General features: G+C 34.0%; 11 protein-coding genes and 1 pseudogene across 17 annotated transcripts; 8 read left to right on the top strand and 4 right to left on the bottom strand.

The window, feature by feature from the left end:
- Positions 1-9,313: 9,313 nt before the first annotated feature.
- Positions 9,314-12,457, top strand: LOC145594547 (large ribosomal subunit protein eL13z). The gene is made up of 5 exons (XM_081650866.1): positions 9,314-9,460; positions 10,588-10,703; positions 10,799-10,932; positions 11,775-11,933; positions 12,038-12,457. The coding sequence occupies exons 2-5, from the start codon at positions 10,595-10,597 to the stop codon at positions 12,257-12,259; spliced, it is 624 nt and encodes a 207-aa protein (XP_081506992.1). The 5' UTR covers positions 9,314-9,460; positions 10,588-10,594; the 3' UTR covers positions 12,260-12,457.
- Positions 12,458-15,454: 2,997 nt separating this feature from the next.
- LOC145594513 (putative polyamine transporter At1g31830) lies at positions 15,455-21,460 on the top strand. Of its 5 annotated transcripts, none has more exons than XM_081650831.1 (3): positions 15,455-15,691; positions 15,865-16,009; positions 19,726-21,460. In XM_081650831.1, exons 2-3 carry the CDS (start codon positions 15,887-15,889, stop codon positions 21,187-21,189), a joined length of 1,587 nt encoding a protein of 528 aa, XP_081506957.1. In that variant the 5' UTR covers positions 15,455-15,691; positions 15,865-15,886; the 3' UTR covers positions 21,190-21,460. The 5 variants fall into 5 exon arrangements, with proteins under 5 accessions (XP_081506957.1, XP_081506950.1, XP_081506966.1 ...); XM_081650824.1 differs by having other exon boundaries at positions 15,456-15,691; positions 15,861-16,009; XM_081650840.1 differs by lacking the exon at positions 15,455-15,691 and having other exon boundaries at positions 15,880-16,019.
- Positions 21,461-23,526: 2,066 nt separating this feature from the next.
- LOC145581188 (putative receptor-like protein kinase At1g33260) lies at positions 23,527-25,344 on the bottom strand. The gene is made up of 2 exons (XM_081638245.1): positions 24,672-25,344; positions 23,527-24,529 (listed from the first exon to the last, which is right to left on the bottom strand). Exons 1-2 carry the CDS (start codon positions 25,015-25,017, stop codon positions 23,820-23,822), a joined length of 1,056 nt encoding a protein of 351 aa, XP_081494371.1. The 5' UTR covers positions 25,018-25,344; the 3' UTR covers positions 23,527-23,819.
- A 5,089-nt stretch (positions 25,345-30,433) lies between these two features.
- On the top strand, positions 30,434-34,500 carry LOC145581178 (uncharacterized). Its single transcript, XM_081638237.1, has 2 exons — positions 30,434-30,765; positions 33,634-34,500. The coding sequence occupies exons 1-2, from the start codon at positions 30,641-30,643 to the stop codon at positions 34,238-34,240; spliced, it is 732 nt and encodes a 243-aa protein (XP_081494363.1). The 5' UTR covers positions 30,434-30,640; the 3' UTR covers positions 34,241-34,500.
- A 2,255-nt stretch (positions 34,501-36,755) lies between these two features.
- Positions 36,756-41,816, top strand: LOC145594503 (ATP-dependent Clp protease proteolytic subunit 4, chloroplastic-like). The gene is made up of 3 exons (XM_081650814.1): positions 36,756-37,255; positions 39,905-40,403; positions 41,440-41,816. The coding sequence occupies exons 1-2, from the start codon at positions 36,813-36,815 to the stop codon at positions 40,386-40,388; spliced, it is 927 nt and encodes a 308-aa protein (XP_081506940.1). The 5' UTR covers positions 36,756-36,812; the 3' UTR covers positions 40,389-40,403; positions 41,440-41,816.
- Positions 41,817-42,858: 1,042 nt separating this feature from the next.
- On the top strand, positions 42,859-45,560 carry LOC145581170 (uncharacterized). The gene has a single exon (XM_081638228.1). The coding sequence runs from the start codon at positions 42,896-42,898 to the stop codon at positions 45,365-45,367; it is 2,472 nt and encodes an 823-aa protein (XP_081494354.1). The 5' UTR covers positions 42,859-42,895; the 3' UTR covers positions 45,368-45,560.
- Positions 45,561-45,909: 349 nt separating this feature from the next.
- Positions 45,910-53,842, bottom strand: LOC145581162 (protein SENSITIVE TO UV 2-like). The gene is made up of 12 exons (XM_081638223.1): positions 53,414-53,842; positions 53,292-53,330; positions 52,691-52,776; positions 52,330-52,415; positions 51,875-52,203; positions 50,393-50,461; positions 49,968-50,050; positions 48,921-49,238; positions 48,442-48,548; positions 47,772-47,929; positions 46,859-47,055; positions 45,910-46,388 (listed from the first exon to the last, which is right to left on the bottom strand). The coding sequence occupies exons 1-12, from the start codon at positions 53,729-53,731 to the stop codon at positions 46,121-46,123; spliced, it is 2,058 nt and encodes a 685-aa protein (XP_081494349.1). The 5' UTR covers positions 53,732-53,842; the 3' UTR covers positions 45,910-46,120.
- Positions 53,843-55,374: 1,532 nt separating this feature from the next.
- On the top strand, positions 55,375-59,538 carry LOC145594487 (uncharacterized). 2 transcript variants are annotated; one of them, XM_081650795.1, is made up of 3 exons: positions 55,375-55,686; positions 56,370-56,543; positions 59,053-59,538. In XM_081650795.1, the coding sequence occupies exons 1-3, from the start codon at positions 55,621-55,623 to the stop codon at positions 59,269-59,271; spliced, it is 459 nt and encodes a 152-aa protein (XP_081506921.1). In that variant the 5' UTR covers positions 55,375-55,620; the 3' UTR covers positions 59,272-59,538. The 2 variants fall into 2 exon arrangements, with proteins under 2 accessions (XP_081506921.1, XP_081506930.1); XM_081650804.1 differs by lacking the exon at positions 55,375-55,686 and adding an exon at positions 56,052-56,259.
- A 4,109-nt stretch (positions 59,539-63,647) lies between these two features.
- Positions 63,648-72,631, top strand: LOC145594476 (26S proteasome non-ATPase regulatory subunit 13 homolog B). The gene is made up of 6 exons (XM_081650786.1): positions 63,648-63,930; positions 67,357-67,803; positions 68,779-68,859; positions 70,528-70,724; positions 70,840-70,939; positions 72,091-72,631. The coding sequence occupies exons 1-6, from the start codon at positions 63,781-63,783 to the stop codon at positions 72,274-72,276; spliced, it is 1,161 nt and encodes a 386-aa protein (XP_081506912.1). The 5' UTR covers positions 63,648-63,780; the 3' UTR covers positions 72,277-72,631.
- A 757-nt stretch (positions 72,632-73,388) lies between these two features.
- LOC145567429 (protein NUCLEAR FUSION DEFECTIVE 4-like) lies at positions 73,389-75,236 on the top strand. The gene is made up of 2 exons (XM_081626697.1): positions 73,389-74,373; positions 74,419-75,236. Exons 1-2 carry the CDS (start codon positions 73,389-73,391, stop codon positions 75,234-75,236), a joined length of 1,803 nt encoding a protein of 600 aa, XP_081482823.1.
- A 644-nt stretch (positions 75,237-75,880) lies between these two features.
- LOC145567419 (metal transporter Nramp7.2-like) lies at positions 75,881-81,864 on the bottom strand (annotated as a pseudogene). The gene is made up of 10 exons (XR_014095624.1): positions 81,700-81,864; positions 80,178-80,256; positions 79,785-79,825; positions 78,482-78,560; positions 78,065-78,279; positions 77,682-77,863; positions 77,343-77,412; positions 76,965-77,246; positions 76,570-76,701; positions 75,881-76,363 (listed from the first exon to the last, which is right to left on the bottom strand). The product of XR_014095624.1 is annotated as a metal transporter Nramp7.2-like (transcript).
- Positions 81,865-86,229: 4,365 nt separating this feature from the next.
- Positions 86,230-97,567, bottom strand: LOC145567413 (metal transporter Nramp7.2-like). The gene is made up of 13 exons (XM_081626688.1): positions 97,493-97,567; positions 96,019-96,097; positions 95,672-95,712; positions 95,481-95,559; positions 95,134-95,348; positions 94,479-94,660; positions 94,282-94,351; positions 93,496-93,777; positions 92,962-93,093; positions 91,593-91,688; positions 91,279-91,485; positions 90,890-90,929; positions 86,230-86,282 (listed from the first exon to the last, which is right to left on the bottom strand). Exons 1-13 carry the CDS (start codon positions 97,565-97,567, stop codon positions 86,230-86,232), a joined length of 1,551 nt encoding a protein of 516 aa, XP_081482814.1.
- Positions 97,568-107,706: the final 10,139 nt, after the last annotated feature.

The following is a 107,706-nucleotide window of genomic DNA, read 5'->3' as shown; positions in this document are numbered from 1 at the left end:
GAAAAGAAAGGACTATTCTCTATTTTGATTTAAAAGCATACATACATACTTTTAATTTATAAATTAAAAAGGAAAACATTCACATAATAAATAAATTTACTCCCTCTTTATCTCTTAGTGAGTTAGTGTGTATTATTGAAACATCAAATTTTCATTAATATTTAATATACGGAGTATATAGCAATAAAAAAATAATAAATTATAAATTTGAGCTTATCAACTTGGACGAGATGATTTTGGATCTATATGGTCGATAACATTGCAGGAATGACAATGAATCTCAAAGAGTTCTACCCAACTACCATAATTCCCTTTGTCACGATCAAGAATTTCAGGCACCTCATTCTTGATATTGCTAATAGAATTAGCAGGGTGATAGTCGTTGGAAGGTGGAGGAGGAGGTGGGGAAGGTGGTCCATCATCTTTGGCCATTGTTAATTAAGGAAAAACAAAAGACAAAAGGCTGCTACTGGAAACACTCGTCACACTTGCGGCAAGAAGGACAAAGAAGGTAGCAAAAATTGGTGATGAATAACCACGTAAAAGAAGAGTGTGGCGGAAGAAAGGATCGGATTTTTTTAGAAAATTAAAAAATTTGTGGAACCCTAAAAAAATCTAGGCTGTGATACCATGTTAGATTCCGGGAAAACTCCTTGGGTTGGAGTGTGTACCATTGAATAATATATATAGTGTTACAATACTAGTCCTAATCTTGTTAGGAAACCTAGTATGATAAGAATACAAACTATATCACAAAGATATACAAATATATCCTACTCTGCGACAAATATTATAATAATCCTATAATATCTATCAATAATATTGAGAAAAAATGATTAAGCTAGCTTCTTCCTTCGATTGTAACGCCTAATTTGGTACGTCCATTATGTTTCTAGGGTCTCGTCATTGAGCCGAATCTGATCCATAATATGGGCCCATATAAATGAAGATAATTTAACTGGTCTACATCACAAGTTGGTGGTCTACTGGGCTTCCTATTCTAGCTGTATTTACGTTTCCCAACTAACAACAAACGTATAATTAATTAATTAATGGGTAAATGCTGCATATAACAGTTTAATATCCTTTATTTTTAGTATTAAGTTAGAAATTTATCGACAATTTACGATTAAATCGATGTAATAGATGTTTATTTATCATCTTTTCTTTTCATTTTTAGTTTCTTATATGTAGCACTTAGGACTGCATATATCATTTTGTTTAACTAATTGCACTATTTTTTCTTCATAAATCAAAAATAAAATAAAAATAATTACACTCTGGTAGCAGTTATTTTTCCTAAAACCCACACGTTTACACATAGATTGAATATGCAAGTGATCAAGTTATAAAAAAAGGAAAACAGGAAAGAGCTAAATCTAATATTTGAAAAATGGTTGAAGTAAAGTGTTTGGTTGACTTTTATGAATGATAACTCTCACTTTAAAAGAAATTGTAAAGTTACCATTATAAAATTATACATTAACAAGTGTAACCGTTAAATCGATTCATATTAGAGGGTAGTTATATATATTATGATCATAATACAACAAGAATGTAACATAGATTTGAAGAGAAGCAGTTTTGTTTTTTTATTTATTAGTTGGGCTTGTGAAATGGATTTATTTATTAGATAATATTTGCTAACAAAAATAAAACCCTCAGGCTTTAATATTTGACTGTTGGGAGAATTACCCTAAAATTTAAAAGTTGTGTTGATGATTTTATGATATGAGATACTTTTGTTATTAATCATTGTAAGAAGTTTTGAAATCAATAAGATTTATGTCTAGATATATTTAGAATTTGCAATCAACATAAGGATGTGAATATGTGATTGTTCAGAAGTTTTCTTAAATCATGTGAAGTGTTCATTGAATTGTGGTATAAAAATAGAGGTTTGTGTCATTGTGACTTGTAAATTGGAAAAAACCTATCAACAATTAAAGAGTAAGGTTGTTGTCATAATCTTAATCCACTGGTCATTTGGGAAAAACAACCTATGCTTTGCTTTAATTTCTAGGTTTTTGGTCTTTTTGAAATCTACATTACTAAGAAACAATAACATGTATGTATTAAACATGTATATTAAAGTACCTCAATTTTGAACGTTTTCAATCCTCAAATATTTTCAAGTTAATAATAATAATAATAATTTTTTTTTTTTAAAAAAAAAAAAAAAAAAAAAAAACACTTTCGGTTACTTTCATTTAGAGGTGATCAAGTTGGGCCTGGCCCGATTTAGGGCGGGCTGAAAGATTATGAGAATGTTTTCCTTGATTATTCACAAAGAGGGGCACCGTACATATACAAGTTACAAGCCTTATCATAGGCAAGAATATAGGCTAATAATTAGGAAACTAATTATCACCCTTTGACTAATAAGATATACATACAAAATATATACACTATATTTAACACACCCCCGCAGTCGTAGCGGGAGGTTTACGAACGCTAAGACTGTCCCGAAAGTCTTCAAATAAAACTCGTGAAAGACCCTTAGTAGAGATATCCGCAATCTGATAACGGGACGGCACATGAAGGACCCGAACTTCCCCACGTGCAACCTTCTCTCGGACAAAAGGAATATCCATTTCAATGTGTTTCGTTCGCTGATGTTGAACTGGATTTCCTGATAAATAAATAGCACTAACCAGGCCCGTCGCTGACCCAGGGCAGCCGGGGCACCCGCCCAGGGCCCACGGATAGAGAGGGCCTCATCTTCAAAGAGGGCCTCATTACAGTTATGTTTATTTAGAGATAAATTTATCAATACTAGTATCTTTTGTCCTTTGTAGCTTGGTGGTTGGTGCAAGTTTGAAAGTACTTAATATACACACAAGTCAGTGGTTCGACTACTCTTAGCTCCAATTTGCTTTTTTTTTTTTTTTTTTTTTTTTTTTTTTTTTACTACTTGCATAGTATATATATAAACTACTATAGCCTAAATTATTGTTATATTATAATAAATCATCTATTGCTATGTTCCTAAAAAAATAAAATAAAATAAAATATTATTTATGGATTTAGATTTTAGATTATGAAGAATGATCCATTTCATTTGTAAGAGAAAATCGATCATAACGCTTCTTTTATACCTTCTTTCTTTTAAAAACCATATAGTTGTAGACTTGTAGTAGTATATAGAAGTATTTATTTTTCCATTGAGTATAATTTATTATAAGTGTTTTTTTAACTATAGTCAAAACTAGATTATTTGTTCAAAACTTTTTCTTAAGGATGATAATTTGTTCATATTAAAGTATACTTCCTCCGTTCTTTTTTACTTGACCCGCTTTGACTTTTACACTATTCACCACTCTTCCTTTGACCGTGTTTTGTGAATAATATGTAAGGAAAAACATATTTATGTTGGATCATTTTGAATTCGTCTCAATAAGTACTATCATAATATATAACTTTTATATTTTTTAATTATAGAGAATTAAAGTTATTAACCGTTGAAGTTTTGCATTGACAAACGTGATAAAAGAAACAGGTCAAGTAAAAAAAACAGAGGAAGTATATACATATATAAAAAAAATAATAAAAAATTTCCTCTTCAATATTAATAAAATAAAATAAAATAAAATAAATACTTCGTACTACATACAATAGGGCCCCGATTTATTCTTTCGCCCATGGGCCCCCGAAATCTCAGAAACGGCCCTGGCACTAACATTGTCACAGTAAACAATTGTAGCCTTTTTAACCAGACGATGTAGTTCCAAGAGAAGATTCCGAATCCAGCACGATTCGGAGACAACATTTGCCACCCCACGATATTCGGCCTCTGCACTAGACTTTGACAATGTGGGTTGGCGTTTAGATGACCAAGATATCAAATTATCACCCAAAAAAACACAATAACCAGACGTTGAACGTCTCGTATCAGGGCACCCCCCCCCCCAAATCAGCATCAGTATATGCGACCAGAGAAGAAATAGAAGTGGGATATAAATGTAGGCCAAAATCAAGAGTACCCTTTACATACCGAATAACCCGTTTGAGAGCAGACATATGATCAACCCTCGGGTCATGCATGTGAAGACAAACCTGCTGAACTGCATAAGAAATATTCGGCCTAGTGAAAGTGAGATATTGTAGATCTCCTGCAAGACTCCGATATAGGGATGGATCATCAAATGGAGCACTAGAAGTGGCGCCAAGCTTTGGTTTCGTGTCAACCGGAGTCTGTGACGGTTTACACGATGACATCCCTGCACGGTCAATAATTTCCTCAGCATACTTACGCTGTGAAAGAAACAAACCACCCTTATGCCGAGTCACAACAATACCAAGAAAATAATTGAGTGGACCAAGGTCCTTCATAGCAAACTCAGAGCTTAGAAGAGCCATGATAGAACAACGAAGAGCATCAGAAGAAGCAGTAAGAATAATATCATCAACATATAATAGAATGTAGGCCATATCATTCCCTTTGCTGTAGATGAACAAAGAGTTATCCATCCTGTTGTTAGTAAATCCAAGAGACAAAACACAATCAGCAAAACGCTTATACCAAGCTTTGGGTGCCTGCTTAAGCCCATAAAGAGACTTATTCAAGAGACACACATAATCAGGATGGTCCCGATCCCTGTAACCTACTGGTTGATGCATATAAACTGTTTCCTGCAGCTCACCATGTAAGAAAGCATTTTTAACATCTAACTGATGAATGGGCCATGCTTTTGATAAAGAGAGAGTAAGAACAGTTCGGATGGTAGCCGGTTTAACAACCGGGCTAAATGTCTCGCCACAATCAATGCCAACCTGTTGTGTCTTTCCATCACCTACAAGACGGGCTTTATGCCTCTTAAAATCACTATTAGATTTAACTTTATGAGTAAAAATCCACATAGAACGAATCACATTCACATTTGGAGGACAGGGCACCAACTCCCACGTCTTATTAGTAATAAGAGCATTATATTCATCATCCATGGCCATTTTCCAATTTGGGTCTTTAAGAGCCGCAACCGGGTTTTGAGGTAAGGGGGACCTCTCAACCGTGGTGTGCATGGAATATTTATTGTTTGGCTTAAAAATCCCATTTTGGCTTTTGGTTACTGGTTTGGGCTGTTGGACAAGAATTTGTGGTGGGCTAGGTGGAGGTGTAGTGATTCGGTTTTGCGGAGCTAAATTAGGAGAAATAGGGGAAGACATTAGGCTTGGTTGAGATGGCCCAAGTGGCGAACCAGTAGGTGGGCTGCTGTGGATCTGCTGGGCCGAAGGTGTGACTGGGTCAGCGGCGTGAGGCCTGGCAGGAGAGATGGGCGGAGATGGGGTAATGGGCCGAGCAGTTTGGGCTGGAGCAGGTTTGATGGGCTGCATCATTTGGTGAATCACGTAAGGTGATAAACCATCATCCAAAAAATCATAAGTGTGGGATTGTGGGGTATGTATTGTAGCAAATGGAAAAACATTCTGATCAAACACAACATGGCGACAAATTAGTATTTTACGGGAAGACATATCATAACATTTGTAACCACGATAATTGGTTGGATACCCTAAGAAAACACACGGAGTAGACCGAGGTTGCAATTTATTAATAGTGGTAGAGGGAAATAAAGGGTAGCATAAACAACCAAAAACCCGGAGATGAGAATAGGAGGGAACCCTTTGGTAAAGAACCTCAAGGGGAGACTTGTTACCCAAAAGCTTACTTGGAATCACATTAAGAAGATAAGTTGCCATTTGAAGAGCATGATGCCAAAAAGAAGGTGGAAGAGAGGCATGTGCTAGAAGAGTACGTGTGACATTGTTTATAGACCGAATTTTTCGTTTGGCTTTCCCATTTTGAGATGATGTATGAGGACAAGATAGACGGAATGACATGCCATGAGTTTTACAAAAATCCCAAAAAGAACTATTATCAAACTCCCTACCATTGTCACATTGCACATTCTTTATATTACGTTCAAATTGAGTTGAAATATGGGCTTTAAAGGCTAAGAAAATGTCATACACATCAGATTTTCGTGCCAAAGGGAAAGTCCATAAATACTTAGAAAAATCATCCAAGAAAAGAACATAATAACGATGTCCAGAAGAACTCAAAACAGGAGATGACCAAAGGTCACTATGTAAAATGTCAAAAGGCATAACAGTACTCGTAGAAGAAGAAACAAATGGTAACTTAATATGTTTACCAAGAACACAAGACCCACACACACTAGAACTAGAGAATTTATTACAATCAATGCTCTTATTTTTCCTAAGAATATCTAAAACCGGAGAACCCGAGTGACCCAACCGATCATGCCAAAGCTTAGGAGAGATGACGGCAAAGGTAGAAAAAGAAGCTTGATTGTTGTGAGAAGAAAAAGGATAAAGATCGCCCCGACTATCACATCTCATTATTCACCTCCCCGTCCGATAATCCTTCACAGAAAACCCAAAAGGATCAAACTCAACTGACACAGAATTATCAGTAGTAAATTTCCTAACAGAAATGAGATTTTTAATCAATTTGGGTGCATGTAGAACATTATGAAGGGAAAGGGATTGACATGGGGATTTGAGGTTAGTACGACCATAGCCAAGGATAGGGATAGTTTGACCATTTCTAACCACAATATTATTATTAGGATGACTGCTCAAAGTTACATAAGACGTGAGAGTACCTGTAGAGGACGTCATGTGGGAAGTAGCCCCGGTATCCATATACCAAGACGGATCAGGCTGCTGGAGGGACATGGTATGCATCGCTGCTTCTATATCCGTAGGCACATACGACAGTTGCTGTCCAAAAGACGGAACCGAACCTTGCTGCTGCTGCACATAGGCTTGTTGTGGTGGCCTTGGACCCAAAATACTTGGCTGCCTCTGTTGGGCCATAGAAGGTTTGGCCCACCCTTGAGTTGGAAAAGGGCATGGTGGGATGGGCCAACCCTGACCATACCAACCCCATGGATACGAAAAGAAGGGCTGCTGCTGTGGAGAGGCCGTGCTACCACCGGAGCTGCTGCCAGAGCCTTGACCCCGACCACCCTTGTTGCCGCCAGAATCACGACCACCACCGGAGCCGCCAGAGTTTTTCCGGCCACCTGAATGCCTGCAACCAGAATTTTGCGCACCCTACTTCCCTTTTTTACGGCTCGATTTCTCACCATCATCATTGGAAGTAGCCACCATTGCAGACTCTGTAGCCGCTTCTTTCGCCAATCCAGCTTCCTCAAGGACTAGCATAGACCGAGCCTTATAGAAGGGAGGAAGTGGATTGCTTTGTCGGATCAGCGTACCGACACCACGATACGGTCTTGTGAGACCCCTAACCAATTGCAATACCATTCGGCTGTCCGTCACCGGTGCTCCAACGTTCTTTAATTGATCTGCAAGGGTCTTAAGACGTTGACAATACGCGGAGACATTAGGAAAATCCTCCATAGAGACGGTGGAGAATTCTTGTTCTAGAGCAACGGCACGAGAATGTTCATTGTCTTGGAATATGTCACGCAACCTATCCCAAGCGACCATAGCCGTAGAGTCCGGTTCAATAATGGTCTGCAAAAGGTCATGAGAAATAGTAGAGTAAATCCACGAGAGAACCGCGGCATCCAAGGTCGACCATAGTTCCTTTTCTTCATCAGTAGCAGGAACCGATTTCTTTCCCTTCTTCGGAGGAATGATGTGATCAAGAACCTTGTGAGAGCGTGCGTGAATCTTGAATAGTTCTGCCCACGTTGAGTAAGACACATTCTCCATCTCAAGAGTGACGGGAATTTTAGCATTGATATTGGGTACGGTGAGAGTAGGATGAAGAGATTTGTTTTATGACATTGCTGCAAAGCAGAAACACAAGAAAAAAACAGAGAAGAAAGAAACAGAGAAGAAGAAGATTTAAGGAAACCGTGGGCAAGGAAAATGGAGCTAGGGCAAGCGGAAGCAAAGAGAAGAGAAACCCTAGGCAACTGATACCATGAAAGATTATGGGAATGTTTTCTTTGATTATTCACAAAGAGGGGCACCGTACATATACAAGTTACAAGCCTTATCATAGGCAAGAATATAGGCTAGAATATAGGCTAATAATTAGGAAACTAATTATCACCCTTTCACTAATAAGATATACATACAAAATATATACACTATATTTAACACGGGCTTTGGGCAACTTTTTCTAGCCCTAAATCAGGTTGGGCCTGACCCGGCCCGACCTGATTTTCTAAAAAAAATTGGACGGGCATGGGAAAACAATTTTAGTTGTTTTTTTTGCCTGGCCCGAAAAGCCCGCATTGTCCACCTAGCTTGGGTGGGTTTGGGCACACATTTTCCGGTCCAATCCGATAAATGGGCATATTTTTTTACCGTGGTCCGGCCCGCCCATTGATCACCTCTACTTTCATTCAGTGACGACAAGTTTTATTTATTTATTTTTATTTATTTATTTTTTTTTTTTTTTTTACATATCACATTCTGGTAGAATAACAAATCAAACAATTAGGTATGTGTTGGGTTGATGATATATATAAAAAAAAGTTAAAAATAACTCAAATAAAATCTAACGGAGCTTGTCTTAGCCCTCTATGGTGCACATACTCCTAATTCTTACATTAGGGTCAGCGGGTAGTTTATATGCATACCAACAACATAAGAGCATATCCAATGGTAAGGTACAATCTCCTGTAGCTTACCTTGCCATATAAGATGTTTAACCTAGTATATCTTGTAGCTACAAACTGTTCCATTGATAAATTGGAAGAAAAATAAATAATAAAACAATCACAAAAAGTATTTATAGCATGTTATGAGTACTACTTAATGAGCAGCAAGTTTTTATTTTTTATTTTTTTACTCCTTAATAGATTAAGTGGTGGCCCCTTGTGAGAAGACGATCCAATTTTTCCCGTGTATTTTACATTTTAATAATAATAATAATAATAATCTATATTAAAAGACGTTCCTAAAAACGTTTATACGTGACATAGACTCCCTCATTTCGCCACGTCACTTATTCAACTTTTTTATCATGTTATGTCATCCACTCAACACCTCAATATGTCACGTCATCCGCACAACCAACAATTACTCCGTATGTTTTAACCGTGCACAATAAATAATATTATACTACAAAGTATTGAAGAAACATACTACATAGAACAGACAAACTATTATATACTCTTAAAAATTCACAGTTGCGCAACTATAAAAATAGTAATCCGAGGTAACGTCTGGACTATTCACTAGTTATAAGGACTTAAAATAATTTGCCACACAGAACCAAAGACAAAAGCGAGCCAATCTTTTTAGAAAAAGGGGCCAAAAAGCCCAAGTATCAATCGCAATGCAACCCTAATTAAAAAAAAGCCCAGTAGCAAACTTAAACACTGGTGAAATCTAAGCCGTCTATTTTAGGGCTTAGATAAGAAGCTTCAGTTTTAAAACCCTAATTAATTCATTTGACGCCTCTTCTCTCATTCTCCCACCCGAAAACCCTACGAACTCTCAGTCTCAGGTAATCTCTCTCCTCCTTCTTTCTTCATCTTCTACATTTTTTCAATTATTACTGATTACAGATTATAATCGATTAACTGGTATGATTTTTGTTTCAAATGTTTGTTTGGTATGATTTTTGTTTCAAATGTTTGTTTTTACTCTAATTTTTCTGCAATTTTTTTTTGATTAATTTTCTGCATTTTCATGATAATCTTACCCTAATTTTTGGTATTGGATGCAATTGATTGTTCGGTATGAAACACACAAAGTATTATTTGAGCTCAAAACTATCAATTTTTTTGGTGCTACTGATTGATTTCCTAGCCATCTTTCTGCATTCATGAATTTGGCTAGCAGATTATGTTTATTTTTGATAAGATTTTTTGCTGATTAATTTTGTGCTTGGTTCTTTGAACTTCAATTTACAAGATTTAGGGGATTTTTTATAACATATATTAGTTATGTATCATGCGAAATGGTGTAAGAGTATGTTTAATTGATGCAATAATTGTGCATTATTGTGCTGAAATTTGGTAATAGGATTTGTAGTCATATGAAAGGGCTGGATACTATCATTGCTATATAAGAAATTGGAAATTTTTAGGTCACATACTTGATTTCTGTTAGCTGTCTTGCTGATAATGTGAGCATGATTTACCTTACATTATAGATTTTGTTACTCGCGCAACTACGTCATTTCCGGCTCTTAATTGTTTAGCATGCTGTGTTATAATTACAAAATGCATGATTCATAAAAAAAGCTTACATGTCAATCAACAAGTTGTACACTTTGTATCATATCGTGTCTGACTCGGCTAATTTGTGAATTACTTTGATGATTTCGACCTTAATTTGAGTGTGGAAGATGCTGATTACCATAAGATCTTATAAGTTCCCGGCCTGCCGTGATATTGGTTTGTTGTGAGGTGATTGTGGTTTTGCAACTTAGAATTTGAATAGGGATATTCCTTAAACTAGTGGAAATTTACATTTGAGATGCTTTATTTACCTAGATCAGGATTAAATTTTTAAAGGTTTTGGTTTCAGAGTGGTTCAGTCTTCAACTGCTACTTGATTTCTCTTGCTTGTATGATATAATTTAGAATATCGTGGTACTGAAGCCGTGTTTTTTGCTGCTCTGTTCAGGTAAGCCATGGTGAGGCACAACAATGTTATCCCTAACGGGCATTTCAAGAAACATTGGCAAAACTATGTCAAGACTTGGTTTAATCAACCTGCTCGCAAGACCAGGAGACGTCTTGGTATTGTACTCTATCTATCTAAGTGATAATTTTAGTTAAAAGGCTCTTTGTTGAATCAGTTAAAGTCTGAACACTGTTTTTGTATGCAATTACAGCTAGGCAAAAGAAGGCCGTGAAGATCTTCCCAAGGCCAACTGCTGGACCTCTTCGCCCAGTTGTTCATGGTCAAACTCTGAAGTACAACATGAAAGTCAGGGCTGGAAAAGGGTTCTCCCTTGAAGAATTGCAGGTAACTATATTTGTTACAGTCATTCTCTATGAGTGATACTTGTGTTGATGTTATGCGAACTAAGTGATGTTTGTATTATAGTTTGTTGATACTGGAAGCTGATGTACTTGTACATGGTGCTAGGTGAAAATATTGAATATGTATTCTTTACACAAGCATTTTTTGTTAGGAGTTTTGGAATAGGAATCCTTTTTACGTGACTGTTATGTCTGTATTTTGTGCTTAAGTCTTTGAATTAGGCTCTTTTTTTAATTAATGGGTTTTTAGTTTATGTTCCAAGTCATGCTGGAGTTGGGTCTTCTAGCATTCTTTATTGTTTGTTACTGATTAGCAAACATAATCATGTCCGGTTTATATTTGTAGGATTTTGTAATATTTGTAGGCTTCCCTTATATCTGAAGTCTATGTGGGATTTCAATTTTTTAGGAATGTTTTCAGAGCTTAAGCAATTCTCTAATTGAAGGTGTTGAACATTGTTTTGTTAAAATGTTTCCATGAATTAAAGAGTATATTTAGCTGTTAAAATGTTTCCATGAATTGAAGAGTTTAATAGTTGTGATGATGAATTATGCTCTGGATTTGTTGGCAATCTAAGTCTCAACATTTTTCATATTGTGATTATACAAGGTTGGATCATCACATAAGCTAGGTAGAATTTATTTTTTATGCTAATCAAGAGGACCTTTCAAAAGCATTCATGTTGTTTCCTTAAATTGTATGTGAAGGTGTGCTTGTTTTTTAAGTTGTAAAGTATGACTGGTCTGGTGTTCCTTCTTACTACACCCCATGCTATATTAGAGTTTTCTACTAACATCTCTTAATATGATTTTCTTTTGTTATAGGGTGCTGGTATTCCCAGGAAGCTTGCTCCCACCATCGGCATTGCAGTTGACCACCGACGCAGGAATCGTTCACTTGAAGGTCTGCAGACAAACGTGCAGAGGCTGAAGACCTACAAGGCTAAGCTCGTTGTCTTCCCAAGGAGTGCAAGGAAGTTCAAGGTAATGTTATTTTTTATGTCATTGATCATTCTGTCTTTTTAATCTCTTAAAATGTATCCGTTTGATGATGTAGCCATCTCATTCATTGTATTTCTATGTTACAGGCTGGTGATTCTACTCCAGAGGAACTTGCTAATGCTACCCAGGTTCAAGGCCCGTACTTGCCTATTCAGAGTGAGAAGGCACCAGTGGAGCTTGTGAAGGTTACAGAAGACATGAAGTCTTTCAACGCCTATGCTAAGCTTCGTCTTGAGAGGACAAACAAACGCCACCAAGGTATTAGACTGAAGAGGGCGGCTGAGGCCGAAAAGGAAGATAAGAAGTAAGGAGTCTTCAGGCTTGGATTATTAGGGAATCTTAAATCTTTCGTCTAAATTTTGGCTCCAATTTTGTGTTTTATGACATTTTGCCAAGACTGCAATACTAAAAAGACCGACTAGTTTCTTTATTTGCTTAGACAGATATTGTTGTTGGAATCTTAAATGCGCTTGAGTTGCCATGAATGACATAGTTGTTGCTTGCAAGTGCTTTCGAGCTGTGCTTAACACGTCGGTAGCACTTTGTCTATTGGCCTGGATGCTTAGTGTGTTTGTGTATGTGTGATCCATAAATTCAACATTGATGTCTTGCGAGAGTTCCACCATGTCAACTCTATAGCTTCCATTACGTTTTCGAGTTCTAGTAAACGAAGAAGTGGACCTCATTGATTAGGGTGCAGCATGTGTGATGCTATTTTTGTTACTGGGAGGTGTAAGTTTAGTCCATATTTATTTTAATGAATTAATATTTTGAAAAATAGTCTAAATAACATTCTATTTATTTATTTATCTATTTTTAAAAATCTAGTAATGTTGTATAAACATGAATGTATTATCTTGTAAATTTAAAGGAATCCTAATCCGTCTCAGAATCGTGTAGCTTAAAAAGACAGCAAGATGGTTGGTTTTGCAAGAGTTTCAATTTCTATGTTACATACCTAGGCTAGTTATATACATAATTGTCTGAAAGAAGCCATTAGTTTAACTAAAACATTATTGTTTTAGAGAATATAATGTATTCCAATAGATAAGCCTAATAATATTCAAAGATGATATGTTAATGGAAAGATAAGGAGATGATATTGATTCCCTTAAATGGGCAATAGGCAGTTCAAAAAATAGTTGTAATGCAATTGTGGTCAAACTCCAAAATTCTGTACATTTCAAATCAGTTGCTTCTAAAGTTTTTGATTCCAGTGGCTATATAATTATAAATTTATAATAATAACTCTAAGAGATTCTATGTATTTAATATTGATGAATAGACTTAAAAGTATACCTAATTGAGATTTGTGGTGCCCAATTGTATATTTGATGTTGGGTTGATGCAAGACACCATTTCCTATGTTGTGTTGAAGGTGTATAATACTGGTGTGCTTCCATATATATATTTTTAAAATCTTATTTTAGGTTTTTAAGTGAGATTATTAATCATGAATTATTAAATCTCCTTGAGACAAGTAAGTGCATGAATCGAACTTTCTTCTCCTTTATTAGGTTAATAAGGGCATGTTCTAATTTACTGAGCAGAACTGAACTGATTGGAGCTAAAGTGAGCTGAACTAAACTAAATAGAGCTGAACTGAATTGTTTAATAGAGAAGGAAATTAGGAGTTGGACTGAACTGAAATTAAGCTGAATAAATCAGGTCCTAAATACAATACATCCTTTGGCCAGATAATCAAATTTATGACAACATGCGATCAATCTATAAAAAATTTGTGAATTATATGTTCTAAAGAGTACATCGTATTATAATATAAGACTATATGAGTAATTAAATATGGTAAATTTGTTAATTATATGTTCTAAAAAGTGCATCGTATTATAATACGACTATCTGAGTAATTAAACATGGTAAGTCAATTCATTGATACAATAATTTTTTATGTTTATGTGTGAACAATTGGTATGACCAAATATTTCTATTTACAATCTTCACAAGTATCTCATGGTTTATGGTCGTATGAAACCAACGTTCTTTATAAATCTTCTTTTCAATGGTCAAAATATCATTAAACTTCATATACCTTTCATTTATTTTTACTTTTTTTAAAAAAATCTTCTATGAAATATTAACCAATCATAGTATAAGACAATATATAACTATGTGATATGGTTACTTGAATTAGAAGACATACAATAATGAAATTCAATATAGTTTATGATATTAGCACTGATTGTGCCCTGCACATTTTAATTCTTAAGCTCATCAAAAGTTAAGCAAATAAAAACACATGCTGAGTTTGCAACATAAATAGTGGAATACATAATTAGAGAGAAAATAAAGTGTTAGCTTAATAATAAACGAGTTAAATACATTGATTAGAATTTTGGTGGGTCTATATATGCACTTTCTCTCTTATAGTTTTTTAGAATTGAATGGAAAAATTGCAAAGAATTAGTCTTAATTATCTATCATTTGATTTATATTTAATTATGATTAATTAATAACAACAATATTTACACAAACTATATATATGTTCTTATCTCATGAGTTGAATTATTCCACATACAAATTCTTTAATATATTTATGTTACTAGTAGAAAATATAGATAGGCATGCATGATTTGTTGGCCACTAACAATACAAACCAAATCAAATTATTCACTAAAATAAGGCCATGTTCTCATTAGTTCAGTTCAATTTAGTTCTGTTCATCCTAATAAGTTCAGTTCAATTCAATCTAGCTCCTAATTTCCTTTTCTTATAAAATATTCATTTCAGCTCAGTTCAGTTCAGTTCAGTTCAATTCAGCTCAGTTCAGTCAATGAGAACAGACCCTAAAGATACTAAAATCTAAAAATAAAAATCTAGGAATGTTTCTATGAAGACAAATATAAGTTGTTACATAGAGTATCTATAAATTATCATCCTCCTCCCTTTATAATCACATATTTATTGTGCACCATTTGAACTAAATTTATATTATATATTTTATTTAAACACAAAGTACTATTTGTTACATAACTTGTATAGTTATATGGTACCTGGTTCGTGATAAATTGGTAATTTATGTGGATGTCAATTAATTTAGTTGGTTAAAATTCAAGTGATAATACCCATGACATGAGATTAAATTCCGTCTACTATTCTACATTGCAACCTCTCTTTACCAATTTTTATTTTTTATTTTTTATTTTTTATTTTTTAAGAAAAATAAAAAATAAAAATCATGGTAAATCATGACATATATTCTAACCACTTTTTAAATTTTGCAAAAGAAAATTTTTATACAGATTTAGTCATGCGTTCCTTACTGTCATAAGTCATCCTAAATCATGACACAAAAGTATAAAACTCTTACCATTTATTTTTTGGTTACAAATTATGTCATGCGTGCACCTACTACTCAAGCAAAAGCCCACAATTAAGAAAATGACAAGTACATAGAAATAAATATTTCTTTTTCTTTATTTAATTTAATGAGTCAAAAACGTCAACTCTTATCATCTCATACTATCTTTTTAGCCCCCATATAAGGATTCTCTCTTCCATACACAACACACGCTCTTTCTTATTCTCTCTTTTCTCACTAACCTTGCTTTAACTCAACTCCATATTTTAAACATCTTCACATTCATCATCGACTTATGTATCAAAATTTGCAAGTTTCATTCGTTGATCATAGTTCCTCCTTCCCGTCTTAGGATCATCAAACCTCCGCTCCTCTAGGGTTTAATTCTGGAGCGGGTTGACTAGTGAGAGGCTTTAGTTCAGTAAGTTCATTCTCCTTATTATCATCATTTTAGAATTTTATAAATTATTTTTTTTAGTCAAGTCACTTTGTAATATTTTACTTTGTATGATCATTGATCATGTGACTAGATAAGCTAGATTTGATCTCATGTCGTGACATTATTTTGGTTCGTTCATGACATTGCATAGTTAGATTGTGTGATCACGAACATAAGATGCAAGGTCCTACAGAAGTAGCGTGTAACAAAGAAACAAGTGATCAACGACAAGAAGTGAAAGTAGTAGCAAGTGTTGTTATTACACCATCGACTAATCCCAACCACGTCCTTATTGATGAGGTTAGTTCTTGTACGTTTCTTATTACACTCTTTCTCTTTATGAAAAATACTTTCATCAAAATTTCAAATTTATTATGATGATTTTTATTACTGAATTTATGATGCTAAAATATTTTTTCCCTTTTCTTTGTATTTGTATTACATTGTTATTGTTTGAGTTATTTTGCTTTAAATTGCATTAGAAGTTTATAATCATAATATGAAGGAAAGTACTTACATAACAACATTCTTTCATTATTGTTTACACTAGTGTCATTTGTCACATAAGTCGTATCATATAATAACCATTTGTCATTTGTCACATTATAATAACTAGATACTTTGAATATTTTGTCATTTTTTTCGGTTTATATTAAATGAAGATTTGTGTGCATAGTAATAAGTTATACACTTATACATTTATTGTAATTTATGTTTATAATAATCATTTAGAAAATTTGAGAAACGTTTTTAATAGATTGAGCAACACAAAATTAATTGAGAATTTGTTCAAATCTTATAGCAATATATATATGATCGAGGATTTCTCTCAAACAAAATGTATTCTATATCTATCAATCAATGTTCTTCTATAGTTTTAAATATACGTCGTTAACAACCCATACACAAAACACCTACTAATTATAACGTGTTTTGGATGTACTACTAGTGTATCGTGTTTGTTGTGTGCCAGTGTAATGGTGTCAATTAATTCACGTATTGGCCAAAATATGTGCACTTTTTGCAAGTGTTTCACTTGCATTTCATGCAAGATTTGTTGTTAATACTATTGGTTTGTTGGTTTGTTTTTCTTCCTTACTAGTAGTATGGGAAAGGAATGTAACAGTTTAGAAGAAATAATTTGATTAATTTATTATTTTCTAGAAGGAGCCCACAAAACGCACGCTTGTAGTATATAAAACCGTCATAATGAAATTTTTTATTAGTAGTTTATATTAACATAATCTCAATTAGTAATTATACTGTGGAGAAAAATTGGAACATCTTTTAGCAAAATCATGCTTTTTGATTTGATATTTAGCTTAGCATGGGTTCTCTTTTATCACTTTTTATTGTGAATTTTACATGAAATTCAACTTATATAACACACGAGAATTCTTCTTTTTGTAAAATATTTCATTATAGTGGGATATCATTATGAAGAATGTAGTGGGACCAAAAAGAAGAAAAACAAATTCATCTATTTTTCGCATGATGCTATTTATCCTTTAATCACACCATATCATTTTAGCCTTCTTTTGACACTTTAAAAGCGATACAAAATCCCGACTTTCTCATTCATTTCTTGAATAAACAAATATTACAGAAAAAAAAAATAAGGAAATGTACACCTTAAGCATGTAAACCCTTTTTATTTAGTGAATAATTAATAAGTAGTCAGATAAGGTGACTTAAAACCCTTACAGAAACCCTTCGTAATCTCCAAGAGTAATATGCGAAAGATAAATATGACTAGATGTTACTACAAAAGGCATTGAGCTTCAAATCTTAGAAAATTTTCTTTTTTTTTTTTATTACTTTACGGGAAATCTTAGATTAAGTTAGGGAGGCTGAAAGACAGAAGTAATTATTGCATGATCTTGGACTAATACTCAATTCTTAAAATTAAATTATCATCTAGATCTATATGGAAAAGATAATAGGAGCTAAATCTAAAAAGTACTACTACCTCCGATTCATGTTTATTTGCAACTTTGAAGTATTATTTGTGAAATATAAAATATTTTAAAATTACAAAAAATAGGAAACGGAGTTAATAGTACAAATAGTGAAATAATAATATTGGTCCAAGATTTGCGGGTTGGTAAGTGTCTAGTGTTGTACAAGTGGCCCAATAAAGGCCCACAAAAGTTTCGAGAAAGAATTAAGGCTGCAACTTTGTGAAACATTAAATGGACCATAAAACCATTAAGTGCTTCTATTGGGCCCTTTTTGGTCTTATTACGCATGCGCAGCCCCAACCCTACTCATGCTTTTACAAATGAGATGATCCTTTTTTAATGATACAAGGCAGAAATTTTTTTTTTAAAAAATAAAAAATACAATAAGTTTTCAAAGGTAATTTCTTTGATCATTTGCCTTTTTAAAATGAAACATTAGTGCTTTATTAATAAAGATTTAAAGACAACCGATCTAGGAGAATATACATGAAAACCTCGCACGAAGGCACAGACAATAGTTTTCCCATACTTATTCTACTCCATAAGTCATGGACAATCATTTTAGATTAATACTTTCAACCATACAAAAAGAATTGATTTTTGAAACTTAATGCCATGGAATAGGAGTGGCAAACCCCCTCCCCTCCTGATATTTTTTTTTTTTTTAAATTCATATAAAGTTACAATTACTAAAATAAAATTTTAGAAGTTAAATCTAGTATCTTACTAAAAAAGTTTATTTCTTAAATAACTTATGATGTGTTTGTATGTTTGCTAAAAAGTTGAACTTGATTGTGTTAGCTGATTTTTGATCAGCTGATTGTATTAGTTGGTTGTCTTGTTTAAGTTGTTTGATTATTCAAAATGATCCATTATGGCATTGACTTTTGTAATGGTAAGATTGTAGGTTAAACAAGGGTATGATTGTCATTTTACCTTAAAATAATTCAATAAGTTAATGATAAAGAAATCCAATGACAAAGTTATAAATAAATCAACAATTTTTCATTAACTACAGGCCCCATTCTTTATTACGAAAATGTCACAAATGTTCTAATAATTAAATAAAGTCGTTGTTTTAATTACAAAAGCAAAGTTTAATTTGCAAGTTAGACTTCCTTATCAAATGAGCGCAAATAAGCTAAGTTAACCAAGGTCTACTAAAAACAATAGTTTGCCAAACAAAGCCTAGACAATCACAAATCACAATTACCATAAAAAGAAAGTACGATGTACAGGAAAAAAAATCCATCAAAATTTGAAGCAGAAGAAATGAAGTTTAAAACTTGAACGTAGAAAATGAAGAAAGTGACAAGAACAAGAAAACATTTCTTCACTACTCTCATCTCGTGGGATTAATGCGTCGATACTTGCAACTTAATTCGTCTTCTCCTTCTCTTTCTCTCTCTTCTTTCTCTCTCTACAATTTATAATTTTGTCCTGTAAAACGTGGATCATCGAAACACATAGTCATCGATGAAGTGGGGTTTTACGTCACCAAATTTATAAGTATTTTCAGATGGGATCAATATTTCTTTCTCATGGTTCGTTTCTTTAACCTTTTATTCTCTTTAAAGTTCCTTTTTTTGATTCAATCATCTTTACAATCTGCTGGAATACTGGGTTTGATGTAAATTTGGGTCCTGATTGTTAAAATTAGGTGAATTTCTTTATCTGGGTCTCTGTTAATGTCGTAAATTTGGCTTATTTATCAATGTTACTAGCTCAATTTGATGTTTTTCAATCGGAAAATTGTTGGGGTTTGCCAATTTTTTTCGCAATGGGATGAATTTCTGTATCTGGGTTTGTGTGAATTAGTTTAAATATGTTGTAAATTTTGGTGATTGAATTGATTGATTTTGTTTCTTTTTTGAGAAATTAACTGTATTGCTTTGATTTCAATTGCATTCAATAGCTTATTTAGTAGGCATGAACCGATTTTTCTTTAATTTCCTTCAATTGGGAGCAAGCATATTATAGTTTTTGTAGTTTCTGTGAATATTGGTTGAAACCCATTGGTAATTTTTTTTGGAATTTTTGTTATTGAATGTGCAGAAACTTAGGCATACAGGTAGCAATAGGCAAACATCCATTGAGATGGGGGCACATGATTCAGTAAGATATTCTGGTATTGATGAAGACCTACCTTCACCTAGGGCTGAGAAATCTCGAAAGATTTCGTTACTGCCTCTTATTTTCCTCATCTTCTATGAGGTTTCGGGCGGTCCGTTTGGGGTGGAGGATAGTGTTGGGGCAGCAGGACCTTTGTTAGCTCTAGCAGGATTCTTAGTTTTTCCCTTTATATGGAGTGTGCCTGAGGCTTTAATAACGGCGGAAATGGGAACGATGTTCCCTGAGAATGGGGGTTATGTGGTTTGGGTTTCAGCTGCTTTAGGGGACTTCTGGGGTTTCCAGCAAGGTTGGATGAAGTGGCTTAGTGGTGTTATTGATAATGCATTATATCCCGTTTTGTTTCTTGATTACTTTAAGGCAGTAGTTCCTATCATTGGTCATGGCTATCCAAGGACGATTGCAGTGCTCGTTTTGACTAGTGCCCTCACTTTCTTGAACTATAGGGGGATGACTATTGTTGGGTGGGTTGCTGTTCTTTTGGGTGTGGTGTCCATTCTTCCTTTTATTGTCATGGGATTATTATCGATCCCAAGAGTGGAGCCTTCGAGATGGCTAGTAGTTGATCTTCATAATGTCAACTGGGGTTTGTATTTGAACACTCTCTTCTGGAATCTGAACTATTGGGATTCAGTAAGTACACTTGCTGGTGAGGTGGAGAACCCAAGGAAGACTCTTCCAAAGGCTTTGTCTTATGCCCTAATCTTTGTTGTGGCTGCCTATTTCTTCCCTCTCTTAGCTGGCACTGGGGCGATTCCTCTTGACCAGAGTCAGTGGTCTGATGGTTATTTTGCTGACATTGCCAAAATTATTGGTGGTACATGGTTATGTTGGTGGATCCAGGGCGCTGCTGCAATGTCTAACATGGGGATGTTTGTTGCTGAAATGAGCAGTGATTCATTCCAGCTTTTGGGGATGGCAGAGCGAGGCATGCTTCCTGAGATATTCGCAAAGAGATCTCGTTATGGGACCCCTTTACTTGGCATACTATTCTCAGCATCGGGTGTAATTTTGCTATCTTGGTTGAGCTTTGAGGAGATAGTTGCTGCTGAAAATTTCTTGTACTGCTTTGGAATGATATTGGAATTTATAGCATTTGTGGTGCTGCGCATAAAACAACCAACTGTCGCTCGACCTTACAAGATTCCCTTTGGGACAGCTGGAGCTATACTGATATGTATTCCTCCAACCATATTGATATGTGTGGTTCTTGCTCTTGCATCTGTTAAAGTCATGGTTGTGAGCCTCATAGCTGTGGCGATTGGGCTGGTGATGCATCCTGCTCTCAAGTATGTAGAGAAAAAAAGATGGCTGAAATTTTCAGTTAGCTCTAACCTTCCTGATCTTGAAACAGAAGTTCATGATAACACTCAGTCCTTGGTTCCATAGCAAGCTGCTATGAAGGAAAGGCTAACCATATTCTAGAAATTAAAGTTGCATTTTGAGAATATAATGGTCTTTACAGCTTTCAGGTAATGTGTATGTTGTAGCTTTATCTCCACTTGTGCTTTTGCCTTGCTATTTAACTTCTGATCGTGACTGGTTGCTGTACATCATCTTGTTTTAATAGTGATGATCAGAGCAATGGCAATTGGTTATTCTAAATCAGTGTTATAGCTTTTATCTAGTTTTAAATTTAAATTCATGAATCTTTTACTCAGGCTTACTGCCTTGCCTTCTTGTGATTTATCGTCTTTGATATTTCACACCTCCCCCCCCCCCCCCCCCCCCCCCCCTCTTGCATGGAGAAGCTATTGTAATGGTTTCTTTTGTCCGGAGGAGTACTTCTTACCATTGTTGCTCGGAGAAGGCTCTTTTTGCCCGTGCAAAAGGCTCCCAAGTAGGAAATTTCTAGTATCAGCAAAATACAGAATTGGATCCTTTGGAATTTGGATTACTGTTTTTTTTCCCTTTGCAAAAAGAGGCAAAATTAGCCATGGTCTAATTCTCATTGCAAGGATTAGATGCTTTCAGTTGTTTCGGAAGCCCCCTTCTGCTGTATTAAGAAAGTTTTAGAATTCAATAGAAAGTCTCAGTCGCGAGAGTAAAGCTTTGTACAATTGAGCCTCTGCCTACCTTGGTGCTTTTTAAATCAAAGTTCAGTAGTTGTAGTTTTATTTCCGCTTGTATTTAACTGCCTTTATGTTTAAGATTCAGACTCTTTACATCCGGCTATATAGTACTGATTAGTGAGAATGACAATTGAAAGTTCCAAAATCAGGAATGTTGAACTGTTTAGCTGTTATCTTGTGATGAGCACAATAATCCCCTGCATTTCCAGGAGATGGTGAGATTGAATTGAATTTGAAAAAGCTATCAGCCTATCATTGTCTTGTTATACTTGTAATCTGGAAAAACTCTTCTTGTGATCCAACTCTCCTGTTCTTTTATCTTCGAGGCCCATGACCAGAGTGTGTATGAGTCCGAACCAATAAAGGGTAATATTGTTACTTTTATTCTTTATACTACCTCCGGTTCAAATTACTCGCAACAAAGGAATATTTTATGTCTCACAAATAATACCCCTTTGTTGCGGTAATAAGAACCGGAGGTAGTATATGTTAGGATTGAATCGTTTTAGGGCAATTGTTTTTTATATCGGATGTACAATAGTTATTATCGATGCATGCATCATTTAAATGTTTATCATTCCAATTTACTTGGAAAGTTAGGTGTTGTATAATTATAGGGCGACAAGCACTTCAATTCCTATCCCACGAAGAATAGTTTTATTTGGGGTTAGTAAAGAAAAGTCTTTAAAATTAAACTTACAGCTGTCAAGCAAGCCCATGCACTTTGACAAATTTGAAGCCTTAAGCTAAATTAATAAATTAATCAATGAGAAAATGTCCTGATTTCAATCTCTTTTGGCTAATTTGGTCAATCCACAGTTGAAATTAGGGGAATTAGGAATAATTTGTCTTAACTAGCAATAATTTCTTTCTTTTATGAGAACATTTTGTACTTAAAAGATGGTGAAAAGTCTTGTCCATGAAGAACTTTTCATTCTTAATTGATGCTAATTAATCAAATAATCAGTACGCCGAATTTTAGGTCAAATTTTAATCATTATTTTCTCTTGAAAATACTGAGGCATGAAAATATCTTTGTTATATCCATATTAATAATTACAAATTAAATAGTACCTACTATCTGATCAATTGTTAATAACCTTATTATTATTAGACGATTAGTCTAATTACTCTAATCTGGGAGACTTTGGGCAGTTTTTATATATAACTGTCTAACAAAGTCTTGTATCATCTTAGCTGTAAGTATTACTCGTTCAAATTGATGCTTATTGTCGTTTTGAAATAATCTTCTTTCAAATTTTCACATTGCACACCCTAACAAAATCCTCCTAAAGTCCCAACCACAATTTATTGGTGTGATGAGTACTCCATCCGTTTAATAATTAGAATTGTATAACTACTGTCGTCACTATATATTTTTTTTCCTTTGTGAGAAACCATTCTAATAATCCCGTGATTTCACGAGGTTGAGAGTTGAGACAATTAAACAACATTGCCTATTTCACTTGTTATGTACTAAAATTAGTATTGTCCTACATACGTAACTCGAAAACTAAAACGAAGTGGTAAGGTACATTACTAGCATGAACAACGACGTTAATTGGCCTAATTGCATAACGCAAAAGGTGGGATAGAAGATTTTTGTTTGGTACCAATTATTGGTAAACACTAAAATGACAAAATACAATACACATTTAACAATCAAAAGAAGAATCTGAAATAAGCAAAAAAATCAAAACTTTTCACAATCAATTCACAAAATCAAACCAATCAAAAATGCAAACAAACTGCATTTTTCCCTTTTCCAATCTGCATCAGATCAGAATTTTTCTTTTCCTGCTGTTTTTCTGTACTCCTAGAAAGCACCTCTAATCTAAAATCTCTTGTGAGATTGCATTCTGAGTTGCATCTTTTTATACTTTATACAAGATTGCATGACATTATTATTCCTAACTCTATGAAAAATCAACTGTATTTTTTATACTTCTACAGTTTCTCACCAGAACAGAATTTTTCTCTGAAACTCTTGCAGATTTCTGATGCAGAAGGCCTTAAACTAGGCAAATGATGCAGACAGTCCATTGCAATGAATGCCATAGCCTTAACCTCTTCTCTGTCAAACCCTTCCCCTCTAACCATTCTTGGATCGGCCATTTTCGACACCTTTTCAACATCGAATGTGTCCTTTGTTCGAACAATCGATGTCAGAAGCACTTGCTGATCACCTCCTGAGGTAATAAAGGCCTCAAACCCTGTAATAAGCTCTAACAGTATGACTCCGAAGCTGTATACATCATTCTTCTTAGACGCGATCCCTGTCATAAGGTAGTGTGGGTCTATGTACCCTGGTGAACCCATCATAGCAATGCGCGATGATGAGGGTGGCTTGATCATTGATGAGAAACCCATCTTCGAAAACCCGAAGTCACAGAGCTTACAGTTGAAACATTCGTCTAAGAGCACGTTTGAGGACTTAATGTCCCCATGAACTATATGGAGGTCACCACTCTCATGAAGGTATTCCAATGCTTGGGCTAATTGATATCCTATTGAAATCCTCTGTTTCCAGGTAAGTTGTTGTGATTTTAAACCATAGCCTCCCTTATGTGGTGATGTAGACGGGATTTGATTGCGTTCGTGTAGCTCCTCTTGTAGGTTCCCTTTTGGTATGTACTCAAAAATTAACACTCCTTCATCTGTTTAACAAACAAACAAACAAACAAACAAAAAATCATTAGCAATGATGTACAAAAAAATCATTAACCCGACTCAAACTCGAAGATTGATCAATTTAAAATTTTGTTGAGAAGGATTCATTGCTTGTTACATAGTACATACCTCTTTCATCACAAAAACCAAGGAGTTTGACAATATTGGAATGATGAAGTTTTTGAGAGATCTCTAATTCACTCTTGAAAACTTGGTTAAGTCTTTCACTGCTATTGTAAATCTTGACAGCACCTAAGGAAGAATCAGGGAATTTAGCAAGGTAAACTGTGCTATACCCTCCTACACCAATCACTTCCTTAAAATTCATGGTCATATTCTCTATTTCAACCCAACTATACCTCTTCACCACCCCTACCGACACCGCCTCATCGTGTACCGACACCTTCTCCGGTGTAACACGGTCGTCGTTCGAGCCCGTTTTACACCCAAAACACCCTAAGGAAAAAAATCCCATCTTGTTCAAACAAAGAAATGAAGAAATAAAATGAAGGAAATAGGCAATATATTGCTAGTTATATTGTAAGTCTTGTGTAAGTTATACTTTGTATTAGCTTGTTAGTGAGTGTCCTAGAAGTAAGGGTACTATTTTGGTGTATTTATATGTCTAGGGAAAAAAAAAAAAGAAAAATGATTAAAGTGTTGGGTTAATCATGATTAGTGGAAATAAATGGAGGTTTAATTGGAGGAAGGAGGAAATAGATTAGAAGGTGAGAAGAAAGAAAGATGCATAAAAATACACAAAGAAGACATACTAACCACCATACAAATAAACATTTTGACTTGTATTTAGGGGGGCCATATTTTCATATTAGTGTAATAATATTAATTAAATTATAGAAATAAACTATTTAATATATCAATTTCATACCTTTTTGTAATATTAAAACTAAATCATTTTAAAATATATTTTTAAAAATTCATTTCATATCTTTGTGGTATGCATGTATTTAATATTCAAAGATTTGATTGGATATTGGACATTAATTAATTTTACTAAAAATAAATTCTTTGTCCTACCAAACACCACACGAACACCCCCCTTAATCATTTTCTCTCATCAAATACTTTTTTTTTTCTCCCTTTATTTTTTTTATTTTTTGTTTTTAATTTTTTTACAAAAAGTTGGTGTAGATGGGAAGCAACATCAAAGGATCAAATCACTTTATTTTAATCACTTTTTAAATTAAATTAAATAATTTTATTTTTATTTTAAATTTTTTTGTCCTTTTGTGGGGTATCCTAGTGGCTTAGAAGAAATGGTAAGCTATCTTGTGACCTCCCCGTGGAATAATTATTACAGTAATATAATATTTAAGATTCGCATGAAACATAAGGTTTAATTTGGATTGAAGATAATGCAAATAATGAAATTAATTATATTTAAAAAGATGTATAAAAGTATGATTATGAAAAACATATTTCAACTACTAAATACACTGCTTAAGGATTTGACTGGTTTATGTGCATGAACGCGTGTTGAACCATTGTTTTGTCTGCCGATTTATTTTTCGTACCCTTGTTTCACCAACCAACCAAAAATTAATGAATATAGATGAAAAAAGATTGAAAATATTTATCAAAAATATTCCCATAATATATACTCGATCTTATAATAAATAAAAAATAAAAGATTTCTTGGTTTTTTTGAGTATGGGTGGGGAGGCATGGTTTGTGTCTTGTGAATGAATACGTGGTACATTAATAAAGAAGAGAAAAAAATGGTGCAAAGAATCTATCAATTGGTTTAAGGATCTTATTCAACCATTATAATTTACTTGTTGTCATGTAATTTTCAGAATATTATATGTTTAACAACTCAAAATTGTAGGAGGAAGAACATTAAGGTCATCATGTAACAATTAACTTTATACTTATAATGTAGAATCAATTGTATGTAATTATATGTAAGGATTGATGATAGTAAGGTGTGCGGTTTTTGGATGCTACAAGATGTGACAAATATGTGACAACTTTGTGAATTGATCATCTGGTAAAATAGTACGTGGTAAGTTTATCATCACTTGTTATATTTTGTGTTTATGTAAGTGTTTGCTAAACTCCATCTAAGGACATTGATTGCTCGCTAAGAGAAGATTTGTGCTTCATATAGTAAATGAGACAATAATCTCAAAGGCCAACTCATAGATATAATTTTTGTTTCTATATATATGATCAATCAATATATAGCTACATCTCATATCATAACAATATTATTTACATGATATAGGGATAAGTTGTAACTTTACTTAGGCAACATGTTATATATTAGATCGATCATACTCTCAACATTGAATATTGATGAAGTATTGAATAAGGAAGAAACTAAACAAAGAAGAAAAAAAAAAGGCTGTGATCTGAACTTGGTTCACAAGCTAAAAACTTCGAGATCCATGTTACACATGGTGGGTGGTTAACTTTGTTTCTTCCCAAGTGTCAACTATATGTATCTTTACATCTCTTTTTCATGTATTAGTATCAACATTGAAGTAAACCATAAGCAATTCCATATACCAAAAGAACTTGACTTTTTCCCTTAATTCTTTGATTTAATTTACATTAATGCTATAGTATTTTACTTGTACATGTTTTAGGAAAGAGGACTGATATATAATACATGCACATTCCGGGGTACGGTTGTATATAATACATAACATATTACCGGGTTGTATTTAAACATAGTACCTAGTTCGATCTTAATCGAGATTTTCTTAAAAAAATAATATAGTTATGTTGTATGTAACGTTTTGTAGTATTTATAGATAAGGGAACATAATTTCCGCACCACAATCCAAAATAAGACCAATGATCCAATTTTAAATATATAGTTAAAACATACCGTTAATATATATATATATATATATATATATATATATATATATATATATATATATATATATATATATATATATATATAGTTAAAATAAAGTTTTGAATAATTTTCAGATTGCAATTTAAAATTAGATCAGATAATCCTATTAAGAATGATGGCTAAAATTTAAGTTTTAAAAGAGGTTTACTATTTACTCTGTATTTTTATTTTATATTTATTATACAAGAAGTATATAACCAAGTGACGGGTACGTACAAAATTGCTGCCAACTACTACTACGTATGCCATAGTAAGTGATGAGCCCATAATCTCCTCATAAATAAACGTATAATTATAATAATAATACTACTTGATATGAAACAGTCATTCAACTCAACTTATACGTGTAAGGTAACATTTAACATTAGAGAGTATATTAGCGTAATAGATAATTACAAATTAAAGATGACAAAAACATTATAACTGCTATGATTTTGACTATTATAATTTAAATATTATGAACACATTAACAACAACAATATAATGACAAATCTTCGTCATCTTATTAATAAATTAATCAGTGCTTTGTATGTTTTGCCTAAATTTATTAGCAAGAAGGCAACAATAATACATGCTAGCTAGTTTAAATTTGTTATGAGCTTGGACCTCGTCCTAAGTTTTCAACTTGGCCGGCAGCAACTTTATGTAATGGCTCTTGAGAGTCTTGACTAGTTGACTATATATGTTTTGTCATAAAATAAGAATTAAAATTAGATCAATCAAAATATGTTTTCAACGTGTATAATTCTATGACTTGTATCCAACATCCTATATGGAAAAGGTCGTAATTTAATATATAAGGTAAACCAATTTAGTGGTAGAGATTGTACCTTATGATGCGATCATAACTTTGAATTCGAACTAATAAGAAACGATAGATCAGATTAGTAGACTTTTTGGAGTGAAGAAAGATGATTTTCCTTATCTTTAGTCCCATATCCCTCTCAAACTCTGATTAAATTGGTGTAGTCTGGTCAAGGTAGCATGTGAGGAGTTATATAGCTCCATAGCTAGATTATTCTATCTAACTATCTTGATCTCAATTATTATGTATTTTTACAATCGTGTACCTATGTGGCTATGTTATATTATTAATTTATTATCATATTATCACTCATTTTTAAGCTTGTTCCTTTATCTTCAACACAACAAATTATATATAATAATCATATAGTGAAGCATAAATATTACTATTGTGAGTTTACAATCATTTTAAAGCAATGTATTATTATGAAAAAGAGTCTAAATTTTATTATGATTGTATGTATTGATCTTGATGTAAAAAGTAAAGTATTGTGTATACTATCACATCACAAGTCCATCAAACACTACAAAAGTTAAATATATTTACTATATCGATCACATTTCCAATCACAGTATAATCTCAATCATATGGCCTGGGAAAAAGTCATTAGTTCCCTAATTAATGTCTCTAACAAAGACAAATTAGCAAGAAGAACTTAACGTAGGACATGCACAACATGAAAAGCCAAAGCCAAAGGCAATTAAAGTACGTAATCCTCAAAGTACGAGCTTACTTGAAGTTTCATACACTAATTAAAAGCTTGACATACAAAGTTCTACTTTGAAAATAAAAGTCAACAACATTGAAATTATTAGTGCATGGTTTACATGGAGATGGAATCCATGCAACTACTATACAAATAATTTATTTATATAATTACGGTTAGTCCATTTCCCCCTATTTCTTACGTGTTGCTAATGCCAATATAACTGCTCCTTTTATTTTGTTATTTATTAAATTTTGCTTTGTATAAACATTGTATTATACGACTAATACGAGTACTAAACAATTACGAGTATGTATTATTACTCGAGTCATATATCATACGTCCTACTTTCTTTCTTTGATATGTTCTTCCGTTGATTGACAAAAAAAAAAACAAAAAAAAAACATTGAGGTTTTGAATTTGCTTAATTGACAATTAGTTGTTCATCGTTATTCATTTAATTGAATGACGCATTAGTTGATTAACATCTATAAATTTTTTTTAAAAAATGTGTTAAAATCAAATATGTACAAATGGTGGAATTACCAAATTTTGAGGTAGTTACGGAGTAGTACTATACAAATTTATGTTAATTATTAGACAACTAGTTTAGTCCCGTGCGTTGCACAGATTAAGTAGTTATTATTTGTTTAAATAGTTGTCAATTTTATATTAAAGTGTGAACATAATATTTTGAAAGAAGTAATGTATTTAATTAGTTTTGGAATATAGGAGGAAAAAAAAGAACAAAAAAAGGATGATGTAAAAAATAGTTTAGGTGGGAAAATTTTTAATAAAAAAATTGACATGTGTCCCTTAATAATGTCAACATGTTTTGTTTTAGTAATAGTTAGTTAATAGATATCCAATTAAATGATGAAAAAACAAAAAATGTTGATTTTAGCCTTAATTTTGTATGTGAGATGAATCAGATGATTGAGCTGTTAAACATGACACAAGTTACATTCAGATTTAACTTTGGTCAAGTTTAGTAATTAGCTAGTAGTTATTTGCATTAGCTGTTTTGACTAGTCGATCGTGATTAGTGTTTTTCTATAAAAGTGTTAGATACTACTATATGTATTAGCTGTTTTGGTGTATAAATGAACATAAAGCTAATCGCTTTTTTCTGAGCTTTTAGAATTTGGTCCCATATAGAGCTCGCAATCTTTGACATGACACGACAATCAACACGATCGAAACCGGCACAATACGAACACGAAGTTACTGAGAAAATACACGAAGTTGACACAACACGATTCAAAATCAACCCAAACACGACCTGTTTAGATAAAGTGGTCGAATTATGCAATTATCTTACATTATACAGTACATAGTTTTTGCTAAATTTCATGAATAATACGAAATTGACACGAGACCAAACACGAACACAAACACGACACGACTTTTTGCCAGCTCTAATTCCAAAAAAATACTCCGTTCGTAGTATTTCAAATGTGCGAGTCAGGTTCAACCCAGGTGTATGTGTGGGGTGATGATTTAGGCCTTAATTCCATTCCCTAAAAAGAAGAATAGTCGAATACCCTTTAATAAATCCCTAATCAAACAAACTCCATACCCAAAACCGATTACAAAAAATACCCGAAAACCCGTTAATACTACAAAACGCCCCACCCAATTTCAGCAGTGGGTATTTGAATTTCGAAGCAGAAGTTGCAGAATAACAGCAAGAAGAAATGGGGAACAACAGAGATGATGATATTCATACTGCTGCTAGAAATGGAGATGTTACTGCTGTTGAGTTGATTATCAGTTCTAACCGTTTAGCTATCAATTCCAGAGATAAGCATTCCAGAACTCCGTATCCTCTTTCTCTCTCTTTTTTTTCAATTATTGGTATTAATTTGTGCTGTGATTGAATTTTCTGCTTTGATTGAGCTTCAGAATTTCATTATATTTGTTGGGTGTTGATCGAATTTGTTTATTTTTGGCTATCTTGATGTTTCTGAAGTGGGTTTGGAATTTTTTTTGATGAAATTATTAAAGAATTTGTTTTTAGTTATTTATTGATAATCTCTTTGTTCTGCTTGGAATACCCAGTTTTCAAATTAGGTTTTTGAGGATTACTAGTCTACAAGTGTATAATTTAGTTAGGGTTGTGCATTTGTTACATGAGTAATGGAATGATGAAGTATTTGGTCAGTAAATTTTAAACATCCCACATTGAAAATTTGAAGAGTATGTGAAATGGAAGTAGTAGAAATTTAGGTTTTCTTGTAAATGTGATTTAGGTGTTATTCTTTGTGTTTGCAGTTATTTGTATAGCATATGATATGCCATAAGCTTCTCTTTTTCATTTTCTTCTTGTGATGTCATTGATTTCCGTGCCATTTATCTTATGACATTATGGTAGATTGGTAGCATTGCTGGTTCTGTGTTAATTTTTCAGTATTGATTCATTGCTTCCGTTTCCTTATTTCATAATTTGACAGTATGGTAGTATTAGAGTGATAAGGATCAAGAGGTAATAAGTTTGATCATAGAGAACCCCTAATTTTATTGTGGAAATTTTCAATACTTTTATTGGTGAGCAACTGCTCTATGTAGTTATCCATGCATTAATCTCAAGTGGCGTTTGAGTCAGGCGTAGTACAGAATTACACCATAATTCTTCTCCCCGCCCTTAGATAATCAAACTATGAGAGTTTCACCTCTTGAAGGTGCTGAGGAACTAAGTTACATTGAGCCAGAAAAGGCTCTGATGACTGAAATTCAGATTAGTGAAAGGAGAGTGAGAGGAAGAAGAGATGAGAATCAGCCTGATTATCCAGTTTGGCCAGTAGATAGCCATATAGATATAATGCTAGGACTTCATATGCTATGTCCTTCAAGACACTTTACCTAAATTTTAGTCTCAGTGAAGTTTACAGCATGTATGTGATTTTGAGATTATGTTTGGATGTAATGAAATTTTTGTCTTGAATTGGTTAAATAAGCATTTAATAGTGTTTTGTGACTTAGTGGCCAACGAAAGAAATGACTATCTTTAATTTTAGATTGAGCTTTACAAATCTTGCTGGAACTTTGAAATTTTATCGCTGGTTGAGTATTTGGTCTTTAATATTTTCTAGTTTTTTGCTCTGTTTCATTGACCTATTTGTGCGTTGAGTTGACTTAGTATCTTAAAAAAGTACAAGAAGTACAGACCTGTGCTAATGATGCAACCCGACGACTCTTGAGTTTTTCAATAGAAAGTGTCAGCATAATAGATGAAAATCTCCCTAAGAACATGGCTCATGTCAGTACATTTCTGATTTTGGTGGATCAAATGTTCTCTGTGTGAGCCACATACTGAAAGGTGTGAGGTATCTATCTAGGTTACTAGCAAAGAGGTAAGTAAAGAGGTGGAGTAGAGAAAATATGACAGGAACAAATAAAATTCATTTGATACTCCAAATGGAACAGAAATTAGCCAGATACTTTGTTAACTTTGAGATTTACTGTTGAATTTGTACATGATTTGTCTAATATGCAAGATTCATAATGACTAGTTAAGAATTAGACATAGGCAGTTGAGTCAGTACATCCACTGAACTGTTCAAGGTTCTGTTGGAAAGTAGTAGTGAAGTAGCTTCTCCTCTTCTTTCTCCCAGCATAACCATATATCTAACTAGAAAGTGCTTGTGGTCAGTTGAGATATAGGATAGATAAGCTGCTCTATCAAATCACAGTTTAATCAAAACTAAGAGAATTGACATCAGTTATAGGTCAGCTTTTTAATATTTAGGTTTGGAAGACTATATTTATTGATAGATCATTGGTCAATTTAGAGGAGGGCAAGCTGCATATTTTTTTTTTAATCATTGATCAACCTTTAGTGGATCTGCTATCTGTTGTTGTCATTGTTCTTGATGTTCCAGAAGTCAGCTCAATCATTGTTAACTAAAGTATTTCCGTATTTGTGGAAGAGGTGTTTTGGTTGATTTTTGGCTGTTGTGCTGGAATTGGCTATGCTCACTGTAACTATTTCACAGCGTAAGAAGACTAAATAAATTTCTTGTGGAAAGCCAATTTAGCGAGGCCGAGAAGTCCTAACTTGTAAAATTCTAGAGTGCTCAGGCTGCTAGTCTTAGAACAGAAAACTTTTATACTGTGACCATCGTGCTTGCATGTTCTCAATCTCATGCAATTAGCTTCTGAACGTTTTTTCATTAGTAAGATTTTCTGCTTTGGTTTATTCTTTCTGATTTGTTGAACTAATTGTCAGTAATTAATGGAAACTAGTAAAGTACTACCTAAATCTGGATGGAGGTAGTAAATTTAATTTTGTTTGGACACTTGGTTATTCCATTATGAGCTTATGTATTTCAAGCTACTCTTGTTAGCCTCCTTTGCTTTTGTGTTGAGTTTCATTTATTGCTTTATTATATAGCTTCTGTAAAGAATTGCTTGAAAGTGTTCAACTTTATGACACCCAGAGGCCAGAACCCACTTTCTGTGTGAGGTTAAAGTCACCCTTCTTGGATTTTTAGTGGCTTCCTAGCAATCAACCGAGACAAGTTAAAGTTAAAAAGATTTTTCCTTATCTACTTTACTCGATTTTACTGAAATTTATTTTATTTAAACTGAACAGAGGCTCCCTTGGTTGATAGAAATAAATAATTCAAACAGAGCAGTAGCTGTATTGATATTCTGTATTTTGTATCCTTTACTTGATTGTGAACATTAGACTACACTTGGCAGCTTGGGCTGGCCATGCAAACGTTGTTAGCTCTCTCTGCAAGCACAAGGCAGATGTTAGCGCTGCAGCTGTGGATGACATGGCTGCAATCCATTTTGCTGCCCAGAAGGGACATTTGGAGGTTGTCAAAGCCCTTGTCTCTGCAGGGGTTTCTGTTAAGGCTATCAATCGCAAGGGCATGACTGCTCTGCACTATGCTGTTCAAGGTTCTCATATAGAACTGACCAAGTACTTGCTAAAGAAAGGCTTCAATCTCAACGCTAAGACAAAAGCAGGGAAAAGCGTCCTAGACCTTGCAAGCAACGAGGAAATTCGTGCGTTACTGTCAGAGCATGAGAAGGCAAAACAAACAGAGGTTCAGGCTGGTGAAGCGGCAACTTCAGCTGAAGTTAAAGATGTTAAAGATGGGGAGTCAGGCACACCATTGGAAGAAAAGGGTGAAGAGGGTGAATTGAAGGATACTACTGAAGAAAATCTGAAAAGAAAGGGTGAAGCTGATGATGTTCGAGAGAACTCACCAAAATCAAAGAAAACCAAGGTGGCACTTAACCATCTACTTGCATCTGATGATACACAAGAAGATGAAGAACAATGAGTTGTCAGAAGAGGAGGATAACAATATAGTTGCTTTTATAAGCTGTTCATATGGCAGTTGAGAAATAGTGTGGTTTAATTTAAAAAAATGTCAGCCGGTGTCATGTAGCTTAGTTTTGATGTCATGTATAAGTCTCAAGTAGCTCTCACTCACTCGGTTTTCAAGGTTAAGTGCAATTTGCTTCCAACTTCCAAGCCTATGGGCTGAGATACTGTGAAGAATTTCTCCTGATATTCAAGGATTATGATTTTGTTGGATTACGAATGGCATAAGACTTATGCAGAGTAACTAAACTTGTACTTGTGCAACATATTTATGACCAGCAAAATTTTACCATGACAAAAAATAGTGAAATTAAAAGACAAAAGTTAACAAGCGCCCTTCAGTGTTGGAGCTAGTGCTTTTAAGGAGAATAATAAACTAGAATCTTATGATTATTATTATAACCTTTTTTTTTTTTAAATCTCCATCATTTCTTATGCCTCTTTAATTTTCTTCGAAGCTATTTCCAAGTAATTGGTTATTTAGTCATGCCACTACAAAAAAACAAAGCACCAAAAAACCCTAAAGTATTGTAATCAACAAGTTGTTGCACATCTTTGTAGTTTTTCCAACAACTTTTTTAACGAGTTAATATAAATTAAGGTACCGACCTTTATCAAAAGTTGCATTCTAGGTACTGAAGTTTCATTTGTTGCAAATTACTTCGATAAATTTTGTTGGATACTCCCATCATTTCAAAATAATAACAACACTTTCTTTTTTTCATCCGTTTCATAATAATTGCAACACTTTCTTATTTAACAAGGACCATAAACAATTAAATATATCCCCATTAACTATACTTTATATTAAAAAAAAAAAAATCTCATTTCCCCACCCTATAATTTTTCTAAAATTTATGTCAACCCTACTATTACGATTATTATGAAACAAAGGGGTAATAATTGATCTTCTTATTATTTACCAATTACCATTTAACCTTAAAAATAAAAATGCAAAATTTGTACGTAGTATATGAAAAATTCGCCCTCTCTTAATTAGGGGACTACGGTGGAAGGTGGGGAATGGTTCTTCTATCCTTTTTTGGGTTGATATTTGGTGTGCTCACACCAATCTTATTGCCCTTCTTGGTTTGGACCCCGATCAAATTGCGAATATTGATATGACAGTTGATATGTTCATCACTGATGATAATACTTGGGACGTCCCTCTTCTACTTACTGTTCTTCCCAATAATATAGTTCAAACTATTAGAGGAAACCCCTTTCCCTCCTCCCCTGTTTCAGATGAACCTTGTTGGGGTCTTTCTAAAGATGGTCAGTTCACTGTCAAATCTGCTACTTGGCTAGCCCATTCTCATGTCCTTCCTACCTCTAAATGGGAATTTCGTTGGATTTGGAAATTGGATATTCCACCTAAAATCCAAATTTTCCTTTGGCAAATCCTTCATAACAGCCTTCCTACTCGTCATACTTTATCTTCACGCAATATTAATGTCCCTAGTTATTGTGCATTGTGTTCTACTCATTTTGAATCTCAAAATCATCTTTTCCTCTCTTGTCCCTTTTCCATGGCTCTTTGGTCTTCTTCTTCTGTTCTTCAGTGGCTTGGTCGTATCCCTCAATTTACTCAGATCCATGATTTATTTCGCTCTCTTAAGATCAATATGCCTAAAATCCTCCCTAAGATAGCTATTTTGTTTTGGAGTATTTGGAAACATCGTAACACAGTTATTTTCAAGAACTCTACTGCTACTTTTCACAGTATTTTTATTCGAGCTTTTTCAATGTTTAAAGAATGGGAATCTCGCTCCCTTCTTGACACAATTCACTTACCGACTGTGTCACCTCCGCCGCCTCCTCCTCCTCCCACTCCACCTATTGTCTCATGGTCTCCACCTCCTGTCGGTTTTTGTAAACTTAATTTTGATGGTTCTTCCTACCAGAATTCTGCTACTGCAGGTGTGGTCATTCGGGATCACTTAGGAAATCATATTACTAGTCGAACTTATAATTTAGGTTCTTGTCCGGCCTTCCTTGCCAAAGCCATTGCGCTTCGAAATGGCCTCCTTCTTGCTAAGGAATTTCATATTTCTGATATTTTTATTGAAGGCGATAATCTTACTGTTATTAATATTTTGCAGGGTCATTTCAGCTGCCCTTGGAAACTTCAGCTTCTTATGGCGGATGTCAAGGCTATTTTGGATTCTTTTACGAATTTTCAGGCAAGACATATCTATCGAGAAGGCAATCGGGCAGCAGACTATGTTGCCTCTCTCTGCTACTCTACTCCGACTCATCAGGATATAGATCCTTTTTTGGATAGTAAATTTTCTTATTTTTTACTCCTAGATAGTTTAGGTCACGGTCTTGTGAGAAGACGTACCTAAGCTCCCAATGTATTTTACTTACAAAAAAAAAAAAAAAAAAAAAAAAAAAAAAAAGAAAAAGGGGTTAATAAACGTTAAACCTTACCCAAATTTTCTCACTTTGATTCTCTCCTTTTGTTTAGCAACATCAATCATCTACTCCACTGCACTTCATCTTCATCTTCATCCCTCACAAAATCAATGGCTTCACTTTCTCTCTCCTCCACTCTCTCTCCTCACTTCCTCCCTCAAACCCCATCTTATTCTTCCCCCAAATTCCGCCATTTTCTCTCCAAAACCCCTTTTTTCAAACCCATTTCTTCTCCTTCTCTTCGGGCCCACTCATCCCTTCAATTACACCCACCAACCCTAAATTCTCCATCTTCCAACCCCTTCAATCTTGGGCTCGATGATATTGGGCTGGGCCCCATCATGGGTTCGGCCCAACAGACGCCGGAGACCGCCATGAGAGGTGCTGAAGCTGATGTAATGGGGTTGCTTTTGAAAGAGAGGATTGTGTTTCTGGGTAGTCAAATTGATGATTTTGTTGCTGATTCTATTATTAGTCAATTGCTTTTGTTGGATGCTCAAGATCATACTAAGGATATTCGCCTTTTCGTCAATTCTCCTGGTGGTTCTCTTAGGTATATGATTTTTTTCATTTATTTGTTATAATTTTTGTGATTATTTAGTTATAATTTGTTGTTGTTTGTTGGGTTTTTCTTGGAGAAGATTAATTGCTGTTAATTGCACTTGAATAGTTGCTTTAGTCATTGTTGAAATTACATTGGACATGCTCTTGTTTTGTTTTTGGAACTTTGTTCATTGAGTTGTTGCGGCCGTTTGTGAAGCAGTAATAAATGGCGATTATTGAATGAATGGGAATGTGAAATATGTCAATGGGATGGAATTTGGGAAGAGTGTTTACTTTTTAAGCCAATGTATTGTTTGTTTGCTTGTCTTTTTGGGTTTTTTTGGAGAGAATATATTGTGTGTTAGTTGCATTGTTAATCTCGGTTTGAATATGCTTTTGTTTTGTTTTCAAGAGAATGAATGGAAATGTGTAAATTTGTCTAAGGTATGGATTATGTGAGAGATGATCCCTTGCTTATTCAAAGGAAATGTAAAGTGTAGTATGAGGCTGTCTTACAATAAATTGATGCGGAATTAGGTTTTTTTTTTTTCTCCTTATGTTAGAAATGACTTCGATATCTTAAGGGGTAATTCAAGTCAACATAGGAATAATATAAGTGATTAGAGGTATTGTTTAATGAGGTAAGGTGTTTACTAATGAAAAAAATATAGTCACATGAGGAAAAGAGAGAGATTGAGGAACCATTTCCCTCATAATGAGGATTAAAGTTATTCACCCTTCCCCTAGTATAACTATTACTCCTAAGTGAGGGTAAACATTTATTTTCTTCACCTCTCACCCCACACAATCACTACATAATATGGTAATACCCTTACAATCACACCATCACTATCTCATCCCTCTTTATATTCGCTTTCATTTCTTTAGCTTTACTTTTGTTACCCTAGTAATACATCACTCTCAATCCAAGCATGCCATAAGGGTAACTTTTGAATCAGAGATTTTCCATGTCAAATGATGTTTCCATGTGTGATTTAGGGTTCTCTTCTAGTTTAGCTAAGACCTATGGAAGGAAGACCAAGTAGAATGCTACACCACTTTCTTGGTTTTGCCTAGTTATTTCACGCATCTTAACCTTTTATCAACTTGTTCACTCCTGCCCTCCTTCTAGTTTTCTATGGAACTACATAAAGTTACTTTGTAAGAGTCTTTGGAGGTATATAATGTAAAGGTAGTTTTACTAATTAAAGCAGGTAATATTTAACAGGATCATCCCAAACAAGTGTAAAAGCTTTTTATCCTGCCTTTGAAGTAAAGATTTCTGCTCATTATTGTCACCTTGGAGAAAATTTTGCTGAGGTGCTAGATAAAGATAGGCTGTTGCAACTATATCAGTTGGTGTAGGAAATCATTAATAAGGCATCAGTAAACTGAAATAAGATGTGATTATGACACTGTTATCAACTTGGGGTATTGTACATAGTGTAAGGTAACTAAGCTTACTATGACCTCAATTCCAAAAAATTGTGTTTGTGTCTGGAATTACGTGACCCTTTGCTAGTACAACTGAAGGTGTAGAAATCTTTATCAATTCTGTCTTCCTATCTATTATCTCTAATGGATCCTTGTAAAAAAATTGATGAAAATATCAATAATTTCATCTTACCATGTAATCAATAATTACGTATAGGAAGAGTATAGTTATTGCATTTTGCTAATTATATGTTGGGTGGGCAATTTGGAGATTGGTTGGGCGAAAGCATGTAATTAGCTAACTTAATCTTTTGGTTTGGTTGATGTGTAGTTGTTAGATCTTTAACCTTGGTGTTGGTGTGTTGGAACAAATGATGTGCATGGAATTCCACAACTTCCTATCCCTTATAATTGTAGAAAACTCAGCTGCTTACAAATTTACAATACTGTCAATTCACTAGCATTTTTGAAAATATGATGTGGTGGGGTTCGTGAGTTGTGATGGTAGGATAATTTCTATTACTAGTATAGGTCTTTTCTGGCTGGTTAAGGCAATGATGAATGTGCTAATTAAAGAAATGACATGCTTTGATAAGATATTTTTGACTAATTTTGATGATTCATTGGTAGTTACTCCATAATATATTAGAAGTTTATTCCTTGTTAAATGTGGCAGCAGTTTGAAGCTCTGCGTGACTGTAAGACTAATTTAAGATACAGTGTAATCCTTTTTTTTAGTAGCGAGCAAATAATTGTGATTGTGCTTGCTGATGGAAGAAATCACGATGATGATTCTTTCTGAACTTTGTTGTGATGGTTACATTTATTCTGTTAGGGAGAAATATAAGCTTGTTCTTTAAATACAAGGTCTCCACATAGTAGACTCTGGTTAAATCACAAAATATACTTGTATTGTTAAAATGTTTATTTTCCTACAAACCAGCTGTTATTGATCTTTGAAGTCAACAAAATACTGTAAGAAAATGAAATAAGAATTTCCTCTCTAGTTTTATGAGTAAACAAAATTTCAGCCTTGGTTGTTAATATTGTTAATTACTAGTGGGTTGATTGATGATGATGAACATGAATCTATCAAAAACTTGTGTGTCATTGAACGTCTGAAATGAAATGTTGTATATAAACGTGATTTCCTGCTGGATGACAAGCTTGTCCGATCCCCTTCAATTGAAGTTACTCATGGCTTTGCTTTTGACTTGTTTATCAGTGCAACGATGGCCATCTTTGATGTTGTGAGGCTTGTGCGGGCTGATGTGTCAACACTTGCTCTTGGAATTGCTGCATCAACAGCTTCAATTATTCTTGGTGCTGGGGCCAAAGGGAAACGTCTTGCAATGCCCAATGCTAGAATAATGGTTCATCAACCTCTTGGAGGGGCTAGTGGGCAAGCTATTGATGTTGAAATTCAAGCCCGAGAAATCATGCATAACAAGAATAATATTACAAGAATTATTTCTGAGTTCACTGGGCGGCCTGTTGAACAAGTAGAAAAAGACATTGATAGGGATCGCTATATGTCTCCTATTGAAGCAGTTGAGTATGGGCTTATCGACGGGGTTGTTGATAAAGACAGCATTATTCCACTTGAACCTGTTCCAGAAAAGGTGAAATCCAATTTCAACTATATGGAGATTAGTAAAGATCCTAAAAAATTCTTGACACCAGAAATTCCTGATGATGAGATATACTAGCTGGGGTCATTCCAGGTATGATAATTTAATACTTTTCTGTTTCTAAGAATAAAATAATATCATACTTCGTATATCTCTGTCTTGTTGTGTAGGATGATAAAATATGCATTCTTAGAAGCTGGTCAAAACTTAGGAACGGTCTTTTTACCCCTTGTGTACTGTATTAGTTGGTCTCTCTTCTCTGCTGTATATTTCTAGATTTAAACTCGCGCTAAAAAGGGTAAAATTCGATGCAAACCCTTCTGGACATCCTAGAAAAGAATAATAAGCAAACGTTATCTGACACGGAAATTTATGGTCAATATTCAGATTCTATATGCAATTTAGTTGGACATGAAGTAAAGTATGGGAAAGATTTTTGACATTGGAAGTTACATTATGATGCTTCTTTTGGATGCATTTTATGCCTGCAAAGATTATAATGGGAAATGATGCATAACTCATAGTGTTCACCCTTAAACTATTTTGATTTTTCCATACTGATTCAATTATTCTGCCTTTTTTAGAGGTACACTTATGTGAACCAGAATAATGTAGGCAATAGGCTTAATTCAGATCTGAATTTGGAAAGCTGCCATGCCTGCCAATTTGAGGATGGGGATGGGATCATGGGAATGTAGTACCCTTCATGACCATCATTGCAGCACAATAGGTGCAATGATCAGCAACCAGAAGAAGGGAAACTCCTTTACTTAGTCAAATAGATAATACTTCGTAGATGACTGAAGGACCAAACAAAAACTGAAACGGAAGAGAAAAATTGCGGAGCTTACTAATGGATTTCTTCTTTTCAACTAGAAAAAATTCAGGAAAAACCTACATATTCAGATACTCTACGAGTAAATAACTTCTGTTTAGCTCAAAATAAGGGCCTACAAGTTTAGATGAAAACTGCCCCAAGTTTAATTCACAACTAAAATAAGTCTGGGTAAGGGCCAATAATTTCTTACAAGTTCGGATAGTGGTTGTTTAGGTGAAAAGAATGAAAGCCATTTCTCTTTTTGTTTCATTCTGTTGGTTATAACCATTTCAAACTTTCTTTGTTGTGTAGGCGTGGCATTCATGAAGCAAGCTTGGTTTGACATACTCTCAGAGTCTCAGTGCAGTTTACTCCACAGATCTCTACTGCAGCAGAAATTGAATAGCAAGTGATAGTGCTGCTTTTTAGTTGGTTTAGGAAGCTTCAGTTGTACAAGTCTATACCATACTCTGGATACGTCTTTTCTCTTGCTTAATACTTATGAGATGAGTTGCTGCACTATACAGTTGGTTTCAGTTAGTGCATAGTTGTTTAGAATGGAATTTTGTCTATTTTGACAGAGTTGATTAATCAAAATACTAGTATTATGTAAAATCGCTAGAGATGGTGCCATTCTTTGAAAGCGTGGTGGGAATTCAATATAGTAGTGTCTCATTGAACTTACTTCAGGGATGCTAGTGTGAAGTGTTTATGTTCATTTCATGAAATTTGCAAGATTTGAAGCATTTGCACAGAAATGCTATTAAACTGACAATTAAGACTTGCAATTGATTGCCTTTACTTAAGATATTGAAGTCTTGATTTATCTCACAAATACGTTTATATTCAGAGCCGAATTTAGGATTATTAAACTAGTGTGCACTAAAAAATTAATAATTGTCAATTCAATGCATGTGTGATTTTACTCGAACTACTTAAATTTAAAAGTGTTATCCCTTTTTATTTAAGATTTTTTTTTTTTTTTTTTTTTTTTTTTGGAGGCCCCTTTTTATTTAAGATTGTACTACGTATATACATGTGTTCTTACAATCTTAGATACTCATATAATGGATTTAAAAATACTAAGGTTAAAAAACATGGTTTTATTATGGAATTATAGGGTTTTTTTTTTTTTTTTTTTACTTGTATTCTATCATGCTCTAATTAAAGATTTTACCAAAGAATAATCCACTAGGTTTGTTTCACACATATCGACATAAGGTGTAGGATTTTGTATGATAGCACAAAGTCAAAATCTTGGTTAATATATGATCCTTAACATTGTATTAGTCGTAATTTTTATTCGTGATTAACACATACTCTCTTTGTCCCTTTTTGTTTGCCTAAAATTTCTTTTTAAGTCATCCCTTTAAGATTGCTCCATAGTATTAAAACTATTAATGTATGTAGGGATCACAACTCTCACAAAAATACTTTAGGTTCCACTATTTTTCTCTCTCATCAATTTCACTCAACCAAAACTTAATACTTTAGGTTGAAATAATCCAATCGCATGAGACAAATATAATGGAGACAGATAAAGTACTTTTTTTTTTAGGGAAAGACAGAAAAAGTACTTCGAAGTTGATAATTGAGCATTTAATTAATCTATGTCTGACCCGAATCCGACCCGTTAAGAAACGTGACATTGACCTAAAAGAGTGGGAGATAAGATACCAGATACCCATTGGAGAAATACAAGTGCTGGTATAATAGTATATAGAGCTTGATTTGGTCTGTTTCTCACACTCTTTAGAAACTTCAAATAATGCTTTTCCCTCCATTGAAGCTTCTAAGACCTTACCGCATTTCATCTCTCTCTTCTTCATTGTTATCAAAATCTCTCATCACTCGCACTTTTGCTGTTTTGCAAGGCAGCAACTTTAAACCCTTTCAAAACCGTAAGTTTTCCTCTGAACATCGACCCACCATTGTTGATCAAGTCCTTTTCTCTCTGCGCTCAGAACCCAGTTCAGCAATTAGGCTCTTTGAATGGTCTGAGAAGGTTTTAGGGTCTAATCATTCCCTGCATTCGTACTGTTGCATTGCCCATATTTTGCTATTTCGTCGCTTGTTTTGTGATGCCCACCAAGTGTTCGATAAAATGCTTGAGAGATTTGGGGACTTGGATGTGTTTGAGGTACTTCATGAGGGTTTTAAGACATATGGGACTAATCCTAACACAGTTTATAGTTTCTTGCTTGCTGGGTATTTTCGAAATTGTAGATTTGATGAGGGTATTAGTGTTTTCTTGCAATTGTCGAAGATGGGAATTGATGTTGCTCCTTATGCATTAAGATCTATGCTTGATTCGTTAGTTGCCTCGCGTTGCGTTGATGGGATTACCAATATACTTGAAGAATTGTGTGAGCAGTCGGCAAAAAAATTAAAACAAGGGTTCAATGTGTATGAGTTTGTCATGAGAAATTTTATTAGCAATCATCTTTTTGAAACCGCATTGAACTTTCACCGGAAGATGATTGATAGGGGCTTTCTGCCAAATGTTGTTGACTGTAACAAGATACTGAAGATGCTTTGTAAAGAAGGTTCTGTTGAAACTGCATCAAAGTTCTTTTATACAATGCTAGAAATAGGTCCAAGTCCAAACCTGGTTACATTTAGCACCTTGATTGACTCATACTGCAAGAGAAGGAATTTGGAGCGGGCGTTTATGCTTTACAATTTGATGCTGCAGAGAGGTCTATCCCCGGACTTGATTGTATATAGTGTTATTATTGATGGCCTTCTAAAGAATGAGAGGGTAGAAGAAGGCCATCGCTTTTTGACTGAGGCTTTAGAAAAGAATCAGAAGTTGGATGCTGTCATTTTTGGCTCAATCATGGATTCATATGTGAGAGTAGGAGATCTAGGGAAAGTAATTGAAGTGTATAGAAGAATGTTTAGGGAAGGAATCTCGCCTAGCATAGTTACCAATGGCATTCTCATAAAAGGGTTATGCCAAGCTGGCTGTGTTCGTGAGGCTACTGGGGTCTTTGGTGATTATGTGAAACGTGGTTTGGAGCCTTCTAATTTGGCCTATAGTAATCTTATTGATGGATTCTGTAAATTGGGAGATCTGAAAGAGGCATTTATATGGTACAGAAAGATGTTGGTGGCTGGCCATGTACCAGATCTTGTCGTATATGCAGTACTTATCAATGGGCTTAGCAAACAAGGTTATTTGAATGAAGCTCTTCAGTTCTTCTGCCAGGCCTCAAAGAAGGGTATACAGCCTAATGTATATGTATATAACTCTTTGCTAGATGGTTATTGTAGATTGAACCAAATGAGAGATATGATGAAGGTATATAGTCTAATATCAATGAGGAACATAATTCCTGATTCCGTAACTCAGACTTTGCTTCTGAAAGCACTGATTGCTCAAGAGAGAAATGTCGAGGCTCTGATTCTCTTTTTCCAAATGGTTAAGATAGATGCCCCGGATGCCATTGCATATTGCACACTGATTCATGGCTTCTGTGAGCAGAAAAACTTGAAGGCTGCCTTAAATCTTCATCAGCTTATGAAACAGACTAGGGTGAGTCCTGATATTGCCATTTACAATGTTCTTATAAGAGGTCTCTTCAATGTTGACCGGGTTGACGATGTGAATAATCTCTTTCGGAAACTTGTTGCTCATGGGCCAGAACCCGATATTGTGACATATAACACTATGATTTGTGGTTACTGCACTTCAGAGAAGTTGGACGAGGCAATGCAGCTATATGAAAGCCTAGTAGATGGACCCATCAGAGGCACTGTTATCACTCATAGTATTCTGATTGACGCTCTCTGTAAAAGGGGTAGAGTAAACGAGGCAATGCTGATCTTCAGAAGAATGCTAAATGAAGGCTTGAAGCCTACTGTCGTGACATACAGTTGCTTAGCTGATGGCTACTTCAAATTTTGTGGCTTGGACAGTGCCTTTGAATTATTTGAAGAAATGTCTAAGAACAATATAGACCCCAATATTGTCAGTTTTAGTATCATAATGGATGGCCTGTGCAAAAGAGGACTGATTGAAGAGGCTTTAAGTACTTTCGATGCTGCTGTTTATAGGTGTTTATTACCAGATGTTGTGGCTTACAGTATAGTTATTCATGGCTGTTGCAGAGTCGGGAGACTAACAGAAGCCAGAATTATGTATGAAAAGATGTTGGCGAAGGGTGTAGTTCCGGATCAAGTTCTAGATAGAATAATAGTAGAGTATAATCTCTTGGGTGAGTTGGGTCTGAGTTAATTAACTTCTAAACTAAGTTTGTCATGTCCATTGTGGAGGCAATTTGTGCATCTGGGATCTATAGAACAAATTTGGTATCGTTTATCTTGGTGTACACTAAACTGATGTATAGGATGACAACAATTTTATGAAAATTACATATTTCAAAATATGACTACATTTATCCTTATTAAAAATCACAATAAATAGTCTAAGGGGGATTGTGATGTGTAATTATTGTAAAATAGTCAAATGTATTCATTGGCATTATATCACCGTGTATGTTATGTTTTGGACTTCAGCCTCTGTATCCTTGATTCATTGCATATTTTTCATATGCTTGTATTTGTTTTATTAAACTGAGAAAAACAAAATTTGGTTTACAATGGAAACCTTGCATCATGAATGGCAATTTCATTTTGTCCAAATTTTAGGAATTTATTGACAAATAAGAAAACTAAGAGGAATGACATCTTGAGATATTATAATCTTTATGCAGAAGGGAAGTACAAAAGCTTACAGATGATTAAAGTATATTAGAGAATGCTGCAAACACTTGATGATTAACACCAAAGAAAAATCTGTTTCGCAAAAAAATATTGGTCCAAAATTGCGGACCATTCATGACTCATTACAAAATTTAAGGTTACAATGCTTGCTGCCATGTAAATTTTTCCATCACAGTAGCCTTTCACGTATTGGATCCTTGTCAAAAATCAGTGTACAATTGTACATACAATTAGCAAAAAATGTGAGATCGAGTGAAAACTATATTCACGATGAAATGCTCTCTCCGAGGAAGGTGAAAATTCTTTTCCTAAATAAGCAAGCCAAATCCACCACTTCAACTTCCCGCATCTGTTTAGTAATACGATCAGTCTTCAGTAGTCTCCGGCTTTTCTTGGACAGCCTAGTAGCAGTATCAATTGCCAAGCTAACCATGTCTCTACAGCTTGTCAATTCTTGCAAGACTGTGGCTGAATATGCAGGATGAGATGCAAGTCGGTTCAGTAATATCAAAGCCTCGCGCATGAGTAAAGTTCTGCATTGCATTACCCTAAAGATTATGAGAAAAGGAAAAAAATATTGTTCCCAAAATATTCTTCAAAAAAAAAAAATAACATTGTTCCCAAAATTAAGATGGCCTTATTGAGAACCAAAAAAGGATCTTGCTTCTGGCCTAAACAACTGAAGATAATTCCTAATGTTGGTACTTTACGTCAAATAATCAAAATTGACTCCAAATCAAATGTCGTTTTTGTGATGTCAAGCGTATTAACGTTTTCCACAATCAACATTAGAGAGAGAAATCAATGATTACATAATAATGAACTTACAATGTGGGAAAGAGTACAAGATGGCAGTAGATCACACATAAAAAATGCAAAAGGAATCAAGATAGAAGCACTTTGCTTACTAAAGTCGATAATTTTGAGCAATTAGCAAGCAAGCAGGATGAATATGTAGATATCAAAAACATTTAATTTTTTCTTTTTATTTAGTTACTGTTACCTCTCTTTGGAAACTTCTGATTCAGGGCAAGATTCCAATGCTTCTGCGTCGATTTCTCCCATCAGTACTTTCAGGATTAGCACCAGAAAGTTAGCTTTGTTGGAAAGCTTGTGGAACAGAAAACATTTAAATCCACATTTACCAGAAGAAGCCAAGAAGGATAGCACAATTATTGCGTTTCTACGTAGGTTCAACTCCTGAAATAGTGGCAGAAATGGAGACCTGACATCAGACATGTCAAATGACAGAGAATGACAAGTCATTGAGTTCATTGTTCAGTTTTTTGAGCCAAAAAGCATATGCAGATGAGGCCAAGTAGTTTGTTCAATTATCCAAATACCAGATTTCATAAAAGTAGTTTGTCCAAAGATAGAACAGTTACGACAGCAGAGCTTAAAAACGCTGAACTCAACCTGGACCTTCCGGAATTTATTTTTTTTCCTTTTTTTTTTTTTTTTTTTTTTTGAGGAAACCTGGACCTTCCGGAGTTGGTTCCAACACAAATATTTAAAACCAAAATTATAGAAATTGTTATTAGGATTATGACCCTGGACCACCCATCTCTGGTATTGAGGATGAAGTTTATTTTCCATTTGATGATGGTTTTGTAAAAAAAAAAAAATTGCCTCCACCAAACCCAAAAATAGGCACCACACAAAACAAACTTGATTCCAACTAATAATGGTTTTCAAAGTAGAATGAAGTGAATCCTGCAAGACACAGTACATTTTTCAAGGATGTTTGCAGCGTAAAACAAGTAAAACATTTTAAATCATCTCTTTCCAGGCTTGACATATTCATCAGAGGCAACCCAGAAATTATCTAATCAGCAAATCAGAGCAAACTAAATATAGAATAAAAACACACATACACACACACACACTGACACACACACACAAAATAGAATTCCCACCTTCGCACCATACTCAGAGCAAACTACACACTCGGCCAATTCTTCAAGGACAACACGAGATTCATGACACGTCAAGCTTATTGCACCATCGTTTGGCGATTGTGTATGACTGTCATCTTCATTACACCTCGAACAAAAGGTAGATAATATAGTTGGACCTTTCCAAAGACAAAGAAAAAATTGAAAAAAATTAGAAGCAAGGCCAAAAGGTTTTTAAAAATACTTAGTAAAAATTTATGGAACATTTAATAGATGCATTTCAACATATTTCCACCAAATAAAACCCAGTCTAATCATATTTAGTAATGGACAATACAATGAAATACATTAAACTTCTCCATCAGACATAACTTAAGGAAAAGCACATGCTTGTCATGATAGCATCCATTTCAAATATTGCATTAAATACCAAAAGAATAAATGCAACTAAAAATCAATTGACCACACAACTAAATCAGCATCCTTCTATAAGGAATAAAGAGAGACGACAAAATTGGCAAAGCACACGCAAAATAATCTAATTCTTTACAACCAAGTCGACTTGTATTATTAATCAAGATTGTTATTAACAACAATCCCAAAACCTCAAAGGCTAGAAGAGCCTCGTATAACAGAAAGGCAAACCACGGACAAGGTGAAGGTCTACACTAACTACGATTTATAAACTCACAGTTCAAAAGCAGATATAGAAGATGCACAGCTTCTTTACGGCAGAAAAACCCAGCTTCCTTTCTCAACAGTAAAGCAACGGTTTCAAAAACAGGTGAATTCCCAAACCTGATTCATCAATTACAGAAGAATTCCACAAATTAGGAGAAAATCCAGAGGCAAAAAGGTTTTTTAAAAGCAAAAAATATTACTATATACAAATCTCCTTCCATTCTTATACTAATTAGCTACTTCTTGTTTTATTAAAAATAATATATGCATCAGCTAAGAATTTAAAGAGTTTTACAAACCAGTATTCCAATTGAATAATTTATGCTCAAATATAAGGATAAAAATTACTAAATTTTGTGAAGGACCTTAATTCCAGCATACATTGATTCATAAAACAGTAAGACAGAAAATTTTTACCGCAGAATTTTAGTGCTTTGAATATTATAACATAGATTGATAAGCTTGATAAGAATTTGCATAATTACTTACTTTGCTCTAGCAGAACAAGGATCAGTTCTCATTAGAATTATGTTCATGATGGAAACTGCTTCTACCTTTGCATGTTCTTCCTTCAACTTAAGGGCAACTTTACGCATAGACATAAACAGGTGAAGCCAGTCTACTTGACAAAGAAAGGACAAAGTCTCACTTTCGGCAATGCATGTATTTTTGTAAGCTGTTATAAATCTCGAAGGGGATGTATCATCTCCACTAATATCATGTAATCCACCACTTTTATCCACTTCAGAATCATGAATATGCACAGCATCTGATCCAGAGTAAGATTTCTTCACCTTGACATTATCCCTGAGCAGAGTACACTGGAAAAATCAAATCAAAGTTCATAAGAAAGTGTACTACAAAATTCTACAGATTAAAAACGAAAACACCGTAAAGAAAAACGAGAAGAGAAGCAGAAGGCGGCATAAACTTAAGAGATAAAGAGACTGTAATAGCTTAACCTAAGGAAGGGCAATATTTGTAGTCTAGTATTATTAGGTTAGAGGATTTAGCTTTAGTATAAGTATAGAGAGGGGAGGAGAGAGAGGATAGGCAGAAATTTGGAGTGATTCCTTAGGAGAGTTGTGATCTTAAGTCACTATTTGGAGTGTTGTGACCTCAAGTCACTAATATGAGCTTTGTAGACTAAACCTACTAACTTTTGTAAGAAATTATTAGTCTGTTTAATAAAATTTCCAAGCTTTCCCCTTTAAATTTCCTCTTGATTGTAAAGTATACAAGACAGATTTCTAGTCTATAACAGAGACAGAGAAGGAAACAGAGGAGAGTAAGGAAGGGAAAGATAGCTGCAAGCAATGGTAGAGTTAAAACAACATGTTATATGTCCTCTTAAGAAAACAAATTAACCCTGTAAGGGCATGCAATTCTCATTTGCTAAACCTTCTCAAGTCTATATTATGCAGACCCACACACTTCATGTTTCATTATTTAGAAGTGAATGATGCTCGTTCACACATAATCCCAATAGAAAAGAAATAAAGTTTACACTATATAAGCTGACTGGTGAGTAAATACCTTTTAGGACATGTTCTATCAATGCTCAAAATGTGATCCAAAGCAATACGCAGAATACGCAGAGACCTACAAACAACTAGAGCCTGCAACACCACGAAGTAAAACCACAAGATGTGTTTATTAACCACAAAATCACTACAGAAGACATGTAATACAGATGACAATAGCTACCCCTTTACTAATCACTCAAAAGAGTTCAGAGAAGGGTAAGAATACAACAGCAGTAAAACCACAAGATGTGTTATTCAACCACACAATCACTACAAACCATGTTATATAGATGATAATAGCTAGCCCTTTAATCACACTCAAAAGAGAAGGTAAGAATACAAGAGCAGCTTTCAAGAACACAAACAATGAAAATCCAGAAACACAACACCCTCCCCTAACCCCAGGTCCAAAAGAAAGAATAAGGATTTACATACATTTTCAAGACTACATAGATCAAGCAATACCGCCAAAAAAGCATTTATATGAGCCCTATCATCGGCAATCTGCAGCATAAATAAGAATCATTAAATACAGAGGAACCAATCATACGCCAACACATTCAAGGTAAGATACAATAAGCCTGGATACTTGAAACAGAATAAATTTCAGATCCTTAATGGCTTAAACATGCTGAACATTACATTATACAGGTATTGATAATTTGATATTTCTTCAACACAGGTGAAACCATGTGGAAGAACTGTCCCTTTAGTCATTCATGGAACATGGAAGTAGGAACTTCACAACTCCAGGTCTCCAGCATACAAAAGTTCTTCTTTGCTTCATTTTGGAAGAATCTTGAATCTTAAAGGTGACAAATGAATAAAATGAAAATGACAGAAACTTCACCCTCAAATATATGATCCAAAGAATTTTCCTCTATCCAAGCTATTAGCAAACGAACAAACACACAAATTATGATCATGTAAAAACTACACATTCAGTATTCACCTTCTTCTCCCCCAGTCCCCAGACCCTTCTTTTTCTGTCCTTTTTACCACCTGACACATACCAGAGAATTACCTAGTGCTTCTACTCACCAACTTGGCTAGATAGCCATAGCTTCTTCAATGACGGTATCCACCACTCCACAGTAACTGTCTTAGCCATTTAGGGGTCATTTGGTTTAACATTATAGAATGGAATGGATTGGGAAATGGGAACCCCAAACCATGTTAAATTTATCTAATTTAAACTAGATTAAACTTGTACTTTGGGTATCTAAGGTGGAAGATTTAGAATCTTAGGGTATGAGATTATAGGGGGGTAGAATGGAGTTAGATACTAATGGTATGAGGTTCCATGGCAATGTTGTCTCTTAACAGTTTGACCTTCAATGACAGAATACACATAGAAATGGTTTCTAGCATTCTACTTCATTATATGATTATAACACATTCCAAAAGACCCAACCAACACCCTCTTACTCCCCCCCCCCCCCCTCCTGCCCCTCGCCCTGCAGAAATTACTATTATACTTGGCTTATCTAATAGAGTAAGTAGTAACAAAACAGCGAGTGAAGGTTTATTGACATTAGCTGTATATGTTGTAATTGTTATTCCAGCTAGAATAATGATAGCAAAATGAAAGCAGTTTAATTCTTGTCTCAGATTATGTTTCTAGTAAAATATTTCCCTATTTGGTCAGAAAGAGCAATTTCTAAACCAAACATTAGCTAATATCATATCAAGCAAAATGTTCTTTATTCAGCCAGTCAGCCTCTATATTCATCTTTCACATTGCTTCTTAAAAATTGAGATAACCAACTCAAACCATTTAAAGATGCAGTTTCCATGTAACCCAGTCTTCTATACACATTTGTCAAAGCCATTAGCAACAAGTACAAAACATGCATATGGTAGCAATAAATTGTCAGCGATTTTATTATATAAGAAAATAATGAGCCTGCCCAATACCTTTGTCAGCTCAGCATATAATTGCGACACCCTAGAAACTTCAGCAGAATCCAGATCCAGAAATTTTCCAGGCACTGATGTATGAGTCGAGCACTTGCTATCCAATTTGGAGGTCATATTCGAACCCAAACAGGCAAAAAGATCACAGAAGTCACTAGCACACGCCTCAATTAACTTCGCCACAAAATTTCTGCTTGATCTATGGCCACTTAATGGGGACCAGATTGATAGCAAACTAGAAAAATCACCATCCGTGGATGTAGTGCCACTAGTGCTTGGATTTAAGGATTCATCACCTTTATCTGTTTGTATACCGGTACTTTTTTTCTCTGATAAAAAAAAAAAAACAACCAAACCAGACAAAAGAACGTAGTTTTTTAATATATTTGGTAACTAATAGATGATACCAGGACATTATTAGTTATATGTGGTCTATAAGTGAATCTCATTCTCACCTACACCTGTCTTGGGAGCAGCATGATTAGCATTAGCATTTTCAATTCCAAGTGAAATCCCATTTGTATTGTGGTCTTGAGACTTACTGCCATTAAAAAAACAAGCTAAGTTACATAATGCACAAATTTAATACTATGGAAAAAGTCAAGAAACACAATGTAGAAGTGTCAGATTACATAATATATAAGAAGAAAGCAGTAGTCATATAATTTCCAGGATTATTAATGGCAAAAATTCAAGTATTTTATAGCAAACATTTAGCTAGTATCCACTGATATCAGAGATAAGTTCTTTCAACATATGCTAGTATCACTGATATCAGAGATAAGTTCTTTCAACATATGAACAAATCCCACTAACCTGGTTCTGGACTTCTTATTAACATGTACAAGATTAAGCTGCTGCTCCCTGGCGTTCTGCTTCTTAAGCTCAGAGCATTCTTGTCTCTGTATAATTTTCATATTAAAGCTTTATTAAAATTTTCCAAATACAATGATCATCACAAACTTGTCCATACAATCATTAAGAGCATGTATGATACGACTCATACGAGGTCCATAAGAGCTGCAAACGAAATCACATAAGTATTTCCTTGATTAGATGTTCGGTTAGAGGGATATGAGAACGAATTCGGAAATTGATTCAACCCACATCTTACCATCCTCTACCCACCAACACCTCAATCATTTGATTCCATTGCACTGTACATACCCAATAATCGTCAAAAGTAACGGTTAATTGGTTATAATTACCTTTCTCCTTTCTCAATCAATTCCAATCTATTTTATTGAACTATACATAACTCACATTACCAAAGTAAGAATCTTGATTAAAACCCAACAATAACAACCCTCAAAAATCAACATACAAATAGACAACATGTACTCATTTACACATACCAAAGAAAACTAAAATAAAAGAATTCTTCAAAAATCAGTGAAATATGAGATGAGAGGCATACCAAATCCAAAAGCTCCTTGGAAGCACAACTCAACTCGGTCTGAAAATCAAAAATTAAACCAAAATAAGTTAAAATTACCAAATTAGTAAAAAGGGGAAAAATCAAGAACCCTAAAAAGAAACCTTCAATCGTTGAATTTCCGATTGTTCTTCAGAAAAAGGGGAACAAACCGATCGAGTGGTACTACTAGAATGAGAAACATTAGGGTTTCGCTGGGAAAGTTCTCGAGGAGGAGAATGAGAAACATTAGTGTTAGCAATAGAAGGTTCTGGAATTTGTGGGAAGATTGAGTGAAAGGATGAAGTTGAAGAAGAAGAAGGTTTAGATTGATTTTGTTGTTGTTGGGTTGAAGAAGAAGTTGCGAGAACTTCTAATTTGTCGACTTCTTCGAAGAAAGCGTCGTCGAAATTGTCGTCGTCTAAGGTGAATTCCGACGCCATTGATAAACATACATCGGAGTTTGAATGGAGAGAGAGAATGGGTGTAGTGTATTTGGACACTCACAGTTTTTGAATTCTTTTTTGGGGAGTTGTGGTACTCGTACAAAATATAAAATTTTAATTAGAGGTGAGCAATTTTAATTAGAGGTGAGCAACTATGTCCGATCTGTAAGTCCGGCCCGATCTGTTTGGAAATTGGGTGGTTTAGACAAACAAAAAAAACACGATTTTAGTATTAAGAAATCCGTTCAAGCTCGATAAGTCTTTATTTTCTCATCCATTTCAAAAATAAGAGGCATGTATAAATAATTGGGACAACCTTACTAGCCACCAAGCTCAAGCAAACCAAGAGGTAACCGATCACTTTTGACATGTGTCAGAGGTAAACAATAGTATCTGATTCATTGTATGAATTATCTCTGTTTATTTTTTATTCTCTGCAAAAGCTAATAAGAAAATCTACCTTTTGTTCCAGAGAAGTAGTTTCATATCTACTGAACCATGTATATATGTGTTTCATTTGATTCACACTTATTTATCAAGGTAATATACTAATCCGTCTTACATTTTGTTACGTAGTATTAATGTTCCGCATAAATCAAACACCATATGTACTTAGTGAGTTCAATGAGTGGCATTACAGAACTCTCACCGATACCTTTTCTTCATCGGGATTCCCTTTTCGGAGATCCTCATCTACTCTTCCTTCTTATTCTCCAACAAAACACTATCATTGTTACCTAGGAGGCGCAACCAACAAATTTTTACAAACTCAATTTCGACGATTCAGTCCTCAACAAGTCAGCAGCACAGGGATCCTCATCAAAGACAACAACATGACAATTTTAGAAGTTCGCGCTTTCAACCTTGGCACCACCAAGGTTTTCATAACAGAGGTCATGGCTCTTCATAAAGGCATTCTTCTAGCTCTTGAGCGTGGGATCAAAAATATTATAATTGAAGGTGATAATCTTTTAGTGATCAACTCCGTTAAAGGTATATGGTCAACACCATGGCAAATTGATTATATTGTTAAAAAAACATTTATTATCGTCTTGGCAAGTTCGATAACTAGAGTATTTGTCATATCTTTCGCGGGGGGGGGGGGGGGGGGACCAAGCAGCTGATTGGATAGCAAATGTTGGTCATTTAGTTAGTGATAGTATAAATATTGTTCCTTGTAATAATTTTTCTTTATTTCCCATCATTTATTCCGACGCAATAGGAATTCGCCTCGTGAGAAGGGTTTACTAATATTTACTTATTTCTTCCATTGTAAAATATATAAATATTACACACAGTTAGTAATTGAATAGTATTTCGTATAATGCTAGAACATCTTAAACTTTTTTAAAATTACCTTAATTATCACAAACATGAAAAGTTAATAAATCTAGATTAGATTAGATGTGACATTGTGACCGTACATGCATTTCATCAAAGTACTCTTAAGTCATACGAGTAACATTTACTTTAATTCTTTAAACTATTTATAGGGGTGATTAGCATAGTTGGTAGTTTTAATTAATTTTTAAACTCATCAAAGCACCAACTTTCACTTAATTAACCAAAAGTAACCCAAAATCTTATCGCCGCCCTTTGATTTTTATTCGCAGCTTTTCAACTCGCAAGCAATTCCCACAATTTTGAAATTAATTTACTCAAAAAACAAGAATAATAACTACAAATACTATACAAACTTACTACAATGAAGAATCAACAGCAACAACACTCCAAAGTTTTCTTCTTTAAGCAACCTCTCCCCTACCTTTCACTTCATCTTCTTCCTTCATTTTCTCTCTTCTCAACCATTAGTTTGTTTTTCAGGGATTTCTTTCTACTTTTTAATGTGAGTTATTAACTTCAATTCAAAGCAAGGAACTTTAAGAATGGTGGGTATTTTCTCTAAGTTTTCTAGCAGCAAATCTGGGCACAGAAGAACTCAAAGCGCAATTGTGAGTATAATTAGTTTTCTGGGGTTGCATGATTTTCTAAAATTAAGAAATTTTTTTGTAATTTTGTATGAATACTTTGTGTGGTAAGTAACCTAATATGATTTGAATAGGTGAACTGTCTATTTTACTGTTGTGTTTAGATGATTTTGTTCTTTGTTTTACTGTTTTGTTTGACTATTTTAAGTCGATTTTGTGGGATTTTCTTATTATGGTTGATTTGGTCAGATTTTGTATGTTTCCTTTTTGATCTGACTTTCTTATTGGCTTCCTTAGATCTAGGTGTGAATTGGGTAGTTGAGAATTTTTGATTTTGGGCAATAATTCATCCTTTTTATCTGGGTTTTTATAAGGTTCATTGTCGACATAATTGGTCTGTTAGCTTGGTTTTTGTGCTATTGAGTTTTCTGGAGAAATATTACCAGGTTTAGTCATGTATCTTATTGTCTTTTTAGATCATTGAGTCAAATAGTATTCGAAATTGTGTCGAAAATCTTTATTGGGTTGTCTTTAATCATGGCTAGAACCTGCTTTTGGTGTGTTTTTGCCAAGGATTGGTGTGCTTCATTGTTATTGGTATTGCCCTTCAAGTTCATGCTGCTTGTTGTTAATTGTTGTAAATTTGATGCCTGCTGATTGCTGATTTTGATTTTATTTTCGCGGTTTTCTTATGTGAATGGACACAGGATGCAAGGGAGGTCTCAGCCCCAATTCCAGAGGACACGGTGGCCGAGGTAGCACAGCCAGTTGCTCATGGTATAGATGTAGGTGTAGAATTTAAACCTGTTGAACACCCAGTTGAGCCTCTTGACAATGATAAACCCGTCCAGTGCCCATTGCCAGAACCTTCTATTCTAAATGTAAGTTTTTACTCATATTTGATGATCCCCATTGTTTCATACTTCTTTGCTTGTAGTCTTACAATATCCCTTGTCTTAATTGGCTTCTGTACTAGATTATTGGATTTGTAGGATGGTCCTTTTGATTGTCACTCATGTGTCCAACTTATTTGTTAAGAAATTACAATTGGTACGATACTATTAGCTGCTTTGGACTATAGGTGTGAGAAAGTAATAGGTGGTGGACAATTACATTAAGATAGAATCGTCTCATATTCGTACCAGGGAGGGAAAAGAGGATGTTCTCTCTGGTCTCTGCCTTTGAAATATATGGCAGGGAGGCCCTTTAAGTCTCAACTTCCAAGCAAGCATGTTGAAATTAACTTCTTTCAGATACATAGTATGGGTATCGCTACAATTAAATGCACCTAGGTCATTAATTTAACAAAATAGGTGTATTATTAGCGGTGGTTTGCATCTTGAGTAGTTAGATTACTACTCTTAAACAGGGGAATGTGGATGATCACCTGAAAAATAACCTCTTCCGTTGGATGAAAGCTTATCGAAAACCAATGGCAGCATATTGAGTGTTTCTATGGCAAACTGAATGTTGAAATGTCCATGTTAGTACCTTAGAAATCAAAGGCAGTTCAGTGTAGTAGATTTTCTCAGTGAATATTGACCATTTTAAGTCCTATCACCTTTGGTACTAGCTTACCAGGTGTTAATATACTTTATACCCGTGGTTGTTATCCTAAAAATTGTTGCTCGAGCTTAGAAACATATGCCTTCTTTATGGTGGCAGTGTGATTCTTTTTCTTACAGTATCAAGCTATATGCCTGCATTTTCTTAGTAACTTTTGGTTGAACTAAACTGCTACTGTTAATTGGGCATCGTCTTCAATCTGAAGTTGAGTTATTATGTTAACTGTATTCACTTGCTAGAAAAAATAGATCTGCCAACTCTACTCTAAGGTTCCCTACTTATTCTCCTTAACTTTAACAAGCTGTGTGAGCATCACACCATTTCTTATAATGAGCTATCGGTGATTAAATCACAGATAACAGCTGCTCAGTCATAATTAGTTGTGAGGATCAAATTCTTGAGCATAGTTTTTTTTGTTTTTTATGTAGAGGGATGGTTTTATATTTTAATCAATGTCAAGATTCAAAAGCCCGCTATGGTAATAGCATCAACTGCTGAACAGTTGTGGTTAAGGATGAAAGCATCTTGCTCTTCATCAAGACTGCATAAAAATCATTCTATTTCTTTAATCAGATATATTATCAGTGTGTATTTTCTTATTATTGTTGTTGCACATTAATTAACCAACCAACTTTTCTGTTGCATTAAGCGTGCAGCAAGTGCTAATTTTACATATTTTTAGTTGACCAAGAATGGTAATGAGGTGGATGTCCATTATTGATTATTATATCTTCAGAAAGAAGCCCATAATCTGTTGCTCATTAGCTGGAATTGATGTACCATTCTGCTGTACTTATCTTTGTTTATTAATAAAATCGGCGTTGTATCTCAATTTTTTAATCTTTCTGATGTTGTATCTACTTTTTAAAATGATGGCTTCATGAACCTAGTATAGCTAGATGCAATATGTACTTTTCTTAGTTGCTTGTAACTTCCATGCCCTATTATATTAGTGCCATAGGCTGTGAAGTAGCGTTTAATGTTAGAACTTAGAAGAACCGATTCTCACATATAATATGAATTGTCATCATTAGTGACTTAATGACCTCACGAGTATGCCACTAATTGGTGATATTTTTTCTGTAATCTGTATTCTCCCTTTGATTCCACGAACACCTTCAAAATTTTGTGAACAAAGAAACTCCTCATTTAATGTGTCATATGTGTAACTTGAATTGGATGGAATTTATTGAATTAAAGATAACACAATATAATTATATGTGGTACATGTGCTATGGCTGGCTTTATATTTAAGCAAGTGGTCCATAGTCCACACCTGGTGAAAGTAGAATCATTGAGACAGGATTTTATTAAAGTTGGTAGACCACTTCTGGTCGTTTTGGTGGTCATTTTCATTACTGGGAGTAGTTGGTTTTTTTTTTTTTTTTTTTTTTTTTTTTTTTTTTTTTTCTGTTCTGCTAGACATAACCTGAAAAATAGGGCACACTAATTTGTAATTACAGTGAAAATTTCAGTATCTTCTTTGCTAGTAAGTAGAACTTATTGTTTACGGAGTATATTTTTATCACCCAAAAGAAACTAGGCTGTAGCTTCGAATGACCTGTGGTTCATAGACTCTGTAAGACTCGGTATAAAGTGTTGGACTCTACCATGGGTTACTGATAGGTGTCAAAAAAAGAATTTTGTGTAAGTTTTGGAATGTTCCAGGAAGTGTCTAATCCCCACGACCATGATCAAGTTGACTTGAGGTGCAACAACAAGCCTGTGTGACAAGTATTGTATCAGCTGCTGTAATACACCCATATTTGTAGCTCAAGTTTGTATGATATCCCATTAATGGATTATCTTATGGTGAATAAATAGGATGGAAGAATATGGAAGGAGCGAGTTTCTGCTGCACATGTGCGGAGAAGATCTGACTTGCCGCTCAGGGCAGAAGGGTCAGCGGGTGATTCCGAGGCAGCTGCTGGTTCAAATTCGCGGCCTGCTCGTCAAAATCGCATGATGCTACCATCAATAAGTGCACCTGAACATAACCTTGTTAATTTGCTAGAAGAATGCAAGGCCTCTGGGATCTTATAGGTATATATATGATGTTACATCTACTGGAATTCACTTGTGGCTCTTATAATATTTTGAAAATCAATACTGAAACGACCACTGTGAATTCACATCATTTGAATGTGAAGGAGCTGGTTCCCTGTGATGCATGTAATTTTGTTGCCGATTTGTCAAACAAAACGTACAAGTCCGCAATGAAGCTGGCATCAATGCTTAATTTGTATCTACTACTGTATTGGAATGTGGAGCTCATTTTTAATAATATATCTGTGAAAATTTATTATTGTACGAGCAAATGTTGTTATGCATCTTCAATTTTTCGAGGACTTTGTTTAGTTATGTCACTATGTCCGGAAAGGAAGGAAAAAAGAAGAAAAGAGAAAGGCATGGAGTCTAGTTTTTTTTTTGTGTTTTGGTTATTAGTAAGAGTTGAAACCATAGCTTTATCAGCGGTTTTGTTTATCTCAAAGAAAATTGTGTTGCTTTCTTTGTGTTTGAAGCCCGTTGATTCAAAAGGGCTTGAAAAGACAGGGTGTTGCATAGGAGTCTTTCGATTCACTTTCTATCCTTCAGTGGATTGATAGATCAGAATAGCATTGTTACACTTACGCTGCATAACTTGAGCCTATGTTATATATATATATATATATATATATATATATATATATATATATATATATATATATATATATATATATATATATATATATATATATATATATATATATATCAAGTGAAATAGTAGTCGATCCTTGATTTGAAGCATTTGATCCAAGGGTCATTTGGCTGTTAACTTCACCCTGCTCTGTCATACACCGAAAACATCTTTGGATGCTGGAGTGGTGCTGTTGATGATATTTTTGTAAGACTTGAGTTTGGGATGGTCTTTTGTAAGATGGCGCTCTTAAGCCTAATTATGGCCCAATTTGATATTCTAGGATATTTACAGTTTGATTCTATAATCTTCCTTGTCTTTTATCAGTCGACATAAGTAAGCCAAAATGCCAAATAAACCCACCTGATTACCTAGCTTGTCTTTATCAGTATTGCCAAGGTTTTAATACGGAAGATCATAGTTGGACCCTAGTGTTGCTGTGCCTAAAAAGTTGACATAAAACCCGATATCCTGCATCCATGTTCGAGGGCTATAAGGTTGATCCCTGAAACTGGATGATGCATGTTTTTAGGGGTTATTGGGTAGAAAAAAAAAAGGATGAATCCAACCTCAGCTCCTCAAGGATCGAGGAAGGGTGTAACTGAAAAAAGTCATGAGTGAATCGCGTTTTCTAGTACTTATAAGAAGTGTAATTGAGGAAATGCCTGTGACTGAATCGTGTTTTTTACTCCGTAGTATATAAGAAAATACCATCTGACTTTATTGGTTTGTAAGATTGTATAGATCAATGGATACTAGAAGGTTTGAATTGTAATGTTGGATTTACAAGCAGTTAACTCAGCTACTTTGTGCTGCATAATTTTACTTTTCCTGTTGTTTATTCAAGTTCTTAATGTATCATTCTAGTTTGACAACTGATGTTGAATTAAAGACTGCTGCCAAAAAGTTTAACAGAAGATGTAAACAGCAAATAAATAATAGAGAAATCGCGAAGCAGATTTTGATTCGAGCACAAAAACTGCCGGAAACTTTACAAGTGTATATAATTACAAATCACAAGAAGAAGAAAAAAGAAGCTAAAGGAGAGGGGAAGAAAAAGGCCATGATGACAGTATATTCATGTGTTTGCAGCAAGCTAAATTGACGACCTCAGGATCTTCAGAGGGTTTTCGACTATAACGACTGATGATGGAACCACAAGGTGCTTCCGGTGTCCTCGAGAACTCCCATGGTTCACCCGTGACTTCTTGTGCCATTCGCGGTGATGGTGGAACTTCCGAACGTGGTGTCGTACTCTATGAGCCCGTGGATGAGGTGTTGCAGAACTGCTGCTTATCAGCAAGAACAACACAAGAAGAGCAGATAACAGAATCAGAATTTTAGACTTTCCCATACTTTATGTTTTTGGGTATGTTTTGTAAGTTGCTAGGAAACAATTAGTGGATGTTTGGTTTGTAGGAAAAGAGAGCTTATATAGTGTAAACTTTGCTTTAAAAATAATTCATATTATTATTAATAAAATTTTGTCTACTACTTTTGACTTTTCCAATAAAATTGGTTGATTAAAGTCCTCAAATTCTGCTTTCTTAGGCAAGTATTTTAATGTCGACTGTGTGGATTATGTCGACTATTCGTCCAAGGCTACATGCCGTTAGACTTTGACTCTCAAGACAATTCGCAAATCAAAGAGAAGTTTATTTTTGATTCAAATTGTGTGTACCAATATTTACATCCCGTTAGATGCGGGGAAATCAAGATGAGATACTACAAGTAGTTATAACTCAAACGCTAAATTAGCGTGTTTTTTTTAAATAGTATTCTCAACTTAACGAAGCAATAAGATGATTAAAATAATATACTCGAACTAACTCAAAAAATTAGCGTGTTCTCGTGTAATATTCGATCTTATTGTTATTTTTCATAAACCGAATCAATTTAATTACCGTATTCTTGCTTAGTATTTTCATTGTTTCATAAACCGAGTTTGTGTTATTTTTTAAGTTAATTTTTAAATTTGGTAATTTGACTTTCACCGATAAGACCGGTTGTTGAAGTTCGTTAACCTTTTTCATCTTTCATTTGGATGACGGGGTTAGGTTATATTTTGGTGGAATTGGTTGTAACTAGCTCCATCCATTGTTCCGTTATAATTCTTGCTTTTAGGATTAGATTGGATTAAGATATTGATTAAAAAATAAATACTAGTACGTAGTACTAAGATACAAGAATGATGACTTAAGTCACCTATCTACCAATAATGGCAGCGTGTTGCATTAAAACTCCTTTTTGGAACTTCGTAATAATTAAACAACATTTAGCTAGACGTTGCTTTAATTTGAAATTATTGACTTTTTAAAATTAGGCATTATTCCTTCAGTAGTAAAGTAGCCGTTGTTGTACATAATTATGTGGGGGTGTAGGGCTATATTGTTGTTGCTGTAGGGTTGATGCACATGATTGATAAATCTCTTAGGTTGAAGGTTATCCATAACGGTGATGACTCTAACCAGGGTCACGAACTATAAAAAGGTTAATATTAACGGAACGGTGGTAATTAAACTATAACGCTATTATTGTGAAGGTTGTTGAATTAGTCCGATATAACATCACTTCAGATTGTCGATAATATGAAGTTTTAATTTTATTATATGAAAAATTACTCTTCCCAAATAGAGAGAGAAATTGTAAAATGACAAACAAGTGATTTGCAGAATCCAAATAAGCTTGAGGTAGTCTAGTCTTCCACTTTGACTTGAAAAATATGGTTTCTCTTCTATTTGATTCCAACCCTCCACTAATTTGTGAAAAAAAGATGTGGTTTAGGGAGTTATCAATTTATCATGAGTATAAGACATGTGTATCCTATAAATTATTATCGTTGAATGAACACGAAATGAAAGTTTTTTGTTAAAACAAAACCTCTTCACTGACAATTAAGCCTTTGATGATGAACAATTATAATGACTCGTGTATAGTTTTAGTAACGCAATTATATATTCTACTTATAAAGAGTAGCTGAGCAAGAAACTTGGAATAGTTGTGTTTGGTCAAAGGCTACTTGGGATAATTGTGTACTTGTGTTTAGTCAAAGACTTCTTCAACAAAAGTAGCTGTTGTAATAGCTGTTAAACTGTTATATGTGAAATCACATATCGAACAATCGATTAAAACTACGACTTAGAATGGCTAATAAACAAATTACAAACGTACGTACGTCCTACCTCTTATAAGCAATTAGTTTTAAATCTACTCTACCCCAAACTCAAAATTTTTACTCCTTTTCCAAAACTCACTTTTTAAATCACTAGTAAACCACGTCACCATAACAACACTTCATCTATCACCTCTACAAATTTAACCACGTTACTTCAAAAGCTATTATCGAACACTGACTTAAAACTACAAAAACACCAATTGTGGAGTGTAGCCTGGTGATAATAAGTCCAATTCTAAGATACTTTGTGAGTTTGTGCCTTAAATTATTAATTCCTTGAATTGGTAAACCTTTTAATTAATCCATCAAAACACACAAACTACCCAATCTACAAGCCCAACCCAAACAATCTACAAGCCCAACCCAAAAAGCCTTATCTTATTTTATGAAGCGCAAACCAAAAGCCTTAAACATTCTTTTCTTTTTGCACAAGAAACTCATGAATTTTTCATTTTTAATATTTTTCAAAAAAAGCAACATTAATGACTTATTTTTGAAAAACAAAAAAAAAAAAAAAAAAATCATTTAGGTTATAGGCCTTCAAGTTTCATACGACACCACTTTCTCTCTCCTCCCGGTGTTCGGTGGTTTCCTTATTTTCTGCGCATTTTTACTTGTTCATTCATCTTTCTCTTTCTCTCACTTACTTCCCAGAAAATTTTCACAGTGGAGAGAGAAACTAGAGAGAGAAACCTCAACTATGTCGGCGCTTCAGTACTTGGATACTCTCAGAAGCGCGCATCCTGAGCTCGCTGAATGGTACAATACTCTCGCAGATCTGTACCAGAAGAAGTTATGGCATCAGCTTACTCTTGAGCTTGAGAAGTTCGTCGCACTCGCGGTTTTTCAGGTTTGTTGATTTTCATTTTGATTGATTTTGTGATTGTTTTGTTTTTGTTGTTGATTTTGTTGGAATTGTTGCTGATTTCGATGTAATTTTGTTGCGGTTTGTTGATTTGGATTGGATTTTGCGGAATTTAGGGTTTTGTGATTTGTAGGGTTGAATTTTGTGTGGGTAGGGTTTTGAGGGATTGATCTTTGGGAGGATTTGAACTCAATTAGGGTTTTAGCTTGATTTGAGTATTTCGAGATGTGATGATAATCGAAGAATGTATTGCGAAATGGTGGAAATTGGATTTGTCGGTGTGGTTGGTCTATGGAATTAATTGTCTTACTTGTGTGTGACTGTGTGAAAGCGGGAAAGGAGATGGTTTTTGGGCAATCTAGTTACACCATTGATGTTAATCAGATTACTCGTGCCAGATTTTGTGATACGATCCTAATTGACATGAGATACTGCCTTAATTACATGGGATAGGGCATTCAAATATATTAATTCGGTTGGGTTCTGGATGCATGTGGTTAGAAGGTAGCCATATTATATTTTGTGAGCTACATTGTTTCGGAATGTTGGGTGGACTGAGCTTAGAATTATGGGACTGACCCTATTTGAAATCTAATTATGTTGCATTGCTACTGGTTTTGCTAATGTTGGGCGAAGCAAGCTGAGTAAAATAGAATTGCCCTGTTGACATGTCTCTAATGGTATTAAGTTGGGTCAGATAGAATCATAGACTCATGGAACTTGCGTATATTTCTTGGACTTGGGTTAGTGGGTACAATGATTAGCGGATATTTGATATTTTGATGTGGATACAGGTTTTAGGTATGCTTGTTTTGGAGTGTTTATTTGTCCTCTTGGTCCACTGTGGTATTGTCATTACTTTTTGCAAATGCTAAATATGTACTTTGGTTGGAACAAACACCAATTAGTAGGCCAAACTGTTGTGTTCACTATTTTGTTCTGTGGAGGATCCTTATTTTATTTGGCAGTCAAGTGTTCATATTCATTCATATTCAGCAACTTGTGTTGGTTATGGGCATGTGGGCATGTGTATAGGTGTGAAAATTGACCTTGTGTTAATTGTTGTTCTAAAATGAAATGTTCTGCATCCAGAATTCGAGTTCCCACACATTTATTTGAGGTGAAAGGATAGTCAAAGTAACATTGTAAGCCCTAGTATGTGGAGAACTAGGTCCGTATTTGTGCAGAAATTTTGGATGCAGTAGTAAAATTTATCTTATTATTAGGTCATGTCTAGTTGTTGAATCCTGTGAAGTATTCACTTGTTATTAATTGTTAGTATCTCTAAACAATATGCATGCCTATAGAAATTCGTTGTGTACAATGTTTTAGAGAGAATTATTGAGATTGGCTTCTTAATGGAATCTATTCAATTTGCTTTCCAGTGATTCTTAACTATCTAAGGTCTTCAAGAACTTATATTTGCATAAAGATTCACTTTGTGTAATAACTTATCATCAATGTAGAAATTTCCATAAAAAAACGAGGGAGATGACTATCGCTATTGATATCTTACTTCACCCCAGTCAGCAGGATTTTTATTTGTTGATATGATTACACAAATAGAAACTTCTTTTTCTTTAGATGGTCAGACGGTCACAAATATACACTTAGTCAAGCTAGTCAACCTTTTAAATGAGTAGGGCTTGTGCACAATTTTCTAGATCAAAGCGGTGTCACACATATGACTTGAGGAATAGCTGAATTCTATGCATTGGATGTGCAAGCATGTGATTTTTTTATTGGGAAGATAACGTTAGCCTATATTAAACTTACTTTATAGGGTGTGTTTGGATAAAGAAATGGGAAAGAATAGAAGGGGAGGTGCAGGGGAGGGAAGAGAAAGGGAGGGGAGGGAAGAAATATGAGTTTTCCTTCCAAATCTCTCCATTGTTGGGGAGATCAAATTCTTACAATTTAATCCTTTCATTTCTCTCCCCTCCAATTCCCTTCCTTCCACATTTGTTATCCAAATGAAAGATAATCTATCCCTCAATTTCCCTTCCCTTCCCTTCCTTTCCCTTCCCTTCCTTTCCCTCCATTTCCATCAATCCAAACAAAGTGATAGGGCCAGAATATAGAGCTTTTAGTACTCAACTTCAATGCCATCAAGATGACACAAGCTATTTAGTTAAGATGTCTATTGCTACATGGTAATCTGAACCAGTGTAGGCAGTGTTGCCTGATTCTGCAATATGGGGTGTGTGGGTGCACAATTTTCTACCTAGTACTGTTAAAGTGTTAATTGAGACGGAATTGTACCACATTCAAGTATTAATACACCTTTTTTGGTTTGTGGCTCAGAGGAGGATTAGGGAATTCGGTAACTATAGTTTGGGGACTTGTCTCTTCAGGCCAATAGATGACTAATTTCAACCATTATAATCTAAAGAAGTAGATATGATGTTCTAGTTTTTGGAACAGGAAGATTTTTTCACCAGCCTATATGATTCCGCGACACTCCTAGTTAATGGTGCATCCTGTACAGACCTTTTAGGGCACAAGATGCAAGAGTTTTGAAGTAGGTATAAGGTAGGACCTTGCGTGCAACTCACCCATGTTTGACTGGTTGATTGTCACGAAAGGGTAGCAACTAGCAACAAGTGAGGGAACTGTTGATCTGGGATTCAAGTCTTGTTCAGAGCATATTACTTCTTAAATATAAAGTACTTTTCTTGTTTTTGAAATGTTCAAAGTCACTTCTCATCCTTGTAGCATCCAATGGAAGTGTTTTGGTTTTTCAATTCATATGTATTGTAATTCAAAAGATTTTTTTTCTTCTTCTCCCTTTAAGCTATATATTAATCATTCCTTTGAATGAAATTATCATTTGTGGTGCATTTATGGTGTTACATAGAGATTGCTACCTATGCTACTTTGATATGAAAATACTCCCCTTTTGGTTCATGTAGCCGACCCAACTTATGATATTAAGGCTTTGATTGATTGAATGTTCAAATTACCATGATTTCAAAACTAGTGCTAAGTGTTGCGGATGTCATACTAATAATAACTTGTTGTGGTACAACAATGAACTGTGCAATTTAGGTTCTTAATGTTTTGGAGGTTTGGAGATGGGTACATAGATGAGAGCTTCTTGTTATGCAATATTTGATCCTGCATGGATTTTGTCCTCGTTCTTCTTATCTGGTGGAAGACATTTCTGTCAAAAAATCTGATTATAATAAACTCCCAAGGAATGAGATAGAAGTAGATTAAAAAATTATATATGCGAGAAGTTGAATACTAAGGAGGACAGTAGTGAATTATATTTTGTAGAGTCTCTGTATTCAATCTTCATTCCACAGTTCATTTTTGTATATTCTTTTCAATTATGATCCATGCTGTTTTTATTTGATCGAACATCTTTCTTGATGTTATCCTATAACGCCTTTGGTTTATTCTATGCAGGCTGGTGATGCCCTGATACAGTTATATCACAATTTCATCACAGACTTTGAGACAAAGATAAATCTCCTTAAGCTTGCTCATTTTGCTGTCATAGTATCCCGACAGTATGCGGAGAAAGAAGCAGCTATTGGTTATCTTGAAGGAGTGATTGAAAAGCTTCATGCTACCCGGGAATCTCGTATAGAGGAGCCTGTCCTCTATATAAAGATGCAGATGGCTTTGTTTAAGCTTGAGCAAGGGGAACAAAAAGAATGCAAGAAGATATTGGAAGATGGAAAAACCACACTTGACAGTATGACTGATATTGATCCATCAGTTTATGCTAGTTTTTATTGGGTATCATCTCAGTACCATAAAGCACGCCAGGAGTTTGCCGAGTTCTACAAGAATGCTCTCCTTTACCTTGCTTACACATCAGTGGAGTCTCTATCTGAATCATTCAAGCTGGTAACTTTTCTTTTTTGTTTAATTTGCATCTTTTCAGGTGTTTTTTTTTGTCAAATCCTTCGTTGCTTCAGTATTATATTTCTAGACTGTGTTTTGACTAATAAACTTGATCAGTTTTTTGGAAAAATTGATAGTTGGGTCCTAATTTTCGATCTTTCAAGAATCTCTATCCAATCTATGATTATTGTATCAAGATCTGAATCCATACTCAGCAGTGTCATAATTTCCAATCTCTATATGCAAGTCCTACTGTTCTAGTATGTAGGATTGTCTTGTCAGAGCTATTGGTGACATAGCTTTTTTACAAAGACGTAGCTGTGTTGGTTGAGCCGGATAGTCAGCAAGGAATGTATTGGGTTACTTGCTTCTAGATAAATGCAAGTTGTGAAAGTGGAGTGAACTAGGCCAACCTGACATTGTGGACTTAGGTCTAGTTTGTTTAATATCATTTGACTGTTGTGTTTCTAAGCATAACTAATTTATTGCCCTCTCCCAAAATGCTTTATTTAGGTGAACACTTGGGTTTGAATGAAATCACAAGCTTATGTTAAGCTTTTGAAACCTTCTTAGTTGGAGTTGTGGCCAATGGACTCAATGCTGTATGCTGGGAGAGTGGGAGTTACTTGATTAAAGGTGCAATGTAGCATTGAAGTTGACAAAGTTTTTTTGATGGTTGATTATGGGTCATACATTGGTACTTAAACGTAGCATTGTTGCTGCTAAGGTGAGTTGGGGAAGTATTATACTATGGTTGAGCTTTGAACTACATGCCAATACATGTATGGGTGTTTTGATGAGAATGGGAAGATAGGTTTGACAGGAATGTGTTGGCAGTACTTTATGAAAAATTTACCATTTACACCTACTTATCATATTTTGACATCATTTTCGAATATGTCCTTTTTTGGTGAACTTATTTATTCATTCTTTTCACTTATCTGTTTAATTATTTATTTATTTTCCATATATCTTTAGGACTTGGCTTTTGATCTTTCATTGTCTGCACTGTTGGGAGAGAATATCTACAACTTTGGGGAGCTCCTTGCCCATCCAATTGTAAGTCTCCTTTACCTAGAATTTTTATTTTATTTTTATATGCTGGTTTTTCTGTGTTGTTTTTTTTGATGGACCTATGATTATTGCTGTCTTACATGAGCTCATACTTGCAACTTATTGACTGATGGTTCTTTTCTAAGAATTCTAACGCTGGTGTGTTTGTTTGGTTCCTGCGCTCGTGTATAAATGAAAAACCTATTATTTTTGCAATGAAGACCGGCAATTTTATTGATCATGGTTTATACTTTATCTCAAAATACAAATCACCCTCTTAAAAACTGTTTTAATCATAGAAAGCTTCAACAAGGATGACATGCGGTGAGTTAAGATTCTAGGATCACATTTATCTTCAAGATGACTAAGATTGAAACAATTACCATTCCATTTTATCATTCTGTGCCAATGTTATATATTTGTTACAGTGAAGGAAAGTTTGGGTATTAAATATTTTTTTTGTTGGCATTTTAGTGTGGACTGTGATGATAATTGATCTGCCTGTCTTATCAAGTCTATGATGTATGTGTAGCCGGTTTTACAAATCTTTTTTATTTTTTTATCAACTCTATGTACATCTTTTTTTTTTCTCTATATATATGTGAAGGGTTTTTTTTTTTTTTTTTTATTTTTTTATTTATTTTTAATATTTATTTATTTATGTTTATAATGTTGCACCTTATCTATATTTTCCTGCCAAAAAGAGTTTATCCCCGTGTTTTTTCTTCATTTGTGGACACAGAATTATATGGAGTAAGCTGTAGGTCATTCACTGTATTAAAACTTTCTTGTATGCATGGAAGTATAGGTCATTTCTCTTTATGTTGTCTGGTGGTGCTTAAGGTGAAACAATATCTCTATGATCATGTTTTAGTTACTGTCATTTGGTGATATATATGTAAATATAGCTGTCTTTGCACTTCACTGGCAAACAAATTATTATCATTTAGGTTGCATGTTGTCAGGGATTCAATGACTGATAGGAGAACACCCCCCCCCCCCCCCTCTTCTCTTTTTTTTTTTTAAAAAAAAATGTCATATGAAAGTTATAGTTAGAGCTTATTTTTAAATTGCTTTGTCTAATATCATGTATTTTGATGATATCTTTAATCAAAGAGAAAAAATGTGCCTTATTTTGGCGAGGCATGTTTCTTCACTATTGTCTCCTATCTTATGCTTAAGGTTCTATGGCTCCTTTTGCCTGACTTCACCTCATGTCTTTAATGATATACTTCCTCCGTTTCTTTTTAGTTGTCACATTTTTTTAGTCACGTTTGCCAATGCACAGATTCAACCGTTAATATCTTTTAATACCGTCATCGATTTCCAAAAATTATAAAAAGTTGATATTTTAAAAATATACATTGTGACGAATCTAACAAGACCTCACATGACTATATTTTTCATTATGGATAAATCACAAAACACGGTCAAAGGGAAGTGTGTGAATAGTGCTAAAGTCAAAACGTGTCAACTAAAAAAAAACGGAGGTAGTAGTTGTTTTAATGTTGCTATGCATCAGATATGGATATCTCTATCTCGTTCACTTTATATGCTGCTTGTTGCTTGCAGAGTTTCATTGGAATGTTTCCCGTCAATAATTCTATATTTCTATGTATGATCATTGAGTTGATATATTTATGTCTGATGTTATTATTCTGTTCTTTCCCTCAGTTAAAGTCTCTTCTTGGGACAAAGGTCGAGTGGCTCTACTATATTCTGCAAGCATTTAACACTGGCGACCTGATTCGGTATCAAGAATTATGCAATGTGCACAAAGATGCTTTGAATGCACAACCAGCTTTGGTTGCTAATGAAAGGAAACTTTTGGAGAAGATTAATATTCTCTGCTTGATGGAAATCATCTTCAAGTATGTCATAGTAATTGATAAAATTTTAGTGATGATCTATATTAGTGTATTTGAAGTGGTCTTGTTGATTTCACAGTCTGAGCTTGGCAATTTGATTTATTTAATTACTTTGCAGCCGACCAGCAGAAGATAGGACTATTCCCTTGAAGGTCATTGCAGAGCGCACTAGGTTGTCTATTGAAGATGTTGAGTATCTGCTCATGAAGAGCCTCTCTGTAAGTTTTGTTTTAACTTTTTAACATTTTATAATTGTCTTCACTGGTCTCAATTGATGGAGACCTTTGTGGTTATATCTATGTTCATCTTGATATGTGAAATCCTGTGCTGTCATAATTGTGTGTTTGTGATTGTTATTCCTATAGCTTGCTATTGAGAACCGAGAAGTGATTATAACTAACTCAGCTTGTAAGTGAAGTTATTGCCTATCACTTGGATTAGATGTGAAATAGTCCACCATAAGTTATTAGTGAGAATGTATCATCTCCGCAAGAATCATATATATCATTTACTACAACAATAAGTCAATAAGTTCCGATATGTTAATTTTGGGGTCACTAAATTAGGTTTATTTTACAATAAGCTCAGACAAGTTAAAATAAAGTAAAGATCAAGTAGAGAGATCACACCCTTTATTTGCTACTACTCCACCTTGAAAAAAATATGTGTGGAGTGCCTAACTTTAGGGTAGAGGAAAATCTTTTTGCATAGGATGTTTTAACTTTGTGGGACATAACAAAATGAAAGATGTTAACTTCTTCCAAGGGAAGTGAACTGTCTTTGTACTTTTGTTGTCTGGATCTTATCGAATCATACTACATACGAAGTATATTATTTGCAGAACTATAGCTTTAAAGTAAAATTGTAAGTCCCATGTATGTTTTATGAAATGAGCTGGATTATGCTTTTAGAAAAGGATTTGTGGATCTCCTATAATTTTCTGCAGGTATTAATTTACTTTAATAAAACTCTGGGGCAATCTCTTAAATTCAGTCGACATCCTACCCCAGAAGTCAATTGTCACATAAAAAAAGGTGAGGTAAAACTTGAATAAGTCCTCAATATCAAGGGTAATTATTTACTTTGGGGAGGGGCTGGGCTTGTGTTGCTGTTCTTTTTCTGTCAACTGCTGCCTCTAGAGACAATAAGCTTGTCTTCTGGAGAAGTTCACCTCTTACAATGTTTGGCCAAAGGTTTCCAGTAGATTATTCTAGTTAGACTCTACTAAATTGCCTACTTGGTGCATTTATTTGCTGTTATTCCATCAGTGTAGTAGAAACTGAAACTCTGCCAGTTCTAGTAGATTGTCAATATAAGATAGCTAATTCTTTTGCCCTTCACTGTGAACTCCGAATGACTTTGGATACAGGTTCATCTTATTGAGGGAATCATTGATCAAGTTGAGGGGACAGTTCATGTATCCTGGGTGCAACCGAGAGTTTTAGGGATTCCACAAATCACGTCCTTGCGTGACCGGCTGGATAGTTGGTTGGGCAAAGTACACACTGCCTTATTATCCGTTGAGGCTGAAACACCAGATCTAGTTGCTTCATAATTTGTAGGTTCTCATATTTGTCTCATGTAACGGATACTTAGTGCGCGGACAAAAGGGAAAGGATGCCTATTATCAGAGAGTGACAGGTTATCCGGGCTTTAACTTTTGTATGCATCTTTTCAAGTATTTTGTTCGTTGGTCTTAGATTCATTTTTCCTGGAGCAAATCTTTCCCCTTGTACTTCCTCTATTTGAGGTGTTTGATCTGCTTAATGAGACTAAGAGAGGGGGGCTGAATCATTTCAAGCACATCTCAAGTGTGCTTTCATAGTGTTTAAATATTAGTATGTACTTCAGGTTCTCAACTTCTATTGAACAACTGTCATTCTCATTTGAGGGGATGACTTTTCTGCTCATTGCTACAGTATAATCTCATCCTCTGTGCTTGTGTTTAGCCATTAACAATATATTATCTTAGTTTGCTTTATTAGCTAAGTTAGTTTATCTATGTGATTAACACATTTTAATAACTATTATATCGCTTCAATTTGGTAGCTCTTATATAGCAATTAAAAGATTAAATCAGTAACAAAAGCTTACACTTTTCATCATTGGAGGAAATTGGCTGCTTGAAATGAACTCTTATTGCCTTTGGTTATACTTCAGAAAACACAATTTACCTCTGTTGTTTACCGTCGCAAGATTACTTGTGGCATTTTACTTTATTCGCAGAGTAAATACAATGAACCGTTCGAGTCGCGTTTCAACCAGAGATTAGGTTGCTATCTTCCTCATCAAACCACTAGGAAGGCCACACGCATGATAAAGATCACTTAGATGTCTTATCCGTCTTAGGGAAGCATGATAAAGATCACTTAGATGTCTTATCCGTCTTAGGGAAGCATGATAAAGATGATATCAAAGATATACCTTCATATTATCCATTATATTTACCTAATTGGCTATTGCAAATCTTATCCTGTAATCTTCTCTTTATGTGAATATTAGACCTGGCTGTTCACACAATAACTTTTGGTAATGAAAATTATTTCTGTCCTAATTTGCTCTTGCATATCTTCAGATAATCACACTTGTAATATATATTGTAAATGCTTGTACTTGAAACATTACACCACTACTTATTTCTCTCAAAACAAACACACACAAGTAAAAATGGCCATTGACAGTAGTCGTTTTGAGGGCGGTTGTACAAAGGCTAGAAGCTTCACAGTACAGCTCCTCGCAGGGCGGTTTTTCATGGCATTTACAACCATCATAATCCTCTCCTTCATTGGCACCTCCTATATATTTGGTCTATACTCGGGTGAAATTAAAACTACACTTGGGTATGATCAAGCCACCCTTAATCTCCTTAGTTTCTTCAAAGACCTTGGTGCTAATGTTAGTGTCCATGCCGGTCTCATCATGGAGGTAGCCCCACCATGGGTGATCCTCTCACTTGGTGCCATTGTTAACTTTTTTGGCTACTTCATGATCTGGCTCTCGGTCACTCACAAGATCTTTCGCCCTCCAGTTTGGCTAATGTGTTTATACATCACTATTGGGGCTAACTCCTTAGGGTTTGCCAACACCGGCGCTATAGTACCCTGTATCAAGAACTTCCCTGAGAATCGAGGCGTTGTGATTGGGATTTTGAAGTCATATATTGGTTTAGGTGGGGCTGTTATGGCTCAATTATATCATGCGCTTTATGGCAATGATACCACAGCTGATGGGGTGATCTTACTCATCGCTTGGCTACCCGCACTAATTTTATTGCTCTTTGCATTTAGTGTTCGAGTCCTTAAGTTTGCTGGTCATAGACAAATCAAAAGAGAGAAGAAATTTTTTAATGGCATCCTTTACATCTCTCTAGTCCTCGCGGGGTTCATCATGGTTATGATCATAGTGCAAAAACAAGTCGAGTTCAGCAAAACGGGTTATGGTATGAGTTGTGTTGTCATCATGCTTCTCCTCATACTCCCTATCTCTCTAGTCTTCAGAGAAGAGCTATATAATTCTTCGAAAGCTATGCTTGAAATGAACAATAATACTCGAGCTCCATCCAATACCCTATCCGAGGTGAATGTCATGCCTGGTAACGATAATTCTCCATCAATAAATCAATCTACTAATAATAATAATAACACTACTACTAGTAGTAATATTAGTAGTACTAATAATCAAGGAAGTAGCAATGTAGAACATACAGAAGTGTCATGTTTCCAAGATGTGTTCCATCCTCCGGCTCTAGGGGAAGACCACACCATCTTACAGGCGACGTTTAGTATCGACATGATGATATTGTTCCTTGCTACAATGTGTGGCATAGGAGGGAACCTAACCACAATAGACAATTTAGGCCAAATCGGAACATCATTAGGGTACCCTAAAAAGAACCTTAGCACCTTTGTGTCCTTAATTGGTATATGGCAATATTTAGGGCGTGTGTTAGGAGGACTCATATCGGAGTACTTGTTAAAATACAAATGGCCTAGGCCTGCTTGTCTCACCGCCGTTCTCTTTACCTCGTGCATTGCTCACCTTCTCATAGCCTTCAACGCGCCATATGGCCTCTATATAGCATCGATTGTCATGGCATTTTGCTTTGGTGCTGAGGTGACCTACCTCTACTCTATCATATCCGAGCTCTTTGGGCTCAAGCACTATGCTACGTTGTACAATTACGGCTCATTGGCTGGTCCCCTAGGCTCGTACATATTTAGTGTGAGAGTCGCGGGGCATTTGTATGACAAGGAGGGATTGAGACAACTCAAGGCGTTAGAGCCAACAAGGAAGCTTGGGGAGGAGTTGAAGTGTAATGGAGTCAAGTGCTACCAGTTGGCCTACATTATAATCGCGGCTGCTACGTTCTTCACTGCCCTTGTGTCTTTGATTCTTGTTGCTAGAACAAGGAAGTTTTACAAGGGGGATATTTACAAAAGGTTCCAAGAAGATGATGAGAATAATGTGACATTAAGAAGAGTGGGTTCGGCTAAGAAGGAAGAAGAGATCAATTAATTTGTTTTACTTGATTTTTCTTTTTTTTTATATTTGCTATAATATATTTTGTATATTCGTGTATCAAGTGGATTAATAGTATAGTAATTGAACGGTCCTTGATTTGATTTTGGGCGTTGAGTTCTACCGCTACTTTTAAATTTTAACCAACTAAACTAGTTAGTATATATATCGATCTATAGAGATTATTTAATTTGAGGTAGTGTCTATTAAAGATAAAACCCATTTGCTTGAAGTTCATTTGTAGAATATAGTAATAATTTGCACAAAAGACCCATGAGAACTTCTCAAACATTGATGATAAGTATTATTATATCAGATACAAAAAGTTTCAACTTTTGTAGGTCACCAAGAAACCTACTCTTAAGTAATAATACAAGTATAAGACATGCAATATTTCATTTGTTTTCGAGGGTTCAATTGTATTAGAACAAATGATAGCATGCTTATCAATCATACGCGGGAATTAGAGCGAGGACATAGCTTGGGGATAATTAGGCTCGAACCCATAACCTCCATCACGTCAAGGTACGCCTAGCACTTCTCAAAGATCTTACCACTAAAATTAGCACGTCAAGAAATTTGCTACATACATTTGCGTTACGTTACACAATTTGAACATAGACATTTTCAAAGCCATATATAGGTTGCATACTATGGTAGCGAGACATTAGCTAGATCGTCTTCTTTCTGAACAACATTTGTACTGTCGATGAAAGTTTCGACCCTATCTTTTCTAACCATGAGGTAGATGACCGATAAGATATAGATAGCAATCAATGGAAACACGACGATTCCCATGAATACGTTCCCTACTTTAGGTAAGTTATTGTGTAGCAACCACCCAAGGAAGGCCGTGATCAAGTAATAGATGTTGATGCCAATTATTCCGAGTCCCAAAATCCATGAGATGATGATAATCTGCCCAAGTTAAACTTCTATTAGTCACTCTAAATCGATTTTATGATGAAATACTACGTGTTTTAGATGAAGGGTGTCGAGTTAGTGTACTTGAATTGAAGTTAACTTACAACATTGGAGTTCTTGTGAGGTCCCATCTTGGTAGAACTACTGCTAAACTTGAGGAGTGGAATCAAAGCAAATGGAAGCTCAAATGATAATATCATCTACAAAAATATATTCATTGTATTAGTTGCCATAATATGTACATCCGCGTGTTATATAGAGAAATGATATGAATTGTGATAAGAGTATATAAACAATTAATAGGCTTCAACCATCAGTTTAAGCTTTTGGTTGAATCAGTCCTCTAACAAATTCAATCAACTGTATTGTATTGTGTACATCTAGCAAGATCGAAAAAATCACTCACCGAGGCAATAATAATGAGCTTTCCAGCTCCTGCTGATCCTCCGATGATAGAAACTATTAGGCTTGGTGTAATAGCCACCAATCGAGTAACTAAATTCCTTAACCATGATTTCATTTTAAGGTCCAAAAATCCCTGTACACAAAATATATGTAGCGTCAAAATTGTTATATAATAGTATCATCTATTATTTGTTCCTTAATAACACAATCCATTAAATTCCTTGCACTTGTTGTTATTATTATTATGAAATTGAGCAAATAGATGTTGGTACTTGGTAGGTCAATTGAAAACATTTTCTTTGTTATCGTATTAATAAAGTTGTGTACATTTGATCCCCTTGATTGGTCCGCGCAAAATGTTATTTTACAATATTATCACATAATAAGATGTTATACCTGCATAATATATTGGCCAGCATAAGTCCCAGTGATGGTAGAGCTTTGTCCCGAAGCAAAGAGAGCAATGCCATAGAAAATCGCGGCAGTTTTTTTGCCTAAGACATTTTGAAGAAGGATTGAAGCATTGTTAAGGGTTAAGCCACTGCATTGTTGTGCCTCTAGTTGTGTGAGATTGTTGCTTGAACAAACTGTGCCGGATACTGATATAATAGCTACATTGATCCAAAACGCGATAAATAAAGCAAAACCACTCTCTAATAAGAAGTATCTACATGCTTGCTGCAAAATAATAAGTACAACATATTAGCAAACTTAATCGTAATAATAATCTTATATTAGAGATTAGATCAATAGCTTGTTGTATTTGTTACATACGTTAATGCCTTTCGTAGACATGGTTACTTTTCTTGATAACACAAGTGCTGAATGTAGAAACAAGTTGTGCCTGTCAAGAGTCAAGTTTTGGATAATCGTTAACATCACTAATTTTACCAAGCACGGATTAAACCGTTAAAAAATACATATAGTTGATAAAACAAAAAACCTATTCTTGGGCATTAACGAGGCCCAAGAAAAAGTTTTATACTATAAGTGCAGTTTTTTTTTTTTTTTTTTTTTTTTTTTTTTTTTTTTTTTTTAATGCGCAATAGTTATTTTCTCATGAATCAAGTGAGAGCTTAATGACAGAGTTTGTAAAATTGTATGAAAACTTACGGCATAACAAGTGCACCTAGCAGCGCGATGGAATCAGCAGTGGCGTCCTGGCCTTGAAGCTTAGGAATAAACATGCCCTCAACCACATCTTTCACTGGCGGCTTCACATAACCCATCTCTCCAAAGAAACAAGCTCCCATTATAAGCACTAATATTGCTATCAACAATTCCAACTTCCTTATCTATAACACCACCAAAAGAAACAGAAAAAGAACCACAACATAAGACTTTTTTTTCCATGATTTTTGTTAATGTACATACGCCCACACATGTATAAATAAAAAAAGCTGTCACATTGTCTCAACCTTTTATGTTCGTTCATTAATCATAAACCAGTTATATATATATATTCCGAACTAGCTAAATGATAGATGTTGGATTACCCCATATTTTTGAAGTCCAAGGAGTAGGAGAGTGCTTAAACCAGTGAGAAGAACACCAGCCCAAACAGGAATATGAAAGAGGATGTTCAATGCGAAGGCGGTGCCAATGACTTCCGGTATATCTGCTGCGATTACTGCTACTTCTGCTAGCATCCATAAGCAATACTTCACTACTACAGGGTACTCTGCTTTGCAATGCTCAGCCAAGTGTTTACCTTGAAAAAAAAAAGGTATCATTTATTGTGACATATACTTATATACAAAGTATATTAATGTTTGATAAGCTATAATATCGGGGTAATTTTTTAGGTAGAAGCGGTACAACCAGTTGTACCTTATGCCAAGTGTACCCGACTATTTCATTCTTTGTTCATGTGCTTGTATTTATAGTTTTACGATTAAGAATTTGGGGCTTACCAGTGGTCACACCAAGATTTGCTGCTAGAGATTGGATAATCAAAGCAAAAATCAATCCAATAAGAATCACCCATAGAAGCTGAAAAATTAGACCATCATATTAGTACTATTCTTCCTTTCAAGCTGTCCCGTTATACATACAAGCTAAAATAAAAAAAAAATTAGTGCTATTAACAAGCACTTCGTACATAGTTGGCCTTAAGTGAGACATGTAACAAGTCACCCACGACTTATCTCTTATATATATGTACAAATATAATACAAAGTACTTTATATATATATATATATATATATATATATATATATATATATATATATATATATATATATAATTGAGATCATGTGAGAACCAAGGTGAATAATAGAAACTAAGAACCAATCTCAGCCATTGATCGCACTCAATCTGATGGCTCATGTTTCACCCGCATTCATTAATGGCATTTTCGTAATTATGCGTTTTTTGCAACTTTTTTTCCAGTTTTTAAACTTTTAAGGCAATTTCATGTACTTTATGACTGATTTCATTTACTTTTACTAACTTTTTATTTACTTTTTAGAAATGAAACTGGGAATCAGTTTGTAACATTCAAATATTACAAAAATGCCATTAATGACACGAGAAGCATGTAAGCCGTCGGATTAACATGATCTAAGGGCCTAGATTAGTTCCTAGTTCTTATTTTAGCTTTGGTTCTCATTATAACTTGGTTCTCTCTCTCTATCTATTACATATTACTAAAGGAGAACCTAAAATGACACTTGGCAGCATTGTATTGAGTATTTTCCCTCCAAAAATATTTACTTCCTAATGAAGGATCATTGTATCTAAATAATGAGATTTGCTTGACATAAAATCTAAACTAAACTTTCTAAAATATTAGATTATTAATTATAATGATTGTATGTGGTTATTTTTATTAATATACTCACTTTCTAATAAGGTGTCAAGTCCTTATTTTTATGTCGTTTTATAATTTTGTTGTATTAAATTCCTCCGTATTAAACAATTGTGCATCTATTGCACGGGATTAATGTTGTATTTTACTATATAATCTAGCATCATCCGTGCATTGCACGGGAATTAAACTAGTATATATATATATATATATATTTGTTCATTTTTTTATTAATTTTATTTTTATACAGGTGTTAATACATAATGTAATATTACTCCGTATCAATCAAAAAAGTCTTAACCCTATATGTGGAGTCAATCAAAAGTGATTATTTCTTATAATCATAAGGTAATAGTATCAGCTGTCAAAAAATAAATGTAATTATAGCAAAAAATAAGAGTAGTTACCGAGAATCGATGATTAGCTCCTGCTTGCAAGTCGGTTTCCACTACATAGCATCATATCAAATGAAAATATGTAAGAAGACAAATTCAACTACATATAATAACTACTAATAAGTATTATATATACTTCATCCTACGTATGTGTTTGTTTATAATAATTATTTGGTTTATTGCTTTAATTTGACATATCTACTACTTACAACTTACTTGATTATTGTATGTGTCATATTCAATATTACATAGTTTGTAGATAATCAAAAGAAACATGTAAGAAAATCTTAACAATTCTATCGTAGTTATCTGCTACGGCCGACTATCTTTGACTACGTTTGACTATATCAACAAATTAAATCTTAACCGTTGATTTGTAAGTAATTAAGGGAAAGAGAAACTTACAATTGCCAGGATCAAGATAAGCCAAGGAGACCAGGAAGCCAGGACCAACAAATGATAAGAACTTTTTCCACCCAGGTTCCTATAACAATTTATCAACTAATTAATTAGCTTATTTTATTTAGTTTATTTGCATACAAAGAACTAAGTACTATTTTATTCAAGAGAAAATTGAATTTAATAAATATATATATAAATAAGTTTATATATATAGTTAATAAAAAAATTAGTGGTTAGACTTCTGAAAATTAAAACTCAAAGCTTACGCCATTATCTAAATGTGGTTCGATCAACATAACTTGAAGATCACTTTGTGGCTTTGAAGAGATTTTAAGAGATGTCAAACATTTATTGATATAGTTGATACCTTGATTATTGTTATTATGGTGTCAAAAAAGAAAAAAATTATTTTGATTATTATGATGTTGTATGTTATCATTTTGCTAATCATGTATGATACCAAAATAACCAAGATATCAAGAGATATGATATCTCTTCATATCTCTAATTTTTGACACCTCGTGTGAACACATTTAATTTTGAGGTTTCTTTATTTTAATTTCATATAAATTGTACATGGATATCAACTAATGAAATTTTGACTTTAACACATACCCTTTTTATGGTTAAACCAAATAAATAAAAAGGGAGTAATAGCTAAATGATTCATTTCCCCCCTCTTATTTGTTTCCTTTCCACTCCGTTTCCATTTTCCGAACCAAAACCCTTGTAAGTTTCTACATCACTTGTAACTAATGACATCTCTATATTAGATGGATGTAATGCCTCTCTAAATTATATGAATTTACTAGGATTACCACTATGTTTTAATACGATGTTCCAATGTGTTGGACCTTTCAATAAGTGTACATAAATAGTACGTTTTGAGAGAGCACAAGTTATATAAAGAACCCCATACAAGGGTTTTGATCACAACTTAATATACGAACTAAACTTTAGCAAACGTAGTAATGTACTATGACATCTTTGATACGTGATGGATCAAATAAGGCCTTATTTTGAGCACAAATTTTTAAAAAAAATCGGCTATATAATAATTATTGTACATCCATTATAAAGATCTCTTAAAGTGATCAAAAGTTACCCCTGAAATGAATAAAAGTTACCTAAAAATATTCTACACTTTATTAGTAAAGATTCACATTTTAAATGACTAAAATTCAGTTATTAATGATCGAAAGTAATTTTATTCCCTTATAAAACTTTTCTTCTTCTAATTATAAAAAGAATCATATCATGTTCAAAATTACTAAATAATGCAAAAAGTTACCATAAATTGACTTAAAGTTACCATTATACTGCTCGATGTACACTAATATTAGTGTAAATACACTAATATTTTAGTGTAAACCAGATGTATACTCCGTAATAATGAAAACTAGATTTAAAAAAAAAAAAAAAAAAAAAAAAAAAAAAAAAAAAAAAAAAACTTCGACATAATAATGATGAAATTAGAGAAAAAAAAAAATCTTTAGAACGAAAATAAAATAAAATAGATTATGACCTTATTAGTTGGAGCTTCATCAAAGTGTTTGCTAGGAGAGAGCGAAGGCGGACCATTATCAATAACTAAATCAACATTATTATTAGGAGATGTTGCAATGGCAGCTATTCGATTGCTACCACCTAAAACTCCAGACTTTCTTCCTTCTTTCTCAAGAGTTGCCATTTATTTATATATATTTTTTTTTGTATTTTTCTTTTGATGTTTTATACTTATATTTAAGGCTGAAGAATGGAGCTTTATATATACGGTAAATCAGTAAATAACACCTTCACCGTTCATAAACTATATATTAGTGTGTTAGTTGTATTAATTAGCAAATTATTGCTGATAAGCTCTTATAAAAAAAATGTTATTTTGTTTGTCATTTGTGCTTTGATAAGCTAGCTGACGTATAGTAGGAAGGAGGCATGATTCCACACTATGTAGTCCACCTAAAAATATCAATGTTTATGTATTTTCTTGTCTTTTTTTCAAGTGTCACATTATAAGATTTTCTACCTATCTAATTAATATTATTAGTAATAGTTTTATACTTTATCTAAATAGAAGTTTACATAATCTGTGAGTTTTATCTAAAGGTGAAATATATGCATTTTTTCAATCATCATTTCACATAGGAGGGGAGCTAGTTTTAAAGCTTTGATCTATCCATGAAAAATCACATGTAATTAACTAAAGAAGAGAAATCAGAAATGTGTTAAGGGCCTGTTTGGTATCATTTTTGGTTTTTAGTTTCCTGTTTTTTTGAAAACTAAAAACCAAAAATAGGAAACAAGAAAAAAGTGTTTCCACTTATTTGTTGTCATTTTTCAAAATTATTATGATTTTAATAAGTTTAAATAATTTTTTATTCATTATGTGACATATATCATATATTTTTATACAACAAAAAACAAAAAAAAAACAGAAAACCACAGCAATGTTAAACGAACCCTAATTATTAAGTATATATATATATATATATGATTACGAAGACTAATAGAGATTTTAATTTCCTATTGGTCATAAATTTTAACGCAAACTTTTGTTTAGATTATACATACCGTTAGACTTGTGAAAAGACTCTCTTTACTTCAATCTAACGGGTGCAATGCAACCCAAATCCATATTTATATTATTACTTGTTTACTCCTTGACTTTTTTTTTATTTTTTTTTTTGACAAAATACTCCTTGACTTTTTGAATGATATTTATCAATTTGTGAATTTGATGGAAAAATCTACATATTATTATTATTATTATTATTATTATTATTAACAAAAACCTACAAAGTCAATTTTATAAGAAACTAGATGAAGCTCGTGCGATGCACGATTTGTTTGAATTTTTTAAAATATATATATTTTTTTTATTATTTATGTGCTAAAATTTGTTACATATTTAGATAAAATTCATAAAATCAAAAGATAATATATAATATTTAATTAATTTAAACTTAAAAATCTCATTCGCCAATTTTGCTTACATGGCATTTAAATTATTTAATTCTAAAAGAAATTAATAATCTCTTATTTAATTGGCTACTACTAAGATTTATAATCGTACATGGCGCGCTGAGAAAATTAGATCCTACGTGGCTCTCTAAAAACTCGGGAAAAAACTCCCCTTTATATATATATAACAGGTCTATTAATTCACTAGTTTTGTGCCCGTGCAATGCCCGGGTTGTTTATTGAATTTTAAGATAAATTTTTAATCTATATGTCAAATTTTAAAACATATCATTGATACAAAATTAGTTAGGAATTGATGTGTTTTTGTGATGATTTAAACATATAGTAGGCAGGTAATGACTAATAATAATAACATTGGTGAAAAACATTTCTTGACCCGTAACCTGAAATAAAGACCCTGTCCGAAATGACTCGTGGCCTGACCCGATTGACAGGTCTACACACAGTAATAAAATTATATTAGATTGTAAAGTATGTTGTTTTAATAGATTAGAATATATTATAAATATGGATGTGGTGCACTTTGAGCTAATTTCTTTGCTCCAAAAAAAAAAAATACTATGATACAAAAAATAATTTATGAGTGTTATAATTTTTTTTTAATAAAATTATAATTTAATTTGTACATATGATATATTGTTACTTTATCGAAAATAAAACTCTAAATTAACAATTTTATCCTAAAATTCTATCCAAATTTGATTGAAAATAGAATTCTAAATTAATTTTTTTATCCTACAAATTGAATTCTATATAACTCTATCCTACGTGGTGCGACACTTGGCGAAAAATTGGAACGCCAAATGTCGCTATCTCGTCGCCTGGCTAAAAGTTTAGCTTTATTTATTAGTTATATGATTTGTACATATGAAATATTGGTACTTTATCAAAAATAAAACTCAAATTAACAATTTTATCCTAAAATTCTATCTAAATTTTTTTTAAAGAAAAATTCTATCCAAATTTGATTGAAAATAAAATTCTAAACTACATTTTTTATCCTACAAATTGAATTCTATATAACTCTATCCTACGTGGCACGACACTTGGCGAAAAGTTGGAACGCCAAGTGTCGCTCTCTCGTCGTCTGGCTAAAAGTTTAGCTTTATATATTAGTTACTAGTTTTGTGCCCGTGCGATGCCCGGGTTTTTTTTATTGAATTTAAAGATAAATTTTTAATCTATGTCAAATTTTAAAATATACCATTGATACTAAATTAGTTTATTGATGTGCTTTTGTGACGATTTGCTATCTAGTAGACATGTAATGACTAATACTAATATTTATGGAAATGTTCGATTTAATACATTAAAAAAATAAACAAATAATAATTTAAATAATTTAAATGTTCAAAGCCCGTTGGGTTGACCAGAACCCAAAACTTTGGGCAAGGGTTGAACATTTCTTGACTCGTAACCTAAAGTAACCCAACCCAAGATGACTCATGACTCAACCCTAATTGACAGGTCTATGTAGTATTAAAATTCTATTAGTTATAAAGTATATTATTTTAACAGATTAGTATATATTATAAATACATGTTTTACACTTTAAACTAATTCTTTTGCTTCAAAAAAAAATATTATGACATAAAAAAATTAAATTTATATGATAATTTTTGAGAAATATAATCTAATAATTTTTTTTTGAATAAAATTATAATTCCATTTGTATATATGAAATATTGGTCTTTTATCGAAAATAAAATTCTAAACTTAAAATTTTATCCTAATTTTTTTTTTATCTTATGAAATCTATTTAAATCGCTACAACGTAGCGCGATACTTGGTGAAAAGTTAGAACGCCAAGTGTCGCAACGTCGTGACCTGGCTAAAAGTTTAGCTTTATATATTAGTTATATGATATGATATATTAGATTAGTGGAGAGCCGAGATACAATCTGGGCCCCCACTCCTCTAGCTATAACAAACCAAATGATACTGAAGATGTGAGCAGGTGCACGAGCTGCTATATCTTGAGTTCTTGCAAACGCCTAGACCTGCTGCTAGATTGTATGACCAAATTCAAATTAATGGGAAGTATGATTATTGATTGATTATTACTCCGTATTATTTTATATATTCGCTTCAATTCTGTAATATTTTTAGTCAGTAGCTATGGAAAATATAGATAAAATAAATTAAATACTTGTAGCATAAGAGGCATGAGCCATGACCGTAGTTAACCAATATTTAACTGAAATAACGGCAACCTATTGGCTGGTTATGACTTGTGAAACGTCAAGCAAGCAACCAACCACCATTTGACATATCTAGAAGACAGGCTTATCTTATTAGATTTGCATTATTATTTATTTGACTGTTTTATATTACAAATTTTAATTTTATTATTTACTTGAAATTATGTTAAAACCTTTGCTTATATGGAGAAAATAATTGGAAGGGTAAAGTATTACACTCAGGTTGATGCTATATGAACACACATCAGGACGCCATATTGTTATTAGGTCGTCCTAATGTGTGTTCATATAGCATCAACCTTTTATTGCGAAATTAAATGTATTGATGGTCAATTATACATCTTGACTGAAATAGACAATATATATTATGGGACGAACAGAGTATATTTAGCTTGTTTGGTAGAGAAGTGATGGGTGAACCATATTACTATTTTAATTTTTCAAGTGTGTTGTCACTGAAGATATAGATGGCCTCCATGCATATATATACTGGATGGGAGTAGATTATTAAAAGAACGAACTTCCTTTTTAATTATCTAAGTAATACGGAGTATACACTTAACCAAGTAAGTTTGGTGGAGTTATTTGGTGGGCATTGGTGGAAATCTCACCTTCTGACTCTGAAGTCACAATTTAAAGTTTTACGCCTCTATGTATTCCAAAATCTTGAGAATAGGGGGATTTCCTCTATTATCTTCTCCTTCTACTCTCAAACATTGATTGACCTGCTAAATTACGAACTTATGTAGAGTTTAAGTTTGATGGGGACACTTTCACCTTTCCATATCTTCATATAAAAGAATGAATGATCACGTTAACAATCACCAATCAATTTTGCACAATATATGGAGTAAGTACGTAAAAACATTTAATTATCTCAATGTCAAAAGTTCCAAGTCATCCAATTCAGCAAAAGTTATTGGTCCTGTTTGGAAGACAGCTGAAAGCTGAAACTGATTGAGTTAGCTGATTTTGACTAGCTGATTTTATTAACTGATTTGACTAACTTATTGTATTAATTGATTATATAAAAGTGTTTGGTAAATAGTTGATATCTTAAAGATGATTGAGTATGTGAAATGACCAATAAGCTAATTGTGGGGTAGGTAGTTTAGATAGGATTTTAAATTAAATGATGTTATAAGTGTACGTAATTTCAGAATAATTAATGAATAAGCTAATTGAAAAAGCTCCTAAAATGAGCTTTTTCAAAAAGAGCTTATTTAGTGGAATAAACTCTTTCAATAAGCTTAGTACCAAACACTTGTATTAGCTTGTTTGACTAGTCAATCAGCTAAAGTTAGTTAAATAAGCTAATGTACCCTCAATAAGCTAACTACCAAACAGGGCCATTGTTTATTTTTTGAATTATTTCTAATGGCCTATCACATATAAAGCTGTCAATTTGGGTACATGGGTCGGGTAAGAGTGGGTCGGGTCAATTCAGATTAATTTCATAGCCTTTGTAACAGGTTGGACTAAATTCGGGTCGGGTTAAGAACGGGTCGGGTTGAATTCAGGTCAGGTTAGTAACAAGTCGGGTTAAATTTGGGTCTAAACGGATTAAAACGGGTTTGAGTCAATTTCGATTCAAGTCGGTTTCGGTGCAAGTTAATTAAATTGGCCGTTGTAAACTGGTAAATCGGTGCAAGTTGTAAACCGGTAAATTAGCCGTTTAAAAGCAAATTGAATGGTTCCACACACCCAATTGGACTCCCAGAGGGTATTTGGGACCATGGTAAACATTTCAGCAATTTTTAATTTCGGGAGAAAAAAAAATAAAAATATTAAAAAATAACAGGCTAATATCCACGCTTTTTGAGAAATTTTGGAATTTCAGGGCCCGGTGTCAAAAATTCTTGAAATTCTATGGGATACATCTCGGGGTCATATAATGTCGTTTGGAACCATATATGATCATTATTTGTTGTCATAAATGTTCGTGGTAGCTAGGCTTGAATTAATGAAATCGGTGCAAATTGAAAACCAGTAAATTGGTCGTTTAAAAGGAAAATTGGATGATTCCAACCTCCCAATTGAAAATTAGGGACCATGGTAAACATTTCGGCAATTTTTATTTCCGGACGAAAAAAAAATCAAAATTTTTTAAAATTGTAGGCTAATATCCACACTTTTTGAGAATTTTGGAGGTTTCGGAGCCTTGTGTAGAAAAGTATTAATAATTTAGGAGATACATCTCGGGGTCATATAGTGTCGTTTGGAACCATATATGATAATTATATGTTGTCATAAATATTTGTACTAGGTTTGAGTTAATGAAATCCATGCAAGTTGTAAACCAGTAATTAAATTGGCCGTTTAAAGGCAAATAGGATGGTTCCACCAACCCAATTGGACTCCCGGAGGGTATTAGGGACCATGTAAACGTTTTGGGAATTTTTATTTCTAGGCGAACAAAAGTAAAAAAATTCCAAAATTGAAGACTTTTTGAGAAATTTTGTAGGTTTCAGGGCCCGGTGTCGAAAAGTCTTAAAATTTTAGGGCATACATCTCGGGGTCATATAATGTTGTTTTGAACCATATATGATCATTATTTGTTGTCATAAATGTTTGTGGTAGGCTTTAGTCAAAGAAATCAGTTCAAGTTGTAAATCGGTAAATTAGTCGTTTAAAGGCAAATTGGATGGTTCCACCCACCCAATAGGACTCCCAGAAGGCAGTAGGGATCATGGTAATATTTCGGAAACTTTTATTTCCGGGCGAAAAAAAAAAGTAAAAAATTCCAAAATTGAAGGCTAATATCCATGTTTTTTGAGAAATTTCGAAAGCTTCGGGGGCTGGTGTTGAAAAGAAATGAAATTTTAGGGGATACATCTAAGGCTCATATAATGCCATTTGGAACCATATATGATCATTATATGTTGTCATAATTGTTCGTAGTAGGTTTGAGTTAATGAAATCCGTGCAAGTTGTAAACCGGTAAATAAATTGGCCATTTAAAGGCAAATAGGATGATTCCACCAACCCAATTGGACTCCCGGAGGGTATTAGGGACCATGGTAAACATTTCGGCAATTTTTATTTATGGGCGAAAAAAAGTCAAAAATTTCCAAAATTGAATGCTAATATCCATGCTTTTTAAGAAATTTTGGAGGTTTCGGGGCCTAGTGTCAAAAAGCCTTGAGATTTTAAGAAATATATCTCGGGGTCATATAATGTCGTTTGGAACCATATATGATCATTATACGTTGTCATAAATGTTTGTGGTAGGCTTAAGTTAATGAAGTCGGCGCAAGTTGTAAACCGACAAATTGACCATTTAAAGGCAAATTGGATGGTTCCACCCACCCAATTGGACTCCCGGAGGGTAATAGCTAGAGACCATAGTAAAAATTATGACAATTTTAATTTTCGGACGGATAAAAGTCAAAAAAATTTAAAAGTGAAGGCTAATATCCACGCTTTTTCAGAAATTTTGGAGGTTTCGGGGCCTTGTGTAGAAAAATATTAATATTTTAGGGGATACATCTCGGGGTCATATAATGCCGTTTGGAACCATATATGATCATTATATGTTGTCATAAATGTTCGTAGTAGGTTTGAGTTAATGAATTCCGTGAAAGTTGTAAATCGGTAATTAAATTGGCCGTTTGAAGGCAAATAGGATGTTTCCACCAACCCAAGTTGACTCCCGGAGGATATTAGGGACCATGGTAAATATTTCGACAATTTTTATTTCTAGGCGAAAAAAAGTAAAAAAATTCCAAAATTGAAGACTAATATCCACGCTTTTTGAAAATTTTTGTAGGTTTAGGGGCCCGGTGTCGAAAAGTCTTGAAATTTTAGGGGATACATCTCGAGGTCATATAATGCTGTGTGGCACGATATATCATCATTATTAGTTGTCATAAATGTTCGTGGTAGGCTTGAGTTATTGAAATCGGTGTAAATTGTAAACCGGTAAATTGGACGTTTAAAGGCAAATTGGATGGTTCCACCCACCCAATTGGACTCCCGAACAGTATTAGGGACTATGGTAAACATTTCAGCAATTTTTATTTCTGGGCGAAAAAAAAAAGTAAAAAATTCCAAAATTGAAGGCTAATATCCATGCTTTTTGAGAAATTTCGAAGGTTTAGGGGCTGGTGTCGAAAAGAAATGAGAATTTAGGGGATACATCTCGAGGTCATATAATCCCGTTTGGAACCCTAAATAATCATTATATGTTATCATAAATGTTCGTGGTAGGCTTGAGTTTATTAAATCGATGCAAATTGTAAACCTGTAAATTGGTCGTTTAAAGGCAAATTGGTTGGTTCCACCCACCCAATTGAACTCCTTGAGGATATTAGGGACCATGTTAAACATTTCGGCAATTTTTATTTCCGGACGAAAAAAAGTCAAAATTTTCAAAATTGAAATCCATGTTTTTTGAGAAATTTGGGATGTTTTGAGGCCCGGTGTCCAAAAGTTTTAGATTTAAGGGGATACATCTCGGACTCATATAATGTCATTTAGAACCATATATGATCTTTATATGTTCTCATAAATGTTCGTAGTAGGTTTGAGTTAATTTAATCGGTGCAAGTTGTAAACCGGTAAAATGGCTATTTAAAGGCAAATAGGATGGTTCCACCCATCCAATTGGACTCCCGGAGGGTATTAGTCCATGGTAAACATTTCGACAATTTTTATTTCCGGGCGAAGAAAAGTAAAAAAATTCCAAAATTGAAGGCTATTATCCACGTTTTTTGAGAAATTTTGGAGGTTTCGAGGCCTAGTGTCCAAAAGCTTTTAGATTTTGGAGGATACATCTCAGGGTCATATAATGCAGTTTGAAACCATATATGATCATTATATGTTGTGATAAATATTTGTGGTAGGCTTGAGTTAATGAAATCAACGCAAGTTATAAACTGGTAAATTGGCCGTATAAAGGCAAATTGGATGGTTCCACCCGCCCTATTGGACTCCCGGAGGGTATTAGAGACCATGGTAAACATTTTGGCAATTTTTTATTTTCGGGTAAAAAAAGTCGAAAATTAAAATTCAAAAATTGAAGACTTATATCCACGCTTTTTGAGAATTTTTGGAGTTTTCGAGGCCCGGTGTCGAAAAGTCTTGAAATTTTAGGGAATACATCTCGGGGTCATATAATGTCGTTTGGAACCATATATGATCATTATTTGTTGTCATTAATGTTCGTGGTAGGCTTGAATTAATGAAATCGGTGTAAGTTGTAAACCGGTAAATTGGTCGTTTAAAGGCAAATTGGATGGTTCCATTCACCCAATTGGACTCCCGGAGGGTATTTGGGACCATGGTGAAAATTTCGGCAATTTTTATATTCAGGCGAAAAAAAGTAAAAAATTTCCAAAATTTAAGGCTAATAATATCTACGCTTTTTGAGGAATTTTGAATGTTTCGAGGCCCGGTGTCGAAAATTTTTAAGATTTTAAGGGATACATCTCGGGGTCATATAATGTTGTTTGTATCCATATATGATCATTATATGTTGTCATAAATGTTCGTGGTAAGCTTGAGTTAATGAAATCGGTGCAAGTTGTAAACCGGTAAATTTGCCATTTAAAGGCAAATTGGATGGTTCCACCTAGCCGTTTGGACTCACGGAGAGTATTAGGGAACATGGTAAAAATTTCGGCAATTTTTATTTCCGGGTGAAAAATGTCAAAAAATTCCAAAATTGAAGGCTAATCTCCACGGTTTTTGAGAAATTTTGGAGGTTTTGGGTAGAGCTGTCAAATTCGGGTGAACGGGTCGGGTTTTGGTCGGTAAGAGTGGGTCGGGTCAACTTGGGTTGGGTCAATTCAGATTAATTCCATAACCTATGCGGGTCGGGTTTGGGTTGGGTCATGCTTGAGTCGGGTCACGTCGGGTCACACTATAATATATATGGCAATATACTAGGGAAATATAGTTTATAATTAAGGAGAGTCGACGAATGTAACAACCCTATCTTTCCTAAACATGAGATAGATTACTCCTACAACATAAAGAGCTATTAAGGGAAACACCGCGATTCCAATGAACACATTGCTTATTCTTGACAAACTACTATGAATTAGCCAACCCACAAATCCTGTGCTAAGGAAATATACGTCAATGCCCATTATTCCTAGTCCCAAACTCCATGAGATGATCATAATCTGCATGCCCAAATTTAATTTAGTTAAAGCCATACCTTAATTAATTAGTAGCTTATTAGTTTTACTTATGATTAATTAGAAATAAAGCTAACATGACTAAAACTTACAATAATGGAGTTCTTGTGAGGTCCCATCTTAGTGGAACTACCGCTGAACTTAAGCAGTGGAATTAGAGCAAATGGAACCCCAAATGATGCTATCATCTGCAATATAATAAGTATCATATATTAGAGGTGATCAAAGGTCGGGTCAAGGGTAAAAAAAATTAGCCAGCTTGGTCAGGGCAAAATTAATGTATGGTTGGTGCACCCGGGTGCACCATGCGCATGGTGCACCCGGAAAGAACATAAGGTATATTTAAAAGAACTTGGGCAAAAGAAGAACATTATATATATTTATAAAGAACATGAGCATAATATGTTCTTTAAGTTTGATGATTATGTTCTTTGAGTTTGAACTATATGTTCTTTATATTATACAATATATTCTTTAATGTATGTACATTAAAAAAAAAAAAAAAAAAAAATCAATCACTCGAGTAACCAGAAAAAAGAACATGTTCTTTAATGTATTATCATGTTTTTTTTGTAAAGACTTTATGTTCTTTGGCTAGAGGTGATCAAAGTTAGAACGGCCCGACCCGATTTTGGACGGGTTTTGGGCAGAATTTTTTTCGCCCCCAAAATCGGGTCGGACCCGGCCCTTTAATTTGATTTTTTGGGCGGGTTTGGGAATGCGTTTTATGCATTTTAGTTGATTTTTTTACTCGACCCGAAAAGCCCGCACGTTCGGACAATTTTGGGCCAAAAACTTCGGCCCAAAATTTGGCCCGACCCGAGAAGTTAGCTGATTTTTTAACCTTGGTCCGGTCCGCCCAATGATCACCTACATCTTTGTCAAACACGAACATGTTCTTTTTTGTTAAATATAATGTTCTTTTTCAAACACGTTCAACACCTAAATAACCATGAAAAATAATATGTTCTTTTTGTAAAGACTTTATGTTCTTTGTAATGTCATGTTCTTGTCAAACACAAACATGTTCTTTTATCAAACATAGGTATGTTCTTTTTCTAACACTAGCATGTTTTTTTTTTTTCCCATGTATTTTAAAATATGTCTAATGTTCTTTCCGGGTGCACCATGCGCATGGTGCACCCGGGTGCATTATACTATTTTCAGGGCAAAATAGGGTTTGAGCTGAAAATGTTTTCCCAAATTCCGCAAATTTGGAAAGGTTTTAGTGGGCTTTTCGGACCGAGTAAAAAATTATCTATAAAACTTAAAAATGCATGTTTATGGCCCGCAAGAAAATAAAAAAAATCGAGTTGGGCCCTCATGAGTCATGACGAAATTTTTTTCCCAAATGGGTTAGGCCTAACATAATCGGCTCTAATTAGAATGTGTTATCCTTAATATATGTGTTGAGAGTGAATGCAACCTTGTTTGTTCATATAATAGGTTAGAGACACGAACCGAGGTAATAATAATGAGCTTCCCAGCTCCTGATGATCCTCCAATGATTGAAACTATTAGGCTTGGTGCAATTGAGATGCATCGAGTCATTAAGTTCCTTGACCATGATTTCATCTTGATGTCTAAAAATCCCTGAAAAGTAATAATACATATAAATGACTAATAATAATAATAACAACAACTATATTCATTATGTAATTTAATTGCTACTCAATCTATCGCAAAAATTGATTTCGTTGTTATAACAACTAACTAATTACTTGTCACGACTTTTGGACCTTTACAATTGTCACTGTATAACTTCATGACCACAAACATGTTAAATAATAAGTGTATGTTTTGAGATAAATATAACAAGATCTTTGAGGACTGTGCATGTTTTTCCACAATCAAGTATGTATAAATCACGACATAGTGTATCTGTGCAGCTTAAAATAAGTGGTGTCGTCATTAATTATATTCTCTATAATTAAGATTAATATACAATGAAGATTGTCATTAAGAAAATACAGGGCTAGTTAATTAGTGTGCTACCTGCATAATGTATTGGCCAGCATAAGTGCCAGTGATTGTAGAGCTTTGTCCAGATGCAAAGAGAGCAATTCCATAAATAATAGAGGCAGATTTTCGGCCTAAAACATTTTTTAGAAGAAGATTTGCATTATTAAGTGTTAAAACACTGCATAACTCTGCCACTTCTGGTGTAAGACTATCTCCTGAACATATTCTGCCTGATACCGATACAACAGCTACGTTGATCAAGAACGCAAGTATGAAGGCAAAACCACTCTCTAGCAGGAAGTATCTACAAGCGTCCTGAACAACAATCATTTATCGTAAATAATAATATCATAACACTTTGACCAGCACACATGTCAATGTATAACAGCATACTTTGCCCTCTAATATTTACTTCGTATATTTCTATATATTATTAAGAAGTATAAAATGTTAATACTCTGTATAATGAAAATACATTTAAAGAAAACATAGTTTCATATGTTTTTTTGTATATTCGTAAAAAAATATAGTTATAATTAGTATATGAATAGTGTAAAAGTCAAAGCGTTGTGTTTATTACATATTACTCAATATGAAGGAAATCGATGAGCTAGATTTCATGCATATACGAATTACTCCATAGTAAGGCAAACTTAATTGCCTATATATTACACGAAATTACTTTAAGATCGAAAATACTAGCTCAAAGTTGAAAAAAAAGTGGAGAAGTTAAGTACAATACTAATGTTTGGTAAAATTAGCTGAAAGCTAGCGTTAGCGTTAAAACATATGTATAATGTTCAAAATAAATTAACATACGTTAATGCCTTTTGTAGACTTGGGTACTTTTCTGGTTAACACAAGAGCCGAGTAGAGAAAGAGGTTGTGCCTTTCAAATTTTGCAAGCAAAATGATTAGATAACTTATCGAAAAATTAACATAATTAATCAATCAAGTAAAACGTAATATATATGAAGTTTTTATGATATAGTTGGAGTGATTAATATTGAACTTACGGCATAATAGAAGCACCCAACAACGCAATGGCATCAGCAGTGGCCTCGTTGCCTGCGAGTTTAGGTATAAACATGCCCTTGATTACCTCTTCCGTCGGCGGCTTTACGTAACCCATTTCTTTGAAGAAGCAAGCACCCATTACAAGCATAAACATTGCTATCAATATTTCCAACTTTCTAACCTATATCAACACCAAAAAGCCGAGACAAAAAAAATTTGAGCTGAACTGAACTAAACTGAATATTTTATGAGAGAAAGAAATAAAAAACTGAACTGAATTTATTGGAGCTGAATTGAACTGAAAATAAGCTGAAAACAACATGCCCTAAGTCATTATTAGCTTCATAACTTGATACTGTTTTTTACGACAGTACATCCTAAAATGGCACGATTATTCGAATTGTAAATGTCATTGATGCTAATCATCAACAAACTGGTCAAGTTTCATAAAACTTGGACAATATATATATATGCTAGTCAATATTCATGTCACATTATATATATGTACATAGTATTTTGTTTACAGTTTAGTAAATTAGAACAGACCCTTAGTTGAATGTTACATGGTTTAATTAATTAAGTCGTTATAGGGTACGGTCAATTCTTGTAAATAATAAAATAAAAATTCATGTTATATTTTCATCGAATACATACCCCATATCTATGGATTCCAAGGAGGAGGAGAGTGCTTAAACCAGTAAGAAGAACACCAGCCCAAAGAGGAATATGAAATAGAATGTTTAATGAGAAGGCGGTCGCAATGACTTCAGGTATATCAGCTGCTATTACAGCCAACTCTGCTAGCAACCATAACCCGTAATTCACTATCATTGGGTACTCCGATTTGCAATGCTCCAACAAGTGTTTGCCTGAATAAAAGAATTATTTTGCTAGAATAAATTAGGTTTAGTTTGATTAAAAGTTGACATTTTAAGGTTTAATTAAAAATTTAGTACGTATGATTGTATGAATATAATTAATTTGAAATTAAACCTTATTACCAGTGGATACTCCTAGGTTTGCTGCTAAAGATTGCGTAATCAAAGCGAAAATTAATCCAGTAAGTACCACCCATAGAAGCTGTAAATTATCAAGATCAGATCAGCCAAATTTTATAAGACATTATGCATGAATTGAGTTTAATTAATTTTATCATACAAATTAAATCATGGTATTACACTATTACTATTACCTGGTATTTATGATTAGCTCCAGCTTGCAAGTCAGTTTCCACTGTGATATAAAAATTAAAAGACAAGCTATATAAGTACTCTTTGGGGTTTACATGCATGTGGCTTCTTGGCCACGTTAATTTATGGCCGCCTTTGAAAAAATAAGCTTAATTGTGACAGACTTACAATAATTTATTGTTTTGAGACGAATAAAGTACTTTATTTTCATGTAATTTAAATTTATCTTACCTAAATAAAATTTGTAATTTCTTATACTTCTATTGTCTATGTATATATATATTTTTCAATTCGTTCACTTCGAATAATTAATTAACGAGTAGATTTATTAATAGCAAGAGAAACTTACAATTGCCAGGGTCCAGATAAGCCATTGAAACTAGAAATCCAGGACCAACAAATGATAGAAACTTTCTCCATACGGGTTCCTATCAATCAAACATTCACCTCCGTTCATTGAATGTATATATCACTTTGACTTTTTAAAATATATCGATTAAAGTGATGCAATTACTCTAAAACAAATGGAGTACATGAAGTACATGCATGCAAAATAAATGCATTAATTTAGTAATAGTTAGTAAATTGGTAATACTAGTTGAAGATAAACTAATTATCCATCACGTACAAATGATATAATTAATTAATGGCAACTATTCGATTGCTGCTTCCTAGAATGCCAGATCTTATTTCATTCTCATCAATAAGTTTTGCCATAACACTATTTGTTTTAAATTTTCTAAATTTCTATCTATAAAATGATGTTCATTTGTTAACCTATATATAGTACGATAAAGTATACTATAAAAGAAAAACAAATTTAATTATATAATATGAAGTAATTCGTACGATATCTAAGAAATCAGTGATATAATCCGTATGATTAATTAAACAACCTAATGGGGTTTGGTAATAATGTACTTTCATAAACTTTCAAAATCATATTGTCTTTTTTTTTAGTTTCATTAAATAAATAATGTGTTACCTGAAAACGAGAATACTAACCGAAATATTCACTCATAAAGTCATAAGAAAACAATACCGTACGGAGTACTAATCAACTAGGAGTACAAAGTTAAAGTTGGTGTATATATTATCCCCTTTGTTACAAGTTATGTGCAACGATTAGACATTTTCCCTATCTGCTTTATGTCAAATCGTTGTATATAACCTGTAACAGAGGTAGTATTATTAACTTCTAAGGTGGTAGCTCTACCATTATTATTGATCGAGTTAATTAGCTTTATAGCGGTCCATTAAAATTTTTATTGTCTATAACTCTTGTTTATGAAACATAAATGTAATAAAAAATTATTTCATTATTACATTGTTCAATAAATTCAATTATGCATTGGAGACCATAGAAAATAAAACATTCCAAATGAAAAGAAACGATAATTTCTCAAGTTTGTAGATAATAATCATAATATACTACCTCCAGTCCAAATTACTCGCAATTTTGGGGTATTATTTGTGAGATATGAAATATTCTAAAGTTGCGAGTAATTTGGACCGGAAGTAGTATATTTCATTCTTTTTAGGAAAAATTACTTTTAATAAACCAACCTTTGCTCCATTCTCCCAAAATAAACCAACCTTTGGATTATTCCAGATTAATCCAACCTTTTACCCCCATCTTCCCATATCGAACCCAACAGGTCACTAAGTCGGTATAACCGGTTACCTTGCCTGCGTGTCATTTTCTTATTGGTTTATTTTTTAATTTACAATTTTTCTTAAAAAAAAAAAAAATCACCCCACTTCTTTCTCTCTCCTCTCTCTTTCTCCAATCTCCATGACCACCTCCTTCACTACCACCTTACCTCCCCTGCCACTTTCCCACGAACAATACACAACAACCACCATGAATCTGGCCCCAAATCCCTATCCACCTCCATTTCCGTCACCCCCACCACAAACCCACAACAACCACCATGAATCTGCCACTTAAACCACCGCGTGTTTCTCTTTCCTCCCCCACCACCACCGTTGTCAAAACTGCCCTCTATTCTCCCTCATCCTCCTTCCAAAGTACAACCACCACCTCCACGCCGCTTCTTACCTCACGCACCCCTTCTCTTTATCGCTGCTTTGTCTCCCTTTTTTTTTTTTTTTTTTTTTTTTTTTTTTTTTTTTTTTTTTGTTTGTGTTTCAATTCTTCACCACCATTAAAGCTCTCAAGTGTGAGGTTTTGATGGTTAAATTTAACCACCAAAACTCTAGATCTAGAGTTTTTATTGTTAAATTTAACCAAATAAAACCATAATTGAAAGTTTGAAAGGTAAGTTTGGGGTTTAAAAATTTAAGGGTGGTCCGTGGTGAGTAAGGGTGGTGTTGACAGATTTTGATGGGTGCAGGGTGGTTGTTTGTTGTTTGTTGTGGATGGGGGTGGTGGATGGTGGGAGTTTTGATGGTGGCGAGCTGAAGTTTGTGATGTTCTTATGTTTTGGTGGGTGATCGAGGATGGTGGAAGTGGCGGTGCTAACGAGCTGGTCATTGCGTGACTGCTGCCGATTGGTGGGTGTTTGTGTGGCGGCAGGTGATGTTTTCAGTGGTGATGGTGTCTTGAATGGTGATGTTGGTGTGTTGAGGTGGTTGTAGGTGCTATAAATGGTGGCCAAAGGTGTATGTGGTTGTTTTTGGTATAAGGTGGTTAAGGTTGGTCAAACCGAAAAAAAAAGGAAAAAAAAAAATTTGACATGTTGCTTAGGTAGCACTGTAGCAGGTCATTTGGGTATGATATGGGAAGATAGGGGTAAAAGGTTGGATTATTCTGGAATAATCTAAAGGTTGGTTTATTTTGGAAGAATGGAGTAAAGGTTGGTTTATTAGAAGTAATTTTTCCTTCTTTTTAAAGTCGGTCAAGAATAGAAATCTGTGTTTTTTTCATTAACTTGTCTTTTTTCGATCTGTTTATCAGAAGATCAATAGAAAACGGATGCAACAAATTAAATCGAGCTCACTGGCTATATCACACATGCTTGAATTGTAACATCTCATATTCGGATATTCTCATCTACGGAACTAGACAGTATCTAGTAAAGTTGGTGGTATAAACTATAATAACGTGATGACACAAAGAGAAGAACAAAATTGATGATTTCATGAACAAGTAGGTGTTTTGTACCATAATGATTTGGAATTGTATCAAATATTCATATTCATAAAAATAAAAGTACAAAAGTCGGTCCGTTTTAGAGTTAATAACAACTACTACATTAAAGTTTAAGGATCTTCTTCTTAACTATAAAAATAAGTTCGAAGGTAGTTAAAATCATACTCCCTGCGTCCCTAAATTACATTCCTACTTCTTTCTATTATGTGAGGAATAATTGCAAGAAGTAGGAATGTAATTTAGGGACGAGTATTAACTGTACTGTTTGTAATTGTTTAATAACTTTAATTTATACATGCCTTAATTTAATTAAGTAATGTCGTCGTATAGTAGCATAAGCAAGGGAATATCTTTTAATATATAAAACATGCAATTAAGATACACATAGTAGCATTTATATTACAAAAGTAGGTCCATTTTAGAGGTTTTAAAAAAATATACACATAGTAGCATTTATATTACGTATAAACTATATGTTGTGTTGCACCTTTAGAGTACGGACTAGTCGAGTACATTGTATTATCATGGCTGCGTGTCGTAATTATAAGGAGTACTTTGTAGTTAATTAGAATTTATGTCGACATTAACAATTTAAATATTGTTTGTATTTTTTGTATTTCTTATAAGTACAGTACACCAATCTCGCTCATTTTGAATTTTCTTTCAAATTAGTACAATCTAGAGCTGTTAATTCGGGTAAACGGGTCGGGTTTGAGTCGGGTCAACTCGGGCCGAGTCAATTTAGATTAATTCCATAACCTATGCGAGTAGGGTTTGGGTTGGGTCATGCTTGAATCGAGTCACGTCAGGTCATACTTTTAATCGGGTTTGAGTCGGGTTAATAACAGGTCGGGCACATTCGGGTCGGGTTTTATTCGGGTTTTCACGAGTTAGGGTAATTCTCGAGTTCGAGTCGGGTTCGATTCAAGTCAATAATTTACGGGTTAGAATCAGGACGGGTCATTCTCGGGTTTGAGTCGGGTTCGGTTCAAGTCAGTAATTTGCGGATTATAATCAGGTCGGGTCATTTTAAAGTCGGGTTATTCTCGGGTTCAAGTTAATAATTTGCAGGTTACAATCAGGTCGGGTCATTTCTAAGTCAGGTCATATTCGGATTCAACTAACTATATATAGATAACTATCATTTTTATCAAGCTAATTATTTCCTTTGACTATAACTTATATGGCAATATACTAGAGAACTATAGTCTATAAAAAAGGAATTGAATATAATTATCTCCTTTGACCATACAACAAATATATACTATATTTAACTCTTAAATTGAAGGATGATGCTCTTTTAAGACAAATTGCTTTGATCAATAATAATAAGGTGGTCTAAATTGCATTTAAGGTGATTTGATCGAAATTGGGTCATGAACAATTTGTGATGAATTTAGGTTAGGTCAATAACAAGTTGTGTTAATTTCGAGTCGGGTTAGTAACAGATCGAGTTGAATTTTTGGGTTGGGTATGTAATAAGTAAGGTAAAATTCGGGTCAGGTCAATAACAAGTCGGGTTGAATTTGGGTCAGGTCAATAACAAGTTGGGTTGATTTCGCGTCGGGTTTGTAACAGGTTGGGTTAAATTCGGGGCGGTTTAAGAACGGGTCGGTTTGAATTCAGGTCAGGTTAGTAACAAGTCGGGTTAAATTCGGGTTTTGACGGGATAAAACAGGTTTGGGTCAATTTCGGTTCAAGTCGGGTTTGGTGCAAGTTAATTAAATTGGTCGTGGTAAACTGGTAAATCGGTGCAAGTTGTAAACCAATAAATTTGCCGTTTAAAAGCAAATTGAATGGTTCCACACACCCAATTGAACTCCCGGAGGGTATTAGGGACCATGGTAAACATTTCAACAATTTTTATTTCCGGGCGAAAAAGTCAAAAAATTCCAAAATTGAAGGCTAATATAATCCACGTTTTTTGAGAAATTTTGGAGGTTTTGCGGCCCGGTGTAGAAAAATATTAATATTTTAGGGGATACATCTCGGGGTCATATAATGCCGTTTGGAACCATATATGATCATTATATGTTGTATAAATGTTCGTAGTAGGCTTGAGTTAATAAAATCCGTGCAAGTTGTAAATCGGTAATTAAATTGGCCGTTTAAAGGCAAATTGGATGGTTACACCAACCCAATTGGACGCTCGGAGGGTATTAGGGATCATGGGTAAACATTTCGGCAATTTTTATTTCCGGACGAAAAAAGACAAAAAATTCCAAAATTAAAGACTAAAATCCACGCTTTTTGAAAAATTTTGGAGGTTTCGGGGCCCGATGTAAAAATTATTAATATTTTTGGGGGATACATCTCGGTTCATATAATGACGTTTGGAACCTTATATGATCATTATATGTTGTCATAATTGTTCGTAGTACGCTTGAGTTAATGAAATCCGTGCAAATTGTAAATCGGTAATTAAATTGGCCGTTTAAAGGCAAATTGGATGGTTCCACCAACCTAATTGGACGCTCGGAGGGTATTAGGGACCATGGGTAAACATTGACAATTTTTATTTCCGAACGAAAAAAGTCAAAAAATTCCAAAATTGAAAACTAATATTCACGCTTTTTGAAAAATTTTGGAGGTTTCGGGGTACGATGTAGAAAAATATTAATATTTTAGGGGATACATCTCTGGGTCATATAATGCCATTTGGAACCATATATGATCATTAATGTTGTCATAAATGTTCGTAGTAGACTTGAGTTAATGAAAGCCGTGCAAGTTTTTAATCGGTAATTAAATTGGCCGTACCGTTTAAAGGCAAATTGGATGGTTCCACCAACCCAATTGGATGTCAGGAGGGTATTAGGGACCATGGTAAACATTTCGACAATTTATATTTTCGGGCAAAAAATATTCAAAAATTTCCAAAATTAAAGACTAATATCCACACTTTTTGAGAAATTTTGGAGGTTCGGGGCCCGGTGTCGAAAAGTCTTGAAATTCTAGGGGATACATCTCGGGGTCACATAATGCTGTTTGGAACCATATATGATCATTATTTGTTGTCATAAGTGTTCGTGGTAGGCTTTAGTAAATGAAATCAGTGTAGGTTGTAAAACGGTAAATTGGCTGTTTAGATGCAAATTGGTGGTTCCACCCACCCAATTGGACTAACGGATGGTATTCGGGATCATGGTAAAATTTTGGAAATTTTTATTTTCGTGCGATAAAACGTTAAAAAATACCAAAATTGAAGGCTAATATCCACGCGTTTTGAGAAATTTTTTAGGTTTCAGCGGCCCGTGTCGAGAAGCTTTGATATTTTAGAGGATACATCTCGGGATCATATAATATTGTTTTAAACCATAAATGATCATTATATGTTTTCATAAATGTTCGTGGTAGGCTTGAGTTAATGAAATCGGTACTAGTTGTAAACCGATACATTCGCCATTTAAAGGCAAATTACATGGTTTCACCCACCTAATTGGAATTCCGAATTGTATTAGGGACCATGGTAAATATTCTGACAATTTTTATTTACAGGCGAAAAAAAGTCAAAAAATTCCAAAATTTAAGGTTAATTTCCACGCTTTTTAAGAAATTTTGGAGGTTTCGAGGCCCGGTATCGAAAATCCTTGAGATTCTTGAGATTTTAGGGGATACGTCTCGGGGTCATATAACGCCGTTTGGAACCATATATGATCATTATATGTTGTCATAAATGTTCTTGGTAGGCTTGAGTTAATGAATTCGGTGCAAGTTGTAAACCAGTAAATTGGTCGTTTAAAGGCAAATTGGATGGTTCCACCCAGCCAATTGGACTCCCGGAAGGTATTAGGAAACATGGTAAACATTTTGGAAATTTATATTTCGAGTGAAAAGTGTCAAAAAAAATACTAAAATTGAAGACTAATATCCACGCATTTTGCGAAATTTTGAAGGTTTTAGGACTCGATGTCGAAAAGTCTTTAAAGTCCAAGGAATACATCTTGGTGTCATATAATGTCGTATGGAACCATATATGATGATTATATGTTGTCATAAATGTTTGTGGTAGGCTTGAGTTAATGAAATCGGTGTAAGTTATAAATTGGTAAACTTGTCGTTTAAAAGCAAATTGGATGGTTTCACCCACAAAACTGGACTCCCGGTGGTTATTATAGACCTTGGTAAACATTTCGGCAATTTTTATTTACGAGCGAAAAAAAGTCAAAAAATTCAAAAATTGAAGGCTAATATCCTCGCTTTTTGAGAAATTTCGAAGGTTTCGGGGCCCGTTGTCGAAAAGCCTTAAGATTTTAGGGGATACATCTCGGGGTCATATAATTCCGTTTGGAACCATATATGATCATTATTTGTTTTCATAAATGTTCGTGGTAGGCTTGAATTAATGAAATTGGTGCAAGTTGTAAACTAGTAAATTGGTCGTTTAAAGGCAAATTAGATGTTTCCACCTACCCAATTGGACTCCGAAAGGGTATTAAGAACCATGGTAAACATTTTGGCAATTTTCATTTTCGGGCGAAAAAAAGTCAAAAAATTCGAAAATTGAAGGCTAATATCCACGCTTTCTGCGAAATTTTGGAGTCTTCGGGGCCCTGTGTCAAAAAATATTGAAATTCTAGGGGATACATCTCGGGGTCATATAATGTCATTTGGAAACAAATATGATCATTATTTGTTGTCAAAAATGTTCGTGGTTGGCTTGAGTTAATTAAATCGGTACAAGTTGTAAACCAGTAAATTGGTCGTTTAAAGGCAAATTGGATGGTTCCACCCACCTAACTGGACTCCCGGGGAGTATTAGGGACCATAGTAAACATTTCGGCAATTTTTATTTTCGGGCAAAAAAAAGTAAAAAATTCCAAATTGAGAAATTATTGAGATTTCGGGGCCCGGTGTCGAAAAGACTTAAGATTTTAGGGGATACATCTCGGGGTCATATAATGTCGTTTGGAACCATATATGATCATTAATATTTTCATAAATGTTTGTGATAGGCTTGAATTAATGACATCGATGCAAGTCGTAAATCGGTAAATTGGCCGTATGAAGGAAAATTGTATAGTTCCACCCACCCAATTGGACTCCTAGAGGGTATTAGGGACGACCATGGTAAAAATTTCGGTAATTTTTATATTCGGGCGAAAAAAAGTAAAAAAAAATCCAAAATTGAAGACTAATATATATCCACGTTTTTTGAGAAATTTTTGAGGTTTCGAGGCCCGGTGTCAAAAATTCTTGAAATTTTAGGGGATAAATCTCGGGGTCATATAATGCCGTTATTCATTCGTAATAATGGCAATTAATCAGATGTAAATTGGATAACGTAGTGAAGGAAACACGAGGAAAAGATAAGGAATAATAATTTTGTAAAATTTGAAAGATTTCTTCCAATAGCACTCCATATGTCACATGGGATTTGCTTAAACATGAAAACGATGGTTGATTTCATACTACATCTTCAATAATCACGCTGTTCACGCACATTCCAAACAAAAAAAAAAAAAAAATAAAAATAAATAAATAATAATAATCAAGTTTTCAAGGTCAACATTAGCATCAACATTGAATAAGTTTCATTTTCTTTACAAAATATGGTTATTTAAATTGAACTTTCCTTAATAGAAGTACTTCCTATTATCTCTTTATAGTCAATTGTTACAATATTACGGAGTAGAATTTATCATACTTCGTATTACACTATCAATGTAATTATTTTAATAAAAGAATATTTTGAGAAATATCAATAAAAACATTCTACATACTTCAACCTGATCTGTTGTAGAATCGACCACATTTTTTTCATAAAGACATTTTTGAGAAGCATTAAGTGAACATTTAAACTAACTTGCTAGGTAGTTTTGAGAAGCCCAAAAAAAAAAAAAAAAAAAAAAAAGGGCATGCAAAGTACTCCAATTTAGCATAAATAATATAATTTGAAATCACAAATGAAGGGAATATTTGTGTCTACTTCACTAAGAGAAGATATAGGAATATATCAATATACTTTAAACTATATGCATACATCATCAAAAGGAGTCAAATAATCTCAAAGGAGCAAAAGTGTTAGAACTAGAATGAAACTTAATATGGAGTATTTTTTAGCACACTTTTTTTTTATTGTTATTTTTTTTTTTTGTCAAAACACACTTAATTAATTAGATGTTAAAATTTTGAGAAATATAGTGAGAATAACATATTTCCTTTTTCAAATGTAAGGCTATGCTAAATTTAATATTGGGATCGATCTAACACTTTTTAGAGTACGTAAATCATACATATACACGTATGTGGTGTTAATTTGGTGTCAAGAAATTAAATTTGTACATCAATTCACCTTTAAATGTAACCATATGATACATTAACTCTGTTATATTTACATTTCTCATAAATGATCACTTAGGAAATTTTAAAGTAATTAATTATCTTATACGAGTATTATAGTATCTAGTATGTATATGTATGAATTGATGATGACTTCAAATAGATTCTACTTTGTATATGATAATGACTTATAAATTCTTCCACCATTCTTGCATTGCTTAGCTTGGCACTTTTATGAGCCACGAAGTTAGGGTAAAAGAATTAAATAAATAAAATTGAATTCGGACCAATCGAAAAAATATATAATTTCATTCCTAATTTGGAGTAAATTTCATGTATGCATGGATCATGCATGAATACCTTTGAATGGCTAATTTAAGGAACCTTAGCTTAAATCTTTACAAATATAAATAGAGAAAGAGAGAGAGTTATTAATACAACATCTTGATCAAACTAACATCTATCGATCATACGTAAAAGAGTGTTATTGTGTTAATTAAGTACAACAAAAAAAGATAAAGTTTACGTACTACATTTTTTTAATAATAATTAAGGTAATCAAATAGAAAAACTAGCTGAAATTAAGGAGAAAATGCCGATGAACAATGAGATGTCGCCGTCAGCAACACCGGCATCTGTAAGTGATCGGCCGTTGATTAAGTCGTTCAGCTCTAAGGATGCCAGGATCTCACTTGTGCAAAAGGTATGTTTGTATAATGCTTCATTAATTATATTCACCATATAAATCAATGCAAAAGGATATCGACTAATTAAGCTTTTTTATGATTAACCCTCGTTTTTTTTTTTTTTTTTTTTAAAACCAATATAGTGAGAGAGTCGTACGTTAAAGAATAATGATATAATTTGTCAAAAAAAAAAAAATGATATAAACATTATTTGGTCATAAATCATAAATATCGCCTTCGTCCAACACTTTAATTAATTTAGCTTATTGACATCAATTAATTTGGTTGTATTTAACATCGGTGCACCTAAGGCTATGAAAGAATATACGAGTTCATGTGATATGTATGCATCAATATATTTTCATGCGTAGTAGTACATGTCTATCGTTAACTTAGTTTTTGATGAATTAATTTATCAATATACGAAGCATAAACTTTCAAATGTACAAAAATGTGTAATCACAAGGTACTATGATATATACTGTGATAGAGTATAAAACATATTCCTGGGCCTCAACCATAAGCTTAAGCTTTTGGTTGAGTTGGTCCACTAACATGGTATCGGAGCCATCGTGACAAAAGGTCACGGGTTCGAATCTCATCCACCCCACACTTTCAAGTGGAATATTAAGCGCAGGGTATGAGGAGGGCCCATGCTGCATCCACACTTCTAGCCCAACGGGCTCTCGTGTGAGGGGGCGTGATAGAGTATAAAACATATTCCTGGGCCTCAACCATAAGCTTAAGCTTTTGGTTGAGTTGGTCCACTAACATACTGCATAGTTAATATCATAATGAACTTATAACATGAAATCATGAGGGTTTTTACAAAAAAACATACGACCTTTTTCTAACACCTTCAAAATTTTGAATTTAGGATACAACGCCATGCTAGCTCTTTTCGCTTAGGTTAATTTTTACGCTACTGATTATAACTTATTTTTCTTAATAAAATTATTTTATACTCCGTATCAATAAATTCTTCGCACATGGTTGTAGTCTAATACATAAGATTTTACGTTTGCATGACATGTTACATTGATTAATGATTATTCCATATTATACATGTAACTTATTTTCTTACATTATATGTTGTAAAATTGAATTAATATTCAGGCAGGAGCAGAATTCGTTGGAACATTCATACTAGTATTTTCAGCAGCAGGTGGGCCCATAGTCAACCAAAAATTCGATGGAGCTGAATCTTTATTAGGAAATGCAGCATGTTCTGGGCTTGCTGCTATGATTGTTATTCTTTCTATTGGACACATTTCGGGGGCCCATATTAACCCAGCTGTTACTCTTGCTTTTGCGGCCCTTAAACATTTTTCATGGGCCGAAGTGCCCATTTACATTGTGGCCCAATTCATTGGAGGAATTTCTGCTGCTTTCTTGCTTAAACTTGGTTATCACCCTTTTATGTTGGGTGGTGGTACTGTGCCATCTACTAGCTTTGGCCAGGCGTTTTTGCTAGAGCTTGTTGCAACTTTCTTCCTCATGTTTGTCATCACGGCTGTTGCGACTGATACACGTGCTGTAAGTTGTGTTATTTTTCGGAATTAATAGTCATATATACTAATTTATTATAATGTAATATAGGATCGCGTGATATTGCAAACCAAACAAATTTAATTAATATATAATGTAACAATTTTTGTAGGTAGGTGAGTTGGCGGGCCTTGCAATTGGAAGTACTATCCTTCTTGACATACTTCTCATTGGGTAAGTACGTTAACAATTGTCGCAATTCTTTTATTCTGGGCACATGCAGTAGTGTCACGAATAAATAAAGACAGTGATATAGACGAGATTCAATTCTAAATTAAATCTTTAGGCTTTTTGAGTGTTAGTTAGAGAGTTTAAATAATTAATTTAGCTGACATCCATGATAATGTTGACACTTAATTTGTAGGCCAAGTACTGGTGGTTCAATGAATCCGGCGAGGACACTAGG

This window comes from Chenopodium album, chromosome 2, assembly GCF_948465745.1.
Source record: "Chenopodium album chromosome 2, dcCheAlbu1.1, whole genome shotgun sequence".
Lineage (NCBI taxonomy): Eukaryota > Viridiplantae > Streptophyta > Magnoliopsida > Caryophyllales > Amaranthaceae > Chenopodium > Chenopodium album.
Note: the sequence above shows the minus strand (reverse complement) of the source record. Positions and strands in the feature narration are given on the sequence as shown.

Coding starts and splice junctions, on each gene's coding strand:
- LOC145594547 (XM_081650866.1), top strand. CDS start 10,595: ATGGTGAGGCACAACAATGTTATCCCTAACGGGCATTTCAAGAAACAT. Junction 10,704..10,798: donor CAAGACCAGGAGACGTCTTG/GTATTGTACTCT, acceptor ATGCAATTACAG/CTAGGCAAAAGAAGGCCGTG. Junction 11,934..12,037: donor GGAGTGCAAGGAAGTTCAAG/GTAATGTTATTT, acceptor TCTATGTTACAG/GCTGGTGATTCTACTCCAGA.
- LOC145594513 (XM_081650831.1), top strand. CDS start 15,887: ATGCAAGGTCCTACAGAAGTAGCGTGTAACAAAGAAACAAGTGATCAA. Junction 16,010..19,725: donor ACCACGTCCTTATTGATGAG/GTTAGTTCTTGT, acceptor TTGAATGTGCAG/AAACTTAGGCATACAGGTAG.
- LOC145581188 (XM_081638245.1), bottom strand. CDS start 25,017: ATGGGATTTTTTTCCTTAGGGTGTTTTGGGTGTAAAACGGGCTCGAAC. Junction 24,530..24,671: donor TGGTTTTTGTGATGAAAGAG/GTATGTACTATG, acceptor TTTGTTAAACAG/ATGAAGGAGTGTTAATTTTT.
- LOC145581178 (XM_081638237.1), top strand. CDS start 30,641: ATGGGGAACAACAGAGATGATGATATTCATACTGCTGCTAGAAATGGA. Junction 30,766..33,633: donor GATAAGCATTCCAGAACTCC/GTATCCTCTTTC, acceptor TGTGAACATTAG/ACTACACTTGGCAGCTTGGG.
- LOC145594503 (XM_081650814.1), top strand. CDS start 36,813: ATGGCTTCACTTTCTCTCTCCTCCACTCTCTCTCCTCACTTCCTCCCT. Junction 37,256..39,904: donor TCTCCTGGTGGTTCTCTTAG/GTATATGATTTT, acceptor CTTGTTTATCAG/TGCAACGATGGCCATCTTTG.
- LOC145581170 (XM_081638228.1), top strand. CDS start 42,896: ATGCTTTTCCCTCCATTGAAGCTTCTAAGACCTTACCGCATTTCATCT.
- LOC145581162 (XM_081638223.1), bottom strand. CDS start 53,731: ATGGCGTCGGAATTCACCTTAGACGACGACAATTTCGACGACGCTTTC. Junction 52,777..53,291: donor CCAAGGAGCTTTTGGATTTG/GTATGCCTCTCA, acceptor AAAATTATACAG/AGACAAGAATGCTCTGAGCT. Junction 48,549..48,920: donor CCTTGTTCTGCTAGAGCAAA/GTAAGTAATTAT, acceptor TTGATGAATCAG/GTTTGGGAATTCACCTGTTT.
- LOC145594487 (XM_081650795.1), top strand. CDS start 55,621: ATGGTGGGTATTTTCTCTAAGTTTTCTAGCAGCAAATCTGGGCACAGA. Junction 55,687..56,369: donor GAAGAACTCAAAGCGCAATT/GTGAGTATAATT, acceptor GAATGGACACAG/GATGCAAGGGAGGTCTCAGC. Junction 56,544..59,052: donor CAGAACCTTCTATTCTAAAT/GTAAGTTTTTAC, acceptor GTGAATAAATAG/GATGGAAGAATATGGAAGGA.
- LOC145594476 (XM_081650786.1), top strand. CDS start 63,781: ATGTCGGCGCTTCAGTACTTGGATACTCTCAGAAGCGCGCATCCTGAG. Junction 63,931..67,356: donor TCGCACTCGCGGTTTTTCAG/GTTTGTTGATTT, acceptor TATTCTATGCAG/GCTGGTGATGCCCTGATACA. Junction 70,940..72,090: donor TGCTCATGAAGAGCCTCTCT/GTAAGTTTTGTT, acceptor CTTTGGATACAG/GTTCATCTTATTGAGGGAAT.
- LOC145567429 (XM_081626697.1), top strand. CDS start 73,389: ATGGCCATTGACAGTAGTCGTTTTGAGGGCGGTTGTACAAAGGCTAGA. Junction 74,374..74,418: donor TAATAATAACACTACTACTA/GTAGTAATATTA, acceptor GTAGCAATGTAG/AACATACAGAAGTGTCATGT.
- LOC145567413 (XM_081626688.1), bottom strand. CDS start 97,567: ATGGAGGTGGATAGGGATTTGGGGCCAGATTCATGGTGGTTGTTGTGT. Junction 95,560..95,671: donor GAGCTAATCATAAATACCAG/GTAATAGTAATA, acceptor GATAATTTACAG/CTTCTATGGGTGGTACTTAC. Junction 90,930..91,278: donor AAGATAGGGTTGTTACATTC/GTCGACTCTCCT, acceptor CCAAACGGCTAG/GTGGAACCATCCAATTTGCC.